At 45.7% G+C, this 139,636-nt stretch overlaps 5 protein-coding genes and 5 long non-coding RNA genes across 27 annotated transcripts in view; 5 read left to right on the forward strand and 5 right to left on the reverse strand.

Annotated features, from left to right (window-relative positions):
* Positions 1-472: 472 nt before the first annotated feature.
* LOC311436669 (T-cell surface glycoprotein CD8 alpha chain-like) lies at positions 473-13,849 on the reverse strand. Of its 6 annotated transcripts, XM_084519032.1 has the most exons (8): positions 13,501-13,843; positions 10,696-10,964; positions 7,858-8,029; positions 6,886-7,251; positions 6,112-6,207; positions 5,395-5,511; positions 3,757-3,795; positions 473-1,366 (listed from the first exon to the last, which is right to left on the reverse strand). In XM_084519032.1, the coding sequence occupies exons 2-7, from the start codon at positions 10,843-10,845 to the stop codon at positions 3,782-3,784; spliced, it is 915 nt and encodes a 304-aa protein (XP_084375158.1). In that variant the 5' UTR covers positions 10,846-10,964; positions 13,501-13,843; the 3' UTR covers positions 473-1,366; positions 3,757-3,781. The 6 variants fall into 6 exon arrangements, with proteins under 6 accessions (XP_084375158.1, XP_084375156.1, XP_084375159.1 ...); XM_084519030.1 differs by lacking the exon at positions 3,757-3,795 and having other exon boundaries at positions 5,352-5,511; positions 13,501-13,847; XM_084519033.1 differs by lacking the exons at positions 10,696-10,964; positions 13,501-13,843 and adding an exon at positions 8,452-8,524.
* Positions 13,850-14,995: 1,146 nt separating this feature from the next.
* RMND5A (required for meiotic nuclear division 5 homolog A) lies at positions 14,996-39,516 on the reverse strand. 2 transcript variants are annotated; one of them, XM_084519026.1, is made up of 9 exons: positions 39,323-39,516; positions 35,605-35,747; positions 28,670-28,804; positions 28,393-28,493; positions 23,918-24,084; positions 22,857-23,022; positions 20,162-20,264; positions 18,127-18,281; positions 14,996-16,731 (listed from the first exon to the last, which is right to left on the reverse strand). In XM_084519026.1, exons 1-9 carry the CDS (start codon positions 39,462-39,464, stop codon positions 16,668-16,670), a joined length of 1,176 nt encoding a protein of 391 aa, XP_084375152.1. In that variant the 5' UTR covers positions 39,465-39,516; the 3' UTR covers positions 14,996-16,667. The 2 variants fall into 2 exon arrangements, with proteins under 2 accessions (XP_084375152.1, XP_084375153.1); XM_084519027.1 differs by having other exon boundaries at positions 39,364-39,470.
* A 348-nt stretch (positions 39,517-39,864) lies between these two features.
* LOC311436670 lies at positions 39,865-41,410 on the forward strand. 2 transcript variants are annotated; one of them, XR_014693012.1, is made up of 2 exons: positions 39,865-39,972; positions 40,206-41,410. It is a non-coding gene; the product is annotated as an uncharacterized lncRNA (long non-coding RNA). The 2 variants fall into 2 exon arrangements; XR_014693013.1 differs by having other exon boundaries at positions 39,868-39,972; positions 40,132-41,410.
* A 3,487-nt stretch (positions 41,411-44,897) lies between these two features.
* LOC311436144 (charged multivesicular body protein 3) lies at positions 44,898-71,805 on the forward strand. Of its 3 annotated transcripts, XM_084517987.1 has the most exons (6): positions 64,115-64,247; positions 64,554-64,614; positions 67,400-67,579; positions 68,878-68,999; positions 70,174-70,288; positions 71,246-71,805. In XM_084517987.1, exons 1-6 carry the CDS (start codon positions 64,164-64,166, stop codon positions 71,377-71,379), a joined length of 696 nt encoding a protein of 231 aa, XP_084374113.1. In that variant the 5' UTR covers positions 64,115-64,163; the 3' UTR covers positions 71,380-71,805. The 3 variants fall into 3 exon arrangements, with proteins under 3 accessions (XP_084374112.1, XP_084374111.1, XP_084374113.1); XM_084517986.1 differs by lacking the exons at positions 64,115-64,247; positions 64,554-64,614; positions 67,400-67,579; ... (1 more) ...; positions 70,174-70,288; positions 71,246-71,805 and adding exons at positions 44,898-45,276; positions 47,673-47,812; positions 58,085-58,200; positions 60,018-62,164; XM_084517985.1 differs by lacking the exons at positions 64,115-64,247; positions 64,554-64,614; positions 67,400-67,579; ... (1 more) ...; positions 70,174-70,288; positions 71,246-71,805 and adding exons at positions 45,852-46,195; positions 47,673-47,812; positions 58,085-58,200; positions 60,018-62,164.
* LOC311436147 lies at positions 61,779-64,652 on the reverse strand. The gene is made up of 2 exons (XR_014692618.1): positions 64,516-64,652; positions 61,779-62,501 (listed from the first exon to the last, which is right to left on the reverse strand). It is a non-coding gene; the product is annotated as an uncharacterized lncRNA (long non-coding RNA).
* A 2,656-nt stretch (positions 71,806-74,461) lies between the features above and the next one.
* Positions 74,462-103,815, reverse strand: KDM3A (lysine demethylase 3A). The gene is made up of 25 exons (XM_084517988.1): positions 103,445-103,815; positions 100,732-100,887; positions 98,828-98,938; positions 97,162-97,264; positions 96,182-96,306; positions 95,796-95,868; positions 95,622-95,710; positions 93,312-93,463; positions 91,357-91,928; positions 90,033-90,234; positions 87,460-87,674; positions 84,203-84,355; positions 83,974-84,069; positions 83,502-83,629; positions 81,850-82,036; positions 81,407-81,576; positions 80,369-80,605; positions 79,930-80,101; positions 79,361-79,451; positions 78,648-78,778; positions 77,744-77,863; positions 77,512-77,651; positions 75,931-76,107; positions 75,713-75,847; positions 74,462-75,210 (listed from the first exon to the last, which is right to left on the reverse strand). The coding sequence occupies exons 1-25, from the start codon at positions 103,613-103,615 to the stop codon at positions 75,130-75,132; spliced, it is 3,987 nt and encodes a 1,328-aa protein (XP_084374114.1). The 5' UTR covers positions 103,616-103,815; the 3' UTR covers positions 74,462-75,129.
* Positions 103,816-104,697: 882 nt separating this feature from the next.
* LOC311436671 lies at positions 104,698-107,939 on the forward strand. The gene is made up of 3 exons (XR_014693014.1): positions 104,698-105,796; positions 106,392-106,538; positions 107,752-107,939. It is a non-coding gene; the product is annotated as an uncharacterized lncRNA (long non-coding RNA).
* Positions 107,940-112,391: 4,452 nt separating this feature from the next.
* On the reverse strand, positions 112,392-115,587 carry LOC311436146. The gene is made up of 3 exons (XR_014692617.1): positions 115,067-115,587; positions 114,823-114,938; positions 112,392-114,618 (listed from the first exon to the last, which is right to left on the reverse strand). It is a non-coding gene; the product is annotated as an uncharacterized lncRNA (long non-coding RNA).
* Positions 115,588-119,333: 3,746 nt separating this feature from the next.
* REEP1 (receptor accessory protein 1) overlaps positions 119,334-139,636 on the forward strand; it is a 54,535-nt gene continuing 34,232 nt past the window's right edge. For 2 of the 9 annotated variants that reach the window (XM_084517999.1, XM_084517998.1), the window contains exons 1-3: positions 133,448-133,799; positions 136,177-136,466; positions 137,231-137,529. In XM_084517999.1, the coding sequence (XP_084374125.1) occupies positions 133,736-133,799; positions 136,177-136,466; positions 137,231-137,529 (653 nt within the window). In that variant the 5' untranslated portion in view covers positions 133,448-133,735. Of the gene's footprint in view, positions 119,480-120,337; positions 120,560-133,445; positions 133,800-136,176; positions 136,504-137,230; positions 137,530-139,618 lie in introns of those variants that run through there. The other 7 variants (XM_084517996.1, XM_084518000.1, XM_084518001.1 and 4 more) reach the window with 7 other exon arrangements.
* Positions 129,952-131,726, forward strand: LOC311435698. Its single transcript, XR_014692321.1, has 2 exons — positions 129,952-131,062; positions 131,181-131,726. It is a non-coding gene; the product is annotated as an uncharacterized lncRNA (long non-coding RNA).

The following is a 139,636-nucleotide window of genomic DNA, read 5'->3' on the forward strand; positions in this document are numbered from 1 at the left end:
GTTCTGTCACTCAGTGTTTCTCTTCTGTTGTTTAGATACACTTACTCAGTCTCTCTTTTTTCCCCGTTAATTATTACAAGGAACTAAGAGCAGTTTTTCTCTCAATTCTCTCGTTCCCAGCTTGTTTGCAGATTAGCAAAGAGTTTTTCATTCTCCATTTTATTTTATTTTTTTCTCTCCAGGCTTTTATCAGTCCCCTGGCAAGGACACCAGAGCACCTTCAGAGCCTTTATCTCATCCAGCTTCCTAGCACGGGGGAGTGTTACTGGGCCCATCCTGCGGGTCCCAGGGAAAATAATTTGAGAGAGCTTGTTTCAAGGCTGTGGCAAACTGCAAGCTAAAGTCTGGCATCCTAAAGCCCAGGCTGGTGTGTAAGTCACTGCCTTTTCCCTTACCCTCTCGTTTATATTTTCACATCGATTTTTAGCAATTCTGAAGCTAGGAAGTGAAGAAAGAAAGAAGCACTAATAAGTCTGACTAGAAATATTGTTTTATTTTTTTACCCCAGTTGTTGATTTGCCAGCGTCATAAGGAAATATTTACACCAAGTGTACAGCTAGAAAAACCCAGAACTCTCATTTAGATCGGTCAATATGTCCCAGGTTGTTATGCTAAAAACCCTTCTTAACCAAATCAAGTAGCAAAGACTTTTACTTTTTAACTACTGAACCATTTATTCCAGAAAGAAAGAAAAGCTCCCATTCCGTGCTCAGGCAAAACTGCTGAAATCTGTGGAAGTGGGGCTAGCAGCAGCAGAACAAGGACAGCAAGAGGGAAACAGTAAGCTTTAGCTTACGGGACTGTAAAACCCGGAAGAGCAAGGCCCTTTAATTCGTATTTACTTTCTCAGTGTGACCTTGTGTTGTATTAGATGGAGACTGGAGATGCATGGCACCCCATAAAGAGGGAATAGGAAGTGAGATTGCTCGAGAGTGATTTCCAAATAAAACAAATTCAAATTTTGCTGAGTTTTGGCTGATGTTGGCATCAGGACTGCCAACAATCCTGTATGTTGGCATCAGGACTGACCTGTTTCTTCTGCCTGAACCCGAGCTCTGTCACTGGGATTAAAGGCGACGTTTGGCCTTGGGAAGCACTTTGCAAACCTCAGGTTGTGGAAGGAGCTGTGCTTTGGCACGCAGTTCGCAGAGGAAGTGCCTGCTTGCCTTCCACGTGTCCCTGCTCCATCTGGACGCTTGTCTCTTCAAATTTCTCAGGATAGAGTGCATGAGGAGTAGTAGCCATACGGATCGTGTAGGTGATGGGCATTTGCTCCCAGAAGGGGATCCAGAAGCCAAGAGGTGCAGGTGCTCATATCTGTTGGCTTGGCACCTTGGGCTTCATTTTGGGCTTCCCGTTTACAAGTCTAGAGAGAGAAACGTTTGTGATTTATTTGACATGAAACAAATAAGAAGGGAATTGCTGTAACGCTGCTCATCAGCTCCCTTGGCCTTGGTCTGCAGCTGGGATCTCAAAGAGCAGGCTAGGAAGCGTTCCAGCAGCCCCTTCAGTAGCAGGGCTTGAGATAAACTGCTGAGCAATTGTGGTTTTTTGTTTGTTTGTCTGTCTAATTATTATTTTTTTAAAAAACCTTTTTTGGTTTGTTTTAAAATTTACCTTTAACCTTTGCACATTTCCATGCTCTCACCAAGCCTTTGCACAGTCAGAAAGGCGAGGAGCCTCGTCCCCCTCCCTCTGCTAACACAACGCTGCCCTGAAAGCAAGGCTGAGGGCTTTGGGGAGGCAGGGGAGCTGTTGCCAGTTCATGAGGACTGCTCTGGTTGCTTGTTAGGAGGCTTTACAGGCTCCACGCGTGCTCCCAACGTGACAGATGTTACTGGTCCCCAGCAACTGATGGTTTTATGATTTAATGAGTTGAAGATTTGGCATCTGTTTTCACTGAAGACTGATCTGTGGTGGAAAACAAACGCTTCAGGTGCCAGAAGGAATCCCAGGCCAGATCCTGAGGTGCTCTTTAATTGAATGAATTGTGCTGTGACCTTCCAGGGAGCTTCATTTCAATAAGTGGCAACTGCTAACAGCAGCAGGGATTTCCTCTCTAAATAAAAGCTGGAATACGCTGCGGTTGCTTAAAACATAACCCTGTCATGTTAGCAGTGCCAAAGGAAAGCTGTCCTCGGTGAGGTGATTTCCTGAGGCACTTGGAACCCAAGCACTCCATCAGTGGGAACATGAAGAGCTCTACAGTGGTGCAGAATGATTTTCCTGAGGGAGAAAACATCTCTGCACAGGGCTGGCAGAAGGAATAGAGAGAAGGGAGGAATGCAGGCACTGGCCTAAACGTTAGGAGAAGAGTCTTCGTTACGATTTAGCCCTTGGAAAGCCAGGCAAAGATGAGAACTGTGCCGGGCTGGGTGTGGAAAATAGGCTTTGTAAAAGCCAGGGGCCCTTCCCTTGGTGTTTCAGCCTGGCCAGAGAGAAAGCAGCTCTGGAGGTGTGATGTCCTGTGTGGTCACGGGGTACGTGCAGAAAATTGCACCCAGAGATCAGGAGGCACTGCCACTCCGTGCCAGCTCCATAACATGTTCTTGTGATGTTATTGGTATAACATGTTCTTGTTATTCAGGCACTGATTTCTGATGCTTTCTCTGAGGTGCATGCATTTAAAAATTAAATAAAACTGAAGGATTCCATTTTCTGTAAATGCAAGGGGAGGGAGGTTTATTTTTCCCTCTTAGTAGTAGCTTTTTCAGTGATTGTTTTAATTTAATTGTGTAATAAAAACGTAGTTGTTCTCTTACTGTGAAACCTACGGCTGTGTAATAAGGAACCTGCATTTACCTTGGTTGCAGGATGCTTGATTTGCAAAGAACGAGGCTGTGGTAGTGTGAAATTACTGCCCCAGCCTTTCTTGCAACCCAGTTTTTCTACCGCTAGCCCGGTGCTGGCGTGGCTGGGGCAGCAGCAGGGATCCCGTGCTCGAGCTCTGCTCTTTGTGCGAGCCCTAGGGTGCACCCTCAGCACGGGGCTTGCAGAAGCACACGGGTGGTTTTCTGCAGCGTGGGCTGGGTGAAGAAACCAGCTGCAGGGAGGGCAGTTTGCAGAAGCAAACCGTGCGGTGCGTGCGGGCAGGAGGATTTCTTGCTTCTAACTGGGAAATTGCTCAGTGCAGTATTGTTACAGTCTGGTCCTGGGGGCTCAGGGTGATGAGTGGAATGGGTAGAGGCAGAAAAAAGGATTCCCGTCTGCCTTAGAAAACAAATTAAGTCTAAATCTACACACATCTAAGTTGCTGTTTCTTAGGAAAATCATCTCAGGCTGCGTGAGCCTTTTCCTTGCTGTTATGTGGTGCCTGTTGGGGACATAGAAGCGTACGGCTGTGGCGCTGCTGCTCCAAAACGGTGCAGAGGGCATTCTGCTAGCACCAGCATAACCTGTTCATTGTCCATAGATGCAGCTTTTTTTGGAGCAGCATGTTAGAAATACTCAAGGGTAGTGCTAATTTCTGGGAGATGTGCAAAGGATTTAAACTGCTGCAAATGCCTCCTGTCTCTCTGTTTAATATCTACTGCAGCATCAGCTCTCAGGGGTTTGAATTCCTTAAAAAGCAAGCAGCAGATGGGAATCTTCTCTCTTTTTACCTCCACCCTTCCCCCCCCCCAGTTACACAGCCCCCTCCCAGCCACCCTGCCCTGAATGAAGGCTTTTTAGGTGCTTTTTGACACCTGCTTGCTGTGTCACTTCAGGGTGAGGTGCCAACAAATTGCAAAGTGTCACCAGCTGTCAAGTACTAACCTCTTACACCTTCACCTTCGTCTCTTCATTGCCAGGTTTCTAAAATGAAAAAAAAAAAAAAAAAAAAAAAATTGAAATGTTTTAGTTCTGAGACAGCAAGGCACAGCTTTGTGAAGAAATGCAGCAGTGGCATTGAGCTGGCGTTCTCTAGCACCCTGCCAACCTTCTGCTTCCTTGAAGGCTGTCAGCAGATAAAGCTTGTTTGGGGGGAAAGCCACACAAGTGAGCAGTGCTGCACGTCCCCCCGGCTCTCAGCTCCAGGATCATCCCAAACCATAGGGTGTTTTCTTGGGAGCAGCAGCAGCAGCAGCAGGGTCATCCTGCCAACACTACGGGGAATTAGTTTTTGCTCTCTGCACTGACTTTTTGGCACGCTGCTGAAACTCCATTGGCAGCAGTTATTTCTACAGCAGGCGAGTGGCACAGATCCCAAGTTTCTCTCCAGGTGGCTGTGATCTGCCTGCACACACCAGGAGGGTTTCTCTGGGCTTGCTTTCACCCTCTGGGCTTCTTCACTGCTGTTACAAATGTGCAGAGGGATGCAGAGAGACACGGGGCTCTGCCTTTAGCCAGCGTTTGTTAAATACACTGCTGCTTTGTGGCTCTAACCTGACTTAGATCAGCTCAGGATCCATCCCCCTGAACGATGCTCTTCCCTGTTTTAGCATCTATGTCATTATTTCAGGAAAATACAATGGTAAACCATTCATTTTAGCACAAAAGGGAGATGTCTGGATGTAAAAGTCCTCCTTGAGGGGTTTGTGCTGCCTGCTGCAGAAATTAATGCAGCTAATTGGCTGGGGTTTATCAGTGTTTCTTTGTGTATTCCTTCCTCTTGCTGTGGGTAGTGGAGATTAGTGTTTTTATTAGTGTTTTTTGGGGCTAACAGATGCTGAAAAATTGTACTTGTTAAACTGGTAAATGAATCTCACATCAACTCTGGGCTGTAGGGTCAGTGAGGATGTGGTGAGGTTAATTCAGCAGCAGAGCCTGGCAGTGACCCACACTAACGAGCTGAGCCATGTAATGAAATGGGTGCAGGTGCTGGGGGTGTCTGGGCCCTTCCCCAAAGGAAAGCTAAATTGATTTCAGCTGGCATTAAACTGATTTTGATCCATTTGCTCCCATTGCTTGCTGAGGGTAAATTAAAGACATTTCAGACATGAAATTCAGCTATGGGACTTCTGCCTTCCCAGAGACCTTGCATTACTTCCTGACCTGCACCAGCCTCTGGAGCTGGGCATGCAGTAGCTCAGCTGGCTGTAGCTCCAGCTGCCGATCAGAGTCATTTGGATTTGCAAGGCTCATGCTGAAGCACCTTTATCCTGTTTTGTCAAAGTGTTCTGGAACTTTTGCCCCTCATACACTGATTTAAGGGTGGTAGGACCAATACAGTTTGGTAGGGTAAGTTTCCTCTTTGTATTCTGTCATCTTACAGTGTAGGATTTGATGGGTATTTCTCAAGCTAAACCTAAGGATGAGGAAAATGTGGAAATGACTTTTAAGAGTGGCCCTTTTGCACTCACTGTGTCCTGGTTACTCGATAGCTACGTGAGGGGAAGAGCCAGAAAGCCCATTCTGCTGAAGGACCAGACTCTGCTCTTTGAAACATCTGCAGGGGCTCAGGGTGCGACTTACTTTGGCACAGCACGATGGTGATGACCAGGGCAATGAGAAGCAGCAAGCAGGCGGCAGCCAAAGGAACCCAGATGAAAATCTCACAGAAGAAATTCAGCTCTTTCTCCTTGCTTGTCTCTGCAGGAATAAAAGAGAGACAAGAGAGAGGAAAGGTCCTGCAGGCACTCACGGCTGGGGTTACTGCCGGTCCTGGTGGAGCCACCTGGGGGCCCAGCAAGCAAAGGGACCCGTCTGGCTCTGAGCGAGGCTGGCAGGAGCTGTAGGTGAGGAGAGGGAGCTGAGGGAGCCAAAAGGCTTCTCGTGTCTCCTGCTGAGGCTAAAACCAGTGCTAGCCCATAGGACTTGCCCTCTGTTTGGGGTGCCCAGCCATCAGACAGGCTCATGCTTTGTAAGTCATCCCAGGTGGGGTGAAATCAGTGCTTGGAGTCACTGAACCATGCAGTCCTCTAGGTTGGAAAAGACCCTCAGGATCACCAAGTCCAACCATCAGCCTGACACACCAAGTCCCAGCACCAAACCATGTCCCTTGGTGCCACATCCACAAATCTCTTTCACCCCCCCCCCAGGGATGCAGCTCCCCAATTCTGACAGAGCTCAAAGGATCCCCGCCCATCCCAAAATGCCTGCAGTCACTACAGGCATCCAGCCGAGCTCTTCGGACCCACAGCAACCCCTGTGGCAGAGCCCCCCTCCTTCCCTCTGCCTCCCCTGGGTTACCTGCCTCGTGGCTCTGCAGGCAGACGTCCCTCTTGGTGACCTGGCTGCCCTGGGTGGTGGGGGACACGGTTGTGACGGGCGCCGCTGTCGTCGTGACTGTAAGTGACAGGGGATGAATGGAGCACACAGCGAGACAGAACGAAATAGCTCACCCCCAGCCCTGCTGGGGAACGGCTGCTCCTGTTGCAAGCTTGGGAGGTCTTTGTAGGGCCCGTTTTGGGACTGTGCTGCCCTGACGCATTGCCCTGGGGTGAGCTTGTGTTGCTGAGCTGCAGGCTGATAGCTGTGGGCTCCTCATTTCTTGCTTTCTGCCACCACTTCTCAATTTCTGAGCTCTTATCTTGCCTCATCTGTAGCTCTTAGGACACATGTCCTGACTGACCTGTTGTTTTTTTTTTTTTCTTTCCTCAGTCCAACCTCCAGCCTCGCCCGTGAGTTTCCGTTTGAGGTGCTGTAAGCCCTCAGAGGTTGGAAGGACTTTGAGGGCTGAGGCGAACTGAGGAAGGAGGGGGTGGTTGTGGACTTTTTTTACTCTCATCCCCTCAGTCACCAGTGGGATGGTGCAGTTGGGTCTGCTCGAGCACCTTCATCTTTGGGCAGGGACGAGCAAGCAGAGATGGTGAGCAGGGAGCCTCCAGCAGGAGGACCAGGGCTTTGGGCACAAGATGCCTTGGGCAAACCAGGAGGGAGATGGGGACTGGGGGCAATACAGCAAGAAAAGAGGCATGGGCAGGGGTGCTGGGTGTAAGTGAGGTAGGTGAGGATGTTGCTAACCTGGGAAGAAGGCGTGTAGGCCAGAGCTGAAGTACAGCGCTTGGTTGTAGTTGACGGTGCAGAAATAGGTCCCCTCATCCTGAGCCTCGAAGGACTTCACCTTCAGCCGATAGGATTTGCCAATCTTTGACACCTCAAAACGTGAAGATGTCATCTGGTTCCCCTTAAAGATTGTCTTGGGCAAGGTGGAAATATAGACGATGAAGTGAAGGGTCCCAGCTTTGTCCTGGCGGATCCAGGAGACGCCGCTGTCTACAGAACTCACACACTCCAGTTCCAGGGACTTTCCGCTCTGGGGGTGCGTGGTCTTGCTGTTGTAGAACTTGGCCGTCACCGTGATCCTCTGGCCCTGGGCTCCAGGGCAGCCTGCGGGGGGACAAGTCCACCATCGCCCTTCACAGCCTGCTCAGGAAGAGCAGCTTCACTGCAGGCAAGCTCAGGGGCTGCTCCTGGGGGTCTTTGGGCAGCCCCAGGGCTGGCACCCCTGTCCTGAAGGAGGACACAAAGGGAGGAGCACACCATCGGGCACGCTTGGGTGGCTTGGTTGAGTCCCTAGGGGACTCAGCATTCAGCCACCTGGGCTTTAAGACAGATGCTGCCCTTCAGAATAGCTTTCAGCTGCATTCTCGGGGGTGGTAACATTTCCCTGCTATTCTGAAGTGATTCCCTAATAACAACTGCTATTTATTTTTCCCCTTCCCCCTTTTATTTTTGCCATTCCCTGTCCCCTCCAGCAATGCCTGTCTGAGCGGGCTGTGTTCCCACTGCGTCACGCTGCAGTCACACCGCTCCTGCTTTCCTTCCCTCCTCATTCACTGAGTAGCCCTGATCGTTTGTCTTTTGGGCTTGCTCTTCATTTTCCCCATTGATCATTTTCCCCAATTCCTTGGATTTGGTGAAAGGGGAACGCCTTAACCCCTTTTACTCGCTCCCCATGGAAAAGGTCGCCAAGAATCCCAGTCCCATACTCACAGAGCCCCAGGCTGAGCAGGAGGAGCAGCGCAGGAGATGCGTCCGTCATCCTCGGGGACGAGGCAGCGGAGCACAGATGATCTTTCTCGCTTGCCTTCGGAGGCTGTGCAGCTTTTTGGAGAGGATGTGATGTCACCAGGACCCTCTTAAGCAAAGAGCCGGTGTTCAGCATCTGAGGTGAAATGAAACAAGCAATGATTTCTGAAGAAATTCATTTCTGTTCCAGAACTTGGGCTCATTTGTCTTTATGGCATTTATTTCAATGGTGCCTTGAGGAGTTTGCTGTGGCAACTTCACCAGAGATTCAGACTCACAACTTGTGGGCTTGAAATAGGATCAGCCACCACAGACTGCTGTCTCCCAGCCGTTTGGGGCACTCACATCAGGTCCAGCTCTGCAGAAAACGTGGGTGAGTGCCATGCCATGGACACAGGCCCCTCGCTGCATTTCTTGGCAGACGTTCTGCTGCGTTCACCTGTGTGTGCTCAAGCAGCCTGGTGTAGGTGGAAGAGCTTTTTTATTACAGATCGAACAAGACGAGGGATTGTTTTACAGCATATACCCATCTATCTATCATTATATAGATATACATACGTCGAAACCCATGCAGTGCTGACGTGTAGCTGAGTCCTTCAGCCCAATTGTTCTCTGCAATTGTTCTTTGAAAAAGCTGCTTTGTGCAAGACAGGTGGTCGCTGATGTGAAACCCATCAAGAAAGCCCCGTGCCCAGTGGCATGCATTCTTTTTTTTTTTTTTTTTTTTTTTTTTTTTTTTTTTGAGCATTTTGTGGTTTTCAACTCCAACCGCAGGGACTTCCGTACTGCCAAAAAAAAATTTACACATTTCAGCATTCAGGGCCCTTGGTTTTGCCTCCAGGTGACCACTTGGGCTTCCTGGTATTTGCACATAGACTAGCAACGGTTTCACCAGGCTGGTGGTGTTATTTGCTGTTATTTCCTGGACTTTGTACTTGTTTTATTTTTAATTATTATATCTCACAGGTAACCAGTGATAGGACTGGAGGGAATGGCCTAAAGTTGTGCCAGGGGAGGTTCAGGTTGAAAATGAGGAGACACTTCTGTCAGAAACAGCAGTCAGGCGTTGGGACAGGTTGCCCAGGGAGGTGGTGGCGTCACCATCCCTGGGGGTGTTCAAGGAAAGGTTGGGCCTGGTGCTTGGGGACATCGTTTGGTGGTGACATTGGTGGTCGGGGGGTGGTTGGACCAGATATCTTGAAGGTCTTTTCCAACCTTAATGATTCTATGATGATGGTGATGATTTTCCTTTATGTGGGAGGTGTATTTCTACTACTCCTTTGCAAAGAAAGCCCCCTGTTCCTGGGCATGCCAGGAATCAGGTGCTGTTGACTGATAAAATTGTTGTTCTGGCTGCTACTTAGACGTGATGGTTATGAGAAAGTGAGCTAAATGGGCTAGGAACTGGGCTCATTTCACCGGGCCTCAAAGCTTTTTGATGAGTGAGGACAGCATGTATTAGGCCCACTAAGATCCATGAAACGTGCGTTGATGAGCTTTGTATACATGTATATGAGCTTTGTATGTAAAATGTGCTTTGTATGACTTGTGATGTCAACATGAGATAGATTCTTTTTTCAAAAGAACAAAGGTTTTGTCAATTAAATAACATTACAAGGGTCTGAATTTTGAAATCCCATCAAGCAAACGTGAACATCAGGCCTGAGGTAAAGAAATCTCTTAGGACTCTGGCCATCTCTGGATGTGACTTCTAAATTATGCTGTTAGTGTAGGCCCTTCTGTTTTGGGGGGCAGTTTTCTCCTTAACCTCGTTAAGTTATTCTCCTTTCTCCTTAAAGTTATTCTCCTTAACCTAAGGGGAATCCGTGCTGCCTTTATAATGGGATAAGATGCATTTGGGAGGTGCCTGGCTTCACCGCCTAATGGAGGAACCTAGGCCAGGAACTCCACTTCTCCACTTCAGGGGCCAGGAACTCCACTTCTCCACTTAAAAGTGTTATTTTATTACGAGTCAGTCCCAGATACCAAACAGGAGCCTGGTTTCCTCTCATAAAGACAGCTTAGGACCTTCAGCTTGGTCCTCGTGGCTGACGGACTGAGGTGGTTTCCGCATGAGGCCACCTCTTCCTGCGTCGTGTTCAGGCCCTGGGCCCTGCGTCACCACCCAGAGGACTCCTTTTCCTCCTCGTATTTTTATTTGCTGAGGCTCTTTGTGACTCACCCCTACACAAAAGGTACCACCAGCCCTGCCTCTTCTGATGTTGCCCATTGTGCAGCACGGGATGAAGGCCGCAGTGCTGAGTAACAGGAAATCAGAGAATCACAGAACCATCTAGGTTGGAAGAGACCTCCAAGATCACCTAGTCCACTCTCTGACCTAACACTAACAGTCCTCCACTAAACCATATCCCTAAGCTCTACATCTAAATGTCTTTTGAAGACCTCCAGGGATGGTGACTCCACCACTTCCCTGGGCAGCCCCTTCCAATGCCTAACAACCCTTTCGGTAAAGAAGTTCTTCCTAACATCGAACCTAAACCTCCCCTGGTGCAACTTAAGCCCATTCCCCCTCGTCCTGTCACCAGGCACGTGGGAGAACAGGCCAACCCCCACCTCGCTACAGCCTCCTTTAAGGTATCTGTAAGGAGCAATAAGGTCGCCCCTGAGCCTCCTTTTCTCCAGGCTGAACAAGCCCAGCTCCCTCAGCCGCTCCTCCTAGGACTTGTTCTCCAGGCCCCTCACCAGCTTCGTCGCCCTTCTCTGGACACACTCAAGTGCCTCCATGTCCTTCTTGTAGTGAGGGGCCCAAAATTGAACACAGTACTCGAGGTGCGGCCTCACCAGAGTTGAGTACAGGGGGACGATCACTTCCCGAGTCAGAGGCAGCCTGGAGTAAGGCAGAGGACACAGGCCAGCAGCTATGGATGGACACCCTAGAAACGAGGAGCGCTTCCCCAGCAGACATCCACGAGAAGCTGGGTGAGTTTCCATCACCGAAGAGCCCTCCAGCAGATAACAAGCTCTCCGAGGCACGGCTGAGCCCCCTGAGCCAGCCCCTCCTGTGCAGTCCCATGACCAGGTCACTTTGCAGTTCAGGTCTCTGATCAAATCTATTTGGAAGGCAAAAAAAAATCAAACCACAGTTTTTGCACTAAAGCCATAATAACCAGACACAAAACACCACTGCAGGGGTGAGAGACGAAAGAGCCAAGAGCCAGCCCAGCCCCAGTGCAGCATCACGTTGTGAGGCACGTAGGTGCCTCCAGCAAAGCTGGTTAGGAGCAACCTGGCTGGATTTGGGGCTGAGAGCAGTACCTTTTTAAAGACAAGTAGAAGCAGTAAATTTGTTCAGCTCTTAAGGGTTACCTGGCAGGGAGTAGCTCAAAGCTTCATCAGAAGCCGATGGGCTAAAGGCAAACAACACGGGTTAGCAGTCAAAAGACTAAGAGGTGATTTATGATTTAAACAGAACCTCAACTAACGAAGGAAAAAAGATACAAGGTGGTCACTGCAAACCCTAAGAAGCTGAGGGATGCATCAGATGCCCCCACAACACAAAGCCTCCTGAATTTGTTGCTGTTGTTAGACACCTGCTGCTTCCTCAGCCAGCGCTTCATTTACTCCAAAATATTTTCTGAGTGATTTTTCTGAGCCAGTTCCAGGCCCTTCACCCATCCAAGCCTTATTCACTGCTACAGCGAAGGCAGCTCAGCCCAGCCCAGCCTCCCTGCACTAAAACTGTGGTGTGCAAGTGCCTGGCAGCTGCCCCGTGGGAACCAAACACCTTCAGCATTCAGAACAGAAAAGCACGATAAGGTAAAAGAAACAGTGACCGATAGCTCCAGGGAGAACTGTAAAGAGACAGTGAAATACGAGCCTCCTGTAACCGGGTATCTTCCTTCTAATTAATTTGAAATAAAACCCATTTGATGTGCAGGGTCAGCACGACCTATGCACCGCTGGATGGACATCCTGGACTCTGTTAAATAAATGCAATGTTATTTTTGTTCTAGGAAAGCATTTACATTTTTGCTTGTGCTCCATGTTCTTGGAAACCTCTTTAAATAATTCAGAAACCCTGGAAAACACTGGAATTTAGGAAAAAAAATGAATAACTGTCTGTGTTTAGTTTTTCCCCCCTCTGCAGCAAACATCTCGTGGATGATGCTGAAGAAAATCTGAGAAGCTATTTGCAGCTTCCCCCACCTCCTCGATATTTTGAACAAAGAAAACCTGCTCACTTGACCCTATAAAGAAGAAACCAACAGCAGCAGCACCAAGTGTGAAAATAAACATGAGGGAGAGAAAAGGGAGGAGAAGAGTGGCTGTTTCCAAGCCTGAGTTCACCTAAGCTGTGCTCACACCAGTCCAGGTCACAGCACCCTGCAGCTTCAGGGCTGGGTCTTCGTTCCAGTTTTCCATGAAACTGTGCTGTTCAGCTACATTCAGAATAACCCCCAAATTGTAAAAAAATCCTATTTGTAAAGTAGAATATGCACTGGGCCAGCCTAGCAGGGCTTCTGTATTTGGAGGATACAGACAGAGCTGTCCTTCCCCACAGCCTGCATTGATATTCTGCTATCCCAATGTGGTGGGATGCAATGAAGGAAGAAAACATCCAGAAGTATGGATGAAGCAGGGTGTTACCCCGTAACTTCACCTGCAAGCTGAAAATTGTTGAGAGAGCAAAAGTTTAGCTTTGAAAGGCTGCTGGCAAGGAATGACAGGCTGCAATAGGTTAAGAAAGGGATCTGAATTCGTCCTTTCCCTACCCCGTTACTTTTACCACAGGTATTTTAGCCTTCATGAGTTCCCCTCTTCCTTCACTGATTGTGCACCTGTCCTTGAAGGTGCACCCACCACACAGATTTCAGGCTCCGAGTTGATTTTAGTTCCCTGCCATTTCCCTGCTTCTGAGGATTTCCCTGCTTAATGAGGATTCTGCTAGTTCTTGTGTTAAAAACCGCTGCAATTAATTTTGACACATAAACATCAGCTCCTGCATGGGAGCCCAGCAAGATTCAGTATTTACATCAGGCTAAAAGAGTCCAGTTTCCATATTTCTCTATAGGACTGCTAATTTAATGCAAACATGAAGTCATACCGAGTGTCACCTCACACATATTTTTTAGCTTTTCTCTTGCACATATATATTAAGGCGTGAATTAAATTTAGAGTAGTAATCCAACACTATGGTACAGTTCTCCTTATTATAGATCATCTCTGCCCCTCTTTCCTCTTTCTTCTATCCTCAAAGCATTTTTCCCTACACTGCATTCTGCTGTTACAAAAGGAAGATCACAAGAGTGGCGATGGGTTATAGGACATAACATTTTCAGAGAGACAAATCAACCTCTGCGGTGGCAAGCGCAGAAAAGCAAACAGTATTTTTGCAGCAGGCAAACAAACCTTGCAAGCAAAATCTAACCCAAACGTACTCTGTTAAATCTGGTGCGTTGGCTCCGAGTAGTCATAACTAACTTCAACCTTAAACGTTAGCAGCACCCTGTAAAATGCTAGAAGGAAAGGATGAAAGCTCCAGGAAGGAGACAGATCTAAGCAAACAGGGATCAGAAGCTCTCAATCATTAGTTTTAACGCACGGCTTTTGCTGCAGCTTCTAGACTGGTTAATCAATCTGACTTACAGACAGAAGGCTGAGATCAATGCAGTATTGCAGAAGCAAAACACGCTGATTCTTGGCAGGCATGGCCGGTTGTTCAGCCATGTCCACTTGCAATTTATAGTGCCAAAGTCCCCGCAGGAAAAGACTTTCCTTATTGAAAAATACTTCACAGAGCAGATCATCGACAGCGCTGAACGGGAGGTAAAGACACGAGCTTTGTCACAGTGACACGGTCACGTTACCCTGAAAGTGTTCAATAGGTTTTAAGAACCATTTAAGGTCAAACAGTCCATACTACTTTCACTCCCCAGTATCTGTTTTTAAGGTTTGATTGTGTGTGCTGACACAAATCAGACTTCAAACCCGCCAAGAAATGGGAAATCTGCAGTGATACGTCAAGACAGGTACCGAAGTTGGAAGAGCCTATTAAAAGACATAAAACTAACACTACGACCAACCCACCACTATGGAAGTTGTTTATAAACGCCCACGACAGAGCACCTAGAAGCTAAGCCTTTTAGAGAACTGCGGTCAGAAAAATCTTGACTTAAAGCCCATCTGCATCACTGGTGAGCTTGGTACCGCAGAGCTGTGCTCCAACAATCTGCAAAGGAGGGTGGAAAGCAGCACTGCAGCAGCTGCACGGTGACCTGGACGCAGACCTCGCTGTGACAGATGAATACTGTCCCTCTGGCTATGTGTTTTTCATGAGACTGCTGCAATTAAGTTAAGGATTAAGTTAACAGCTTGAGAATATGGTATGAGAGTGTAACAGGGACAGAGCCCAGATACCACTGCAGCACTTCAAACTTTAAAGGTTTTTAAAATTAAATACTCTGCTATGGATGTTTCCAAGCTGCAGCAGAGAAAGTGTACACACATCAGCTAACTGTATTTTAAGTACGAAAACCTCCTGTTATTATTTCCTTTTCCCTGTGCAAGCACTTTCTCTGGTTACCAGAAGCAAATACTGGATAGCTGTACCAACCAAAATGCAGGCAGAGTTTCAAAAACACCCAGCACAGCATCCCATTACTGTACGCACACGAGCATTCTGTGTTAAGCTGCTAGCATCATCTGTTGGTGGAGTTTCAGAACTGCAGGCAATTATTAAGTAAGCGTGGAGACGGCGAGAATTGCAACGATCTGGTGATAACAGCCAAGTTGGTGAATTAGCTACCTATCTCTAATTGGTGCTTTTTTAAAGGGAAAACAGAATCACTGTATTAAAAATGTTCTAATATGTAAGTTGAATTTTTACCAACGTGCCCTGTCATGAGTCTGCTGGTTTTGTACACTAAGAATTGCACTAGAGGCATTATCAACACAAACCTCAGCTCACACTAATGCCAAAAAACTACCAGTGTGACAGAAGAGAAAGGGAGATGAAGCACTTATGCTTGTTTTTCTTTCGTTTAAGTAGTCCAGGTGTCATTTCATTTAAATTCAAAGCATGAGGCAATTCCACTCCAAAGAAAAGACTAGAAGCACATTCAGCAAGACTAGGAAACCTACATGGAAAATAACATCCTCACCCTTTTATTGTTGATTTACCATTTGGTAACCCAGTTGTTTTGAACTCAGTGTGAATACACAGTTTAAGTTTTGCAGAAAGTCACACGCCTGCATTTTCCACACGTATCAAGCACATTTAAAAAGTTTAAAATGTGTGTGCCTCGACTTGCTCCTCTTAATGTCTCTTTAGGGAGGTCCATTGTCACCGATCCGATCGAGTCCAACTCAAGTCTCTCAAGCCAGGCGACAAACAAATTCAAAAGGTGGAGGTTTCCCAAAGACGGTCTTCTCTGTAGTGCATTGTGCTAGTGCATTCAACCAGTGTGTCAGTATTCAACCAGATAAGCTTGGGTTGGTTTTTGTTTGTTTTTACTACACATACAGAAATATAATTTTACATGTAGCTTCGCATGCCTTATGGCTGCTTGCCCTACTATAGGACAGTGCAATAAATACAAATATATGCACACTAGAAAAAGATTTAACTGCCATGATCTACATCTGGTTTATGAGTACAAATTTACCTAGTCACCAATATGACAAATTTAGCAGAAAAAGTAGCAATGGCAGTAATAATCTACTACAAAAACGAGGCTAGAAGCAAAGTGTTTAAGCTACAGAAAAATTGCTATCTCCTAATATATGATGTAGGGCCCAATTCTGCCGAGTGCAGAGTCGTGATCAGTAGATTGCATCGGAACATGCTTTTCCCCCATTTAACAATGAATACTTGTACAATTTATTTGGTTTTGATAACTGTTTATAAATAGCACACTATAATGACTATTAAAACTATACAGCAACATGACATTTATAGCCTAATCCTGAATACAAAGTTCAAAGAACATGACTACAAAGGCCAGAGAGCAAATGTCATCAACTAAAAGCATTTCCACTTCAGAATTTCGTTTTATTGAATATTCTCTTACACAAACATTTCTTGATCATGAAACCAAAGGAACAGGATTTCCTATTCCCTCTCTGTTCCAGTAGCAATTTATCCACACACCACCCTTATAAATTAGTGATGGATTTTAACGGGTAGCCCCTTGGGGCTATATATTTAATATATTTTATATATATGCACATTTACTTTGAATTCTATGTAAAAGTTGAAAAAAATGCTCGAAAGAAAAAACTCAGAATATATCACAGCTTTTTCAGCGAAAAAAATACAAATTAGTTTTTATAACCACTATTCAGTTTATCAAACTTTTTTTTTTTTTCTGAAGTATTTACCTTTAATTATATACACATTACAGGAAATAAAACTTTTTTTCCACAAACGTTCTCTAAGGTGACAGTTACCGATAGAATGATAGCAGGAAGAATATTAAAGAAATGGGGGAGGTGATCAATTTCTGCCTTTAAAAAGTAAAAAGTCACCATATAATTAAGTACAAAAACCTGCATCGAATGACAACTGCTGGTGTAGTAACTTGATCAGGTATGGAGACCAAGAGTATAGGTAAAGCCCTATGGTAATAATATTTCTGTAGCATTTCCACTTGGTATGTATATACTAAATGTTGGCAAAGTTTCTGTAGCATTAGCTTATACAAACATAGGAGTCCTCAGTCTGCTGCATAAAATGGAACAGGTGTGTTTTAATTCTCCTGAAATGCACCTGAAATTCAGAGTGTCACTTACAAACTGCATAAGGAAACTTTTCTTCAGAAAAATATCTGTTTGGCGTCTCCAGGACTCTGTTCCATCGGACAATAGGGGCATTTTAATCTGGGGACAAAGAGAACGTGTTAGAATCACAGTAATGCAGAAAGCAGCCCCATAGCCGTGTACTTTCACTGTTGAAACAACTGATTTCACACTGAAACAAGTGACTTTGCACTGCTAAAACAACTAAGAGCTAAACTTTTCCCTCCATCACAATGGTATCGAGTTTGCGGTGACAGTCCTTCCTCTTTTCTCCCCACAGCACAAAGTGAACGTACTCTAAGGCTCTGCTAGAAGTTACCTTATCACTCTTTTTCTTCTAATTATGGGCTTTCCTCACCTTTTACCCGCCCACCTCTGAATCATTAAATACCGAGAAATTACACTCTGTGGTTAATCTTTTATCTAAACTTTGAGGTTAGTCTGTTGTATTTTAGTCATTTTAAACAGGCCGGTAGCTTTCAGTTTGACTTGATTAACATCCAGTCCATTTTACTTCCTAGTTCCCAACATGCTGTGATTTTACAACCCGCTTAGATCCACTCCTGCAGGCTATGGCTAAATAGGTCAGGCTGGCCTTCCTGCTGAGGTCTCCACTGATACAATTCCATCTGCTTACTACATTTTTTTCTAGGATTGATGTCTTTTTCTCCATCTCTAAGTTTGGGCTTTTCATCCCCGAGAGTTAATTTTATCAGAGCTGTTCTGTCACTGAAGCTGATGAATGAAAGCATCAGGAATAAATGATCAGGGACCAGAATAACATTGCAATGAATTTACTGGCTTTAAATGACTGAAGTCACCTATGAAAGCATACCTTTATGCTTCTATTTTTTTCCACTCAACGTTTTTAGTCGTAGCGTCACTTATTTTCACAATGGATTTCACAAAACAACTTACAACTCTAAATTAAGCTGTCAGCCCTCACAGAAGCTGCATACGTTCAATCCAAATTACCACTGGTTCTTCCTGAAGGAAATCCATATAGTTCTCCCTCTCACATTTCCTCCCTTCCAAAAGCCCATAGGCATCCCCCTGATATCTACGAAGGAGTGATAGTTAATTATCCACTCAATTACTAAGCTGTACTTCCCCCCAGAGGTTTACTTTCCCCACTCCCTTCATTTTTTAAAGAGATGTTCCAACCATTACCAACCCTGCTCCCCGTGAAAAACTGTGTCCAGAAGTCTCTGTTTGAATGTGGGACAACACAATGGTATTTGCAGCTTGGAAAATTACTGTTTGCTACTTTTCTTCATGTCATCTCACTTTCTACAACATCAGAGGGTTGATTATGCTGTTCTCCAGCACATTAACCCAGCTATCTGGCTTCAAAGTCATAGTCCAAGATTTACAAGCTTCCAATTATGTAATTGTGGACTCAGCTTTCCCCAAATGCCATACTCTAGTCTTAAGATTTGTCCTTGTCTGTACTCGGAATATAAAAACGGTACTTACTTGCTGCCATTAAACATTTTATTCAAAGCATCTCTTGATATAATATGACCACAGACTAATTTCATAGGTGGGTTGTTATCTGTTGTTTGCTGACGAAGAATGGGACAGGCAAATATTGAATGATACCAGCACTTTTTACCGAGGTCCACTTCAATCTGTGAAAGAAATAAAGACAACAGTTTATCTGGGGAAACTACATCTCCAGGCAATTATCCCTTTAGGTCATGGCCCTTCCTTAACAGATTTCATAATTGAGCTGTGAAGGCAGCAAAATCCATTGTGTTGATGCCTGACAATTTCCCAGCCAAAAATACTTAACTGTGATCTTAAAATGGTAATTTATGTTGCTTCTCCCCACCCCCAAGAAAGCAGAGTACTCTGCCAAGAGACAAATGCATTTTTTAGTGCAGATCTGCACTCTGGCAGGAAAATTGGGCTGATAACCCAAGACATTCTGTACTTTCTAGCCAGTGATTTCCAAAGTGGTTCAGATGACAGATCTCATTTAAGGGGGAAGGGAAAGCAAACAAACAAAACAAAAACACCACAACACACCCTTAGATTGATGATGACAATATTCTGCAGCTTCCTGAAAGACTCCTCCAGCACCTACAAGTCCCATCAATACTAAAGCATACCAGAATCATTTATTTTCAGTACCAACACAGAAAACACTTGTACAGAAAAACTCTTGCCATCAGAACCAAATGATTTTGGAAAAGGCCATCTCAAATAGAAAAGAATGTGTGCATGATTTCAGGAAAGGATTGAAAAGTGCCAAAATCTCAGCTTCTATAGCTAAAGCTCCAGACTCTGACCAGTATTCTGTTCTGACAAGACAGTCTCTGATTAAATCTGATGATATAACCTCTTCATTTTACTTAATCTCTATCTTTGCATGATGAAAATAAGTTTTCCCATCCCCGTGCTACCTTAGCAGTACACAGTGGACACCTCTAAGTTTAGAATATGCAGGGAGGCATATTAAAACCTATTAACTGATCTGCATCTGATAGCAGTCTTTTCCCAAATATTTCCTAGTTAAACATTCCTGTCTGGGCAGCATGGCATGGAACTGACTTGGAGGTTCCACTTTCAGTGTTTCAGAAAAACAGCTGGGAAGAAAAATAAAAAATACCACATGAACTGAAGTTTTTATATTTTTATATATATGTGTGTGTATACACACACACACACACACACACACACATATATATATGAATCTCTTCTATCTACAATCCATGAGGCTAATTCAGTTCATGCCCAATTTGCACTAAATAGGTTTTCTTTCCAAAACAGGACTAGGTCACTGGAGAGCTGCACACACCTTGTAACAGCTACAAAACAGGGTTTCTTAACAACCAAACTTAATTTTAACTCATACAAAAGAGCTGTGCTGGAAGCATAATGCTTTGGATCCTAATTCAATTCCCACATCCCCAGACGTAGCCTTACATTTTTCACCTCATATCTGCACAATAAAGTGTCAATGCAAAGCAGCCCATGGAGAGCTCAAGCCTAGCCAGAGGAAATTAATGTTTCTTTGTGAGATGAATTTCCTTCCCAGAGTGGGTAGTCAGGTATAAAACTCAAGGGTCCACAAATGTGCTTGTGAAATCAGAGTGTGGTGTGTGTGCACGTATGCATTTTCACCAGTGAATTTCAATCTTTACCAGACGCAGAGGAGGAAGGGGACTCAGCTGTGTGCTTATGTTTTATGCAAGTCCTGTACGTGGGTGTTGAAGACAGTGCCTTGTCTGTGGCAGCCTGCATAGCTGGTCATACCAGTGGCCTTTGTGTGTGCGCGTGGGTGTGTGATTCATGCTCAGCTTTGCCACGGGTTGAACCTACAAACAGGAAACAGCTATGTCCACCAGCCTAGGAGAAAGATCCCCAAGTCTCTGTACAGGAGGAAACCTCAGGCCCTGGAGCTGCTGGAGGTGGCAGTCAAACGTAACATCCTGTAACATTCAGCACAAAAAACAGCATTTTCCCCATCAGAAATGGACCCTGGAATAGCTCAGCATTAACTCACCGGTAGTTCGTCCTTCTGGTTCCAAACCCCTGTGCACTGCCTTTGCTCGATAACTGCTTTGATATTAATTAGAGCTGGTAATGCTACACACCCTGCTGAAAAACTGCAGAAAAAGGAAATATTAGGATAACATACCTTTTAGGAAAAACAAAAAAAAAGCATTTTTGTATTTCTATGTTAAAGAGCTTTAAGATACAAGAGTGTTGTATGTGTCTTTCAGTTCATGTCCATACTTACAAGTACCCTTCAAGAGCAAGAGTTTTGGGGCAGACTGTAAGTTAACCTGCCTCTTAGGTTAGGACCCCAAAGGCATTACACTTTGTACTGAAAACAACAGTTAATACCTGCTCTGAATCTCATAATTTAAGTGATTTTCCATGCTACCTATTTTGATTTGAGGTGTACAGGAGGAAAACATCACACTAACTTATATAGTTACTTGCTCTCTATCACAGCTATGGAGGACTGCATGAAGTCTGAGAGGTTCTATGTAACCCACAGGTGCACACACCACTGATAATCCTTTAATAATGTGTAATTACCCTGTAAGGAAACGTGTATTTCCACCTTCATCTTGAATCAAGAAAACAAACGTAGAAAATCATAGGAAGGTGAGTGAAGGAAGGCAAGCACAACCTGCCCTGACTAACAAGGGCAGTAAACAACTGAAGCAAGGCAGTGCCCTAACGACACTTCTGCCTGCCCTGAGAGCTACCCGTTTCCAGAAATTACCACATGATTTTGAAGTATTTCCCTCTGTGACAACACAAAGCATGACCACGATTTTCCACATCTCAGCCGACATTTTGACGGACAATAATTTAAGTGCAGTGACGGGCCTACAGGCCTGGAAATCAGCAGCAGCAGAAACAGGATTTGACCTCGGTATCAGCCTGCTCTGTTTTTGGCAAATTATTTCACTATTTGTGCAAGTTTTATTGTCTACAGAAGTCATGACCTTCCTCTCAACTCTGCCCCTCCAGATACTTGTTTTTATGTTTCTCCAGCAACACTCCGGCTAGTTTACTTGTGAGGGACGTGCCTGAAGCCTGCCAGTCAACTGGTTGCTCTAAAAATCTGCAGAAATAAAAGCACTACTGCTTTAATGGTTCTGTATGAAAACATCTCTGGAAGAGCCTTATCAGGGTAGACCAACTTAATTAAATAGTAAACTCAAGTGACAATTTGATGTCCTGCTGTCCTTCAAGACCCTGAACCACGGCCTCCTCAGTACAAGAGTTTCCCCACTGACTCCACACAGTAATTCAGACCATGAGGCCTTTAGAAAAAGGCCTACTGAAGAAACCTATCAGCTTTTTAAAAAAAAAATATTATTTAAAAATAAAAAGTGACCACTACTGTTTCTCTAGAAAGCAGTGCATTTTATAACAGGGATTTCACTTTAAGCTAGTTTAATTTTTAGAGGATTTGCAGCACACAAAGGTCACCACAGCTCAGAAGGGTCTTGTTTATGACAAGAGTATTGATACCACCTATACAGTAAATAAGTTTCAGCACAATCGATTTCATGGTAGGCCCAAAGCAAGCATCCAATAAATCCAAACATCAATAAGAGGGATTTTTCCACTCCACTGAAAATCTCTTGGACATTTGCACTGAAAGTCGTGGCGTTAGCGTCAATGCATACTCAATGAAAATGAAAAGGTGGCTATTCATTTCACTGGAACAGAAAAAAGATGAAAACTAAAAAAAAAAAACAAGTTTTAGATATATAGTAATATTTGTATCTATAAAACTCTGAAATAGGCATAATTTATTCAAGAAAGACAGTTTTATCTGAAGTCCTCTGTTGGTTTGGTTGTATTTTATGACAGTGGTGCAGAACAGGCGAAGCAGAAGGTTTGACAATTTTAAGAGAGCTCTAAACTAAGCACAGAAGTCTAATAATATTAACATGCAAGCAGTAAATTTACATAAAGAAGTTGTAATGAAGCTTCTGATAAGTACTAAATCTATCCCCGAAAGATACATATAATTTATTTTGCATTTTATGTTTGAAATAGAAATTAAGACATCAGGCAATTGGCATCCAATAGAAAAATAGCAGCTAATCTGCTTTATCTTCAGAAAAGCTAGGAGATTGGATTGTGTTTTTTCTCAACATTTCTAACAGCCTCCAACAGATTTGCATTTTGTCAGATTAGCTACTGGGCTTCAAAGTGCTACTTTGCAAATAAGGTCCAGTAAATAACTTGGAAATTTTAGCAGCTACTATCACAACGTAACACTTGAACACAATTGTAGGGAGAAGACAGGTAAAGTAACGTGTGGATTAAAAAGAGAGATGATCAAGTGCTGACAGAATCATGGCTGAAATTTTAGTTCTTTGCAGTTACGCAGCAGGAACAGTTTTCATATGCTTGTGGAAATAAATGGCTGATTGCCATCCTCATCCTTCACACTGATGTCTAAACTACAGAAGCCAAATTCCACCTATGAATGTTTCCTCTTGAGCTGAAAAGGTGCTTCCTCACGAGCTGGGAAAGCACAGCAAGCTGAAATATCTGAATTTTAATCTTCACAAATCTTTTCAGAGATAATAAAAATCATACTTTTTACTTAACGCAAGTTAGATCAGGCTACTTGTCAAAAAGCTGTTCATTTTGTCCTCAACAAGGAACAGAAGCCAAAACGCTGTACACCTGGTCTTAAAAGCAAGCAAAAAGCAGCATACCTAACACTGAGAGGTGATTCAACTGAGAGACCCAGAAGAGCACAGGCATCTCTTGTGAAGATGTCACAGATGTCCGCCCACTGATTTGCATCTAATAGATGAACGTACGGAGAGTTCTCTATACCTTGCCTCAGATACACCAGGCTGCCCATCAAAACCTGAATATCTGCGAGGGACCAGGAATAGTTAGTTATTTCATGCTATAAATAAAACCTAGTGTCTACAGTTTTAGCTTTTACAAGGAAAACAGGCAGAATTGGCACATACATCAAATCAGTAACACATATCCTCACCTCTACAAAATACAATTACAGCCATCACAGAACAGATGTCTACAAGAACTCCAGTCTACTATAAAAAGATGGGGGGCTCTTCTCCTCTACAAGCACCTGCATTCTGCCTACTAATTTGTTTTAAAAGGGTTTACTTTAATGCTCTACAGGCTTTCAGCAGCTTTTAGATACAGCCTTTTTAAATGAACAGTCCTCATCACAAAAGAACGAAGAAACTGTGTCTCTGCATCCAGGAAGAGGCTGAAGTGGGTATTATTGACTAATTCCAAACCAGCATTTTTGAAGTTTTCTGACACATACAGCATGCTAAAAATAAGGATTTATGCTGGATTCAATTTGCACTGTTCTGTTTCAAAAGTTTGGTATCTCTTTATATTACCCCACGCAGCAGAAAATAGCAGATGACTGCTCCAAGAATGTTGCTGTGCATTTTTAACACTTTGCCCTGACACCAGGACTATTCCAGATCTCTAATCTAAGCAGCTACTATACTAAAAACTCATCTACGTAGCTACTTAAGAAGTCAAAAACCTTGAATTCAAGAAAATTTGCAGGCATTAAAATACAACTTTGCACTCTCTTTAGAAAAAGGGGATTTAAATCAGGTCATAAGGATTTGAGTAATGCATATTTAAATATATAAACAAGGAGCCTCAAATAAAAGGAAAACAATAGAGTAAAACACATTTGCAAAATGACTTGTATTTTCCTACCACATGCCACATCCAAGGGCTTTATTCCCCTCAGTGTGATCAAAACCCTACTCACCTTTCTGATGATTTAGGGCAAACGGCTGGAAGTTTTTTGCATACTGCAGTGCTTCTCTTTGATTTGCTGTTCCACCCATCAATAAACTAATGAAATATAACCTGTGTAGCTTAAACTCCAGCGAACTATTCTGTGCCATGAGCATTTCTCTGTTGGATACCGCCCACCTGGAAGAAACGAGGAGGTACAAAGGGACATCACACGGGAGTAATTAAACGTCAGCCTACACGATATGAAATTATTACAATTGTCAAACATCTATTTCAAGAAGAATATGACTGTTCCCTGAGCTTCTGTTAGCCTACGTAGAGCCCAGAAAACAGTCAAACCCTTTACAAGTAAGGAGCTTTTACAAGTAAGGAGCTCTGGAGCATGCACAGCACGTGGAGGGTGGCAGTACTTTTGGACTGCTGTATAGCTCGCCTCTGTCTACAAACACAGCAGCAGAATTCAGCACTCGGTAGCTGGAAGGCAACGCTGATGTGGGCACAACATAAGGGAGAAACATTTGAAATTAATTCCTGTATTGGGATGGATACCACTCTGTCACCAAATCTTAACAATTACACACAGCCTGCTGCTGCTGCACGTTAAACAGGTTTGACCAAGCCTTTCAACAACGTATTTTCCAACTTCCTCATTCCCCAAACGTTTTCTAGTCGGCCACTGTGTTTACGTGCATGTGTAGGTTGCCCTGGAGAGGGGAAGTACGTCCATGGAAGCATCAAAGAAAAAAAATTACGAAGGCCTTACACTGACGGGGCAGTGGGAAGTGAAATTCATTTAAATACCATACATTGCTCTGCTTAACTTTGTTTTCTGTGTTATTTTCAACTTGGACAATAAAAATACTTTTCACTTTGTGGGTCTCCTTCACCACGACAGCTCCAATGTTTGGCTCCTTAATAGCATGGATGAATTTTTAAACAGGCACCATGTAAAACAAACTGGATTTTTTTAATGCATTTTTAAAAAGTGATATTATTTAGGTTTTAACCTTTTTTTTTTTTAATTCAATTTAGTCAGGCCTAAATCAATCCAATCTTTTCCTCTGAAGAACTTCAAGTTTGTGTTCTTTAGTCACATCTGTTTCTCATTAGTGCTAATTAGTTATACTATTTGCACTGTGGGGGCCCCATCAAGCAAAGAGGAGCTTTTCACTTTTTAGTGAGGAGCGCAATAGGTCTGTCCCTTAAGCAGGAGAAGTATATGAGGCTCCTGCTCTTTTTAATCATTGCTAAAATAAAAAAATTAAGCATCCTTACTGTACTGGTAAAGCTTTCAAGGAAAGCTAGCCTGCAGATGCACCATTGAGAAGCCAAGTCTACCTTCAGGTTGAATATACTCACTAACCAGGGGGGTTTTGTCTGGTTTTGTTATTATTGTTGTTTGTTGGGGGGGCAGAAGGGTAGGTTTTTGTTTTGGTTTTGCTTTTTGCTTATTTGTTTTAAATGGTTGGCGTCCATGGTTTAAACTTGGTTTACTGGCAACAAAGCTCACTCCCAACTAAGAAAACTAGAGCCTGAAGTTGACAACCGTAGGCCAATAAGCAGCTGAAAGATAAGAAGATATTATCAGTAAACAATAAAACTAATATATCGATATGAGGTTGCAGTTCCACAGTCCCGTTAATGAGATATTAATCTGTATTGCATCAAAAGGGAGGCAAAGAGCCTCCATCCTCTCCCTGCCAACATTCACAACCACGTGCCCACGTGGCGCGGTGCTTCATCTTGCAGAGATAGAGTCTGTCTTTCCAAATTAGCTTTTAGGCAGGCTTCCCTTTTTGTTGTTGTTGTTGTTCTGAGTGGCAGCACAGATTTTTATCAGAGGAGAGCAACCACAGAAGCAAGGCCTGAGGTGTTTGGGCTAGGATGTTCTGTTCCTATTCAAAGGCTTTGTAACAAACAAGAAGCAATAAGCGCTGTTTAAAACATTCAATGCACGTATTCTCTACAGCAGCCCCAAATCAGCAGTAATCACAACATCTGCCTTCCTAACTCCTCTCAGAATGATGCTTTCACAGTGCCTTCACCTCTGTGACTCAAATCCATCTGAATTTTTTGAAGTATCCACACGGTACAGTACACAAACCACGGATACACAGAGCTCTCCTCTAGCTCCCATATGGGATTTAATTAAAACAAGTTCCACAAAGCCTAATAAAGATTAAATTAAGTTTAAACCAAGTCCCAAAGGTCCCAACAAATAGCAGGACCTTACTGCTTTACAGACACATGAGAAGATGATGCCTCTTCCCTGGGAGATCACAGCCAAATGCTTTGAACCTGCAAGCCATTCCCACCACAACTTCACACAGAGACCCACCTGGGCTCAGAAAAACCCAAATCCATCCACAAAGAACCTACGGATTTCCCTCCCCCATCACCAAACTCCAGTGAGAAAGGGCACTGGAAATAAATGGGATCCTATGGAGGCACAGAAATTACACAGCTGTGTGTGCAGGCCCAGACTGAGCATCTACAAAATTAAGCTGAAAACCACAAGAAAAAGACAAATGTTATGGCCAGCTGTACTACATTTAATTCTAAAGGTATAGTATGAGTAAGTGTTGGAATTTCTGCTAGTAAGAAAATCTGAAAGAAAAATACAAATAGGGGAGGTTGTTTGTTTAAAATTTTTAAATTTATTTTTTTTTAAACTTCTTTCCATCACCAAAGATTGGAAGTCTTTTTAAAGAATTACTCATCTGCCAGCTCCCTTTAGATAGCAGCGACCAGGAGCAACGAGTTTTTGCTCCATTTCCCACGCTGAGTTTAGCCTAGCACCAACTGAGCCAGAGAGCCTGGTTACTGCTTTCATAGCCTTCCACAGTTTTACATAGGGACCTTGATACCCTCCCCCTTCTTTGTTCATGATATGGTAAATTAAGTATCCTTGTGTACCTGGTAACTGTGCATTTACCCCACCTTGGTTTTCCTCCCTAACCAGCACATTTTTTACATGAGCATCCATGCCCAGTGCTGGGCAAACCCAGGAGCAGGCAGTTTTTGCTCTGAAAAGTGGCATTTTAAACAGAAATGAGGCTGGGTGGGGGAGGGAAACCCGCATGCAAACTGTGCTAACAATACCCCCTATTCTCTGTCCACTCGACTGTCTGGGGAATAAGGCTTCCTTTGAAGAAGGACCGTGCCTTCTCCTTTGTTGGAGAAATATTTAACACGCTGCAGGAGCTACAAGATATGATGAAGGTGCCATGAGTTAGACCATCCTAGCTAACCTGAGATAAAATGAGTTCAGTGACTGGAAGTGGGTGGCTATAGCAGCATTTCGGTGTTGCTTCCTTTCAGTTAACCCATTCAACGGCAACAAACCACCGGAGCTTTTCATCTGCGTAACTATATTCAAAGGTTACTTGGGCCAAACTTTGCACGACCCAGAGGCATAACCAAGAATTTAGTTTAGGAACACCAAGTTTCGAGTGTCAGAGAGCCCCTGCATTTAGCTGAGATGCCAGTGACCTCTGAACTGGCATACACCTGCGTTGGTTCACATTAAAAGGAGAAAAAAAGGTTTGTTACTGTGAAAATGTATTGAATCAAATATCTTTTTTGCATTATTTGAAGTGCTCTGGAATGAAACAAACTCTGAATCTACTTTATTTCACTGTTTCTATTTTTAGAGTAATACCTTGTTAGTAACCTTCTATTTTGTCTTACTTTTGGGACCAACCTAGGCTTACCAAAGGTCTTGCAACCAGAAAATAAAATCAGGTTGAGGGTTGGTTTGGCATTTTCTTGCTCTTAAAGTAAAAGCTGAAATGGTACAGCACAGTTAGGCATCCACTACTGGAAATTATAAAGCAGTAGCCCATGAGATACTTCATCACCTTTCCCTCTTCATTGTTGTTTTTAGCATCAGCTTAGGTGTCTAATAGTTATAAAGTCTATTAAGGTCACAAAAACATCCTAGTCTAAGGTTGATTAATGGTATCTCAGATGCTCTCCCCCATACTTTGGTTCTGTCCCAGGATCCCTTATCTGCTCTAAAAAGGGAACTAGCTTGAAGAAAAATGAGCTTGCTGATCCTGAGTCACACACATGCTGCTCACCCCCATGGCTTGGTGAAGCCAAAAGGCTTGGGGATGCTCAACACCTTCAGTAAGTCCTGGTGTCCTTCATAAGGGGACTTTTGCAGATAAGATTCACCCATGTTTCACTGTAACTAAAGTGAAGTACCATCGTGGCAGACAGCGTTTTCTCTAAGTGACGTTTCTTCCCCAAATCCTAAATTAACATCACAGATTACTCAAGTTAATCCTTAACCTAAGGAAGAGACCCTTAGTTAAGCGCTGTGTCCCATGGGAAGGGGCACGGAGGGGACAACAGGAGAAGAAAAGTTCACTCCCTAATTAGAGACCAAATGGGGATGATCAAAACAAAGATCATATTTCAAGTGAAAAACTAACAGTTTATTAAAGAATTTAAAAATGGAGAAAAGCCGAGCAGACTCACTCTAACGCAGGTCTCAGAACTCTGACTTTTAATGCTTCCAATATTCGGTTTAACTCCACGAATGGTTCTTTCTGGCTTTGATCTATTGATAGACCGGATTCCTGAAAAACAAAGGTAAAGAATAAAAAAAAAAACACAATTCAACTGCTGTTTTTCTGACAATTTCAATATTTACCTGGAATACTACCATCCAGGTAAGGATGCTGTCACAAGGAGTAACGTTTTATGTTTGATATGTTTATGTTTGATACCATTCAACACCTGTACTTATCGTTACCTGACAAAGCTCCTCGGCTACATCCAACATCCCCTGTCGGAAGAAGTGCTCCACCATCACCTCGTTGAGGATTCGCTGGCTGTCAGCCTGCCAGCACCCATCTATCCCCACGCTGCTGATGTCGGAGTCAAAATTCTGAAACGTAGAAGTTAACATTTAATAGGTTGGAACAAATAACCCCAGGTGATTTTTCTTTAATTATGCACGACACCTATGTCTCTGCTCGGGTGCTTTCTGCCTGTTGCTCAGTTTGCCCTTAATTACCTCCTGGTCAACCTGAAGCCCATCCATCAGCTGCTTCATTATCTCCTGTGTACAGAAATCCTTTCCCTCGCTCATTTTGAGTCTGAATATTACCCAGCATAAGGAATTACACCGGCAAACTACAAGTTAGCTGGCAAATTAGAAATCTTGTTAACTAATAAAGGGGCTACCAGACCACGATGCGTTTCTGGAGGAAGTATCTGCAGAAAAGGCTTCTGCCATACGTGAAAACTGAAAAGCACAGGGAACAGAAAACAAAATCGCCTACGCTAAAAATCAAAATAGCATTATCAATGCATCACTGTCACCACAGCGCACCAAATTGGAAGTAAAAGCTTTAACTCAAGGATTTTTGACATAGCTGGGGGGGGGGGCAGGCAACGCTGAAAAAGGAAAATGCCACTTCTCCCCACCCTGCGAATGACAATGAAATCCAATTCTCTGAAGACCTCAAGACACCGGCAACAGGATGAGCTCTGAAGATCTGAGATCTTTTACGGGTCCAGCCCTGACGATCCCACTGCTGGGTATTTTTAGGCCAGTGGCCTGCGGACATATTCCAAGAATAAGCAAAAAAATATTGTCACAGCGATGCCTTAGCAACACTTGGCACTGCTTGGCACCGCGCCTCCTGGCAGCACGGGAGCAGTGCTTACTCTAACCCAGGATATAAAACAGGGTTTTAACCGCTAACGTGTTTAATGCTCAGGGCAAATAAGTTAATTTGAATAAAAACCCTCACTCATGGCCCAAAACAAACCTTCTGCAGGAGGAGCGGAGTCTAGCAGACGGCTCGTTGATCCCATTGTCTGCTAACTGCAGCTCCCTTCCAGGAAGGGACCTCAGAAACCAGAAAACGGTTGAACTTGGTGAAATTAACAGTGACTTAGCTGTGGCTCTGTGACAGGAAGGGTTCGGCACAGCATGGGGACATCCATCCTGCACCAACACTCGCCTCAAATCAACACAGAGGTTGCACGAGCTACCTGCCAACCAGATGCTACGGGTTTGCTCTCAGCCAGCGTAATGCTGGTTAACCAAGATCCTACTGGGTGTAAGGTCTGCCAGCACACAGCTCCTGAAAGGATGGGAGCAGGTAATATGGGTTGATGTCAGACCAGGCACTTGCAGGGCGACGCTGCCAGAAGCATTCAGGAGCCTCCTGTTAACCCGTTTCAGGAGTCTGATCGAGTTTGAAGAAGTCTTTGATTAAAAAGAGTAGGGAACAGCATCCTTGCAGCTCTCGTGAACACCAGGTTCACCTCACCTGAAGCAATGAAGAGTTCCTCTAAGGTCCGTGCACAGAAATGCATCAAGGGAAGCAGAGAAGGGTCAGCAGCACCCTGATACCAATATTTAGGGCGAACGCACCCATTACAGCACCCAAAGGGCTCGAGGGTCTGTGCTGGAGCTCACCCCAACCTAACCCAGCCTCTCTGCTCTCTCCTTAGCAGGCAGCACCTAGCTAAGCACACTTCAGAAGCCAGCCGTGGGGACTGAAACCACTTTGATGCTGTTCTGCATCGTCAGAGAAAGGGGCAGCCTCCTCAAACCCACACCCACTGCTTCAAAGCCACCGCTCCCTTCAAGTCCCTTCGCAAACCTCCAAGAAAACCCTAACCCCGGGCAAGCAAATTCTCTTCCATCTTTTGGAAATGGTGGGGGCAAGGAAAGCCTTCAGATCGTTGCCACTGATCCAAGTCTCAGATGTGAGGTTTCCAACCGGGTGCCTCAACCTGTAAGCTCCCTGTCCCGCTGCTCGTCTTTAGGCTGCGTGCTGGAAAACATCAGTGTCTTGAAGATTAAATGCATGTTCTTCTCTGCGCCCATCCTTTGAAGCCTCTGAGGTTCAGCACCACTGCTGACTCTGGTATCGCTCTCCAAACACCTCTAGCAGGTAGCATAAATCCATAGAAAAGGCATTACAGAAACACCAGAGGCAGTATCAAGAACATATAACCCCTTTCTCTTACCTAGGTTTCTGGGATGGGAAAAAAAGTCATCAGTAATCTAAAATTACCAGTGAAGTCATTCTTCATCCAGTTTCAACTCCTAGCACACACATAACCCCATAAGCAGCTCTGTTCTGGGCAGTTACCAGCTGTTTGAGCTGAACCAATGCCTTAAACATCTTCTTATCCTCCTGGTTACCTGGGGACAGAGGTGCCAGAACCACCTACAGATCACTCAAACACAAGTTTTTAACTTCAACCGAGCTGTTTCTAAAGCAAGCAGGCACCCCATACAGCGCTCACTTCTGCTTGCAGTCCTGAAGCTACTGCAGAGCTGTGTATCCCTGAGGTCTTCATGTTCTCAACTGTTTCAAAGCAATTTTGCAGACAACACTTTGTCCTGAAGCAACAAACCTAGAAGCTTTGCGAAACTTCTCAAAACCCCATCGAAAATTGTGTGGTTTTGTTTTTTTAATACCATCAAAGATGTTAATAATGACTCATCCCAACCTACCTGCTATGGCATCAGGTCACATCATACAACCTGGGGACCTCATGAATTTTTTTTTCCCTCCCCCTCATCCGATCTCTAATAACTCACGCTTGGCCAGGTCCTCACTTCAGTAATTTATATTTAAAGTCATGATTTCGGGGGTCTTTGTTGTACGTGGGACCCTACAGCTCTGCCTCCAGCGGGTCCCGAGCAGTTTCAAGAAGTGCCTGCGCATGTTACAGTGAGCGACAGTCGCCCGGCACAACAAACAGCTGCTGGCCTCTGGCTTACTTATTTCATAATCACGCAAGCAGTACGTGCTCGTGACTCCGCGTCTCTGAGATTTGTTTTTTTTAAAGGCTCACAGTAAGCTCGCTGCTAGCACGGGGAGTTTAACAGGACTGTAAAAGTTGAAATGAATTCCTTTAAGTTAGGAACTCCGGAAAGTTTATTTCACACTGTTCAGATTTTAAGCTTAGAAGTGTGCCAGTGCTCATTCCGGGGAAACAGCTTCTTTTTTTTTTTTTTTTTTAAGAGCCTAGTGCCGAAGTGGAGGGCATTATGTGCTAAATATAGCAATTACGTAAAGCACATTACTGATACCTGCTGGAATACAGGAACTCGAGACACACACGATGGAACATTTCAGCCACCACACAACCCTCCAGATGAATGCCACGATACGAAGGGTTAAGGACAGTTGTATTCCTCAGTTTTCCAGCTGAGATCATTTCGTGCATTGCTCCCTCCTGAATTCTGACTCACGTTACAAACACCACGCACTTGTTTACGTTCCCTGTTCAGTTTGCTGGTTCACAAGACAGTGCTCAACTTGCAAAAACCCTGAATTTATCCAGCTCTATTCAGTAAAGGTTTTTTCTTTGTATACCTATTCTTTTTTTTTTTTACCTTGCTTTCCCAAAACACCTGGATTAAAATGTAGGTCTTTTAAAAACAAGCTTAAAATTCAGAGGGGGAAAAATGTAAGGAGTTAACCAGTTACCCCACCTGCTGTCCTGAATTAAGGCATTTAACCATCGCTCAGATCGCTGCTAGAGGGGAAAATGTTTACTTGCTCCACCGAACGTGCTTGGGGATGAGCTCAAATCACCCCAGCCGTGTGATTTACAGGGAGACTGATGGCTGAGCTATCTGATAACAACCTGCTGAACACCAACGGCATGAGGAACTCGGGAAGTGGGGCAGATGCTGGTACAACACAGAGCAAATGGGATGGAAACATTTATTTTCAAAGAGGAGAAAGCTCTTTGGAAGAAAAGGGAGCCTTCAAAGATCAGGAGCACGTAATCCACGTAGAACTGCCATGAAAAACAGCCCAGCTTATTAGCTAAACTTTTCAGGAGCTGCTAATTTAAAAGCAATCCACAAAGCCTTGGCATTTCAGGCTTCAACTTCGCCAGCAATATTTCATGCCAACCTCAAAGTTCATTTTTTAAATGACCGAGGAGCTTGTGTTCTCAGGGCAGATCTAGGTCTGCTCCAAGTTCCTACCTAACAACTACACTGATCAAATACTGCCCAAAATAAAATTCACAGACAGGTGTACCTCTTCCTCAACACTGGGAAAAAAAAGGAATTTAACCCCAAAATCGCCCCAAGCAGGAAATACAGAAAGTTCTTGCAGAATCCAAGCTCGTTAAGGAGGAAGCTTGGTGATGCTACGTGTACCAGCTGTCACGCGGATGTGTCACACGAAACTGGCACCAGGATTAGCACATTGCCCAATCTCAAAGCAGGCAATAAAACCCTGAGTTATGTTTACCTGTGCCTGAGCACACACAGCTAAAACGGCCGTAATTGTTCTAGAGATGGTAATCCGGACGTAAAATCAGCCAGAAAAATGCTGGATGAGGATTTAAACACCACAAGCAGAACTCACGTCTCGTGAATCAAAGCCAGGGCTGCTGCTTTAAATTCCAACCAGCATTTTTATTTAGGGGGCAGTCATATTTCATCCAGAACGTGTCAAGAATCAATTCACTACGTAAATTACACTTAATTAGTTCTATGGGTTTAAATATATTATTGGGAAGCAATGGGGGGAGAACAATTTCCATAGGTTATGGCACTCAGGTGCCAGCAAAGAGCTCGCTGCTAGGTTTCAAACAGCAGGTAGAAAACACATTAAGTGCATGTGGAAGATTTCCTTCAAACATCACTGGACAGGGAAATGTTAAACCCCACCTGGATTTAAACCTTATACATATTTGACAAACAGACTGAGATTCCCAGGTACATTTTCAAGTATTTAAGATATAAAAGTTGGTGAAGAGTAATAAAAATCAAATTACTTGCACGTTGAACAGTTCATATTTCAGGAGATAATCTCAACTGAGGCTCTAACTTCATAAAAAAAAGTGTCCTTCCTTAGCAGCAGGACTGACGGGGTTCCTGCTTGTAGCTTTTTATTGTAAACATTACAGACAGCAGGCCAGATTGAGAACCCAGAGGAACGAGCACGCTGGATGCAGCGAGTTGAGCTCAGGTTGGAGCACCTGACTGAAGCAGCCCTTGTGACACCACACAGGCACAGAGCCCATCACTGCTGTCCCTTTCTGTTATTCTACATAGCTGAGTATGTGAAATGTAACAAACGCTTTCATTTACAGCTATCCTTTTAAAAATAAAAATGGCAGATGAAACGCGGAAGGCTAGGAGAGCAACAACACCACAAGAACTGTGCACCTGACAACTGCAACAGCAATTTGCAGATTAGACTGAAGTTTAAACTTTATAAGCTTATCTTCTTTGGCATCTAAGAAACATTGCCACCACTTGCCATAGAATAAGAACCTGTTCTATAAGGCCTAGGGATGCCCTACCCCATCAGATTATTTAAATGAAAAAGGCACGGCCAAACCTGAGAGCTCCTTCACACCAAGTCCACTTGCTAAGGCAGAATCAGGAAGTTTCAACCTCAGGACGAGATTATGCAGATTTATCTCAGGCCTCAAGCCTGTAATAGGGATGGGCTTTTGCTCTAGTTAATTGGTTTAGGTACAGCAGCAAGGATTAGAGACAGATGCGTCCTTAAGCTTTGGATAACCGTGATGCTTGGATTAAAGCTATCAGAACAAAGTTTCAGCTCTCCATCATGATGGTCAATCCCAGAGAGAAGCAAAATCAAAGTTTCACAGACATTCTGCCCCATAACACAGCATTATGCACTACCTTGTCAGCTGGTTGTGCTGTTAAATCATGCTGTAAGAGATTGCCATTTAAACTTTGAGAGTAATGAGACACCCAAAGGACGAATCTCTTTTCTGCCTTGCTACAAGTGCCTTTGTTCAGCTGAAAAGACCACTGCCCAGTGTCTTCCTCAGTAAGATTATAAACCAGATCCCACGCCAAATGTTAAGACCCTCTCAACATAAGCACGTTCTGATATGAGGTATTATACTGAAAGTCCAAAAAAGTGACTAACAGAACCTTTGCCTGCAGAACTACTCTGTAAGAGTGAACAGACAGGAGAAAAGCATGACCTGAAAGTACATACATAGCACCAGTTAGTACTACAATTCTTTTCTTGAGCTATTTAAAAGAATTATTAATATCCACCTACAAAAATAATCCAGATCCCAGTTATTCTTGAACCTGGAATTCACACAAAAATGTCTCATACAGGAAGCTTCAAAGATCAGCTGCACAACATGAACTGCTTGGTACAGCGTAGCTGTGGATACTATGAAAGGTCGAACGCACTCTGCTCCCATCAAAACCAATCTAAACCTTGTGAAATTAAGCCCTAAGAACCGACAACATGCCTGAATCATGTGCAAAATGTCCGTCTTTAAAAATTCCACCAGTTTTTAGGCTGCCTTCTAGGACAGAACGTCGCCGAGTCATTTGCTACTGCCGATTAATTAGAAACGCAGTGCGTATTTATAAATAAGATCTCCTGAAGCATTTTGCTACACAAATATAACACGTGATTACTATGTCTAGTGGCACCTATATGGTGTGTTCTCTCAGAAATGACAGATTTGAGTTGTGTTCCAAAAAGGAGGACTCTGTATATGAGTTCTGAAGCAAGACCTCGCCTGGTCTGACCTCTGCTCCCAGCCCTATAGTTTGGCATTTAACAGGAAGGCTTAATTAGGATTAATTGCAGCACGAATATAAATTTTGCAGAGGAGTACCCATCATAGAATACATGCAATAATACACCGAAACCACAACATACACTGAAACCACAACACACGCACCTTGTCAATGGCTTTTCCAACTCGGGACACGCTGCTGTGGATGTCTTTGTGGTCGGAGGCCAGTTTCTGAACCGTGTCCTTTATCCGTTTGCAGCACTGCGTCATGACCAGCGAGATCGTCCCCGACAAGTCTCCATCCTGATCTAAACAAGAGGAGAGGAAAATCACCAGCTTCGTTGTGAATAAAGGATAACTTCCATTGCTCAGTATCCAGCGCTATAAAGGGACAAGGAAGGGTATTAGAAGAAAGAAATGCAATCTAGAAAGATGTACAGGACACAGCTCACCCCATTAGGAACAATGAACAAATGCAAGGCTTTAAAAAATTAATGTAAATACCTCAGGCACCCTGCTCGAGTTCAGCAGATTAATAAACAGAACCCAAAGAAAAGCAAAAATCTCACGGAATATGATGGGATGCAGTCCCTGACCTACTGCAGGGTGGGTTTTCTTCTAGACAGCTCCCTGGAGACAGGAGCTGTCTAGAAGAATGAAACTTCTGCTTCCTGGCTGGAGGGAAGAGCTCCTAGGAGTTCAGCCACTCGGTCTCTAATTCTCCTTGGCAGATGAGAAGTGGCCTGTTGAGGCTCTGGCCACGAACATCAAAGAGTTACAAGAGGAGTGGATGATCAGGTAAGGGTTATCCCCTAGAAAATACGACGTTTTTAAGCTATTGTCCAACCACCCAGCAAGCACAAGGCTGCAGTACCCCACTGTGGGCAAAGCAAGAGATGTGAAGTGCTCCCAAGCCCCTCGCTCTCTCCCCTCACCTAACAACTGCCACCTTCCTGTCAGGACCTTCAGTCAGAAAAACACATATACTTTCTTCTGTGCCTTATTTCAGATCTCTCTCTGTTTTTAATTTCACAACAGAAGGAGAATCTGTTTCCCAGTCTTACCTCCCAAGGTCTCTCCTGCCTCAGAGTCCATCCTACACGAAGGATTTTTCCTGTAGGGCCACAGACTGAGCAGCCTTCAGCTGTACTGGAAAGTTCATTTAAGTAGGAGACCAGCCCAGAAATAATTTCCTAACATTCCAGATCTGAACCCTTCACGTGAAAAATAAAAACCCAAAGCATCTCTTTGAAAGAAAGCTTCGAAAAGCAACCGACCACTTTTTGGTTGGGCTCGGTCCCTTCCCGTTCTGTGTTTTCGCAGGCTTTAGGGTCGGGTTCACTGCTGGGATTTCACGTTGAGGCAAAATTCGCCGTGTCCAGCTGCTGCTGAGGGCCCGGCAAGGTCAGAACAATAGAAAGAAAACTGCAACTGCTCCTCGCAGCCTGCCCTGGAGAGGGCAAAGGAAACCCAGCCTCACAAAGAAAAAGGGCTGCAGTCGGAGGGGGAGGGAATGATTTACCAGCCGCCCGCTGCTCTGCCTCCTCTTCTGCTTCCCAACCTCCAGCTCGGCTGTCGGTGACAGCAGCCAAACCAGCTGAAGTTGTCACCCTCCAGAACTGGTTCATCTCGGGAGAGCAAACGGCTCCGCTTCACCTCCACAGCCCCTGGCTGAGAAGCTGGAAGTGTTTTTGCACCAGACACAGCCTTTAAGGAAGGGGGGGGGATCAAAAAAAGCCCTGACTTTTCCCCCCTGCAGTCCCATGAAGCTAGGGGTCATTTCCCAGTGCTCCACGTTTCTCCCAGCGAATGGATAAGGAATAATAAGACTGAGAAAATCCCTTCAGCCACCGGTTTGGCTTCATACATCCTAAATTAGAAGTGAAATTTTGCTGAGCTGTTACTTGAAGCTGGCCTCCTACGACCACTTCAGGAATAAGCATCCTTTCTGTTCCTGTTTGCGTACATTTCGAATCACAGCAAGGATTTTAAGTTTCTTTCTCACGACTTTTGCCCCCGAGACAAAACCGAGCGGCCAGGTGACACAACTAAGGCCAGGGAAATGCTCACTCCCCTGATCTGCATCACCCAACAGGCAGAAAATAAAACATTCTCCTAACAGTCATTTCTTCCTGGAAAAAAAAAAAACATAGATTTGGGTCCAAACATGCTGATATTTTTACCCCAGGCGAGTGGATCGCTGTCCTCTGCCACACACTGGGGGAAAAACCAGCAAGAGCGGAACAATGAAGGAGGAAGCAGCCAGGAATGAAGGAGCCAGCCCCGAGCACAGAGCTCAGAACAAGGGGAAGGAAAACAAACACCAACTTTGCCTCGCTGTCCACACGGGGCTGTTTGTACTCGGGCTGCCACGTGAAAACAGCTCAAGAAGTTTCACGGGGCTGAGTGACCGGGAGAAAAACCACCACCAGCAGCACCACAACCCAGGGCAGCCTCGAGACTGAAGCAGCTTCAGAGCATTTCTCTCTCTCCACCCACTTCCTCTCCACATCCACTGCCTATTTAAGGTGTTTTCCTCCATCTCTGCTCTCCATCCTCGTCCTACAGCGGGGATTTCTCCTGCGGCAGCGAGGGGTGGTTGGTTTGGGGTTTGTTATTTGTTCTCCTCCTTCTTCTCTCCCCTCTGAAATGATGCACATGGGGATGTTTCTGAAGTTCTGACACCTGAACTCCACATTAAGATGCGTGGCTGCTTCCATGCCCACCAATTTTCAGAAATATTCAGGTTAGGGGACATAAAAGCCGCAAATGTCTGCTCCTATCAGAAATTTATACAGAAGATATTCAAGACAAATTAAAATTTGGTTCCCCATGAAAGCCATTTACACAAAGGAACCAAAATTTCAGAGTTCCCAAATACCAGAGCAGCACAAGTAACCCATTAGCTTCACCCTAGAGTCCCAAATAAAAGAGAGCCGGGTCTGGGATGCTCTCTGTGGGGACAGGATCACTCCAACCCTTCTCTGTAAGAGTTTTTTGTGTGTTCCTACAGAGCAGGTAGGGGCTGGGGATGCAGAGCAGGCGTCCTGCAGGCAGGGCTCTGCCAAACCAGCCCCACAGAGCCCTACAGGGATCGATCCCAGTCGTGCCGCGGACCTTCCCAGGCCATCGAGCCACCCTGCAGCATGCAACCTGAAATAACCGGGCGTTATTTCACCCCAAAGTGATGCCTCAGAGCCAGAGCTCCCTGTTTGCTCTCCATGCAAATCGGGGCTCGGCAGCGAGCCTGGCACCTGTGTTTGCACAACCCTCAGCCTGCAAACAGCTCTGCCCCGAACCAAACAGCACCAGGCTCCAGAGAGTGGTGACAGAGCATGGCTCGCCCTCAAATTTGGGCTCGGAGCCTGCCAGTCCCTGCTTTTAACCCAACTTTTTTTACCCCTGCTTTTTAATACTGGCTGCAAAACAAACCCAAAGCTCGCGGGGGGGTGCCTCTACCTCCAGCTTTCACCCTCCACACCCCCAAACCCGGCCAGCAAGCAAGTTAGTGAGGAAAACAGACAGAAAAGAGAGAAAAGAGGAGAAAAAAGGAGGGCACAGGGCAGCCAGGCTGGGGGTTGATCCCCTCACACCCTGGGGGCTGCTCTGAGCGGGGAGGGAAGTCTGAGGGGAGGGGGGCATACCCCAAATTGGCCCCGAGCCGCTTTTAAGGCCGTTTGGGGGCAGTTTTAACCCGTCTGGGGGCAGTTTTAACCCCTTTTAGGGCAGTTTTAACCCATTCTGGGGCAGTTTTAACCCCTTTTGGGGCAGTTTTTCACCCCCCACACCCTGAGGGAAGGGGGCAGGGAGCCGGGGCCGGGTCTGACGGTGAGGCTGAGGGGGGTGATGAGGCTGAGGAGGCCCCGGGGGTCCCGCCACGTACTCTCGCTCTGCAGGATCTCCCTGCGCAGCCCCCCCGCGTACTGGATCAGCTCCTCCAGGCTCCTCTCGCACAGCTGCCCGTAGCCCGAGAACTTCTGCAGCACCTTCTCCAGCTCCCGCTCCACCGTCACGCACTGCTCCATGGCGGCCGCCGCCTTTCCCTCAGCGCCGCCTCAGGATCTTCCCCTCCCCCCCCCCCCGTTTCAGTCCCCTCAGGGCCTGGTCCCGGTCCCGGCCCCGCCGCCGCCGCCGCCGCTACCGGGCCCCGGGCTCCGCGCAGGCACCGCCGCGGCCACCCCCGTGGGGGCCTCACAGAGCAGCGCAGCGGAGCAGGCAGCGCCGCGGCCACCCCACCTCTGGAGGGAGGGAGGGGTGGGAGGGGCGGTGATTATTGCTCAGGCAGCGCGGCGGGCAGCCCCGGCTCCGTAAAGGTATAGGGAGGAGGGAGGGGGCCTTTGAGGGGGGGTGGCTCAGGCAGCGCGGCGGGCAGCTAAAGGGAGGGGGCCTGAGGAGGCGCTGTTGTTGCTATGGGGATGGGGAAGGGGCAAGATGGCGGCGGGGGGCAGCGCTGCGCTGTGCTGAGGGGCCGGGGCCTGTTGTCTTGAGACCCCATGGGGAGACTCTATGGGCAGCCTGGGGGCTCGCTGAGGGGTGAGGGGCAGCGTTCCAGTCAGGGGAGGCGGCCCCCGAGTGGCCCCTGTGTGTGGGTGGATGTGAGTAGTGCAGCCGTAGGGGCCCGGCCGCAGGTAGGTGGGCCAGGGAGTAGCTCTGAGGGCTGTGCTGAGCCCTAAAGGCTGCCCCTCTATCTAGGGAGCATCTGGTGGAAGCCAAGCTGTGAGAAATGGCCTTGCTTCAATGCTCTTTGCTCAACGTTCTCGTTCCAGTTTCAATACGTGGAGGTAACAAACCAAGCCAGGCGTGCTCCTGTGTTTTCTGCAGCGTGACGCAGCCAAAGACCCTGTTAAACTTGAAGTCATTTGTGAAGGGATCTGGCCAACTTCTTTTCAGTGGTTTGTGGGGACAGGACAAGGGGCAATGGCCACAAAATGGAGCCCAGGCAGTTCCGCACCAACACGTGAAAGAACTTCTTCACGGTGAGGGTGACAGAGCGCTGGGACAGGCTGCCCAGGGAGGCTGTGGGGTCTCCTTCTCTGGAGATATTCAAGGCCCGTCTGGAGGCCTACCTGGGCAGCCTGCTCTAGGGAACCTGCTTTGGCAGGGGGGATGGACCTGATGATCCCTGGAGGTCCCTTCCAAGCCCTACAGTTCTGTGATGCTGTGAAAAGCAGTGTGTGGTCCCAGTCTGGAGCTGTATCGTCTCCTCTGTGCCCATACTGCTGAAATAAGGCAAGAAAACAGTATTTTTGCATAAGAACATGTGACTTGTGTAGATTTTTACAGGTCACCGTCATTCTTTAAGATTCAGGCCCAAAGAGCTGCCTTTGTTTGCATTCACACTCTTTATGTGCTCATGTATGATGCATAAAGACATGCAAATGCTGTGGGGGGAGGGGTTACGCCATTAGCATGCTGGTTTAATTATGTTCTTTACCACAGTGGGCACTTGGGGCATCTCAGGATGTTCTGGCAGGTTTTCCTGATGTATGTGTGTGCTCGTACATCTGCCATGACACAGAACCCGATGTTTCCAAGGGTCATAAGGGGTTCCACGCTGTAAAGGAAAACACCAGCTGCCTAGGAGTGACTGTGGAATCCGAGGAGTGAAACTCCAGACCAAAAAAGCCCAGAGCAGCCCTGCCTGGTGTCCCAGCTGACCCCGCTCTGAGCACGAGGTCGGACTTTGTGCTCCAACCAGCATTAGCAGTGATTCACTGCTGGGTCATGTCAGGATCGCCTCACCTCCACAGCCAGTGCCTTACTGAGGTCTTGGATACTGGCTGTTGTATTGCAGATTGACACCTGTACACTAAATCTCCTTCCTTTTGTAGGAAACAGCTTCTCATGGAAAATTCCTCTGCATATAATCGCATTGTCTGGCTGCTGACATCTTGCTTGGACACTCGCCTACAGGTTTGCTGGTTTATTTAATGGGTTAATGACAAATAAAACTTCATATCCTGCACACAAATGGTTGAGGTGCACCTGTGTTGTTTAAAATACACATCCAGAGCCTGCGTGTTGGTGAACTCCTAACAATTACACGTGCAGAGCAGGCTGACTCGTAGGAAGAGCGGGTTTCTGGCCGTTTAAACGTTAGGCTGCTGAAATTTATCTTGGCACGCAGCCCCCACAAACAAAGGGCACGATAATATTTTAATAGGAGGAGGGATGGAAGTCAGATTTTCAATCTTCAGTTTCGCTGACTACAGAAATGAAATGACAACGCTTGTCTTCCTGTTCCCAACAGGAGGCTGAGTTTAGGAAGCAGATTGTTGTCTGTGCTCCCAGGCCGCGCAGTCAGCAGGTGATCACAGGAGAGGAGGGGAACCCTTCCCATTTATCAGCGGGCAGCAGAGCCTTCAGGTTTGGCTGGCTGACACGAAAAGTCGGCTGTCCCAGTCCTCAGGATTTGGTCTCATTCTCTCATAAATCATAGTAAAATAATTCTGCTGCCAGCTTGGTGTAAAAGCAGATCCCTGCTTTGGTTTTTTGTTTTTTTTTTTTTTTTGGTTAAAAGGTGGAATTTATGTGCTTCATTCTCCTCACATTTGGAATATTTGCTCAGTGAGAGCAGGACCGGCTGGCTGCTGACTGTTTAATATTGTTAATTAGGTGGAGTTAACCCCAGGGTCTTTAAAATGTCAGCACGTGGCTTGTTTGTCTTCAGCCCAAATGAATTTTTAATTCACTGCTAAGGTATTTAAATTTTCCAGCTAATTAAAACTCCCTGAAAAGTTGTTTGCAGGTGACACGTCAACGACAGGCTGAGTTAGAGCTAGAAACCAGGAAATGAAACCAACTGCTGTATACATAGCAGCAAACATGGCAGGACCAGCCCGGTGAGCTAAGGATGTAAAAGCAGGGAGGAAAGACAGCCCAAAAACCTAGCAGAGGAGCAGTGTTAGTTCAGGAAGCCCTTCTCAACATCCTGAAACATGAGCTGGAGGAAGAAAAACCAAAGCTGTGTTAACACGTCAGCGCTCCTCAGCTTTGTATGAGCGCAGCCCTCGGAGCTGTTGGGAATAAATCTTTTTAGAGCCAGCACAGAGGCCTCGTGCCTGCTGCTTGGCTCCTTAGCAGCGGGTTTTTCTCTTCCAGGCCTTTAGTTAACTCCTCACCTGTGGTTCCTGGTCCCCTTAGCAGCTGTGCCCCATCCCTCTTGTTCCTGTTGCCTCTGAGCTTCTGCGTTCACAGTTTCTTCGCCGTTGATTGTTCTGGAGGGGTTTGAGTGGTGGTTTGAGACAATATTTTTACTTTCTTGAAACGACTCCAGGGTTTTGAGCTTTGGCAGCTGATGAGCTCAGTGTCTGCAGGGGACTCATCATCGGTTACCACTGGGGAATGTTAGGGATTGATTTAACTCAGCCCATGAGCAGTAGGAAATGACATATTGGTGACAGCCTCCCCGGCAGTTGGTGTCGCAAATAGTTTAGCTGTGAGCGTAGATTTAATTGGTGCTAGGTGCTGCCCAGCCGGAGGAGGCAGCGTCCCTCGCACGGCACGGGCCTGGAAGGTACTGGGGAGAATCCCAGGGATGAGGTGGAGAGGGGACTGCGGCTCACAGCCAAAACCAACCAACCAAAACAAAAAAAAGAACCTATTTCCTAACTAAAAAGAACCTATTTTCTGACTAAAATACCCAAGGTTGCTCTTCAAGCCCCCTAGCTCCCGATTCTTCCTCCCATCGCGCAGTCCATGTCCACTTAAGCTGCTGACTTGAAACAAAAAGTGGAGAAATCAGGCAGCTTCTTGCAGCGTGTGACTGAAGAAAAAGGTCTTTGTGAAGCTTCTGAGAAAGAACTGTGGCCTGGCGGTGGGTTTTCAGCGCTCCAGGAGAGCCTGCCTCTGCTCCTACTGGCAGGTGGCGTGGAGTGTGCTTTGTATTGAAAGTCCTTGGGCTCTGCCAACTGTGGTAACAAAGCCGCTCTCCGTTCTGTTTTTGCCAAGGGGAAGGGATTCATCTTCCTGATGCTGCGCCACGGCCGCCTTCTTGTTAGGGAGATGGGCCCTCGCTCTGTCGAGGGGGGAGTTCACTAAACTGCGGGGACTGTGAAGGAGAGGGCAGAGCTGCAGCCCTCCCACAAGCTCTGTCCCGTGTTCCTCTGGTACGTTCTGTCCAAGCTCGCTTCAGATCACTGAAATCCCTTTGTATTCAACCAAGCAGCAGAGCTGGTGCAGCACACCCTTTCCCCCTCTAGTCTTTACCACACCACATTAAAAAGTACAAAGAATAAATGCAGGATGTTTAGAAGCCCACGAGTGCTTAGAAGAAAAGTGTCTCGATGTTCTTCTCAAGGTGGCCAGGGCAGCTGCAAAAACAGGGGCTGAACCTGCCTCTGGGATGCCCAAGCTGGTTAGGATAAGGATGGGAAAGATAGAGGGAAAGGGATAGCATTTTTCTTTATTTTCTGGAGTGGTTGGCATTTTTTTTCCTTTGTAATTCATATCAGCATGCGGAGAACCCTCTAAATGTTTTTTAACAGTTCTGAGGAGCATGACCATAGAAATGCTTTCTGCAGGTCAATATTAATGCGTCTTCGTAAAATTCAATTTTATGCCTTGGTACAGAATTACTTAGGCATATGCACTCCGGGGGGTTGTCAGTATTTTCAAAATTAAGCCCTGCTATTTCTGCGTTTATGTGTGTGAGTTGGCAATTTTAATGCAAATTACGGTCCCTTAAAATAACTGAACCTACAGAGGCGAGGGTGAGCTGCTAAAAGAGGAGAGCCTTCATCTCAAAAGCCCGGGCGTGTTGTGAAGCTGCCTAAATCGCTTCTGTACAGCCTTCCTCACACTTTTTGCGTGGATTGAGGTTAGGATTTGCGGAGCACCTCAACATGGGACTATGAATGCCTCAATGTGGAGCTACGAACACCTCAACCAGGAGCTATGAACACCACAGGATGAAGCACAGCGACAATATATATGTTTTCCAGAAGGGGAAAAGCTCACCCTTGGCTCTGTGGGGTGTGTTGCCTCCTTGGGATCCAGTCTCCAGGCGTGGGTCCGTGGGTGCGGGTGGATTTGGCAACCCAGATCCCCTCAGGGGCCAGCAGTGCCTCAGCCAACCCTTCCCATGACGCTGCCCAAGCGCTCGTTTCCAGCTAAATAAACACTTGTAGCTAATAAAAAACACCCCATCTGGGCTTGAACACGCCAAACCAAAACCCTTACACCCTCTTTTTGCCCTTCCTCTCTATTTATCCAGCTCCAAACTCGGCGCCCGCAGCGGGCTCAGCCCCGCGCCGCCTCAGGCGCCTCATGGCGGGCGCGGCCGCCCCGCGGGGCTCGGCGGGGGCTCCCCGCGGCCCCGAGGGATGGAAAGGGGAGGGCAGGGGAACGAAAGGGGCTGGAAGGGGAAGGAAAAAAGGGCTGGAAGGGGAGGCCCCCGGCCGTCCCCGCCCGCCTCCGTGCCCTCCCCGCACGTCACTTGTTATGTCTCCGCCGGCGGCCGCGGCTCCGCCGGGGCGGGGACAGCGGCGGGAGGGAGGCCGGGGGCCCGCAGCCCTCAACGCCCCGCGGCCGCCGCCTGCCGCCCCCTTCCCTCGCCCCGTTCCCCCTTCGTCTTCTTCCTCCTCTTCCTCCAGCCCCAGCCCGGCGGGAAGATGTGGCTGAAGCTGTGCTTCTTGCTGCTCTATTTCCTGCTGCTCTTCGTCCTGGCCAGGGTGTTCGAGGCCGTGGTGTGGTACGAGACCGGCTTCTTCGCCACGCAGCTGGTGGACCCGGTGGCGCTGAGCTTCAGGAAGCTGCGAACCATCCTGGAGTGCCGGGGGCTGGGGCACTCGGGGCTGCCCGAGAAGAAGGATGTCCGGGAGCTGGTGGAGAAGTCAGGTAGGGGCCTCCTTCTCCTGCCCTCCGGCCTCCCTGCTTCCCTCCTGCCTCCCTCCCTCTTGCCACCCTCTTTCCCTCCTTCCTTCCCTCCAGCCTCCTTCTCTCCCTCCTTCCCTTCTTCCCTTCATCCTTCCCTCTCTCCTTCCCCCTCCTGCCTCCTTTCCTCCTTCCCTCCAGGCCTCAAGCAGCCACAAAACCTCCGCCACCCTCTGCTGCAGCCACAGCCTCAGGGGCTCCAGCCAAGGGCATCAGGGCACTGCTGTGCCCACAACCAGGGGCCTCAAAACATATAAAAGCACCTCAATTTATCCCTTTTCAACGCTTTTTGCCACATAAATGCACACAAGGAGGGGCCCAGCGTGCCCCCAAACTCGAGGTGTCACAGCGGGGGAAATGGAGGAAGGCTCGGGGGAGCTCCGGGCTCGTGACGTGGAAAAGCTCCGCGGCGTTTGAAACGCTGGGAACGCCGAGCGGGGAGGAGAAGGCCTCCGCCAGGCTGCCAAGAAATGTTTTTTTTTCTCCCCAAAACCCCGAGGGGAAAGGGTTATTTCTGATAAGCCAGCTCGGCCTGGCCGTGGGCGGTGTGGGTCGCGCTGCGAGGTTTTGTGTCGGGGTTGAAAGCGAATGTCATCCGCCGTGAGGAGGGAAGGAGCCAAATATATGCAGGCTCGTGGGTTGCTATTTCCAGCCGGGGCCGGCTTTTGCTGCCTGCTCCTTTCCCTCCCGGCTGGCTCGTTTTCTTGCAGGTCTCGCTGTCAGGATGGAAGCGGTGCTTCCGTAGGTGAGGAGCAGAAGAGGTGGGCACGGAGGCAGGCAGAGCTGTTGTAGAAGAGGAGCAGAAGGAGATCCTGCGAGCTAAAGATGGCTTGGGGAAAGGCAGGGGAGCGTTTGAGAAGTTGGCAGAAAGCAGGAGAAAGAGGTGGGCTTCTGGGGGGTGCTGAGTAGCGAGGGATGAGGAAGGGTGAAGGTGGGCAGAGCTGCCAAAATGCCTTGAAAGTGCGGCTGCTGGCGTGGGGCAGGCAGAGGGAGATGGCCCAAAGGGCTCGGGAGATGGAGCTGATGTAATAACCCTAGTGCCAGCCCAGCAGGGAAGCCTGCGTAGCTGCTGTTAAATCGATGATCAAAGGGCTGCTGATAGAGGAAAGAGAAACCTGCTGGTGCTCCAGGCAGGCAGCGAGGGGGCTCGAAAGTCCAGACAGAAAAAGAGAAGGATTTGGATGAATATAGTCAGTGCCATGACCCGAAAATGCTACCTCGTTTTAATAATTGATATTAATGCTGGACACTTAAATCTAATTTGCTTTTATTGTTCATTGTTTATTTATGTTGTTTATTCACTTTGCTGCTTCCACAGCAAGAAGCATTAGGCAGTTTCATTTTTGTTTCCAATCACTTTCACTCCTTGGCTGTCACGTACTTCCATGATGTCATTATGTTTGGGCTGCAAATGCTGCAGGGAAGTGTTTAACTCCAAACAAACTGTATTAACTGACTTCTCGAAATGTCATGGAAACAGTTCTAGCACCAATAGGCTTTGCAGGTCTTTTTTTTCTATATTTTTGTGTTGTATGTAATGTAAATTTTAAGTTCTGTGAATACTTTTTGAAAGCTCTCGAGGGTTTCCCCTGTAACACAATGCGTGTTTTTCTTGGAGTATCTTGTAGGAAACAGCCTCTTTGAACCAGACTTCATTTCTTCGAGATTACTAGATTAGTTACCAAAATGCTGATTGTCATTAACGGTGTTTGTAAGGGCTGTGAAACAAAGCATGGGAAGGAAATGAGATTACGGAGGAAATATCAGAACAATTTTGCCATGAGCTACTTATGTCACTAGGACGGAGCTGATGGGAACTTTTTTTGCAACTTTGCAAACAGAGTCCAACAGCTAAACTGTTCTGTGTTAGATTTTTCCTCGCGGTGGGACAACCAATGCGTCTTTCAGTGCCAAATTATTGATTGAAATTCTGGAAGTCTGCTTGAGTTAGCGGCGTTAAGAATTTGCTTGCTGCAAAATTATTGTCCTGTGAAATGAAAGCAAAGATACGTGAATCAGAATTGCTGTCTGCCACTGAAATACTATTATTTTCAGGTAGCGAGGCTTAGAGGATGCTCATTTATTCTTTTGTGTGTGTGGTTGCGTGTGTGTGACACCTGTGTAATCAGAAGCGTAGTTAAATTGTTCACAGTCGTGTTGCTGTAGATAGAATTAAAATAACATCATAGTAGAAGTTCAGTTGCCTTTGTACTGAAAAGGGTTTTGAGAAACTATTTTAAATATCTCTAGAGAAACTACTTTCTGAGATCAAATTGCCGTTAGTGATAGGAGTTGTCATTATTAAATCATCTTTCATAAGCGGCGTTTTAACTGCGTTTCTCCAACTGTCTCTCTTCCAGGTGACCTTATGGAAGGAGAGCTTTATTCTGCTCTCAAGGAGGAAGAGGCCTCTGAGTCGGTTTCAAGTACAAACTTCAGTGGTGAAATGCACTTCTATGAGCTCGTAGAAGATACGAAAGATGGGATCTGGCTGGTACAGGTACAGAAATTCGATCGTTTGTTTTCTTGTATTTATCACGTTCAATATATGTCTCGAAGGAGGAGTTTATGGGGGTGGTTAACCAGCAGGAGAAGTGAGCAACAGAGGGATGATGGCAAAGACGAATGATATCAGGGAGATCATAAGAGGCAAATCTGTTCTAAAAACCAAGCAGGGATGGAGGTGACTGAGTTCCTACACAGAGAAGAAGAAAACCTGTTGTTCTGTGGATTGCTGCCTGAAAGCCAGGTGCTTTACAACCAGAAAACAAACAAAGCAGCACACACTTAACTGCATGAACTATGCGAGGGCTTGGCCCTGATAGCGTGCGAGTTTGTGTGAAGTAGGTGCAGTAAGGATGGGTGCTCCCAGCTGCCACAGGAGGGGTGCCTCTGCTCTTGCTCTTCTTTTGGTTGCTCCGTGCTCAGCCTCAACTGGTTTGTGTCTGATTATCTCAGGGGCTTGGAGCGCTTCTACAGCCTCTCTTTACCTCTTCACGAAGGCAAGATCTCAGCGTGCTGCTTCCCAGGCTAGCAGGCTGGTTGCACAACGTGTTCTGGTGGCTTGGAATTTGCCTTTCCCCAAAGCTCGTGGATTTGCTGATTTATGGCATGCTTCGCCAGGGCTGCGTGAGAATGAGAGAACGTTTGGGGAGGAAAACTGGGGGGAGGAGACACAGGCTTTTGCAGATGGGGTTCTGAAACAATTCATCGTCATATGAGATATCATATGAGAACATAAGATGAGTAATCTAGGCCAAAATGTAAAAACTACTTTTCCTCATCAACTTCTCCATTGATAAGACTTTGTTTAGGGAAAAGTTCATTGCTACCGGCCACGTCAGGCAACCAGAACTCTCCACCAGACAGTTCATTGTTTAGCTGAGAGCTCCACTTCCTGGATTAAATGGTTTGTCTGGTCTCCTCTCTTCATGTTTCCTATCTAAATAGATTTTCAGGATCTAATGACTTGCTGGTACTAGAGCTGCATCATTAACCACATCAGAGCTCACCCTAAAATAGCTAACGGGAGGACAGACAACCTTCATGGTCGAAATGGCATTTGTATTTTGGAAAAGATCATTGAGACTGAGTTTCAGGCTTAAATCATACAGGAAGGGATTCTTCAAGCAGAGAGAAAGTGTTGAAAGGAAATTTAGTGAACGTCTTCCAGCTTGCTGACAAATAGTTTTATGAATATACAATGAAAAACCTCCTCTCTTCTCCATACTGGTCACAGGAGTAAAATAAGGCACTTCTCTGTTGTCAGTTGTTTGCAGAATTTTAATCATAACATATTTCCAGCTAGCTTTATAACAGCCAATCAAACAGGCTGCGTTTTGATACCTCAAGTGTGATAAATGTTGTCATCGTTCTGGCAATATTTGAACAGCTATTGACTTGGTCACAATAGCTGCAGGAAAAAAAAATACTGGAATTTACTGAATAATTCACTTGGTGAACGCTATTTGTCTCCTTGTCGACAATAAAAACCACTAAAGATATCAAATTTCTGCTTTTCATTCTTGCCTTCACTCAAGTTTTCATCGCTGAGTTTTCGTTCGCTTCTCTCCTGCACTAGATTCTTCCTGTCCTTTCACGGATCTTTGCCTGCTCTTTCACATCCCTCTCCTTTGCAAAGCTTTGGATTTTGGTTGTGGATCTGTTCCACGTGGAAGCAGTGGAGGGAGAGGACGAGTTCTGGCTCGGCTGGTGCAGTGCTGGTTGGTTGAGGTGGTGTCGGAGGCTTCACGACGATGGATCAGAACGTGGGGACTGGGAGGATGATTTTAATTTTCCAGTGCGTGCAAATGAAATTCCTGGGGTGGCACAAGCTGGGGGTGTGATGGCAAACGCTGTCTGCAGAGAACCAAAGCAAAAAGAGGAAACAACAAATATTTCTTGATATGTTTGACAAAATCAGAAGTGAGTTTACCACTTCGAGCCAGGAAGGTGGATTTCTTGAAGAAAGTTGAAGTCCATACACGAGGCAACGAAGGGTTTTGTGGCTGCGTTTCTTTCTCTGGAGGTCCACAAGCAAAGCAGCCAGGTTCAGTGGTGATTTGTTTACCCACGTAGTGCTCACGAGTGCCCTGTGCTCCTGCGTGGAGCTTCCACAGGCAGCAGCAAGTTCTCTCTGCTATTAGCTCATGATCTCAACACTTTTATGTTTTTCTTCCTTCTTGCCAGCTGCCGTTACGCACTTCTCTGGCTGGCAAGGAGAACGAGTGGTGGCTGCTGGAGCAGGGACTGGTGCTGCTTGGCCTGATGCTAGAGGAGGAGGAACACAGAGCAAAGGCTTTGTTACACTCTGCTGGGGCTTATGCTCTCTGGTCAGTCTTTGGAAGCAACATCTGACAACATCGTAGTCATTGTGGCCTTTTTAAGAACATAGAATAAATGATCTACAGATAAAAATCTGCTTGGAACGAAGTTAAAATCTAAATTTAGATAGGTGCTTTAAGAAAGAGTCTGTGTTGGGACATGGCAGTAGAGAGAAACAAAGGGAGCTTTATTCCTGGCTTTGAAACCTCTTCCATCATGCCTGGAAGAGGTGCAGGAGGCATTGCTGTGGATGCAGAGCATACGATCGTAGAATCACCTTGGTTGGAAAGGACTGTGAAGATCACCGTGTCCAGCCACCGACCTGACCTGCAGAGTCCCAGCACCACACCACGTCCTCAGTGCCACGTCCACGCCTCTCCCAAATCCCAGCCTGACCTGCACCTGAGCTGCGGCTTTGAGCGGTGTAATCACAGAGCGAGGGATGTTGCTGCAGGGTTTTGGTGATCTTCTTTCTTTCTTTTTGTTTGCTTTTGCTTGCATGTAGAGGAATTTTCGTATTTGCCTTCCCAAATTTGCCCGGTGACTGGTTGTTCTCGTTAGGAGGAACACAAGTGGAAGCTCTGAGCTAATTCCTAACACATTGTTCAGTATTTGTGCTGTTCCCAGTAGGTTCAGGACCATTGACCATAGGATACCCAATTTTAACTTTCAGTAGCCTTCCTGAGAGCCTTCTTACCCAGCCAAGGGTGTGGAATACCCTCAGCTCAAACTTAACAGTTCTCTGATTGCCTTCATACCTTTGTTCACTGATTATAGCAGCTCATTCGTTTTCAGCCTCTGCTCAGAACACCCCACTTTCCTTGAGAAACTACACGCAATTATGGGGAAGTTAATTTTTGCATGCTACAACGGCTTTAGTCTTCCATCTTTGCCCATTTTGATCAAATATCTCATTGTCTCTTTCTCAGAAGAGGAAAGTGAAAAATAATAGTGAAAAATCAGAATCCACAGGGATGGATTCAGAGCCAGCTGTGAGTCCTTGGGGCAGAGTGGCTGTGGAAATTGTTCCATCAGCACAATGCAGAACAATAATCGGCGTGTGAAATGTTTCCCGATGAGTAAAGGTGCAGAGAGTCAAGCAGAAAGTATTGATGTTATCTTGAATAACGTAAACGGGCCTTTCCCCATGCTTCTAATAAAGAACACATCCTTCAGCTTTAATTAGATGTATTTTTAAATGTGGATTGGCCCAATATTCCTGCTTCTGCTTTGCCTGTGGAAGGATAGCAACATCACAGTTAATTACAAAAGGTTCTGTGAAAAATACAGAGGAAGCTTAACAGACCAACGCTTTTTTTAATATCTTTGTGGATCCAAAGCCTTTCAGGGAGTGCGTGGACTCTTTGCAGCGATATGAAGCTTCCTTTGCTCATTCACCCTCTGCAGGCACCTTGGAAGAGTTCCTGGGCCTCCAGGGGTCTGGATATCTCACACGGGAAACTGCTGAGCCGGCCTGACAGCTCTCACACACACACAACCCTCCCAGTTCATTAGAGAAGTTAGAAATGAGCTTGGCTTTTGGCAAAATCACGCAGCTTTTTCCACCTGGGATGTGCGGAGTGCTCCGTGCAGAGACCGACGTGCCCAGGCTGGGCGAGGGGTGGCTGCTCCTGGGAGGATTCCCTGTGTGGTGTCTCCTCCCTCCCAGGTTTTGCTTTTCCTGATGATTTCAGCCCTGGTACAGCTCTCAGTGCTCGGTCTCCATGAGCTCTTGGAACTGTCTTTGTGGCCAAGCTGGAAAACCAAGTTCTGGCTATTTGTGTGAACCAAGTTTTGACTGGTTTTGTGTGCATTCAGAGTTTTGTGTGCTCTTAGGATGAGCAGGTGCGCCTGACACCTGGTACCCTGGCTGCCTTCCAGCTTGCATAATGTCGGAGCTCCCCTTGGTGCTTTCGCTTGGATACAGTTTTCTCTTCCTTTAATGGCACGCGCTCACATCCCATCATGGCTGAGGGATGCTGCCAAGGTGAATATTTTTCCATCACTGAAAAAAAACACACGTGCATCACTTAGCTCCAAGTTTCTGCTGTGATGATCTCACAGCTCTGCCTTTCTGCTCTGATTTCTTTTTTTTTTTTTAGCGTTCCCATCTCTGGTGCCACGTACCAAACACAACCAGCACGGCACTTAATGGAACCAGCGAGGCAGGAGGGCTGTTGAATGTGCAAAGCAAACAAATCGGCAGGGTGTTTTTGCTGTGACTGAGGTTACTTCAGGTTTCAGTGGCCGTGAGACTGGGTAACAACTAGTTCTAAGGACTGATTTTTGGGGCGTCCTCTTGCAAAAGCTGCTTGTCCAAAGCGTCCAGGTTCCACGTGAAACTATCCTTGCGTGTGGTTTGTGAAGTACTCAGGTTGCTGCAAGTTGGTGAGGTGGAAGCAACTTGTTAAGAGTGGTGCTTTCATTCCAGGGCAAAGGCCTGTGTGCGGTACATGGCAAGGATTATTCCCCAAATAAAAAACACTGTTTAATCCTGTTTAGTATCTTTGATATGTGTAGAAGCTCTTTCTTCCATCACGTGGCAGTAATTCTTATACATCAAATGGTTCGTACGTTTCTGTCCTCTGTATGACTTCTCTGTCAGAGGAGGAAGAGAGAATAGCTGAAGGAACCAGAATTGATTAAAGAAATGAGAGTTGGGATAGCACAAAGTGTTGTTAGCCCTTCCTTTTGCCAATCTGACTTGAATTCTCGTGCCTTGTGATACTCAAACAGACCCAGGTGTAAGCTTCATGACTTACGGAGTTCAATTTGTGTTACCGTGACCTGTTTTGAAATCCCTACGTCTAACAGAGATTGAGCAAAATCTGATCTAAGTGAGCAGAAAAATAGAGAAGTGCTCAAATGCTGCTGGGGCACCAGAAGAGGAATCTGTCTTTGTGGATTGTTAGAGCAAACTCTTCAACAGCAGCAGCGTGTCCTTGAGTCTCTTCGATATCTACGTCTTTTAATGGCATTTTAAGAATACATTTCATAAAATAACTTATAAAAAGACATAACAGTACCCGTGAAATTACGGTGCAGCTGCCTCAGTGGCAGTTACCCGGCAGTCAGGGCGCTATCTCTGCATCCACCTGAGAGGCTTTCGTTACGGATTAAGCAGGAGAGGCACGTTGCCCTATTTTACAAATCATTTATGTGTTTCTTTTTCTGGGATATTTATTTTTAAAGCCCGTTTGCTTCTCTAATGTCATAACTGTGGCTATTTTAACATATGGATCAAATTGATTTGAATAATTAGGTTCTTGATTGGCATCTTGTGGGACTGTTCTGTCTAATTCAAAGTCAGGAGAGCTCTTCACTGCGAAAGCTACCTATGCAGACACCTGTTGAAATCATCAGGATTTTAGTACTTTCAGCATTATGTGTCCTCAGATTACTTTTTTTTTTTTTTTTTTACCTGTTGTATCTGAAATTCACCTTTCCAGTTATTGCAAAATGAAGGGAAAATAAAGAAGAAAATTAAAATACACAAATAGATGGGGATTTGGAAGTCTCCTCTATTTCTCTGTTTGCTTTGCACATCTCGGTGGGACATCTTACCTGCAGCATTTCACATTATTGAGCATCTTCTGACCTTTTGGTGTATTTTATGGTCCTCCCCAATTCACAGATGCACTACAAAGAGACTTGTGTCAGAGATTTCACAGGAAGCTTGTGGCTAGATGCCCACTGAGAGCCTAATCTTCTCTCCAGTTCCTTCTTCCACGCTGGTTCTTCCACCAAAACAACATAAAATTCATTTGTAGAGGAAGAACCAGCTCGGAGCCAGCAGTCAGAACCTGGGTTGGGTGTGCAGATCTATTCTGTGGTGCGGGATTGTGAAATGGCAGGGTTACTTTGATCCTATTGGATTCTCTTAGCCCCTTAAGATGATTAATGGATTAATTGGATTATCTGCATTGTATTATTTGTCACTCTGACAGCTGATATTTTGCAGAACGTGAGCGCAGCTAATAACGAGGGAAGCTTGAAGGGCTCGTGTCCCCGTAAATGTCACAGTTGTTTCCCAGCCGTGCTAGTTGATCTCCTAAAAGACACCTGATTTCTGTGGTTTTTTCTTCTGTATGAGCTTTGTCTCGAATTCTGCAATATGAAATAGGGCCTGTGGCTGAAAGGGGCCGTCCTGATCACTGACTTCACCTCTGCCAGATTGGAGTATGTGTTTGTAAAACACCTTGCTCTCTCTCTTCAGCCAGAAGTTCCCCGTGTGTAATAATCCTATCGACTGCTCCACTCCTCTTGGAAATCTCTCCGGCTTTTGGTCTGAGAGTTTTCGTGGCGAATTTGTTCACATTGTGCTTAACTTGGCGTCGCCCTTTAGTCTCTGCGACTCCTAATGCCTGCCCCACTCCTCCCGATACCTGAGATCAATCACAGGGTTTGTTTTTGTCAGGCCTGCTATTTCCCAGGATGTGCTTATTTCGCAGCCAGGTAGTATTGATGGCTCACAGCTCCTGGTGGATCAGCCGAGAGACCCGAGAGCTTTTCCTCTCCTCGTTGTTTCTAACTGATGAACTCCCTGAGTGTCCTGTTCATTATGGGATTCAATTTCATTTCTGACACCCTGCATTACGAGATTTGTGCGGCTCTTCCTGGACGGCATTATAATCCTCTTTTGTACCTAGACGTGCTTCCCAATTTTATGCCATCTACAAATGGCTCTGGGAGCCTTCAGCTTTCTGCAGGAGGGGCATTAATAGGAGTACATGCTCAGCTGATCTCCGAGATAAATCCATTAAGGAGCCTGTTACTACTTCGCTGGCATTTTGATATTTTCTAGCCTTAGCCAATTTCTGATTCACTTTCAGATTTTTTTTTTTTTTTTTTTTTTTTTTAACACAAGATTTATCTCCAGCCCTCTAGAAAACTTTCCACGTGGCATAATGCTGGACCCTCGGCCAAGATTACGACGTTTCCTTTGTCTTGAAACTCGCTTCTTTCTCTCCAGGAGAAGATTGATTTTTAACTCGCAGCTGAAGCAGGAATGATACAACCTCAGTAATTCCATGCTGGAAAATGTAATCAGCTCTGTGCCTTTACCTACAGTTTTGCATACTACTGAGATCAAAGTAGTGGGATATTTTTCTCTTAAATACAGTTCCTCACTCTCCGGTCAGAGCGTAAATTACCCTGACAGTGTTTTTATACAAAATCTTTGCAGGTGCTTCTGCAGCTTTGTGTGCTGGTTGTGTGACAGCTCGCTGACAGAGAGCCTGCTTACTGATTTTAAGTGCATTAAGTTCTGTTTCCATCTCCAGGTGGCAGTCTCTGGCCCTACTCTTGCTGACCTGCCCATAGCCAGCCACCTCCTCGTCATCTGAAAATTGAGTCAGAGCATTCATTTCATTTCTGAGACCCAAATTACCTAACGCTTCTGCCTTCCCTGTATCTCCAGCCTACTTCTTTTTCCCATCTTCTGTTTTTATTCAATTGGTTGAAAAACCTTTTGGTGCAGCTTCTAATGTTTCTTTGCATAGTCAAACTTAAACTGCCTTTTTCCTTACTTGTTTTTTTATTTCTTGCTTGTCTTTCTTTGCTAGCTCTTCCTTTTTAATTTATTTATTTATGTATTTTTGCATTCCTTGTAGATTCTCAGACTGGTTCTAACATATTTTTGGAAGCCTTTGCTAGGAAGAAATGCAGGATTTGACATCTTCCCCCCCCCCCCCCCCCCCCCTTGCTTAAAATATAAAATCCTTGAAGAACTTGCAGGCCTCTTTTGCATTCCAGCTCCTGGTTTCCTCAGTCACAGGGTTTTTTTTAAGTTACATTTCGTAGCTTATCAAAAATCACACTTCTTAAATAAAGCCTGTTACAAGTGTTTGCAAGTTATCTTTAATTTCACCCGAATTACACTGTGATTGCTTAACCTCCGGTTGCTTTCTCTGACCCCCCCCTTCCCCAGAGATGATTGCTTTCCAAAATCCCTTGTCTCTGTGGTGAACTCCCAGTGCTGGAAGTGGGTGTTGGCTGCAGGAGCAGCTGCAATAAATGCCTTTTTTTTTTTTTTTAGCTGTAATGACATAAAGCATGAGACCAAGACATTTCGCAAAGCGTGCAAAACCATAGTAAGGTTTGTGCTATCCAGTTAGTAAATAAAAATTGCCAGTTCTGGCCTTGTCTTACAACATAAACAGCTTTCTCCAGGAGAACAGGCTTTTTTGGAGAATGGGAATTAATCTGATTTTACAAAATAAAATACAAATAGCCCAAAAACCAGGCTAGGCTTTTACTGAGCTTGCACAGGATTTGGGGAGCAACTGATCTGAGTTCTTGTTCCAAAGAGTAAGAGTTAGCAACACTTTACTTGGATGCTTACTAATAAAGCTTAATGATTCATTTCTACATCAGGTGCGTTTGTCATGCTGTAGTAGCTCAGAGGATCTATTGACAGAAGTGTCTTAAGGTGTCTTTAGGAATGTGGTCTCTTCGCTGAAGCATACAAAAGGAAGAAATTTAAAACATCCACGGTAATTGCTTCAGTTACAGTTTTAGGGGATGTAAAGAAGCCTCTGAAGCTCAGGAGGCTTCCCCAGCTGGTTACCTTGGTGCTTAAAGGTTACATTAACCTAGTTCCTGGGGAAGCAAAAAGCCTTTTCTGACTGACGTGTGTTTTGATAACAGCTTGAGGGACTCCTATCTAGATGTTCACCTGTGATTGTATTTAAACACGGTGGGCTCAGAGGAATGGGAGCGTGATCTCCAGCTGCAGTTTCACTTTGTTCCCCTCTCTAGGGGGCTGTGCTGAGTGAACCCGTACGTTTTCACTTTCTGGGTGGATGCTGCTTACCACAAATCAGATGATTTTTTTTTTGAGCCTCAACAGCCAGCCACGCTTTCCAGCTGTGTCTCAGCCTGTACGCAGAGAGCTGTTAGTCCTGCTGCCAACCTGCCCTACCAAGGAGAACTGACATTTTGGGTTATTGAGTCTGAAAACGATTGGGAGAAGTTTAATGGGGGGTAAACAAACGCTGAACAAATGGAAAATTTCAGAACTTAATTTAAAAACACATTTTCGAATGGCTGCCAGTCAGTTTGCATAAGCACGTGAGGCATTTCCAAAATAGAAAGTGTGACTGCTGATGGAATAATGCATGATCGGTCATGTCATGCAGAACTACCTGCCAGCAAAAGGCAGGCAGTTGTTTTCTTCTACCTCCCTTCCCTGTGCAGTGATAAGTCAGAGGATGGCACATATCTTTTGGCATTTGCATCTGGGGAAGCTTACATCCAGGTAACCAGGAGTACCTCTTTAATGCATTAGGTTATAAAGATTTTGGGATCCATCGCACTGAATTATCATCCTGAAATTGCAGATGGGACGTCTGGGGTTGGTGGAACAGCCACATGAACTCCCAGAGTGAGTCACTGGCAGAGGTGTAAGGAGACGAGATTTTTAGACGTTATCTAGCAGTTTGATCATTAGTTTCTGCTGCTCGGAAGTGGTTGTTGGCAGTCTGGTCTGGTACCAAGTGCAGACGCTATAACACGTTTTACTTGCTGTGAGACAAGATGTCTTTGGTGTGCTGTAACTTTAATGGAGCGTGGCAATAAAATAATTGTCTTCTTTACTGCGAAGAAGAGGAACCTGCAATACAATTTCCCTTTGTCTCCTACAATGAACCAGTTAACAATAGCTGTGTTGTTTTCCCAAAGCTTTTAAGTGTCACTGATTTTATTAGCTTAGCAGGTGCTTAAAATGATGATGCACTTTTGCCTTTCTGCAGAAACTCTATTTCTGTCTTTGAGCTTCACCCTCCAAAAGCACTTCGTGTGATGACCTGGTGTATGCTGCTGCTGTAAGCCCTAAGGGAAGGGGAAAACAGTAGCAGGGGTGACCAGATCTTTACTCTTATAATATTTATTCCTTATTTTGGGAAGCAAACTTACTGTGATACTAAATGATTACCTCTTTTGTCACTAGGTCATAGCAAACGACAGAAGTCCACTGGTGGGTAAAGTCCACTGGGAGAAAATGGTGAAGAAAGTGTCAAGATTCGGCATACGTACGGGCACTTTTAACTGTTCCAGTGACCCCAGGTATATTCTTAAAGGATTACCTCAATCCCCAGAACATCATAAGGCTTAGCTGTGTTGTGGCAGCGGGGCTTGTAAAAGCAGCTGTGATCGAGGGTGCCTTTATTCCTGGTGTTTCTCTCTGCTAAAGGCTGTTCTGAATATTGCATTATTTATCAACATCATCAGCACAGATCTGCAGCTTCCTGAAGCATCACGGGGAGCTGCGTGATCAGACTCTGCAGAGCGTAGTGCAGCAGTGGAAAGGAGTGAACAGGAGAATCCAGCCTTGTAGTAAAGGCATTCGGGGACAAGAGCTGTGCTTTCTTAGCACAAAGCCCATCCGGGAGAGCTGTTTCAGTTGCAGAGTTGCTCGATTGCCATCTGGAAAGGGGAAACACAGGTTAGCGTGAACCTTGGAAGCGGTGCCTGCTTCTCGGGGTTGCTGCCAAGCCCTGTTCCCTGACAAATACGTAAATGTTTATATCTAAACCTGAGCACGCCCTTTGACAACATACAGCGCGCTGTGCAAGGCTCACTGATGTTTGTGTATGATTCCAAATGAGGAAGAGAAGCAGAGTCACAGAGGTTGTTAATAATTCTGTGCCACCGTAAAAGCAGTGTTTTCTGCAACATTTTGCTGGAAGCATTTGCTTCACATGACAAGAAATCTTGTCTAGAATTCCAGTCACATGCATGGCTATGCACACGTGTTACATACCTTAACCCTAAACGTTTACGGAAATCACAAAGTTAATCCTGAGGGGAAATTCTTAGATTTTGCAGAGTTTAGCAAAATAATCTTGGATAATCAAAGCACTGGTATTTGAACATTTTACATGTTTGGCAATCTTTCCCTTTGCATGGCTCCTAATTAGTCTTACTATTACGATAAAACACTATATTTTAAATTAACACATAAATGGTGTTTTTTGTAATATAAGAAGTGTCTTGTTTTCCTGAGTCAATCCTCCTGAATAGTTGAAGTTGCAGCTGAAGTGCCAGAGAACACCACATGCAGTAGCAGACAGGATACCTTTACTAGCGGGCAGTATCTTGGGGCTCCTAAAAATTCTACGTTCAGATTCCTGAAAAGAGGAGTTGTGCTTGGCTAAAGAGACACTGATAGACCCAGAAAGGACGTGGGTCAGATGGCCGGTGAATGAAGCAAATGGCTCACGAGCTTGTCCCAGGCAGTGAGAGTGTTCTTTCAGCCCAAACCATCTGGTGGCACGTGCCTGCTTCCTCCTCCGCTGGTTTTTGTGGTGAGCTCTCTCACCACACCTCTCAACCTGCTGGCATCCTTCCAAAACAGCCCCAGTAGGAAGTGCATCCCCGTTCCAGCTTCATCAAAGGCTCCTTAACCTCACCTGGCTGCCACTTGGCAAAACTTGGATGGAAGGAAGCACTGGGAAAAGGTTACCTGCAGGTTTGGGAAAGCAGAGTGGGACACTGACTTGTATTGTAATGGTTGTTTTCTTGGCCAGAATGCCTAGGAAGAATAGCTCCTACCACTAAAGCTTTAGAGTGAAGGGAAAAAAGTCTTCAAGCATGAATGACTAATGTACGGCCTCGTTTATTCTAATAACTGATGGAAATTAACACCATTCCTCTCCAGCGTTTTACAATATACGTCTCTTTACAGCCTTCCTGTAAGGTAGCAAACATATTATAAAATAAACATTCTTTGTCAGAGAATATTTGGGTGCCTGTATTTCCTGCTGTTATCTGTAAAACTCCCAGGTGCTCACCGTGTTTAATTTTGGGGCTCGTTAAGGAAATGGAAGGACTGCAGCTCCAAGAGTATAAAACCATAATCTAACTTGCCCTTTTCTTTGTAGGTACTGCAGGAGGAGGGGTTGGCTGAAGTCCACCCTCATCATGTCAGTTCCGCAAACCAGCACCTCCAAGGGCAAAGTCATGCTCAAAGAATACAGCGGGCGCAAGATCGAAGTGGAGCACATCTTCAAGTGGATCACAGCCCACGCCGCTTCTCGGATCAAAACCATCTACAACTCCGAACATTTACGAGAAGAATGGAACAAAAGCGACCAGTACCGGGTGAAAATCTACCTGTTTGCCAACCTCGACCAGCCTCCAGCCTTCTTCTCCGCACTAAGTGTGAAGTTTACTGGAAGAGTAGAGTTTATTTTTGTGAACGTGGAAAACTGGGACAATAAAAGTTACATGGCAGAAATCGGTGTCTACAAGACGCCGTCCTACATACTTAGGACTCCCGAGGGGATCTACAGGTATGGGAATAACACTGGTGAATTCATATCACTACGTGCCATGGATTCCTTTTTGCGCTCGCTGCAACCCGAAGTTAACGACTTGTTTGTTTTAAGCCTAGTTTTGGTCAATCTGATGGCTTGGATGGACCTGTTCATTACACAGGGCGCTACCATAAAGCGCTTTGTGGTTCTTATAAGCACTTTAGGGACGTATAACTCACTACTAATTATTTCCTGGCTGCCCGTGTTGGGTTTTTTGCAACTACCTTACTTAGACAGCTTTTACGAGTACAGTTTAAAACTCTTTAGGTACTCTAACACAACTACTTTGGCTTCTTGGGTGAGAGCCGACTGGATGTTCTACTCCTCGCACCCAGCCCTCTTCCTCAGCACGTACCTCGGCCACGGGCTGCTCATCGACTACTTTGAGAAAAAAAGGCGGCGCCACAACAACGCCGACGAAGTCAACGCGAATAACCTGGAGTGGCTGTCGAGCCTGTGGGACTGGTACACCAGCTACTTGTTTCATCCCATTGCTTCCTTCCAGCACTTCCCTTTTGACTCGGATTGGGATGAAGACCCAGACCTGTTCCTGGAGCGACTGGCTTTCCCCGACCTCTGGCTTCACCCTCTGATACCGACCGATTACATCAAAAACTTACCCATCTGGAGGTTTAAATGCCTTGGCGGCCACCCCGATGAGGAGCTGCCGGAATCCAGCCAAGACAGCGAAAGTGACTCTGAGAGCGAAACCAGAGAGGTCTCCAGCAGCGAAAGGGAAGGCTCGGAGGACGATGAACCAAACACATTTCACGGGCCCAGCGCCGGGGAGCGGCGGTGCCGTGCCCAGCCCTGCTCGTGTGCCAGCCAATATTGCCCGAGCGAGCCGTACGAAGGGAAAGCAGCGAGGTCGTACGGCTCCTACAGCACCACGGGCGACGCCGAGCCAGACTGGGCGGCCTGGCCCCCCGAGATGTTGCACTGTACGGAATGCGTTGTGTGTCTAGAGAATTTCCAGCACGGCTGCCTGCTGATGGGCTTGCCGTGCGGCCACGTCTTCCACCAGAATTGCATCGTCATGTGGCTGGCCGGGGGGCGGCACTGCTGCCCCGTCTGCAGGTGGGCTTCGTACAAAAAGAAGCAGCCCTACACGCACCCGCAGCCTTTGGCACACGATTCCCCATCTTAGCCCTGCGCCGCCGCCGTCCTTTGTAAGCTCCCGGGGTATTACTGCTTGCCTTTTAAATGTTAGTCCCTTCCCAGATTATGTGGTTTGGAGTTTTTTAGTTTCAATGTTAGTGCCGTGAGCTCAGATCTACATGAAGCTAACGTTAACGACAGAATCATTTGGTTGCCTTGTGTGTCGAACTGAATGCAGACGTAACCGTGCGGTAACTCGCTTTTCTTTTCAACACCCCGAAACTCGATGCTGTTTTTTGGAAGCACAAAAATCAAGCCTACAAGAGGAGCGCGTTCCAGCAAACGTTTACACATCAGGATGTGGGTGCCACCGAATCAGAGACAATTGCTTAATTTAAGTGTTTCTTCTTTTAGAGTCTGTTCAGCACATCTTTGTTGAATAATGTATGTTGTAAGCCAGTACCATTGAAAAAAAAAAAAAAAGAAATCCGTGAAATAAATTATTTTAAAAGGAGATTTGTAACGTTAATTGTTTTGATAAATATTTTGTGTGTATGGTTACAGATGTCTTGCTGGTCTGATTTATCTGTGAAGACAATAAAAATATAACACCACTTTTGTGACTAATAACTCGCCTCCTGGTGATGCCGGGATTCATTTCTCCAGTGTTTGTCACCGACCAGGCTGAAGGCAGTGGTGTCACACTGCAGCTTCTTCATTCCTAAGTCTTCTCAGCTTGAGCGGGGCGTTTCTAATTAACCATTCTAATTAATGGCTTTATCAGGGAGAGATCCTCTCCGGTACCCCTATCTGCAGATATCTAGGAAGACTTCAGAGCGTCCCTCTGCGGAACCATCACGAAACAGCAGAACGGGGTGCGGGGCCTGAAACAGCTCGAAAAGGTCAAACGTGCCAGGTTCATAGGGGCTTTTTGGAAGTGACTTCAGATTTCTTGGAGAAGAGCGAGATGTTTGATGCCAGGAGGAAAAAAAAAAAAAAAAAAAAAAAAGGTCTGTTTCTTTGTGTGTCAGTAAGAAACTCTAGTTTTGGTTGTAGCTTTCAGAAATCATCTAAAATCTGAAGGACTTTTTTTTTTGGGTGGGGGGGAGGAGTGATAATTTATGATGAAGCAGAAGAAAAGGTAAATAAATGAGAAAGGAAGTTTAATTTGTTTACTGTAACGTGGTAGAAGCAAGAGTGTCACTTTTATTTCCTTCCTGATTCCTGCCCACCTGATATAAAAAGATAAATAAAGGGGAAACCTGCCCGCAGGTCCCTCCTGCAGCTCGGATCTCTCCTCGCTGTCTCCCTGCAGCCATTTGGGAGCTTTGTGCCATCGTTTCCTCCGTGCAGGAGACCCGGACACTAATTTTTTCCTCCTAACCAAGCAATGTTTCACCCCTCCAGGCAGTCGCCGGGTGTCATCGCAGGAGGACTCTCTCCTAATACCCACGGGAGCAGTTTTTAACCGTGAGTACTTCTTCTTTCCTCATTTCCTATTGCAGCACCGAGGCAGGGAAGGGGAAGGGGCACCACAGCCACCACCGCCCTCGTAGCACAGGTGAAATTTTTGCTGTTTTAGGCCACGGGTCCAGCTCTATCCACAAACTCATTCAGCTGCAGGCTGTTTGCACACCCTCCGTTGCTCCGCCAACCCAGTGCTTCTGATAAATGGCACAAGCTGCTGTTAATGAGCTTTTCCGCTAATTAAGCAGAAGAGCCACGGCGGGCACATCTGGAGGTGTGGATAACGCCCAGCGGCTGGCCGTGCCCCAAGGCCCCGTCCCCTGCTGTCGGCTGGGCAGCGCCTGCCGAACGCACCTGCCTCCGAACATTTCTCTACAGTTACTTTTTATTTTTATCCTTTTTCTTCTTATCTACATTTTCTTTTTACTCTTTTTTTCTCCCTTTTCTCCATTTTCTTTTTTCCTCCCTATTTCCCCCCTTTCTTTTCTCCTTTTATTCTCCATTTCTTTTTTTTTCGTCCTTTTTTCTGCATCTTCTTTTTTCTCCATTTTCTTGTTTTCTTCTTTTTTTCTACATTTCCTTTTCTCTCCTTTTTTCTCCTTTTTTTTCTGCATTTTATTTTTTCTCCATTTCTTTTTCTCTCCATTTCTTTTTTTTTTCTCCTTTATTTCTCCATTTCTTTTGTTCTCCTTTTTTCTCCATTTTCTTTTTTTCTCCTTTTTCTTTTTTCCCCTTTTTTTCTCCTTTTTATTTTTTTCTTCTTTTTTCTTCTTTTTCTTTTCTCCTTTTTTTCTCCATTTTCCTTTTTTTTCTCCTTTTTTCTCCTTCCCTTTTTTCCCCCTTCCCTTTCTCTATCCCACTGTTAATCCATTTAATTTCCTTATCATTATTCTTTTAACCCTTTCCCAACCGGCACCACGTCCCGGCCCGAGCAGTGGGGGGGGGGCGTGGCCTGAACCCACATAAGGGGGCGTGGCCAATTGAAAGAGGGCGTGGCCACATGAAGGGGCGTGGCCACGCGCCGCACCCTCCGCCTCCCCACCCACCCACCCACCCCCCCCCTCCGCAGCCGCGCTAGGGCGGTGCCTTCAGCGCAGGCGCAGCCGGGCAGGGCGGGGCTTTAGCGCATGCGCAGCGCGCCCGCCCATGCCCTGGGAGGTGAGGGCGGAAGCGGCGGGCGCTGCCATGGGGCTGTTCGGGAAGACCCCGGAGAAGCCGCCCAAGGAGATGGTGAGGGGCGGGGGGGGAGGGGCGGGGGCAGGCGCTGCCTCACGGCCACAGCCCCGGGGCCGAGCCGGGCTTAAAAACGGCGTGTTTCATCGCGATTTTGGTTAAATAACGACATTTAATCGTCATTCGGACTCCATAACGACATATTTAATAACAACATATGTAATTGTCGCTCATAATTTAAAGCTTGTGCCTTTTTAAGCGCTTTCCTGTGTTGTTAAATGGCGAAGTGGCAAAAAAAACACACAAACGGGAAACGTTTTCTTACCTGAATTCCCAATAACTGTCACTCTTTCCCTTCCTGAGGTCAATGAGTGGTCCCTGAAGATCCGGAAGGAGATGCGGGTGATCGACAGGCAGATCAGAGGTGTGTGCTCCTCTCCCTCCTCCCTTCGTCCTTTCCTCATCCTCCTTCAGGTATTTTTTAACCTTACAGCACGGGGAGGGGGCCATAAAATCGAATAACCCAGGGCACAGCACCACATCTGGAAGGAAGAACACAATCCACATTACCAAAATGGCCTTGCCACGAATTTCTCCAAGAAAAAGTCTCCACAGAACCCAGGCGGTGCCTGCTCCCTGTGAGGTGGAGCTTCCTGGAGGCCCTTGGCGAGAAGATTTTGACTCATCTTTGACTCGGGATTTCACCCAGAAGCTCTGGTGAAGGCTTTTGGTCGGCAGCCGTGTGGTGCCTGCTCCCAGTGACTCCTGGAGGCTGTTCCCTGCCCTCAGCCCCAGCTGGTTGGGTTCGTGTTTCCCCCACCCGGTCCCTTCTTGTTGGAGGGAGGTGCTCGGCTGCTGGTGCAGCACAGCCCGGCTTTGTTCCCCTCCGTGGGATGAGTTCAGGGCTTGTGCCTCTTCCAGGAGCGCTGACGCATGGCGATGCTCGTTGTGAATTGTTTCGGGCTCACCAAGGCACTTTGTGGGGCTGTGTCAGGCGCAGGCTGGCTGAGGCGTGTGGCTGATCTTACAGCAAAGCGTGTTTTAGCAATCACTTCATGGGGACAAACCACCCATGTTTTCACTGCCGATGGCTTCGTGGACCTTGGGTTTCCTCTCAACTTCATGCCCATTTCAGTATTTTACCCTGGCAGTGGCTGTGCTCTGGGGAGGGATGCCGAGCTGGGACCTGCCCTCGTTTCCCTCAGGAGGGCTGTGCTGCACGTGTCTGGAGGCAGCACCACCCCGGTGCTCTCGGGCTGCTTTGTGCCTCTGGGTTTTGCTCAGGGATGTTGCCACCCAGCTGCCTTCAGTCCCCCCTCCCTGCCACGAATCTCGTATTCTGCAGCTGTAGCACCTCAGGCATTTGTCTCACCTGCTAGGATCAGCTGGGACTTGGCTCGCTTCTGTGCCTGACATACAGATAGATGTCTGTGAGGTTGTGAAGTTTCTGTGGATAATACTGAGGAAGCAACAAGGAGTGTATTTTTTCTGATTGCAGTCCTACAGATCTCTGCCAGTCCCGTAGGATAAGGAGGCATTGAATGAGCTTGGGAGAGTGACTCGTCCGGAGTACAGGCAAGGCGCCTTAGCTCCCATGCCAAAAAGTGTGTTTGGTGCTTTTGCTTTTGTAAAAGGTCATCTTCTGGTTCTTGTCTGCATGTAGCTTCTGGTATAAATCAAAAAGACTCAAACAAAGCTATTTGTAGTGGTATTTGTTGTGGTCGTTTCCTTCAGCCCCTTGCAGGAAGGTGTGCCTGGCCCTTACTTACCCAAGTTCTTCCTTTCCTTTAAGACAAGGTTTTCCAGAGCCACGTTTTGTCAGTGGCTAATTCACTGCTGACTCTGGAGAAGGGAGGGGTTGAGTGGCCCACGCTTGTTCCTGCATCTCTTACGTTGAGGTTTTCGAGGTACCTGGCTGCTTCTGCACGCAGCCAGCATCAGTCTCACGAGGCAGGTGTGTGAGCAGTCACCGCAGATCTGTTAGAGAAACCTTTATTGTTTAAGGTTTAATTTCAGTTCCAGCTCTTTGTGCTCACTGAGAACAGGCTCAGTGCAGTACTACTGCTCCAGCTTGCTTTTATGGAAAGGGTTTGAATGAAGCTGGATGCTAGGAGGGTTTGAGCAGGCTCTCTGAAGCCATATGTAAAGATTTGTTCGTGTGTTTCCCCAATAAATATCCATGGCTCTAGTAGCAGGCAGACAGCTCATAATGTGAATGTGCCAATTCACACCTGATGCAGGAGTTTAAAGCATCAGCAGTGGAAACTCAAGGCTGTAACTCTTTAAGCAGGAGCACAGACTTGGCTGGGTACCCACGTCAGGCTTAACGAGCTGTGCCTGAGGGAATAATTAAGTTTGTCTGCAAGTGTGAAGATTTTTTTGGTGGTAATGAAGAAATCAGTGGTTCTAAGTAATTCTCAGCACCTTCGTAAATTCATTGTGTAAGTGGCCATGCTTTGTTGTTGTTGAGGGTAACATAAAACTTTTAGCCTCTCTGCGATCAGCCTTCTACAAACTTTGAGAGCATATTTTGTCAGATAAATACATCTCCGGGATCTAGAAATGATGAGAACATTTTTTTTCCTCTAACATCCCTCAGATTCACACAAAGATAGGCATGTGGGTTAAGCTGTGAATGTGGAGTCTGACAGGTGAGTATTTTCACGGATAAAAATTCCTGTCCCTCTGCTGAGACTGGTTTTATCTCCTTGTGGTAACTTTGTTCCAGCTGGGGATGAACGTGGAAGAGGTAATCTTGCAAGCAGCAAATCAGTACAGTAATTAAAGTGTGTGTATGTATATGTGTGTATCTATTTGTATCAGGCTGGTGTAATAGTGAAGCTGTTCTAACCTTGTACGTAAGATTCTCATTCCCAGTGCTTTGTTCTTACCAGACCTTTTTTCCTTAAGAATTCACCTTAGCTCAGTTTCATGCAGCAATATTTCTGGGCAGTCATTCACAGTACCCTAATTACAAAGGAAATTACCGAGGTTGATGTTGAGTAAAGAGAATTTTGCTATTAATATGTAGCTGAATTAATCAGCTAGTATGTAAATCAGCCTAGAGCAAGGCCTTTCAGTAATGTGAATCTGGAATTAAGTAGAAACGATTCTTTGCACTGAAAATCCACTCCAGCAAATGACTGTTTTCTCTTCCAAATCCTCAGCAGCTTGTTAATGTTTGCTGTGTCTGTTTTTCCGTGCTCCAGATATTCAGAGAGAGGAGGAAAAGGTGAAACGGTCAATAAAGGATGCTGCCAAAAAGGGTCAGAAAGACGCGTGTGTGATCTTGGCAAAGGAACTGATCCGCTCTCGGAAGGCCGTGAGCAAACTCTACGCATCCAAAGCTCACATGAACTCTGTTCTCATGGGGATGAAGAACCAGCTTGGTAAGAACGGATCAGCCCAAGTACGGGAACTTTCCCCGCTCTCCAATTTCTATTTGCAGCACCGAGGTTAAATACAGGATGAGCTGGGAGAGCTTGAATGTGGAAGCAGAGCTGCTCTTGTTAAAGGCAGCTGGGAGTGCTGGGCTTCGGGATCTGGGGAAATTCCTCCTGTACCAGGCCTGGAGGCGTACGGCTGCTGCGGGTCCGTGTCCGTGCGTCCAGCCAGGCTGGGCACCTGCCCCCAGCAGGCAGAGGCACTCACACAGTCACAGCAGTGACTCTACCTGTAATCACACGCTGGTTTTGCACAAACCTGAGCAGCACTGACAGCCTCGTCCTGATATTCTGCTGCAGTTGATGAGGACTGACATCCATGAGTAGAGTGAATACCCACACACACATATATATATATGTATGGACTCATATACGTGGAGGGAATCCAGAATTCAGTCTGGAGTTTGTATTAACTTGCTCTTCAGCTCAAGCAATGACTGCAGAAGTCAAGATTTCAGTCAGTTTGGTAACATTGTAAGTGTAAGGTTCTTAATGCTAGAGAAATGAAGTATTACTGTGAGAAGTAACATATGCTGTAACTTCGTTTGCTTCATTAAGGAGTGACCATGTTAACCACAAACAAGTAAGCTAGCCATGACTAGGAAGCTGCAAGTTCAGATGAGAACTCAAGACCTCAGAGAAGTCTTAACTATTACGCTTTGATCATGGTATATCAACATGTGTGAGAAGAGCCTATAAGCTTAACATATAAGCTATGTTAAGAGAACGGCTTCTGGAAAGACTTTTTGGTAAATTCAGCTTAAACTACACATTTTTAGTGTATCTACTTCAGGGTTATTTTTCCAGCTTATCCTTTGCTGTGAAGCTGTTTCACTAGGACTTCTGCCAGAGTTTCTACTACCTGGGCAGAAGGTCGCTGGCTTGGTCAGCAGTTAGATGTGGAGCTGGACTGCAGCAATGCTGGTGGGCACCTCTGTAAGACCTCTGGCTGCTGAGGAGCACAGGCAGAAGCTCCTCAGGGATCTCTCTTCTATGAGCTGTGTCCACCTGGGTGGAAATCTCTGCTGGCAATCTGGCAACTCCAGCTAATTGTACGGGAGCTAGATGCTTGGTTTTTCAGATGTGTAAGGAGTTGAGCTTTTCCAGGGAGGTAGACAAGGATAAAACAGAAATATATACATTAAAAAATGCCTGAACTCAGATTTCTGTCATAGGGAGGATGTGGTTTCTCTGCTTTTGGTGGTGCCTGGATTGTTCAAGCTTTTTCTGCCTCTCCTTCACAGCTGTCCTCAGAGTAGCAGGCTCATTGCAGAAGAGCACAGAAGTCATGAAGGCTATGCAGAACCTAGTAAAAATCCCTGAAATCCAAGCGACAATGAGAGAATTGTCCAAAGAGATGATGAAGGTAAGATCTGTAACTTAAATGAGAGACTTGGGTGAGCAAGAGGTGGCTGAGCAGCGTGCTGGAGCGCTGTGCACCTGCTTAGATAGTCTGAGGGAGGGTGTCTGGTGTAGCTCTAAGGAGCAGAAACCAAGTAGCACGTTACTGGCTGAGAACTTTGCAATAAGTTCCTGTCTGTGGGGAGAACCCTGACTTAGTGATACCCACAACGTGCTTGGTGCAAAGCTTACAGCAGAAAAAAGCTGCTGAAGTAGAGGGTGGAAGGAGGAAGGTTGTTCCCATACAGAGGAGTTGTAGTTGGTGGTCCCAAGGGCTTGGGGAACCACGGCTCGAAGCAGGATTCATGCCCACACCCTAGTGACTGCCCTGAACCCTGAGCTGTTCGGAGGGAGAGCAAATTTCCTGCTCTCAAGAAGGGCAGCCACAGCCCTCCACAGCCCGTTGTGGAGTGGGAAAGTGAAAATCCCATCTGAGGCAAAACAGCCATCTTGGTGCTGGTTTTAGAACACCTAGCGTGGTGTCTCCATCTGATGGAAGTGCTCTGGTTTTATAGTGTACTAGTTTCTTATTGTGGTTATTTTCAACTGCCAAAATCTTGTTCTTTTCTCCTCTTACATGCTGCTCAAGATTGGTTGGGTTAAACCAGTTTGTTTCTCAATAATTTTATGACTGTGCACCAGAACAATTTGGCTGTATGCGGGCTGCAGGCCCTGCAGGGGGTGTATTTAAATGCAGATAGAAAAAAGGAAAGTTTACGTGAGACCTAAGTTGTAAAACAGGCTGTAAAATGTTTGCTTTGTGATGGAAGCATGTGAAATACAGCTGCATCTGTGACTGCAGACGTGTAGTAACCGGGGTTGTAGATATGTAGAGATGCAACAGCAGTGAATAAGAGCTGTGGGGTCTGAATGTGGGAACACACAGCTCATCTTCAGTTCTCTTACTGCTTTTCTTACGCACCAGCTGTACGGATGCAGGCTTAAACTGTAGGTGAGCGTGTTGGGCAGCCCTCATGCAACAGAGCAGCCTTGTTCAGGAAAGCTCGAGCAGCAGACGAGCAGCACGCCTGTGGCAGTTGTGAAATGCCTGGGGTAGGCACAACCTGATGCTGACAGGGGGACCTGTCCTCTCTGCTGCTTCCGAGGCCATCACGTGCTGCCCTTTTGTTTCCTGGCAGGCTGGCATTATCGAGGAAATGCTCGAGGACACCTTTGAAAGCATGGAGGATGAGGACGAAATGGAGGAGGAAGCAGAGATGGAGATTGACAAAATCCTTTTTGAAATTACAGCGGGTGAGTCTGCGTGTGTTTGCGGAGCGAGGAGCCTTCCTCCTGCCCTGTTAACTACGAAGGTGCTACGCTTTAAACTTCCATCTGTCCGGGCTTAACAACTGTGGCCTCCCAGAGGTGCCTTTACCTTCCCTAAAAGCGAAGGAGTGCCTGACAGACTGGTTTCAGGGAACGCGGGCAGTGCAGCCAGTGAGGTTCAGCGAAGCATAAACAATAAAGCAGCAGCTGAAGTCCCTGCAGTTTATCATTTAGGCTTGACCAGATTCCTGTCTGTATTGGCTGCTTTTAACAAGGTAAAATGTGTGTGCCTGGGCAGATAGATACACTTTGTTAATGAAGCCAGGGAATCAACTTTGCTTCACTGCCTCAGTTCCTAGGCTGCCCTGGGGTTCCTGGCTGTACAATGCTGTTAGTGACTTGAGCTGCTGAATAATAAATAGGCAAACAAAAGCTCCTGCCTTACTCGCGAGGTGCTGAGCTGCTCTTTTAGCTGTTTGACTTGGGCCGTGCTCAGACTGCTCTTTACCTGAGTTTCTTGTGAAAGGGGCTGGTGCCTGTCGGTGCCAGAGCAGCGCTCAGCTCTGACACCTTGCCTGCCAAGTGCCCCCGCTCCTCACCTTGCGAGCTGCCGCTGGCATGCTGCCCTCTCTTGTCTCTCTTGCCCTGCTTTGTTTTGCTTTCTTGCCTCCTGTTCCTCGCTCGGAGAAGCTCCCTTCCTGCTGTGCTGCGGGCTGTCGCAGTGGGGCGGTGAGGAGAACGAGAAGCACAGAGCTGGAGCTCTTCTTAGCAGAGCGCTGTCCTCAGGAGCCTGACAAATACAACAGCGTCAGCAGCAGGGCCTGTAAACTCAAACTGCCTGGCTGAATTATTTCAAATAACTGACATTATTTCAATTACAAGCTGCTGGCTATTAAACAAAGACTTAACGCACGCTAAGGGGTCTTTTTATGTTGTTTGCAGGGGCCTTGGGTAAAGCACCCAGTAAAGTCACAGACGCTCTGCCGGAGCCTGAGTCCACGGAAGCGGCGGCTGCTGTTGACGAGGAGGAGGACATCGAGGCCATGCAGTCCCGCCTGGCCACCCTGCGCAGCTAAGGAGGGAAGAGCCGTGTACAGTTTGCTTTTTGTTTCGTGGCAGGATGCTCGATCCTGCCTTCGTGATGCAAAACTTAATACGTGAGGATACTTTGTGTAATATATATATATTTTTTTTTCTGTCCCGGGGACTGTATTCTCCAAGAAACTCCTGTAATATACTTCTTGGGGACTGCAGGCTGGAGAGATGATTTTATTGTTTTCTGTTCAGCCTTTTAGCACCTGTGAAAGGTTACAGTGAAATGGCAAGGGTGTTAAATTTTATGTATTTTTAGTTATGAAGTCTTGGATGATATTCTTAGCTTCAAGTATCATCTTTCCCTGAAAGGCACTTTGGCTTAGTCTGCTACCAAAAACCCTTGAGTGGTGTAAGATCCGTGTTTTTCTGACTCACTACAACTTTTATTAAAGCTGCTCTTAAACTGATGCACCGGAGCAACTGGTAGTTTTCATGGCTTCAGGCTGCTTTCACAAAACAGGTCCACCTTTACCAGCTCCCCCTTGGTTTTACAAAACCCAATGCATTGAGGATGTCACAGCCCAGTTAAAGGAAAGTTAAGTCTTTAAGTCTTATATTTAAATACATGTTCTCTTCCAGTACTGTTCAGGCATTGTATGTGCACTGGGGGAGTCCTGTTTCGTGGAACAGCATCAGTGTGTCAGGCTGATCGTAGCTGCTTACAGAAGTGTGTGTATTTCTCACTAAGCTACACGTAAAGATGCAGCACTCCGAAGAGGCAGATGGCAGCCTTGGCACCAGGTTGGTAGCAGGAAGAGAGAATCCGTGCTGGCACAGGCCTGGCTTTCTTCTCCCTCTGCCCTCTGAAGGAGGAGGAGGGCATTGGGATGGGTTAATGCCTCCAGCTGGTGGCAGGTAGTCAAAGAGAAAGGTGCAGAGTGCCTGGGCTGGGCACTATGATGGGAATGTCAGTGAACTTCCCCTCCTCTTCCCTGGAGAGAAGGCTCTGCTCATCTGCCAATCCCGTAACTGATCACAGGGCAGTTTCACAGCCGGTAGCCAGGCTGTAATAATTCATCTGGCGCTGAAGTGAAAGGGGAGCTGCCTTCAGCTTAGCCCTGTCAGGTGCTGCTGCGTCACTGTCCCCACAACCACAGTGTGGTGGCAGCTGCTGTTTAAGTAGCACAGTGTTAGGGCTAGAAGAGGCCAAAACACAAGGAGAGGTCTCTCTCCTTCCTGAGAAAGGCTTCAGGCAATGCTAGCATCATGACTCACCGCAGGCAGAGCGTGAGCAACTCTCCCCTTTGTTCATCTCTCACCTAAGAGGCTGGTGATGCTCCTGCGGTGCTGACAAATGAAGCAGTTGCTAAGACTCGCCACCAGAAAAGCCTGTAATGGTATTCCAACAGCAAGGGCAGAGAAACAGATAAGCACACAAACAGAAACCTGGATGCTGCCCAACAACATCCAGTTTCAGCCATAAAAGCAAGGAGGCACCAAGCACCCTTCACTGTCACGCCAGAGAGTAGGAAAAGGTCCCGGAGCAGTCGGTGTAACCTTAATGTTTGGTGTACCAAGCTCAAGGGTTCCCTCTTCACTGCAAACCTACCAGGAGCTGGACCAGGACACTTTGTTTCTCCTGCTCTTAGCACTGCAACCAGGACAGATCCCAAAGGAAGAAAAATCACTCAGAGAGGCAGGGGGATGCAACAGTTGAGAGCTGGGATAAAAACAGATTGTGTAACAAGGTTCAAACTCCAACAATGTGTCTCTTCATACGTCTGTGCACATTTGCATGCATCAAGTCAGCATGACTCATGGCACTCGCTGGGTGGTGAGGTACCTGTATGCCAGCTCCCCACACATACTCTAACCAGGATCCAAGAGAAGCAATTAACTGCTTTGTTTCATTTACTTTAAACTTGCTACTACAAGAAAACATTCATCTGAAACACTGCCTTGCCTTGAAGGATCCGTAACTAGCTCAAAGTGCCAAATCAGCCTTGTTTTTCCTTCAGGAGCTGGCTCAGGCAACTAGGAACAGGCCAGGCTGTTTATTATCAAATAGAGATGGCAGCAAGGGAAGAGGGAGGGACATTCTCACTGAACACAGCAGAGACAGGGAGTAGCTCTGCTAAATTTAAGCTAGCAGCAGCAGCTCAGTGAACTGGAACATTTCCCTGCCCCAGGAGTAGCAGAGCACTGGTGCTGACTCACAACTACCTGAATTCCTCACCCAGCATTAGGGATCCTCTCCTGTCTTTTTGAATGCCTCTTCTTAAAAAAAGAAAACTAGCAGCCAGATCAACTGGCTACCCCAGCTCTAAGTGGTCACAAAGAACTCCACCTAGAGGTAATAAACACAGGATCAAGTTAGTTATGTCTTCCTTTTGCATCTTTAGTACCTCCTTCTGCCTCAATTTTGAGGCAAAGGGAGTAAATGTGCCCATTCCCAGCAGACAAACCTTATCAGCCCACTGTCTGCTAAGTTCATTAAGAGCCTTACTCCCTGCAAGAAATACAGCCTCAGGTCCAGTTCCACTACTGAGGAGTGTGTAAGGAAGTTTCTCTCAAAACAAAAAAAACTGGCACAAAGACAGAACAGTTAATGCTGATCAACAATAGCAAGTGAGTGTTGTGGGGAGGGGAATTTCCAGTTTGTCACCATGTAACAGGGTTCCCCTCCCTCCTGTCTCATCCCAGCAGCTGTCCTGTGCAGTTCAGTGCTGAAAAGGGCACTGAGGAACAGAAAAGTTGATTTTATTTCAGCTTGTTAGATGACAGATGCACTTCCCCTCTGCTTGTTTTTACAATTTGATTTTCTTTTTTCAGTTTAAGTAATTTTAGAGCAACGTGCTTTTTTAAGTCTGAGTCTGCAAAACTCACTTGATATAAACCATTGTACCAGTATTGGTTGAGAAACAGAAATCAAGCTAAACCATGTTTCGGTTAACCAAGAAAGCTATAAACAGAGCTATCGCTAAATTAAATACCATAAGCTTTCAGATAGTTAAAAAAAAGTATGAACAGTATGATACACAATTTGCTTCTGCATTTCAAAGCACTGCACGAAATGAATTACATTTTCAAGAGTCAACTGAAAAAGCTGGGCAAGGAGCGATATCTGAAATAGAAGAATTTTATGTAGACCATTCAGTGTTAAAAACCAGAGAATCAAACATAAGTTCAAATTAAAGATCAGTTTCAAACAGAAGACATTTGATTAAAAGTTTCTTTTAACATTTAGAAATTTAAATACATTTACCTAAAGATGGTTAATCCCCACCTCTATGTTACTATACAATAGCTTAAAGCTACTTTTAAATGCTAGTTCTATGTTAATGTGAAATTACAGAACTGCATTCTTAGTTTATTTTTATGTAAATCGGTTATTAAATTGGTGACTCCGTACTTCCTCCCACCCTAAAATAAATTTTTAAAAATTGGAGCTTTACAAGTCTCGGGTAATATTTTTCAAATGAGTAATTTGGAATAGTTTCCGACAGTTCTATAGGAGGTATTTTGTACAGTTTGGAGAGCAACTCCATATAAAGTTCTATTGCAACTGAGCATTCACAGTATGCCACAGTCCATACATATTACTACATATACATATCAGGTTTGTAAACATTGGAAGAATACACAGAACATAGTACCACGATCCTCTGGTACTGCTGAAAGGAAGATGAGGTAACATTCAGATAATCTCAAAGTCCACAGAGGTCCTGACTGAGTAGTTAAAACAGCTGCCAGCGCTTCTGTTTCATAGTGTGTGGTTAAGGCTTTCTAGTTTATGGTCTGCTAAGGCTGGATTCGTTCGCTCTCAGTATCCCAACTGCATCTTTAACTGCGTGGTATATGACATTCTTCACCTAGGAGGAAAAGAAAAGGCATTTGAAGTTAAAATAGCGTGGTTTGAAGCAGTTTGGAAGGCACTGACACATAGAGAACACCTGCACAGCTTCCCCACCTTCTCTGCACCCCACGTGGCTCTCCTTTCAGGACAAACAGGCTCCTCAGCACCAGCTTCACTCACATCACTAACTTGTGAGAACAAGATTCAAGTTCTAACAGGTTGTAAACTGAAACTTAGTAGCCTGAGGAGAGTATTGTGGGTTCTACCAGAGGAAAAACAGCAGAAAAGGAAAAAGGTAACACTTCAAAACAATCTCAGAAGGCCTCCACAGAGCTACTGAACATGTGTAACAGTCCAAAAGCCCACTGAAATTCCTTTTTGGAGGTCCAAAGCATTAAAGCTGGTACAAGTGTGAAATGTTCTATAGATGGCTAAATCATTACTGCATGGGTTTGGTGAGGATATTTTTTTAAAAGGGAGAAAGGGGGCAGGGTTCTCCTTGAGCACTGGTAGCTTACCTGCAATTTATCTTCGTGGTTTGTATGTGTATGTGACAGATATCTAAATTCCTGAGTAAGCCAGAAGCAATGCTTGACGTGCTCTGGGGATACAAAGTCTTCTGCAACTTTAATACAACTGTACAAGTTATGAACCTAGAGAGAACAGACGGGTATTAGCCACATGTGCAAAGGTCTGCCCAAGCAGTCAGACTGTAAATAGTGTCACTGGTCCTTGCCTGGTGTGGAGCTCCTGCTGGAATGAAAACTACATCTCCTAGAAACTGTACAATAGCCCAGCCTTGAACTCCATACTCCTGGTGAAGGCGTTTTCTTAGAGATCTGTCCAAGTACCAACTTTGATCATGAATAGGGTCGTGATCGACAGGATTTTCTTGACCTTGTTCTTCAGCAACCTGAAAAGTCAGGAAAAGAAACGTGTTATAATATACCAGTCCTACTGGATAAGCAAGATACGTGTGTGGTATGACTTATGCATGCATGCCAGATTGAGTGACTTGCAGCACGTGGCCAGGTGTAAGAGCTGTATGCAACCCTTACTCAGTCCTTGGTTCGTGAAGGCTGCATCATTTTGCATTCCCACTCGCTTCACAGACACCTTGCAAAGGTGGATACAATAAAAGCAAATAATTCCAATTTACAGTAAGAAGAAACAGAAGGGTTACGTGACTCATGTTCCCAACAGGAGCCACTGCCACATGAAATGAGCACTCTTACACTACTAGAGCCTGTCACTGGAAAAAACACCACCAAATGCAGCAGGTGCCTGCCCCGAGGCCAGCACTAGTCGGTGTTCTCAGTGACCAAAACAGAGGATGCTAACACAGTTTTCAGAAGACACCGTGCTGGGAAGCACAAGGACTTTATAAGAGAAGTTTGAGGGGTAGGAGGAGGCAGGGCGAGAATTGGGCTGCAGCCTGAGAACTCATTTGTGAGGAGATGAATGGCTTGGTTCTACCCCCAGGTAAGGTGCTGAAGGCCTCACACCTGCAGGCAAGTAGACTGAGAAGAGGTGTGGGATACAGGCATCAAAACAAACCACCGCTGCTTATCAAGTTCAGCATCAAGTATATCACGTATATATCAACAAAGAACAAATCTTAAACTGCTGTAGTTTCATCAAGCTTTTGTCCAAGACAATAGGCTGACAAAGCCAACAGTTGCTCAGACCATCCCATTTATCTTAAACACTATTTTATTTTATTTTTTGCTTTTAGTGTACCAAAGATGTTCCAGAATTAAGATGACCAAAAACTCTGGACCATTTGTGATAAATTCAATACTGAAATAAGCCCTTTTGGATATAGCGTCACATTTCTTTCCTCCATTAAACTTTATCTCCCATGAAAACCATCTGAAGAACCTTGTACCTCTCCCCTCAACCCAAACCTCATAAAGGAAGGTATGGAAAAAACATAGGAGAAGAACAAGGGAGAACCACAAAGCACATCTTGCTCTGACATTCCCTAAGAGCACCTCATATGCATGAAGATGGGTCTAGTTTAATTTTCTTTTTCTGAAATCTAACAGCACTACATTCATTCATTACTTGTGCTATAAAAAGGGTGGACTAAAGCAGTGCATCTAGGTCCAGGGTAGCTTCAAACTTCCTCTCATTACCCTCCTCAGATCCTACAAGATCCAAGTCACTCAAGAATTTTTGTCTTTGAAACTACCCAAGTACATTTGTTTCTGGTTTCTAGAATAAATGGCAGAAAAAAGAGGTTTAAAAAAAGTCCAAGGATGTATTTGTTAGTCTACACAGACAGCAAAATAGTTTCAGATGTAATGTTGCCTACCTTTTTAAGGAACTCCCGGATCTTCTCTGTATCTTTAGCAGCATAAATGTGCCACAGAGCTCCAGGTTTTTCTCGACTTTCAGTGAAGCGTTTAATTGTCAGTTCATCAGAATCACCATCTTGTATGGTTTTAAGCACTTCTGTTAAGAGTAAACACAAGCAGTTACTCTCAAAGTTATGCTTTCCTCCAACCACAGAAACAATCCCCTCCAGAACAAAAGAAAGACTTCACCTTCTTCTTGATCAGCCTGCCCTTTGGGGATACCCACATAAACCATTACGTTAGCTGCATCAGACACATCTAAATGGAGATTTGTCGTGCCGTATTTTCTATCTTCTGGTGTTATTAAGCCTGAAAAAAAAAAAGTATCCACTATGTTAGCAAGAGAAATAGAAATCTTATGCCACTCTAAGCAGAACAATCTGAAAAGCCCAGAGAGCGTTCACTTTCATAAGCAAATGCCTCCAGGACAGCAATTTACTTTATTGCCAGACCCCTGCACCATATTATTTGTGTCTTAGTGTTGAATTTACAGACTACCACATCAGTCTGTAACTGTATCTAGGCTGTATGATACATAAAAGTCACCTTTAAATACAGCTACCAGAGGGTTTTACCAGAGCAATTTAGAATGAAGTATACTCAGCAACAGTTTCTTGTTCACTAAAGGCAGCTGCTGCAGTATTTACCAGTCAGGATCTCTTTACTGGCCATGATCATACTTAAAGTTTTATATGTTTTTTTTTGTTTGTTTTTGAGTGACAGCAGATGAGCCAGCCATGGGAAGAACTGCTCAGGAAGAGATTAAAAATTAAATGATACAACCTAAAAAGGAGAAGTGTCCAGAAGTAACAGAACAAATACATGTGGCCAGCTATAAGAAACTGAGGCAGTATTTACACATGTGGAGCAAGCTGGAAGTAACTGGCAACAGGCTGCTATTGGCTTGAGCCCACCCAGACAAAAAACATTTTACATCACCACATAATGATCATCAGTTAAAAACGATCCAAAATTAAGTTTTCCAATTAAGTAATTAATCAGATGATCTACTACTAGAAGGAATCTCCTAATTTATAGTAAGCTTTGATTCAAAACGTGTGCAGAATGACCTATAGCGTGAAAAACTCCTTACCGTATGCATTGTACATCTTGGGGCCCAAATCTGGTCGTACGAAGTAGTTGGGAAGGCGAGAGGCAAGGTTGAGCTTGCCGCCTCTCCTTGTGTATTCTGGCAATGGAATATTTTTCATCAAATCATCAAACCTAAAAGGATACAGCACGATTTAGCGTTAGGAAATGATAAAAAGGCAGCAGACTAAAAAACAACAGCAACAAAAACTTTCTTCAGTCAAGAAACCATACTCCTTCCTCCCATGGTGGTGGAATATGGTACACCAGGAAATGGAATTAAACAGGTAAGACTGGAATACAAGAGGTATATATTTTTTTTTATTGCATGTTGCAACTGCAGTGTTATTTTTTTGTGCAATTATCTCAAAAAGTATCAGATAAAGTAAGTCAGAACACTTAAGACAGGTTTCATGAAAAACCCTTCAACAAACTTTAGATTTTCTAAATGCCTTCGTTTTGAAGTTTCACAAGTTTAAGCAATCATAACCAATTTTAGGCACTCATTTTACTTATCAATATATTTTACTACTTCAACAATCATGGAACTTGTTTAGCATTTCTAGCTATGTCAGGCATCCCTGAGAAACAAAATGGCTCACACAAGACCAACTGCTTTTCAAAGCTGAAGCAGGCATTAAAACGTAACAGTATTTCTACATTCTATTATTTTGGGGGTATACCACATAAACGAACAGTTTCTTTGTAAATTCATACCGAGAAGGCATCATGTCTCTGAAGTCTTCTCCTGGAGGCCAGTCTTTAAGCTTCAACACCATTGGCTCTCCTTCTTCTGTCCTCAGACGACCTGTTGTCAAATATTACCAAGCCTTAGTTTTCAATAGCTTGTGCAACTCAAAATGTAAAGGATCAACTGCAGCAAAGCCCAATTACCTTGTGAACATCAACCTTAGACATGATTTTGTTTCACTTTGCTGAGCATAAAGCAAAGTGAACCTACTCACTAGGAAGATCCTAAGCTTCTTGAGAATGCTTCCCCAAAAGACTAAAGGCAGCCAAAACATCCCCCTCAGGGAGAGTCCTTAACAGGGCTGGCAAAATTTCTACTTAGTCCATCATCCTGCAAGCATACATGGTGAGAATACTTGGCAGACACTGTCTGCAGAAGAAAAAGCCTGCCGTGTCTTTTATTCTGCTTGAGGCTGCTAAAGGATGGCAAGTTTATGCTAGGGCAAGATTATTGCTGCTGAATATTTTACCTACTGGAAAACCAAAACAACAACAAACAACATAATAAACAAGCAAAAAAAAAAAATCACGCTTACTTGAAATATCTTCAAATCCATCCCAGAAATCCCCTACAGTAGCGCCAGTGATAATTTCATTGGTCCTGCAGTTAACCAGATCTACTTCCTGTTGGCCAAATTCCTTCCTAAAGGACTCTGGTCTCCAGAGGTCTGCGTTTAGTTTGTGATGCACTCCGGACACCATTACAGGCTACAAAGAAGAAGAAAGAAGACACCCTTAAGAATCATTAAACACCAAAACCACTAATCCCAACCAAAATAGGGTGGGTAATCCATAAAACATACTGAACAAGTAGTAAGGTTTAGATCCTTAGATAAAAGGATGGATAAACGTTCAGGTAATCCATTTTATAAAGTTTTAGTGTTGGTTATCATTGCAGTAAGTTTTAACCTGCCTTTTGCGTAAAAGTGCAAAGGATATGACTCGAAAATGGCCAAAGTAGAACATCTCAAATACCTGTCCCTGCTTCCAGCACTCCCTGAAGACGTTCCAATTACTTTCATTGTTGGGATCTTGAAGACATAGCAAGCGGTTATCACACAGCCAGTAGTGAGGCGTATCAAAGCCCATTATTGTAGGCTTTATAGTCAATCCTTGAGGTTTCCTAGGCAAGTCTGTAATGGTTCTGTTTTGCACCAGGGAAGCAAAAATATCATCAAGGATTTTGGGTGTACTCTTGAGTCCGTTGTCTGTCTGATTTAGGGAAAAAAAGAACAGAAAAAGTTGGTGTACTTCTCTGTTGTCTTGTTCTTTGTACTGCAGACTTTAAAGGTGATATATTTAATGTTGATGAATTGATAACATTCGCCACTTCAAAGATTTTTTACTCCGGCTCACGATCACACAGCAAAAGAAAAGCCTGCAGAAGTTCTGCTGTCTAGAAATTCACCATCACTAAAGGCCAGTGTCACTTCTGATACCGACTACAGCGTTCTGGCAGAAGTGCTTCTACCCCGATTTCAGCAACAATGCAGAAACCAATGAAGTACAGCATGGAACAGGGCTTTCTTCATATCAAAGAACAGAAATGCAGTTTCATCAAGGAACCCTCCAGGCCAACATTTTACCCCACCACTTTCAAGTTGCATCTGTAAAAGCAAATAAAGCCTAGGAGTATCTGAAGCAAACCAGCCTGCAAGCTAAGTACAAGAAAGTTACCCAGCACAAAAGGTTTTTAGCTCCATCTCCACATTCCTTGATGGTTCTCTTTGAGACTACTTAATGGACACACCAATTAATGCAGCTGCCAGACATTATCCTGAGTAAATCTGTCAGCTTTATCACTTGCTTCCTAACCCTCATCAAGCAAGACTTCCTGATAGTTAATGGGGCTATCTGGAGCACTGCAGCAGACACTGAATTTAGTCCTTTTTCCCAAGCAAAGAAGGAATTTAACCTACTGTGACAAGTGTCTGTGATAGTTGATCACTGGTTTAGAACAGTAACCTAAGCTTGGTGTCAACTTGAGCCACTACAGCAAAAAAAATTGTATACCTTTCCTCCAGAAGAATTCAGGAGATTCCGCAAGAAACCTGTGTTGTTGTTGCTTACAGGTGTTAATATTGCACTGTTGAACGTCTGCAGGGCTGCAGTAGGCTTGGCTAAACTAGGGAGTGTCTGAAGAGGCTTATTTTCATTCTTTGAAACGGGTACGAGGAGTTTTTCTGCAATGAAGAAAAGAAAGAAACATCTGAAAATGAAGCATGGATTAATCCTCTGAACCAGAACAAATACATGCTTTGATTTTTTCTTTTATTCTTTTTAAAGGAGATATGCTCACATATACATATGTATGTACATATACACACACACACCATCTCTCAGTACACTGATGATTTATTTTGCTAGACTTCCTTAAAGATCAACATTTAAAAATTATTATTTTAAAATAAACAAATAGACAGAAAGGGTTTACTCTTTACCAGTTCCGCACATACCTTTGTTTTCTTTATTCACGTTTCCACTCGTTAGATTTGATAGCCAACTTAACGAAGGAGAAGTGTTCACTGAAGCAGTTTGTTTACTTCCAACCGTTGATTTTACAGGAGGATCATGTGTAGTGACTTGTGGGCTCAGGACTAAGCTGGTATGCTGAAGGCTGGTCCTCTCTCCAGGTACCAAGTTCTGAACACAAAAAAACACAAGGTGAGAACTTGATTAAATACAAACACTCTACTCAAAAATGGGTAAACCAAGCAACAACAAAGATACGAGTAAACAAAATAAAAAGGTTTGGCCCTCCATTAAGTAATCCGATCTCCACAAGAGGTCAGCACCGCATCTTACATGTAGTATGGGTTAGAGATGAAGATCCAGGAGAAACTGACCTCCCGACTTCAAGAGCAGATGGAGTCCCTCACTCCTCAAGACAAATAAAGATAACTGAGTTTCCCAGATTCATTTTTCTAGGACTCCTTTGGGAACCAGATACAATTTTAACAGCTGCTCTCTCGCCATGCTAGTAAAAACTGATGTTCAGACCAGGGCTAAGCCCGAGGTCTACTTCACTACATTAAAACTTGTCTGTAGAGCTTCTATTTCCCCCCCCCCCCCTCAAGAAAGCAGCAGAAATCCCCTTACCTACCAGGTCTAAAGCAACTATATGTGAATGAGTGCAGCTCTGCCCCGGCCAGCAGAACACTGTACATCTCCCAGGTAGCTGTGTTTTTTTGTTTGGAACTTCAACATTGCCAGGCTAATAACCACAACTACTGCTTTAGCCTGGGATTTCTGGCGAAATTTCTCTTCTCAAAGACATCCAATCAAGAGATTATTTTGCACCTGCATCTGCTTATTGCTACATTTGTTTCATCTCTTAGTGACTGCTGATACTTGGGTAAGAATTCCAAAATACGACATTGTATAAAATGCCTCAAACTGTAATAAGCTTATCCCCCACACCACCTGTGCAACAATGTAAAACAAGTATTTGCCTCATTTTGCAGAAAGGGACACACAGAAAATTCAATGCTGCTCTTTGTTCAGGGTCACACAGGAAATCTTGAGAAAAAGACTGAAGCTAGGTCAGTCATACGCTAGCTTTTTGACTACATAACCATCCTCCTTGCTTTTAACACTTCACAATGTTCCTCACCTCTCCTGTGGATTACTACCAACACCAAAATCAAGTTCAGCCTGCTTCTTGGGCTCAGGATCCCGTATTTCTTCTCAAAATAAATTTATAAATAAACATGTAGAAAATTAAAAATACATAATTTAAAGGACACTGTTTTCTTGCAACTCTTTGCAAAATTAAATTAATTTGTGCATATTTTGGAAAACACTGGGCTGCCCAAAGCCCCATCCAGCCTGGCCTTGAACATTTCCAGGGATGGGGCATCCACAGCTTCTATAGGCAGCCTGTGCCAGTGTCACACTACCCTCTGAGTACAGAATTTCCTCTTTATAGCGAAATCTAAACCTACTCTTTTAGCTTAAAGCCACTGAACAAAAACCGACATGGTGAGGTTAGCAGCAGCAGTCAGGACTGGCACGTCTGTGCCAAGTCTGACTTCAGATATGGGTAGATTGAGGCAAACCTAGGGATTATTTCAGGAACACAGACAAGAGAGAGAAATGGTAGCAATACCTGTTTTGAATCCTCCTTTAGAGTTGGCTTTGATAGTGCTTTGAATTGCTTGTTTGCACAGGGACAATTTGCCTTTATTCCCCATTTTGTTCGTACAGAGTGAACAATATCACCAACATCATAGAGTGCTGAAGGAAAAGAGTAATTAATGAAGCTCACATTTAATTAGAACACTCAGCATTCAGTACCATTTTTAAAGTTGCATATACCATGCAGCTGGACAATAGCATAGGAACACACTTCATCTTTACAAAGAAGTCACAAAACTTCACGTGTAAAGGTCAAAGATAATGGAATAGTACCAAGTACACAGGCTGTTCCAGATTACGAAGTGAAACCCTTTGACAATAGATCCCAAGCTTTAACTAGCTTTAGATGTCAAAAAAGTTGCTTACTGCAATATCAACAACATACAAAAGACAGCAGAAGCCAACAACTTTCTTTTCCCCTCCCAATCAAGTATTTTAAATACCTTTTCCAGGAATTATTTGTGTAGGCATTAGATTCTCCGGCTCATGTACCTGCCCCTTCACACATTTAAACCAGGAGAAAGTATCTGAGTCATCATCTGTAAAACAGCACCATTAAGTAGTTTTATTAGTACGCCTTTCATCCTCCTCTGGAAAGCTACAGCTTTTCTTACCCACCTCTTCCCCTTTGTGTAAGGGGAAGGATGCACATCTAAGGATGTGCATTCTCACCTTCATGGAGGCTTTTTTTCTTCATCCTGTAACAATCGACGCACACACCGAAGCCACACTTGGAGCAGACCCAGTGAAGGTTGAAGATTGTGGTGTCACACACGTCGCACATTTCTCGAACCCCACGAACTGCACGCTTCCAGGCTACCTGTTCTGTGGTAATCGACAGGTTCGGCAAAGTGTTAAGTTTAAACAAAACCAAAATTTGAGTGCTAAATATAGCAACATTAAAATACTTTGCTGATACAAGAAGGACTCAGTTCGTTCTCTTTTAGAATCCCAAAACAAATCCTTTGTAGTCACAGATTCAGAAAGAGCACACCCAGAGCAGTCTGAGCAATCAAGATCATTTTGCTTTTTCCTTTGCAGCACCCAACTGCACCTGTGACTCCTGATGTGCTTTTGCTCGTGTTAACATGCAAATTGTTGACACTCTCCTAATGGAAAATTCCACAGCTGCCCTAAAAAAAGAAACCTAAGCTGCTACTAGCAAGCTAGGCTTAATGTCTAGATTGCCAGTCAGTTTGGACTTGTCCTCTACGGTGTAGTACAGACAGCATGGCATTCTCTCACTTTCAGTAAGTTTTCTACATGTTGTGATGTGTATCAGACCTCCTCAGAACAGCTACCTGCTCAGTTGTTCTCTGATTTGTGCAACTGACCGTTCTGTTCAGGTTTATTACACACCCAAATAATTGATCTTTTCTCGCTTCAAGTCATTTCACCATTTCCCATAAAAAATCCCCAATGATCCCATAAAAAATCCCCAATGATGCCAAGTGTCTTCCAAAACACTGCGGGCCCTCCCAGGGCAGCGTTATGTACGTATCATTTATGCCTGTACTACATTTAATCATGTAGACAGCTAGAAAACTAGACTAGACAAGAAACAGCTTCTGCCTCCTACCTCCTCCACACTCATAACTTCTGAAACTTTTCTGCCACGTTTCTTAATGTTATGAGCAAGCTATGAAAGAACACCTCCTAAAGTATGCTTTACAAAAAAAAAAAAAAGAACACAAACGTGCCAGGATTTGTGAAAAGTTCCTTTTCCTCTGCATATTACTCATTAACTATGTACGGAACGAAAGTAGAATAGTTTGGCACAATTTGCTCATAGCAGGAGGTAAAAGTTGTTTCACTTCTTGCTTCAAGATTCTTCTATGAACCCAAGGTCTGTCACCAGTTCCTTTCTTTTTCTTCTCCACTTCTTAAAATTGTGTTGTATTTATTATTTTCTATGCCAATCCTTTAATTCCCCAAACAAAGGATGAAGGCTTGTTTTTTTTTTTTTTTTTTTTTTCCTATTTTATATATAATTTGACATTTCAGTTTCCTGATTTTGTCCTTTTACTCTCCTCCCATTATTTTGTTTCCTCCCTGTCACCTGGCCCTGCCTTCTCTCTCTCCATAGGCCTCCTTTTTGCACGAGGTTGCCAAAGAGCTGTGTGACCTAACCAAGCCATTCTTCCTCCACTGGTCAATCTTTCCCTACACAGCAACAAACGCACGTGTGCTTCTCCTACTGAAGGAACTCTTTAAGGAAACTCTCCCAAATCATTTTCTCCCTCACCATTGTCTTGAGGCTCTACATACCTGCCACCCCTGCCTTAAGGCCTTCTTTGCCCTATCCTCTCTATTGCTACATGATCCCGAATTCTTTCCTCACAGTCACTCTTACTCAAGCTGCCTCATACCTGGGTCCAGAAGCCTGTTTCCAAGAATCTTTTCCACCAGTGAACGGCATTCTTTTTAATGTCAGACTGATTACCTGCCATCAGCAGCAAATTCTGCAGCACCTGGCAGAATATCAAGCACGAACAGTTCTACCCACACCTTAAAAGCAGTAGCTCAGAGTCAACCCTTCTCTCTAACTACTAAGACATACGCTAAGACACTAAACTATTTCCTTCCTAGCCACGGCATTAAAAATCTCCTCCATTTTCATGAAATTGAATTCCCTTGCACACACCAACTAGGGCTATAAACAAACAAAGAGGAAATCAAAACATTTTGCTCCTTTGAAATCAACTCCAGAACTGACATGCTGACATGTTTATTTTGTTGTTGGTTTTTGCCCTTTTTTAAAGCAGTGTATTTGTTGCACATATGCTAACATGCATTATCTGATACTAAAAATACACATCTACACCCTTTGTTTCATTAATTCCCCCCCCAGATTTCATCCTTCCAAAGCTGTTTTGATATTTTAGTCTGTATCTGTCACCCTAGCTATTGACACACCAACTCCAAAGGCCTGAAAGCATTCCAGTTCAAGTGAAGAACAGTTTCCAGGTTCCAAGTAGCCCAGGGCAGGACCCCACAGCAAGCATTTCTGAAATATTTCAAGTCTTTCCTTCCCCTTTTGAAGACAGTCAATGATGTTCAGGTTTTTTCTTCTATTCCAAACCTTGGAGTGACTGGTAAAGTGACGGGACGTTTACGTAATGCCTATACCACCCAGCATGCAGAAGACACCGGGGTAGACAGTTTTCTAAGCTGTATTGCTTCTGTCATCTAGTTATAACGATAACTAAAACCAAACAACACACAGTCACAATTTTAAGAGCCATTCTACTCTGAGGAGTGATTGTTTGCTCACATTTGCTACAGAGGGATTCTGATGTGACCAAAGAGCTCTGTAATACGCTTTGAGGTTAGCCCTGCCTGCACCGACAGAGCTCTAAAAGCAGTTGCCCCACCAATAACATCTCTGGGCTGTCCTCAGTAGGGCTGGATTCACAGCTGCTTCAAACCGACCTACGGGAAATCGGTCCTCTGCTTTTAGATGGAGGAGAAAGCTTTTTTTATTTACTGACCTTACAGGCAACGTTAGCTCCGTAATGCACAAACAACAAAAAAGGAGCAAAACAACCTACCAGAATCTGTGCACTCAACAGGAAAGCTTTATTTTACTTGCATGCTAAAAATAGCTGGTTGTCAGCTGCCTGCTGCTGTAGCCTTTTTTTTTTTTTTAAACACTTCATTTCATAACAGCGCTACACTTTCTTTGTGACACGAAAACTGAGTATTTCTGACAAAGAAGGGTAGAACTACGGTTTCCCCCCACCACGAGCAAAGAGCTGATAAAACTAATTCATGCTAGATCTTAGGTTTCCTCTGAGAGCAGAGGGCAACACCCAAGTCTTAAATGGCCCTTCCAAACACTTACAATGCATTTTCACACAGGTCAAAAACTTGAAGTTTCACATCAAGTTGTTAAGATAGAGATATTTTTAAACACAAATGGCTCTTACTGTGTGGTTCGATCGTAGACATAACTTCCTTCTCAGATATTACAAGCTGACAGAAGTGGTCCCCGATGTTGGCCAGGATGTACTTTGCTGTGTCCAGATCCAGACCCACGACGTTTTTTGACAAAGGCAGCCACAAGCTGATAGCCTCAGGGTCATACTTGTTCGGAGTTAAGAAGCCTTCCTCACGCAGTAACCCATGCTTATTGAACTGCAACCTGTGGAAAGAGGGGGTGGGGGGAAAGAGAAAAGCCCATTACTTCAAATATTTCATTACTTCACATTCGGCCCAGAGAGTCAATGCTTACACTGTAAATGTGTACACCATGTGTCAAGGAGTTGAACACTTCATGATTGCAAAGGACATGACTAAACATACTTGTCAGAAGTGCTAGACGTGTTTAATATACTGTTCATTTAAAGAAAAGGAGACTCAACAGTTTCTGTAGTAAGGTGGGCTTCCTAAAGATGTTGTTTCATCACACTAAAATTATCAGGTTAACATCATTTTAAAATTGTGCTTGCTTTAAGGATCATATCCAGAGGAAGCAACAGTAAGGGATTCATCCAGAACCAGGTACAACTCAGAACACAAGTGTTACTTAAAAACATTATATTTAAGTAGCCATTGGTTTTGAAGTAGCTGCCAAAAAGTTTCAAAGAACCCATCCGTTTTCTACAGCAAAGTTTGAAGATATATTCTCGAGTGATTCTGACAGGCAGAAAGAGTGAGATCTGGACTTGTTAGGAGGTTATTAAGTAAAAAAGCGATCTAGAGTTATGCTTATGTTTTCAGGAATCTTTTTATTAAGTGCTATTGAGGGAATCTGACTTGTGATGACAACACCTGCTCACTGCATCACTGTGAGTGGCCTGGAAACATGCTGGTGGCTGATATTACAGAGAACAGCAGTTTTCAGACTTCGCAGATTTCATGTTCAATAAACACGGATTGTTCTATTCACTTTGACTTGTGAACTGAAGGATTCAGCTGCAGTCAAGTCTCAATTTTTTTTTTACTCTGCGAAGATGAATTAGCATGGTGTGTTGTTACACACATTTGAGCATTTCAACGAATGCCACAATTATCTCAAGACTTACTACAGTAAATCTGTACTGGAGGATAAATCACAGATTAGTAACGCATCTTTGTGTTTAAGCTTTCAGCTACATGTCCTGCTTTTTTTTTTGGGTGTTGAAGAAGAGAGAAAGAAACCTCAAGAAACAAACAATGGAAAAGAATATTTTCTTGTCAATAAAACATCTGTAATTTTTCTGCTTTCAAGTTTTCTCTCTTCAAAAGCTCTTCAGGCATAGAACTTCTTTCTTCTACCTAGAGACCCCCCCAAAGAAACCTGTTCCTCTGAAAATCAGAAGTAGAGCTAAGGATTGGTAAGCTTTCTGTCTCCCTTGTGGGAGGTGGTATTTGTTTTTCTTCTCTTATATAAGAAGTGTTACTTTTCCCCTACATAACACAGTCCATATCTCAAAATTTAGATGGCTGGGGGGAAAATAAGTAGAGGCACGCAACATCTGGACTTGAGATCAAACAGTTCATGGAAAAAATTTATACAGCTTGAAAACAAAGGAAAGGACATGTTAAAAACAGCCAAACACAACAGTTTGACAACATCCACCCTGGGCTTACAGATGTGCTTCAAATAACAGTTTAAAGCCCTTTTTGAAAGGGTTCCTTATGGTGGCTTAAGAACTGAAGACAGAAAACAACCAAAGGCCTTGACTGTTCAGCTCAAATAAAAATAAGAATCAGGCACAGAGGGGAAGATCTGAAGCTGCAGATCAGGTTTGGAGAAAGCAAACAGCACTCAGCGCTCACTGGGTTTTCCTCAAAGTTGCCTTGCCCCCCTTCCCCACCTGCTCTCCTCAAAACCCAGTAAGCATGCTGATTAAGTGTTTTTATAGCAAGCCTAGAGAAACAAACTCCCAAGCATGAAGTGGAAAAAAAAAAAATGGAGCAAAACACAAGATGAAACCAGGGCTTTGCCCATCACTCTATTGTTCTGGGCTGAAAGGCCACGGTCACTTACTGGAACTCTTCCCCAGCTGTAAATGTGTCTAACATTTCACGTGTCCCACTGCTGAACCCTGAGGGACAAGCATGGAGTCTAACCTCTCGATAGCACCTCCAGTACAACCAAGCTGAAGCACTCAAACTAAACTCCAGTTATCCCCCTGGCATTCAGCCCAGAATAGCAAAACAAACAGCTCAAACTCCTGCCAAAATATTTTCTATTCAAATTAAGTTGTTAGAAGATTTCTAAGTGCTAGAAAAACACACGCAACCCCTCCTTGCTTAGGTATCCTGGCCTTATAGCTTAACAGCTACACGCTGACAGCCAGCAGTTTTAAATCAGAGCCCTGAATGGGAACAAGTCAACCACAAAGCTGTTCTTCACCTGGCCCAGGAAAAGAAGATCCACGTTATAGCTAACAGTGAGCACTCAACAGCCAGCCTTGGAGAGAAGAAATAACAAGACAGATGGCCAACTCCAACAAGTGACTTGTTCTTCATGTTTAACTACCACCAAGATCTACGCAATTAATATTTCTCTTACCTTCTGAAGTGAAAGAATCGACAGAAGACAGTGGACTCTCTCTGATCTTTGTTCTTTCGGTAACTGTCCAGGCGGCACTCCCTGCATTTATGCAGGTGAGGTGCGATGTTATTGCAGGAGCCATCCTGTACAAATGCCTCTCCGCTCTGCTGCAGCTTCTTCACTTTAGCAGCATCTGCTAAAATTGACTTGCGGACCATGACTGTGGGGAAGAGCAGTGAGAGTTACACAACTAATTAGCTCATCATATAAAGGTGCAAGCAAAGGTCTTGTCATGAAACAGACCTGTGTCAACCTTTCCTGTACATGTCACATTACACTGAAACAAAATAACGTGTAGACCCACATAGTCCAGTTACACAGCCTGGGAACCCAACCTTAACAGATCCATTCACCCCTCACAGAAAACTATCTCGAAAGAGTGGCTGCTTCCAACAAAAGCACTTCTTCCACTATCAGGGCTGGAGTATCTGAGCATGGAGGAGACTTCAAAAGTACTGAGGGCAGAAGTACCCATCCATTTCACAGCCCTCAAGGTGCAGTGGATTTCAGCAGCTCACCATAGGAGATGCCAAACGTCTCTCTGCCTCCCACACTGCAGGTGAGACCCAGCAGTGACTGTTTGGCTGGCTGTTTGCCCTCCTTAGTTAAGGAACAGCACGTGGTCACACAAGACCAAGCAGCTTGAGATTAGAAAGAAGGAGGTGGGTGTGCAGGGAGATTCCCAGAAGCAGGACAATCAGCTGCACCAACACACGGCACAGACACATTTAAGGAGCTGGGCTCCTGGTGACAGCTACAGCAATTCCCATCCTGCCACACATGGAAAACTTGGAGCACAGCAAGTGGAACCAGGCCACAAATAACACAGTGGCCTTTTTTTTTTTTTTATTATTTTTCTTCTTGACAAGTCATCAAAGGAAAGTCCCTTTTGAACAAAGCTTTGAGAACATCCACTTCTCATTACAATTACAAAATTCAGGGCCACAGCTAAAAAAAGCAGCCTCATTACACCATCAGCTTCTGCATCCCAAACAGAACTGTGTTCCTGTAACCTGTTTTGCCATTCTGTTCTTGGAGATATTTTGTAAAAAACTTTGTTTCTAGGAATTATTAGTCCTTTTTTCCTTTTGCGGGAAAGAATATTTTCCTGTTTTATTGCATTGACCTTGTGAAAGAGCCCATAAATGACTCAAATTCCAGATCACTTGCTCGCACAGTCTAAATTACTGTTTTTGTGTACGTTACAAAGGATACACTTGTATGACATCACACAGAAACCACAAGGACTTTCAAATGACAGCAAGTTTTAAAAAATACTTGCCATTATCCTGGATCTTGGCACTTCCAGTCCAGAAGTTTTCATTTTCGCTTCTCTCAAAAAGAGCCTCATTTGAATTTCTCCTAATAAAGAATTCCATGTCTGCGTGTTCGTCAATCTTGTTTCCTTTTTGGCTGTTCTGGCTGTTACAGCTGTTTTGTGATTTAACTCCAGACTCAGGAAGAGAGAGAAGATGAGCATCGGAGGTTGAGGGCCGACAGTCTAAAGTCCTCTGCAGTTCAGCAGTGCTGTTGACTCTTGGTATTGCTACGGGAGAGTTAAGGTGTTGCATCTGTTTTGCAGAAACGCATTCTTTTGGAAAGTTTGTGGTGGGCTTCATTAGAGGTTCGTTTGTATTTTTCAAGCTGGTTTCCTTTCCGTTAGCTGAATCAGTCACAGACGAAGATCTTGAGGTTGTCAAAGAGGTATATTTACCATTTTGATCATTAGGATTTTGCGTTTGTTCTTTAGATATATACGTCACTTTGGGGAAGGCCATCAATTCGTCCTTCAATGGTTTAACTCCAGCATTAAGACAAGAAGGATGAGTTTCTGGTAAGCTCCGTCTACATGTGCTGAAACATAACACAAAATACTTAGAGAAGTAGGTATCAAACAAACCACAGCATCAGCTCTTCAAACCCAGTCATGTTTAGATCTTGAAGAAAGAAATTTAACCAGATACTTTTAATTCTGACATTCGAAGACGTAAAATTGTGTGATGTACAATAGATCTGCATTTGATTTTTGTTTATTATTATTTTTTAAGAGCTGAAACAAAGCGATAGAACTGTACAAGCACAGATGTGCACATTTAGCTACTGCAGCTACTCCACTACCTTCTCACAACTAAAGTTACTTTTGCATTTCTCCACGTAACTGTATAACCAAACACATTTCACATGCATGTTTAAATTAGAAGGCTCCAATACTCCAGAAACTTCAGCAGGGACTGTGCTTCTGGCTGACACAACAAGCCAATGTTGAGACAGTAAAACTACTCCCCCACAATAAGATCAGATGAAAAGTCACGTTTTCTGCAAGCCAATGCCACTTCTTGTAAAGGAAACAAATTCTGTGTATCAGCTATCACACTGTTTGTACTAAGTATATAAATCTTTGTGACAGAACCGGGGGTAAAGGCACCACACTGTAACCTTCGAATTCTGCTTTTGGAAAGGAGCTGTGGTTTGCACTCAGGAAAAAACAGTTACATGCTACAGTACGGTTCCCACACTTGCTCTAGTCAGAAAGCTGAATAAAGCACAGCTTTCATTTCAGACCCCAACTGCCTTTCCTCCCGTCACAGCTGCTGTAGAAGTTTGTATTTTTGAGAGATTGATCTGATTGAAAAATGCCTTGACCATGCCTCTTAAGAGTTACTTTTATCACAGAAACACAGCATCAGCTCAAATTTGTACAAGGAAAGTTTGGAGTGGTAACCTCAGTACTGAAAGGTTTTAAGCTCCACTGGATATTTTCTGGGCTCCGACAGATAACAAATAAGTTTAGAGCCAACACAAATACCTGTTGAACAGAAATGTAATTGAGGACCTGTACTTAATCTGTAAGCAAACAGCCTACAAGAAATGTGCCTGAAGGTGTCCTGTTTAGTTTTTCTCAGGAAGGCAGGTGGGGGACACGTCTGACAAGCAGTGGACACCATGGGAAGTCCTCCTGTACTTCATTCAACTGTGGACGGGCACAATGACACAGGAACACCAGCTTGCAACACTGAAGGGCGACTACTTCGATTTAAAGACACCCCCCCCAACACACACACAGCAAAAGCAAGAAAATTACATACCCAGTGCAATTAAATCTATCACTTTCCTATGCCAATGTTACAGAAGACTTGAGTTACTACAGTTCCGTAAAAATTACTTCTGAGTTTACTCTAAGAACTTGAATTATTTTTGGAGGAGAATAGTCCATGCAACCACAAACCGATTCCTTACCCCTGAGGAGTTTCTGCACCAAGGTTGGGAGGAGAGTTAGCTGGCAGGGGCAAGCCTTGATGCCTTTGGTCTTTATTAGCAGGAGTACATCCTAGCAATGCTTCACCAAACACCGTTGGTACTGACCGCACATGTCCCTGACTCTGAGAAACCTGCAAGAAAGATTTTAACAGTTCTAAATACTTAAAACACCACCACCAAAACAAATACTGCTTTACAAGGTTAAGCTTAAAAATAAAAATATATTAGTGATTGTTTAAAAGCTTGAAGACCATTCCTCACTCGGTTCAAAAGATGTGAAGCCCTTTTAAACATTACAGCTTCCAAGAAACACTGTTCCTGTTAATTTGTTCCCCCCTCCTCCCAGTTACCACCATAGACTTCAGGTGGTGCGTGTAACATTAAGGTGGAAAGGAAGATAGAAAGCTCTGCTCTTCCTTGTTACCACCAGTGCAAAGATCTTTCAAAGTTGGTTACAGTAATCAGAAACAGCTTTCAGAGCTCTTCTGGAAATCCCAGGGAAAATTAGAACTGTGAAGTTAGAGTTTACCAAAAATCTATACGTGAACTTCCCTGCAGGGAGAAAGTCTTTGCACCAGGATTCTACAGTGGCAAGCGAAGAAATCTTGTGCTGATTAAGTATCCAGCTTTATAAAGCTACAGTTCTTTTAGAAATACAACAGGCCTATCGAATTAATTCCTTAGAAACAGTTGTTTTCCATGAGACTCCCTCCTCAGCTCTCAAAACCCATAGCCCACTCCCACATGCTCAACTTACTGCTGCAAGTTACACCAGGCTCATTAACATCAACTCTAAAATATTTCCTTTCTGCTTTGTACAACACAGCTGTCAGACATCAAGGCAAGCTCTCAGAAAAACCTTGGGGTTTATTAACTCCACATTACAAGTCAGAGTGCTATCACACAGTGAGTTTAAAAAACAAGTTATAGCTTCAGCTTACCAATCCAACACATTCACTCCAAAATCAAAGAAATAGAGCTTATTTTCCTTATCCAACTACACTCAACTATTTTCTCAAAATGCTTACGAGACATTTCCCAAAGAGTAAAAAAGTGATAAAAGATCCAGTCCTTAGAAGGAAGGCAGACCAGAAAACCAGAACTAAATAAACAGCAGCACCGCTTTAAGGAAAAACAAGCCATGAATTCAGATGGTGGTAACTCTGCTGTAGTACATTTGGAATATGAAATAAAGACTGGCTTTGTATGCATTGAGCGAGTGGCTCAATGGCTGAATGTGCAGAAAGCTCAAGAATGGCAAATTGAGTGCCTGAAAGACACTAAAGGTACTCAAGCATGAGCTATAGCAACAACACGAGCAGAGGATGATTGCGGTGCGCGAGCTACTTCATGCTGATTTGTGGCACAAACACTCTTCCTCAAAATACAAATACAAGACGGATCACTCTTGTCACTGAGGAATCTTATCTTGTACTTGCTACCTCCCTGCTGCATCCTTGTGAAGCTGTTAAAGATTTCTAATAATGATATCCAGACAGTAACTAGATCTACATGCTGACTCAGCACAGAAACCAATAATCAAAATCAAATAACCAAACCAAAACAAAAACACACAAAAAATATCCCCTACTACCACCACCGAAGAGCTTCCACAAGGCTAGCCCCACCTAAAATGTGATTTTTGAAGCACCTGGGCAAAAGTATAGGGTAAGTCTGAAGTACTGCTCTTTAGTCAAGCCAGTATTTGACGTTTACATTTCTATATAAAGTTACCCAGATCTTCTCCTGGCCTTTCAGGGAGCTTTCTTAGGACAGACACCTCCCAAGTCACTCAGAAAAGAAATAAATATTGGCATGCAGGTACCCATGTTCCCTTTTTGTACTGACACAACATTCTTCCAGACCTTCATCTGTGTAGCTTGGATCCTCAAAGCATGCAAGTGTCGCTAGAGTTTTGGGGCTTAAGTACAAAACTAAATAGTTAGAGAATGAAGGCAAAAAGCAAAGGCTACGCACCTGAGAAGTGCCATGTGCTTAATTGCACTACAGAATACATGACTAGGCAGGCTGATGCCTGAGCACAAGGAGGGGGCAGAAAACAATTCAGAAAATGAAAACCTGACCTTCAAGGTTTAGTAACTTTTTCTCTGATTACTGCAAGGCGAGATGTTTCTACCCATGCCTAGACAAGTTTCAGTGAACAACGTATCCTCCCAGGGATTAGGTTCATTATTCCACTTTCATACCTAATCCTTATTTAAGGCCATTCTGAGAAGTGACATGACTAAGTTACATAACACAGACACACATAATGCGGTAAGACATTACCTCGGGAGAAGATTTTGTGTGTTTAGCATCAACGCTTCCACTATTCTCTGTGGATTTCCTTTTCACGCCCCCAATTTTTTTAGATTTATCTGGAATGGAAAGTGATCCAGATTAGTCCATTTTAGCACAACTTTCCAACTTGGTATCTGAAGTACAAACAATAACAGCTCTTACCACATTTTCCATTATTGTCATATATGATTTCAACATGAATTAACTCTGGATCGAGAGTTTTTAAAGCTGGAATCTTGGAAAGGAATGAAGAAAAACAACACAGGAGTCAGTTAGAGGTGGAAGTTACAGTGTGAATGTATTTATCTTAGGTGTTGTGGTATAGACTATGCTTAGATACTTGACATTTGTTATTTGACAGTTCTACCAGCAGCACGAATACAGAAACACTTTGGGGTAACAGATTGCACTGCACCACACTGATCCCTACTTCCTCCTAGCTTAAAATGTAAAGGACAGAATTATAAATGGTGCTGGTGAGGATACAAATAGAAGACCCCAGCTGTTCCCCCATCTCCGTTTGTAAGCCCACCCCAGCTGGTTCTTACCTCCTGACAGTTGACTTCTAGAGTCCGTGTAGCTGGATTACCATTCACAACGACTGCTGTGAACCACTGGGTAGACGGATCCAGGCTATAAATTCTAATTTTTGAACCGATGATATTTTTTCCACCTTAAAAAATGAAAGAAAAAATGCTTCAGAAAAAGGGTGCATGAAGACCATCACGTTATCCAGGTATCAATGTGAATTTGCCAACAGTACTGGATGCAAGATGAGTAAGTAAGACAGAGAACCTTGAGACAACTTCCACATAGCTGAGGGAGGAAAATAAGAGCATGATAATCTACGTTCCAGCTATCTGCTTCTCTCAAATAGTTCAATTAAGCTTCCTGGATGTTCAGACATGCAGCAGGAGCCAGGCTGACCTCCAAATTTCAGACAGTAAGACAGATCAATGGACAAGGAAGCAGAGATTCTCCGATTAGATGGGGAATTTTCCCCTTTCCAGTATTGGGGATGACAACTCTAAGCCGTAATATTTTCCTTTCCACAAAAGCAAGATGTTTCTTGCATAAGCAAACATGACTAACAAAGACGCTTGTATCTACCCGTAAGCAAGAATCTGAGGCCAGCAAATCTAAAGATAACAATTTCAATTTTACTAAGTAGCAGCCTTTGTGTAAAGCTTTGGAAGTTTAAAAAAACACTACTTGAAGACAGCGAGTAACTCCCAGTAATTTCAGTGAGAATTGCTATACATTTGATATCTCTTTCACAGGAGTCAGGACACCTACACACGCCTAAATTGTGCACTCGCTCTTACAAGAGAAGGACTTAACATTGGAAAATGTGAGGAATCGTGGGGAATTCAGTCATTGCTGCAAAAGCAGAATCAGTGTATTTTCTTCTATAAAAAAGCTTTAATTCCTAGAATGGATTATAATAATTTCCACCATCAGCGCAAAGATTTCCCTTTTGATTTCGGTATTTATTGATGAAATTTTCTGCTACAGAGCATGCTTATACCTTGTACCAAGCGTGTTTCATCTAAGTGTTTCTTCACCAAAGCCTGAATTTCCTCATTAACATTTTGATCGTCCTTAAGATGAAGCCTGGAACTGTCCACATCCTATTTAGAAGCAAAATATAGAAGTTGGCATTAAGGATAAAGCTTCTGATTAACAAAGAGGCATGAGTATTTAGAAACAAGATAGCAGCAATTCATACATGCCCAACAAGTTTCTCATTATTCTGTGTTCCTTCAGTTCCCAGGATATCATATTTATTAACCCAGACATCACTTCCTTACCACTAACATGGGACAACGACCAACAAGCCAGCCTGGAGGGAGCTCTCCAGATCTACTTTAATATTGTTCTAAAGAACAAAATCTGACTTTTACTACATCACTAATGAGAACTAAGTTTAACTGAACTAATTTAGGATCAGGTTCTTAGAACTAGTGGATACACATTTTATAATAGTCCCAAAGAGCTGTAAATGCAGATAGTTTGAGTTTTGTTTCTATTTATTTTATAACAATAGTGCCTGGATCCAGTGCCATGTCAAGACACCATTATACATTATAAAACATTCATATGAATGAAAACAGAGGCATCTAAATTGTTCATAATTATTCAGCACCATGTATTTACATCCCCTCTTCTATTTTTAACTAAAATAAGCTCCTCAACAACATTCAGCATTCCTAAATCGGAAGTTGAGAGCAAGTTTTTAACAATGGCTCAGAGTACCAATAAGAAAAAAAATGACTTTTTTTTTTTTTTAATATCCAAAGCACTGCTCTGGTATTTGTAAGAAGCAGAAGGCTCAAGAGCCAGCAGTGAGAGAACTGTTATTCAAGATGCCAGAAAATTAGCTTTCTCCATTGCAATATTGAGATGAGGCTTCCATATAAAGAAATCTTTACTTGCTTTTTGAGCCAACGCAGGCAAGCTGACAATCTGCAACTTGCATTTAGTTTTAAGACTGTTTTTTTGTTAGTTCCTCAGAATAAGTGGTCTACTTGCTGACTGGTGACAAGTTAAAGTAGTAGAACATTAATGGTGGCACTACCAGTGGGCTCTCCGTGGGACTAATTTCTACTTTCTACTAATTTCATTCAGGGTTTCAAGGGTCTTTTCTAGAAAGGTTAAATCCTTTCCCAGCAGCAGATCCTATTCCTTGTAACGCCTGACCAGTCAGCCACGCAGGGCAATTGTTTCAGCCTGCCTCTGCCTAATTTTCACTAACAAATTTTCCTCCTGGTGCTCAACAAAGGCATTATAATTCAACCACCTCGTTTACATCCTGCCCACTTCCACAATTGTTTCAGATTAGAAGTCATGTGTTTCCATTGAGCAGCAAGATTTATTCCAGACATCTCTGCAATTCCTTTCACAGCCACGGTCACAAAAGGGAAACGTTCCAGATTTTCCCCTGCCATCAACACAATGCAACTGCTGCCACCTGAGCTGAATCTCTCTCCTGCTACACTCCCTCATCCAGCTGTGCTATACGACCTGGACACACACCACACCCAGAATTGACATTTATGAGTTGTGGCAGTACACACCTACTCCAAGTTTTTACCCGTTTAAAGCCTTGCATTTAGAACACATTAACTTCAGATATCTTAAACAGCGAGATAAGAAGGTTTACATGTCACGTTTATGATGCCATACAAAGTTACCTGGATGGGTGTCAAAAGGTCTTTAGAAAGAAAAACACATCTCTCTTCGCCCAGATAGCGCACCGACACCATTGATCCCAAACCAGCTTTGTCCACTAAGGATTTGTATGTCTAGAAAAGTGATAAGCATTTTCTTAGGAGCAGAGTAAGACCTCATCATGTCTTGTGTTCATTTAATTACAATAATTTTAGTTTTGCATCTGTTTCCCTGTTAAGGTCTCCCATCTACATGTAACTCTTGAAATAAAGTAAGTGTATAATAAACTTTCTCATACAAGCCTAATAAAGAAGTCACTGGATTATATTTGAAATTCATTTCATTTATTAGAAAGAGTAACGAATTGACGTTAGGTGGCTGTCATTAACAACCATTAACCACTCATCCTAACATGAATAATTTACTAGCATGAGGAGTTCCAACTGGGGACATGTTCATGAAGACCTCTCCTCATGGTAGAGCAGAAGAATATCTACCAAAGCACTGAAGAGCTGCTGCAGGGCTTGCAGATGAGTTCTTAAAGCTCACACAGCACTGATAACATACCGAAGCCTTAGTTTAGGCATGAATGATGACTTAGCCTCAGAGTTATACCACTCCAGTCCAACGATCTTGTCTTCAGGTAAACCAAAGGCTTTAAGAGCAGCCACGAAACAAAGACTTTAAGAAGCTTCTGAACTCTTCTTAATATGTACAACATGAAATTTTGTCTAGCCCTTCAGCTAACAGCCCTGAGTGGGTACACATTTGGTGCCTGGAAAATCACAAGCAGCAAGAATAACTCCCCCTTATGCAAAAGGTCCATTTATGCCCCATTTAAAAGAGAAGAGGAGGAAAAAATTGTTCTGATAGAGTATGTGTGGGGGTTTCTGAAGGACTGGTCACGCAAAGAAAGATTTTCTTCCCCTTTGCTGCTTTAAATTCAGTTACAACAGCACTAGGAAAGGGGCAGTATCACTGTAAGAGCAAAAGCAAGCATTCCAGGAGCTACTGGGCATTACAAGTTTTGCAAAGCCATTCTATTTGTCAGAAACATACTCTCCTGTACACTCAAATCAATTGCAGTAATCAAAATTTATTTATTTAAATCCCCACATGCCTTTTGTGACCTTTCTTTACTCCCTTGAGTGGTAGGAAAGGGGGAAAACATCTTTGCCAAGGTAAGTTCCAACATTGTGCTTTACTTTACCCCACCTCACTCCTACAATGAGCTACCTAACACGTACACTGCATGAACTGAGCCTTTAAACACACCACGGAAAGAAACCTTGTGGATAAAATGGAGATGTGAACTGTTCAGATGCACGTAAAGAACCAACAGCTAAGTTGAAATAAGCAGAATTTCAGAACATATCAGCAAAATCTAGTAGTAGATATATTGATATTACTGCAAGGGGAAGGAAATAAAGTTAAGGACTCCTCTTTCCACTTCTTCTCCCACCCTGTTTAGCTCTATATCTAGCGAGTATCTGTTCAGATCAGCTTTGCTTAAAACAAACCTCAGCTAACATGCACAGCTAGCTTAGGAGTAGCAATACCCAAAGCAGCCAAGTAAAACTACACAGGCTGCATACATTAGCAGAGAAAAATCCTCCGTTCACCTCCACCAGCTGATCTGCACTGCCAGCCATGCATGGCAGTTGCAGGAGGCTTCCATTTCTGGCTTGGGAGGTGTAGCTCAGGTATTTATATGCACAAAAACTAGAGCTCGCAAGTGAGCCGTGGCAGACAGCCATCACGTAAGAGTCATTCAAATTATTTTTGTCTCAGATCATGAATTACTGAAGAATTAACAGTACTTGAGGCACAGTACAAAGAACCTAAGATAAAAGTAGCGAGCAGAAAGCCCTGTGCTTAGAAGATGGCCATGCAGAGCCCAAGCGAGTCAGGCCAACCGTGTACTTGCCATGGCAGGCCACTGGATAGGCGTTATAGAACTGCCTTGAGTTCTTCTTTCGGCCAGCACCAGCTTTTGCTCCACCAGGAATGCTTTCATCTTATGGCAGTAGACCTCTATCCATCTTCTTTTTTCCCATGACTCATCATCAAATTCCACGCAAATCTGCAGAAAGGAAGGAAAGGAAATAGCTTAATATTCCATCCCATACAAGATAAACATCATAAACAACATTTTCTTCTAAAAAATCAATTAGAAACACAATGAGAACAAGAATATTGCCCTCCTGTCACACAATTAAGTGATCATCAAAGCATCCTAGACTGACTTAGGGTTTCTAAGTGTAGTTAAAGTTAATTGGCTCGTCATCATTACTGTCACACAAAACATTCCCATTGCTATGTAACTCGATGACCTTCCCATCTCAAAAAGCCCTCTATTGATCAAGGGGAGTTCGCTGGCCCACCAGTGTTTACAGTCAGGGAAAAAAAGCAAACAAGCAAAAACAACCTTTAAAGGACTGCGTAGGACAGTAGCACATGCATTGCCCACTATATTTAGGGCGTTTGATGACTTGTTTTTCCAGAAATATTTTCAGAATAAGAGTCCCAAAGAAAAACTTCAGTTATTTTATTGGAAGCCCAAGCGAGAGTAAGCCAGTAAAGGAGATGAAATTACATAGTGTGGTTGTTTCCTGCCTGCTTTTAATTGATATTCATCTCCACAAATCTCTGAAGCACGTATACAAACTTTTCAAGAGGAAAGCAGTTGTCACTGTGCTAAAAACATGTTTTCTTGGCCAACTTCTTTGAGGTGGCATTGCCATTCTTTGATAAGCAACACTGAGATGATCAAAGGATTGGGGAAAAAAACAAAGAACACACCACAAATAAAACCTTGCCTGGCTACAGGAATTTAAATAACTCGCTAGAGAACGACACCTTCAGAGATCTCTCCTCCTTCCCAGGAAATATCACTGTCCTAAATATAGCACCTAGCTCGTTTACCCTAGAAGTGGAGAAGCTTTAATTGAGCGAATCTTAGAAACTTCCCCTTGCGATCAGCTTCCCTGCGAGGGGAGAGGCAAGTAAGAGCACGCACGCTGAGTGGCACGATCGCAGGCAGGAACTGCAGCCCTGACGGGTGCAGAACCGAATTGAGGCATCCTGAAGTTCACGGAAACAGTGAAAGAGATAAGCAAACAGCACAACTACCAGAACCAGAATGGCTTGTTTTGGCTGCAGTATCAACACTGCTCAAGCAGGAAAATACGGTTGAGAAAAGGCTTGCCAACATCACAGGCAATCGGTCATTTCTGGAGCTCGGTCCTGATGTTCTGTGAGAAGCAAGGTGGGAAAGATTAAGGATTTCTACTCTTCTGGATGCTTTTTTCAATCTGTCACTATCTCAGGTGGTCCTAGACATTGCTCTTCCTTGAGACAGAGGGAAGGAGGCAGCACGTATTTTGGAACAAGAAGTTCTTTATGCCTCGATTGTCTGCTTCACCACTTCTTCTACGCTTTTACTACAGAACGCACGAAGTTAATCGCTTCTGGCAGCACCGTAACCAACTACAAGGCACTCAGTGGAGCACTGAAGTCCCCCAGAGCACCTGCTCCTTCTCCCTTTCAGTCCCAGAGAAAGCCCTCAAGAAGTTTTCTGCAACAACATCCTTCTCCACACAGCAAGTAAGGGATGGGCACGGCCCCATGGGGCAAGCTCCACCCCAGGTACACACACAGGACCAGAAGCTCAGCCTCCAACAGCTCGGGACTCTCCACAACACCCCCCAAAGTTTGCACGTTCAAAAAATAAATGGAAAGCTGAGCTTCCTTCTTGTTCAGAAAGGTGCTTCCTCGGTTAACCAGAGGTCACGAAACTCTCCCCGTTAAAAAAATAAGGAAACAATTTTAATGGGAAGACTTGTCATGGGACAGCCCGCCCAAATCCCTTGCAGAAACAAACTGGAGTACCAAGATTGTGTTACTGTACCAAAGTTTTGGCCTTAGCAAATACTTTATATCCTAAAAATACTTCAGGTAGCTTTCCTGGCTACAGTTCCTACAGAGGTGCTTACAGGCTTCTGTCAAAGCCTCCCAATTTCCCCCCAGAACACACAGTTAATGAATTACACCAAGCTTGCAATAATTGACGGGGCACAGAAGAAGCCCACCAGCAATCACCATCAAGAAGCAGCCACCATGCAAGAAGAGTCTCCGAGCCTCCAGCCCCATGCACAGATTTGCTACATCTGCAGCACTGATTGCAGACAACAGAACCATTTGTTCCTTATCAGCTCCTTCAGAGCAGAAGAAAGAAATGCCAGCACTCCGAAAAGGAGCATCTTGGTTCCGTAAGCACCTCCAGGGGAGAAAATCGCTTACAAGTGAGGTCTCCAAGCACACTTGGGGAACGCACAAGCAGGTAATTCCTGCACATCGGCCACGAGAAAAAGTTCTGAAGGCGCTGGTGGAACACAACCACCTCCAGTGAGTTCGGGGCCATTTCCGGCAACAGTGCCAGCACCTTGGGGCACTTCAGCCGGCGTGCCAGCTGGGCAGGGAGGCTCACGGGGTTTGGCTTTCTCCTTCTTCCAACAACCTCCACCCAAAATGCAGAGTGTGTTTGTGGGGTCTGACACCCCGTGTGCCTCACAGCCCGCAGCGGGACTCCGTGAGGCGAGCGGCCTCCCCGAAGGCCTGTGGGGGCAGCTGGCACTTACCTTGAGGTCTGGCTTGGAGATGTCGGTGTGGGAGACGGCACGGATCCTGCCCGCCTTCCAGGGCCACTCGGCCACGCGCTCCGTGTCCCAGGGCCCCTCGTCGTCGCCCAGCAGGCTGAGGAAGCGCTTGCCCACCAGCAGCGACCAGCTGCCCTCCAGCCTCAGCACCATCTTAACTCATGGAGGGGGAGGGCGAGGCCGAAGAAGCAACGGAGAGGCAGCGGCCTCCCTCCTCACGCCCCCCTCCCCCCCCCCACCTCGTTAATTAATTAATTAATCAATCAATCAATCAGCCGGCAGGAACCCCCCCCCCTCGTCAAAGCGGAGGCCCCCGCGGCCTCTTTGTTCCTGCCTTCCCCCTCAGGAGCTCTCAAAGGGGGGCAGGAGGCGGCCGGGCTCCCCGCCGAGCGCCCCTCAGCCGCGCCTCGCCCGCTTCCTCCCCTCAGCGACGCCTCAGCGACGCCTCCCCCCCCTCCCCTCCCTTCCCTTCCCCGCCCCCCCCGCGGCCTCCACACAGCGTCGGGCGCGATCGCGCCGCTCCCCCTCAGCCGCCTCAGCCGCCGCTCCTTAGCCCCGCCCCCCGCCGCGCCGCCCGCCGCGCCCATTGGCTGCCCGGCGCGGAGCCTCCCGCCGCGATTGGTGCGGAGGGGGAGGCGCCCGCGGGTGGCCCCGCCCCCAAATGGTCTCTCTCGGTTTGTGTGTGTGTATGGGGAGGGTGGTATCCCTCCGCAAAGAGTCCCCCCCGGATAACCGCCTCCGCGGAGGGTTCGGATGGGGCCGAGAGGGTGAAGCGGCGCGGTTGAGGCCGTTTCGCTCCGCGCCGCTTCTATCGGTGCGGCAGCGGAGGCGAGGTTTAACCCACAAGCGCCTCTTTTGGAGGCGGCGGAAGGATCCGCGGAAGATCGAGGGGCGCGCTGCGGCCCCTTATACGTGCGATCCGCGGCGTACTCAGATATAGCACGGGGGGAGGGGGCACCTGGCGGGCGCTCGTGCGCATGCGCACAGTGGCAAGGTGCACCTGCGGGGGCGCTGCGGGCCGCCTGCTGCGCATGCGCATAGGGCGCGGGGCGCCGCCACCTGCCCGCCGGGCGCCCCTGCGCATGCGCGCATGCTGCTGAAGGGCGGGCGGGGGCGCCTCGTGGCCGCCATCTTGTGTGGTGGTTTGGGGCTGGGGGGGTGGGGAAAGGGGGCTCCTGGGCGGCAGGAGGAGGTGCAAAGGGGGAAATTAGGTCTTTTAGAGGTATATTGAGGATATAGAGAGCTTTTGGGGTGGTTTTTGTAATCATATTTAAGAGTTTATGGGTTCTGCCACCTCACATCCTCCATTCCTGTCATGGTGGACCTCCATGCCATGTGAAAGGCTGTGGCAAAGGTCGTGAAACCAAGAAGTTAAACTGAGAAACTGATGGCGAGCAAACTGGTTGTGTCATGAAGTAACCTAGCAAGATGCGCCGCTCATCTTTTACCACAAGACTTTCCTACGCGATGGCGTGGGAGGAAGAAGAACAAAAATGAAGTACCCAAGGCAAAGAAGCTATTGAGTCATCCAGCTCAGGCCAAGTAGATGGCATTCACCTCATGTTTTATTCTGGTTCCTCCCATGACCAGAAACTTTATCAGGCCCTGAACGCCCAACAGCTCTGCTGCAGACAAGTAGGATGTTCCTGCCATGGTCAGATCTTCCACCATTTTCTCAAGAACGTAGCGCTACTTGTGCTAAGCGTTTTCACAGAATCACTGAAGTTGGAAAAGACATCCAAGACTATCGTGTCCAACCACCCCCCTACCACCAATGTCACCACCAAACCATGTCCCCAAGCACCAGGCCCAACCTTTCCTTGAACACCCCCAGGGATGGTGACGCCACCACCTCCCTGGGCAACCCATCCCAACACCTGACTGCTCTTTCTGACAGAAATGTCTCCTCATTTCCAACCTGAACCTCCGCTGGCACAATTTGAGGCCATTCCCTCCTGTCTTCTCACAGTTACGTGTGAGAAGAGGCCGACCCCCAGCTCCCTACATCTAAAATCTTTTCCCACAGGTTTGCTGTAGGGCTCTCCATTGAATTCTTAACTACTACATTCAAACACTCACGTATGGCACAAAAATTCCTTGCTCACCATGACGAGGGAATTCCTGTCCTTCGCACTGAGGATCAGGCAGCCCAAATACCGCGGTATAACTTTCAGACTTCTTCAGTGATTCCTACCAGTGAGGCAAATCTGGCGTTACGCAACATTTTCAGCAAGAAAAATAATGAACAAACATAGTAGAAAATGAGTCTAACGCATGAGCAACCACACACAGCCTGGAGAAATGCTCATTAACAGCCATCAGAAGGAAGAATGGGTAAGTTTGCTTCTCAGATTTAAATATTTAGCATATAGACCAGGCCTACAACATGGAACTTGCGATAAGATGCTGTATAAAGCCAGCTGTATTTGAAACTACCAAATGACTTGTGTTGCTGTTGTACCAGCAGTTGCACACAATGTATTGTGCATCCTACAGTGTGCATTGTATACCCTCCTTATTTAAAGCCCTTAGTTTTTATGCATGGAAAACACTTGGCTTCAAAGGGTAGCTGATTAATATATACAGGAAGAGAAGCGTTAGGCAATACAGAAGCGGTATGAGCTGATACAATAGATCTAACTGTTGGTAGGACACCAGTTGCTGAAGGGTAAACATTTTCTGCAGGCACCATAATAAAGAAAAGCTTTAAGGAGGGATTTGAAAGACAAGAATGTGAGGTTTGTGAATAACCAGCTCCCACGTGCAAAGAGTCACATGAACACCAGAAGTGGTTGTTGGAAAAATGACACGGTTTGGGTAGGATACCAGCCTGGAGGGCCAAGAGTAAGAGAACAAGGACGGGATGGCAGCTGGGGTGATGGTGTCCATGAATGACTTTGGAAGTTAACTCAGGTTTTTGAAATAACAGATGAGCCAATGGCAGGGTGCTAAGAGAAGAGTCCTCTGATCAAAAAGCAACATTCTGAATGTAAATAAAGTCAAAAAGTCAGCAAAGACCAGATGAGAAGATGGCAAAGCAGACAAAGTACAAGTTGAGAGGGGTCTGGACAAGTAAGTAAATAAATACATAAAAATCAAGCATTCAGGGTGCAAACAAGTTTTCCATCCTGAAAGAGCCGAGGTACCCAAAACTCAGTGGCTAGATACTGAAGTCAGTTAATTTTATTATTATTATGACTAGGGAAGATAATTAGCTACTTGCTTCACTTCCCTAGGATTCTTTATCCCTTGAAGGATTTAGTTCATGACCAAATATCTTTTTAAAATTATCTAGCTCCTCTAGGAGATATAAACTTGGGGGTAACCAGTGAAATTTTACGTCAAGAATTAGAAGATGTAAGATGTTAAATTGTGGCTATAAACATCTATGAATTTGTTGCATAATTTGAGAATATATTTCCCAGTCCACTTAGACAGGATTTTAACCATATAATACAGAAAAATAAATACTTTTTTTTTCTTTAGCTGATTATTTTATAGCTACTCACAATAGTCTCCACAAAAACTTACATCTACTAGAAAAAATATCTATAAATGCAGACTCACTCACACTGTGTGCTAATAGAAATACCAAAATGCTCAGAAATGGCTTTCAAACAAACTATCACTATGATAATGGCACAGATGCAAGTATCTCCCTCTGGTTTATATACATCTGAGGAGCAGAATGCTATTCAAAGTATCTGCTAAACAAACTCTTGCTATAAATATGCAGGACGATTAAATTACAAAGCAGTACGTTTCCACCTGTTCTGCAGCCTGCACGGAGTCTTTAACATATTTTTTACAGGCAGTTCTACCGACTGGGTTGAGATGCTAATAAGTAAACCTTTACCTCCTATTTGAGAAAGGAGTAATCTGTGCAAACAGGTGCTCTTTAAACAGTAAGCGCAGAACACACTTGAATAAATTCCTTCTTTCAGGCACCATTTAGTAGGTAACAGCAGGTTTCTCTTGTTCCCAGCCTTACTAGGAAAAAAAATGGGTAAGAGGCTTTGGGTGAAGAGACTTGTGTTTAACAGTACATGTGGTAAAAGTTCTCAATAGCCAATTTTGTAACTTCCAATGCTGAAAAACTTCCATATTCATGAATTTAAGCCTACTTGTCTGCATATAAAATCTGGACGTGCTATTCAAATAGTTGTGCTTGCAAGTTGGGGTCCCACTACCTAAAAGTATTAGATACCATCAATCACAAATATTTTACAGAAAAGGGCATTTTATTCAGAGTAGGGCCAGCAGCTAACATTATTTTTTTTGTTCTCCAGAGATATATTCCCTGATAAATGAGGGCAGATGGTTTTTCAACACCCTCATTTCCAAGTTCAGCCTAAAAGTCTGCGTGTGGTGAGGACAAATGCTTCATGGTCAGCACAAGATCTTATGGATGCTGTTTTTATTTAAACCTCTCCAGTAGCAACATTTAAAGGTCTGAGGTCTCAACCAAGCCCCCTTGGATAAGCAGAGGAAAATAATGTAAGTACTTCACCTCCTCCCATGATTAATGATGAAGGTGTAAAGACACGTACTAAAAGGTGAAAGTACACATGGTCAGACTACTACAGTGCTGGTCAGCTAACTAGAAACATGGATTTGGGGGAAGCTTAACAGCTTAATTTCCTCAGCATGTCTTGAAATACAGTGCTGAAGAATGAGCGATAACAGCTGACTAGAAGCTTTGTTATTCACTAGCACCCAAATTGATGTCATTTAATTGTTGCTCTAATAGATAAGTAGATTGGTTACTGCTCCTGCTCAATCCAGTTGTTGGGTGAACAGATAAAAGCCTGCGTGATCTCATATCTGTGGCTTGGCCACGTTACCTCAGCTCATCTCACACAGATCAGCTTTGCAAACAAGCAGAACTCGTTTCTGCGCTTTTTTTTCCATACTACTCTCTTCACCATAAGTTAAAGTGAAATAATTTGCCTTACGTTGGTTAATGCCTTCTCCCCGTGTAAAGTTAAAGGAAGCATGTATTTGGGCACAAAGTACATTGCAGTGCTCCACAGAGTTTATTTACTTAGTGAAAAATCCCATAAGGAATGCTAAATTCTCTCTTTTCCGTTGCCATACGTGCTCTACAGTGGAGGGTAACTTGCTTTTCTTTCACTAACGATGAGTTAGTAGGATTTAGATTTGCCATCACAACTGTAGAAACGGGGAATTGCGAGAGGACTATTAGGATTGACTGTTAAGTTTTGATTGACCATTAATTTATCATTTAATTATTAAATTGGATGTAAAGTAATGCCCAGGGATTGGGACTGGATGTTGTTATTTATTTTTTTTCAGATTAAATGTAAATGTAAACAGCTGTTCATAGATAGAGTGATGCAGTAGCAACCTTTCAAAAGTAGCCACGAGCAAACATTAGACATGAGAAGTGTGGTTAGTAGTTATGTGCAGATTTGATTTTTATTTGGAAAAAAAAAAGGCCTTTCCCTACAGGTGTTACTACCTTGTCAGCTATTAATTGAAAGGGTTCAGGATAACATTTTTTAATCAAAGAATGCAAATCAGTATTACCTTGAGGCATACAGTTGGATCAAATCTCGTCCAGCACCAACACAGCAGGAACGTTGTGGTGGTATTGCTACCCATGTATGCAACAAGCTGGGAAAGCTGAGGCAAGTTATTCTGTGAACTGTGACCAACATTATTTAATGAAGAAAATTATTCTTTGTTAATTAGCTTCACTTCCAGTAGCCTCACAACAGGCTGAGAGCAAGTCATGTTACTCATATTCTGCTTCTTAGCAATGTCCAGGCTCTTTCACTGCTGAAATAATTTAATGTGGAGCCGGTGAAGGCCAGCCAGCCGTTGCTTCATTGCCTGCCAGTGCTGGAGAGGCTCTTAAGGTGTGTTACAAAGTGCTTCCTCCTGTCTCTTGTAAACAGCACTCTCTTGTGACCGAGTTTCTTTCCTTGGCAAAAAAGTTACACCTTTCCCTTGGACAGGAATTTTCTGCAACTCAGGCTCCTGGGAAGTGTAGCAAGGCTTTAGGTCAGTGAATGCTGGCGTACTTGATTGAAATGTTACTAATCTTGATGGAGCCTGCTACATACTTTCGTAGGACTGCTTGGACAAAATTTGTAGGGCTAAATTTGTTTTTTTGAAAGCTACATCTGTCTTCTGTTGGAAGTATTCGGGATGCTTTTGACCTTGGTAATTTGATGTAACTTTTGATAAAGCAGTAAACACAGAGAGACAATGGTTGTTGTGAATAACAAGTATGTGCAATTTGGAGAAGAACTTTGCTTGGTTTTGAATGTATGTTCACTAAAAAGAGAAGTCATCATCGTGGGTATGTTGTTCATACTTTAACCTTACCTGATGCACTGGAAATCCTTCTGCTCCCCACAGAGGATGCTGAGTTCTTGACTCTAACTCTTTCATCCAGCCACTTACCAGCTGTCCTTTGAACTGGAGCAGTGGGTGTTTGGTAGAGCGTTAGCTCTTTTACCTACTAGTGTAATAGCTCCGATTCCAGGGGGAAAATACAGGATCTTCTAATGCCAAGGGTCAGCTGAGAAATAGCTTTCTTGGAAATTCTGCATGTGGTACTGCTACCACACTAACAAAATAATGCTGTTAGCTTCAGTATCACTTAAAAAATGGGGAGAGAAAGGGGAATATAATGATCCCAGCTACTGGTGAATGTAGAAGAACTGGGAATATTTAAAACTGTAGATTTCTAAATGTGACCTAGTTGCTATAGCACAGAACTGGGAACCAGATCTGGAATCTAACACTCAGTTTATTATTAGGCAGATAATTTAATGCACTTCATTCCTCTCTGAGATGGGGATGACAATAATCATCTGAATCTATAATTCTTATGAATCGCTTTGTGTTGTGCACCTGAAAGATAATGAGCTACTAATTAAACATTATTTAATCCTCAAATTTCCTTTTAAACTTTAATAAGTGTTTACATTCCCTAATGGCAGGGAGGAAAAAAAAAAAAAGCATGATTGTGAAGCAGCTGCTAAGAATTTTTCCCCCAAGATGTTTAATATTAAATGGGGATTGAGTCATCCGTTTCAGATAAAGGGAGGATGCGAGAAATAATACATAAGCAAGAGGAGAGATGGAGTCAAAGCAACAAAGAAGCTGGAACCCCTGTCCCTTTGAAGGAGCTTCCACCTTCCCCTGCTCTCAGCCCAGCTCGGCAGCTGAGGTGCAGCTGGGAATTTTGGGGAGTTTTTCGGTCTCACCTCTCCTGCCGTGTGCTGTGGCCAGGCAGAGGGGAGCCCTGGCCAGTTTTAGGGGCCAGCAGCTGGTTTCCAACCTGAAGCCTGCAGCACAGCGGGGTGTCGGTGCTGGAGCTGGTGATTCTGATGTGCTTGGCTGTATTTATCGCTGTGAAACTTGCAGCAATTTCCTGCTCCTCGCTGTGAAGCTCCCCGCATCAATTGCACGTCAGTAAAACTAACAGATTCCTCAATCAGCTCTCTTCACAGTTGTCAAAGACTAATGCCTGTTCTCCCAGCGCTAGAGGTTTTTTTTGCCTGAAGTTAAAACAACAGATTCAAAGCAAAATCCTGGCTCCAGGGAAACCAGGAATTTCATCTGTGTTTTTTTAAGAGACTCTGTTAGTCCCGTCTTCTCCTGAAAGGAAGATCGTAAACTGTCTTGTCCCTTATCTCTTCTAAAAAGCTCTTCTAAAAATCTCTTCTAAGAACTCAGAATTGAACTTTTGTTGCTTCCTGATATCTAATGCCCTTACTAGCGTGATTACTAAACTGCAGTTCTCAAAAAATCAAACAAACAAAAACACACAAAAAAACACCAAATATACAATATACAATACAATATACAAATATACACCAAACAAAAACCACCAACAACAAACACAAACCAAAACACCTACATAAACAACCTTTCCCAGTTCCCTTTGCAGAGCACTTTGTGCTGTAGCATAGGCTTCTGGTGCTGCTTCTAACTCTTATTTCCTACGCACAAATCATCACGGATTAAAATTTACAGTTGTAGTTTTCTAATGAGTGTATTAGAGGCAGCTCCAAGTCACTCCCAGCTCCCTGTTGTCCAGCAGACCTGGACACACAAACAATAAGGTGTGGCTTAAAACCCGTGTATCTGCCTCGGGACAGCTGGGGGCTGATCGTGGGTTTGTCTCAGAAACGAGCAGGAAAATATTTTAGGTGACTGGAGATGGCTGATAAAGCTGAAGGGGATTTTATAAAAGCAACGTTGGAAAAACGCAACTCAGCAGATCGCTGAGGACTCTGAATTTTGGAGGTGCTGGTTTCCCTGCCTCCCACCACGGAGCTGATGAGCGTTGTGCCTCCGGTTGCAGCAGCCGTCGGGTGTCTCACTGCGTGCCACATGTAGGGCACAAGCTGCCAATACAAAACACTGCACATGGAACCAACTTCACCTGCCAGCAGGCATCTAGTTGTCTGGGCACACTCCGTAGGGAGAGAAGGGAAGCGTCTCCAGCAGGAGATTCATACTGAACTAGGTGTCTGGAATAAGTGGGACAAATCACCCCCTAGAGGTGTCTTATCTTCCCCAGCTTCTGCAGAGCTCTGATTACTGACTCACCCTCCACCCTTTCGTTTAGGGTAAATGCTGAGCTAGACACTAACCTAAGGTGGGATGGAGTCGGTGCTGCTCTTAGGTTCAGACATTGTTGCCTGAGCTAGGTAGGCACTGAATTCATTTTCTTTGTCACGGAAAGCTTCTGTGAATGAATGTCAGTGGGAGATGCTGACGAGCTGATGAGCAGTACGATGTATTTTCAGGGTTCACAGGTTTCCCGTGGGACAAATGACCTTATGAATACTGGAAGAATAAAGACAGGAGCCACAAGAATTGGTTGTGGCCATAAAAGATCTTTTAAAGAGAGAAAAAGAGAAAGAATTACTCTTAAAGTTCATTCTTTTATCAGAATATTTCAAACCACATCTATTGTTTGCACACAGAGTGCAAAATAGTAATTTATGCTCACAGGCTATAAAAGATACCAAATAATTTAATCCCATGTAAGAACTCTGAGCACTTACATTCCCTAGCACAGCGTTTGTTAGCCGTGCTGCAGTGTGGAGGAAGGAACCTTTTTTAGGTTGACCATCTGAATCCGAATGTTTTCTCCCCAAATTTATCTTCTGTGGACTTTCAAAGTTAACAAAAAGTGCGTAGGGAAAATGGAAGCTTAACTAGCAATGGAAATGTTGATTTGTAAGCACGCAGTTAGCGTAAGAAACCAGGATGTGCTGAGACTGCCAGGACTTCGTGAGCAGGCCGTGACATCTGATGGCTTGCAGTGCTCGAGCGTGCGACAGGGATGTTGCTCCACCTTCACCCTGGGACCGGCGTTGTGACCAAACCTCTGCACTTTCATTTTCCTCTCTGGCATTAGCAAATATTTACCCACTTTTAGAAAGCACCTTCCCTTCTTGAGAAATGTCCTGAATGAAAGCAGGGTGACATTACTGCCAGCAGGTAATCCTGTTAATCTAACACACGCCCTGTGGGTATATTAATTATGCTCAATACCACTTGATCACCGTGGTTAGATGCACAAAGGCTATTAGAGGGATTAACTCCTCATGTCTGCAGCTGCCCACCCTGCGTGTTTACTCTAGCCCCAAACCAAGGACTGAAGTCCTCCTCCTCGCAGCGCGTAGGAGGAACACCCTTGACTTCTGCAGGACCAGTTTTCCAGCCAGAAAAGCGATGCCTTGCCCCAGTTGCCAGCAAGAGGTTTGTCACACAAAGGGTTGCCGAGCGCTGCCACGCTGCTGCCACCAGGGGAGACGACTTCAGTGCAAACTTCTGCTCTCCTCCTGCCCTACCAGTTCTGCAGAGGTGTTGTCAGGTTAAAGCTGTCTCACGCTGCTCTCTGCAGCTCACAAAGCCACGTCTAGGCTGCTTTATAAAATCGTAGCCGGAGACAAAGCTCTCTGCAGCGTGCTGTAGCTTCAAAGCTGGCCCTGCTTTGAACTAGAGCTCGGAGCAGATGACCTCCAGAGGCTACTTGCAACCTGAATTATTCAGATATTCTACAAAGTCAGGTGTAGCCTCAGCGGCGTGGAGCTTGGCATAAATTGAAAATCACCCCCTGGATACCGAGGACGTACTCGTGTAGCTGTGTCGGAGAAAGCTCCGTGTTGCTACAGCAACACCTTTATCAGTGCCCCAACTGCTTTCAGGGTAGTGCTGGGAGGACGGTGTGATTCGCTGGCATGTTTCTTGGGGAGTGGAGGTGGATTTTCACAGTCCTGCCGTTGGCAGTGAGAGATTCATTGGCTTTCTTTTGTCCATTGCATTCCATTTTGGTGGTGCTTGGGAGAATCTCCTAGCTGAAACAGACAGCAGAAGATGGCTGAAACGGGGTCTGAGGGAGAAGAGAGTACAGAAAACACCACCACCTGCGTGCACGGCAATTAAAGGGTCTCTTATTGGAGCTGGGAGGGAGAGTCTGTGCTCACATGTGCTTCTTGTAGCAGCCCAAGAGGTTACATCTTGTAGTGTTGCAGCTGGAGCATGGCTGGAAACTGATAAGAAAAATGGATTTCCGGAACTAAGCCTCTTATTTTGGTTTTGTGGTAGTTCGTGGTACCAAAGCAGAAACTTTTAGGAGCCCCGGATTCCATTTCCAGCTGTAGCCTTTTGCTGAGCAGTCGGACTGGAGGCCAATTTGTGTGGGAAAACTGCTGTTGCTTTCCTTGGGCAGCCACACGTCGCTCAGAGATGTGTTCAAACATTATCACATCTCAGTACCAAAGGCTGGGAGTGCTCAGCGTGCTATTCCCGCTTGCTCTGACCTTTGTTGTAAGCAGGTACAAGTCCAGAAGCCATTAATTGGTCCCATTAATAGTGGCATTAAAGCGACTTGTTACAAGTCTTCAAAATGGAGAAACATTTGTAGGGACTGGGTCCTCTATAAATATCCAATGGAAGATAACTTGGATGCTCTTATCCCAGTAGGTGCATTTGCCCTTTGTTTTCTGAAGCCTTTACATTGTTTGTTTGGATCCTGCTTTTGTTCCTTTTTAGTTTTGGAGCTCAGCCTTGTAATCCCAGGGAAGGCTATTAATTCTTGTTTGTTCTGCCACGTAATGGCAGAGAAGCAGGATGATACTGCAAGTTTTCTTATCCCCTGACTGCGGGGAAAAAAAAAAAAAAAAAAAGAAGTTATATAATACATCCATATAAAGAAACTTATTTTCTCTGGCATCATTTTACTGTTTCTGTGATTAAATAGAGCTGCCTCTAGCTGCTTTGAGGGTGCTGCGATTTCATACTCATGATTACATTAATGGTACAAGAGTCAGTGTCTTTAACGTGCCCCGTGCTCTGACACTCACCGTTTCTCTTTGCACTTGTAGCTGAGGAGAAAGCAGGCCTGAGGCTTTGCACACCTCCAGAGGAACAAAACGAGGTGCCCATGGAGGAGGCATTGGCTTACAGGAAGAGAAAGCGTCTGTGCTAGGAGGATGGGAAAAGCCCTGGAGAAATTAGAGCTCTCCCAGCGAGGTTGCTGCTCACCTGCAGGCACTCCTGAGGAGCTCCCGGGGGGAGCACCTCGGGCAGATGTGCCCGCACACCTACCTCCCTTCTGCCTCCCCAGGGGCTCTTTGCACAAAATTGAAATCTGGAGTCCTGGTTTGTGCTGGGATTTACATTGACTGAGGGTCAGCAGCAGCTCTTTATTAAAACTCCCAGTGAAGTAGCACACCGTTACTGAAGCTTGATTTTACAAACCCCAGCAGCCTGGTAATTGCTGGGTAATTTCACCTGTACGCAGGGTACCTCTGAGCAGAGCACTGCCTGCGATATCACACGGCTTGGTTAAAGGCCATCAGCAAGGGCTGGCGAAGAACCCCGCTTTGCTTTCCTCTGTCACTGCCTTCAATTTTGTTATTACATCAGTCTGTGAAGACAGCCTGTCTCTAGAAACTGCTAAGACCAGGCTGCAGCAGTCCTTTAGCTGCCCCCTGGCATAACTAGGGCTGTCCGTAGCCTCCCTCACATTCCTTTGTTTCCTTGGAGGAAACCTTGTCTCTTTTGCCCATGAGAGGGGCCCCTTCACTCCTTATTTACAGCTCCTGGTTATCTTTAGCATTCCCATCTGCATGGCGCCTGGGTGAAAGCTCAAGGCCGTGCACTGACCATATTTCACTCGACATCCCTCTTTAACGAATCTCATGCTCACACTCGTGCTTAATTTCCTTCCTCCTGCCTCTCCGTGTCTGCTTTAAGGGCAGGAGCGTGGCTGAGTCATCCTCTGGTACATTCACTCTTCTCTTGTAGTCATTGTTAAACACTGCACAGGAACAAAATTCAAAAATCCCATCCTTCCAGTGTGAGAATCTAAGAATTGATATTCTGGATCAGTCCAAAGCTCCGTATGTCTTGGTATCTTCTCTGTAGCTGATATTTAAGACTCTGGAAAGCACACACCTGCAAATTTAGAGAGTAACCTTCCCCTGGTCTTGACTCAGGATGCATCAGTCACAGCAATTCGCCCTTTCCTTTTTCAGAATGATCAAATGTCCTGTTTTAAAACAAAATAAGCTTTGTCTTGCTGCTGCTTTCCAGCCTTGGGAGTATATCTTATTATTAGAAGTCACTACTGCAGTTCTCCTTTTAGCAGTTTCCTTTCCTAGCAGGATGAACATCTCTGCCACACACAGCTTCTCACTCCAGCAGCCATGCAGACCTTTTGTGTTCAAGAAGAAGAAAAGCCTCAAGAGGAAGATGCTCAGGATCTGAACCTGCTACGGGGAAATCACAGGTTGACATTCCCCAAGCATCCAAGCAAGGTATCTGAGCAGCTCGTCCTCCTCTGTTTGTAGGCTTTGTCAAATCTGCATGTCCTTGTTTGGCAGGGACAGGGGGAGCTTCATAAAAATAAGGGAGGTGTGTGTCATCCCTCAGAGGAGGCGGTTTCTCTTCTTTCCTGCTAAAGCAGGAGGCTCTACACTTTGATCAGAAAACCTGGTGGTTGTACATCACTGGGCTGAGGCAGAGAGATGGCAGTAGGTAAGAAGGGACAAAGAGGCTAATGTGATTGTCGGAGGGACTCTAATTACAGTGGTAGCTTATTAGGGTCTTTATTGGAATTCCAGGCAGAAGGAATGTGTTCCTGTCCTTTTCTCATTGATTTACAAAATGCCATAATCCAAGAATTTTCTTCATCCTGAAATGGCCAAATGGAAAACATGCTAAATTGGGATCATTTTCCACAGAGCTGGAGGGCCTGCAGACGCCTCACAGTCACTAATGAATTAATCTGAGACACATGGATATGTTCCAAGGGAAAGAAATCCTGTAAGTAACATGTCAGCTACAAGAGAGGGCATGGGAAACAAAGAGCAGACTTCTCAGAAACTTCTGATGCACAACGTGTGGCGTTCAGAGCTTAATACTTGGTGATACCGAGCACCACTCACTGATCTTCCTGCAGTAGAGTTTCAGATGAGAATATCTGGGGCCAAGCTGTCTCATTTCGGTTACCCGAAGTGAAATGATAATTCAAGCGTGCTGGTCTCCACGTTGTCCCCAAGCTCTTGTAGTGAGTCACTGCGAGTGCAGAGCGGTTCTTAGCAGTTGCAGTTCCCAGCTCAGATGCCAGACCACGTCGCTTTTCAGTCAAACAGGCATTTCTTAATCTCTCTTTGCTAATGGCCATGGCTCTAAAGCAAGTAATTCAATAAGAAGGCTGGAAATGGCAGCCAGGAAATGCTGACTGGCTCTTCATGCTTTAACAGTGCTCCCCGCAGAGCATTATTAACCTTTCATACCTAGTCATATCTGTTGGTGTGGAGCTGTAGTTTTAGACACAGGCATTTTTTTCGTTGTACTGAGGACCTGCATTCTTCTTGGATTTTGCTCTAAATGTCCTCATTGTCTTTTTAGGTTATTTTTTTCCTTTTGCAAGTGGAATTCAGGAGGTAAATTAAAGAGATCACCGAGAAGAAAACATCTCCCTTCCAAAAGGCTGGCTAAATGTATCTATACACGTGTGTATGTATATATTTATCACCTGTACATATGTTTCTGTGTATATGCATCCATATGTACGTACCCACAAACATATCCACACGATCTCTGATGGGTTGCAGAACATCTATTTCCTGATCAAACTGTCCTCTCCTGGTACTTTTTAGGTACCATAGCCATCCTGTACAGGATAAGTATGCACGGGTGGTACATGTCTATTTTATTTATATTTGTGTTCATTTTGTTTATTATTTTATTTTCTTCACATGAACCTCAGCACCTAAACACCACCACAGGTTTCCTGTCTGGTATTTTTCTCTGTGCCTCGGGACGTTTCCTAACTAGGTCGTCTGCTCATCTCAAGCTATTCTGAAATGTCTCCAGAATTGTCTAATCTCGTGTAGGTTCGACCTCTTGAAGGATTCTTTGTCCCCCTCTCTGCACTGGCAATTTCCTGACCTTTTCTGGATCTGGTAACCAGCTGCGAGCCCTGCACATATCTGTTAGTCCCTCTTCTCGTCATGGCTTGGTGGTTGTGTGAGGCTGACATCCCCTCTCCTTGGGGCCAAAGAGGAATGAGTCTGATTCTCGTCGTGCTTTTGGGGGTCTGGCTTTTCCATGGAGGCAGTGAACTCCTCGAGAAAAACAGTTTCTGCTAAGAGGAGGCTGCAGAGTGTTTAGGGCTGGGCTGGTGGCTCTCCCACCCCTAACAAAGCTGTTTTATTTTGTTATTGTGTTTGGCCAGCAGAGCTGAAATCATCCACTGGTGCAATCTGCTGAAGATTTTTTACTGCCTGACCTTCTTCCACTTCTAAAGCAGTTCCAAAATGTTCCATTAAGCATCAAGTGGCATCACCACGCAGTTGGCTGAGGAAATTAATTCCTATCTACCCCTGCAGCTTTAACTCTTCTTGTGTCTCTTCATTATGTCTTTACAGACTGTGTCAGGCAGCGTAATAGCAAAGGAATCCTCTTTGCAGGCTGCTTGGAATATCACACGTGTAGTCATGGGGCTGTGACTTATCCTAGGACAGAGCCCGTGAAGAGAAGGTAGGGGGCATTGTCACCCTTCCACTGGTGACTCGGCAGAGTTTAATTTCTCCCCTTCTCCCTCTGTTTACCAAACAGCCCTTGAAGCAAAGCCCTGTGCATTCCCATGGGCAGGCTCCTTAGGTTTTCCATCACCAGACCTACTTTGTTACCCCTCTCTTCATTTTTTTGAGGCCTGAGATCAGTCAGCAACCATCAGGTAGTGGTGGTGGCAGCTGCTACAAGGCAGCAGCACAGAAGGGGTCTGTGTCCCGCTTACCCTCATTACACAACCATTTGTGCACAGAGATCTGTGCCATCTACTTGATATCGTCATGTCATTAGCTGTCATAACGTGCTGGAGCGTCTGCCAACTGCCAGTCTAAAATCCCACGCTAAACAATCCCGATACATAAAAAACCTTCAGTAACAGGTTTCTGAGAATCTCTTTGGCTACGATATAGCAGCGAGACAGCTACAGGGTGATTCACAGCCTTAGGCTTTGGGCTAGGTGGCCTGATGGCTTCTTCTGGAGAGAAGCAGCTCTTCCAGAGAGCAGTTTTGTCGGAGAGGATGTCTAATTGACACTCGCTCGTAGCAACAGCCCACCCGGCGGCAGGGATGTTTGGTGGTGGCCCCAAACCCCAACTGTGGTTCCCAGCTTGTCCATAACCAGCAAATTCTGCTGTTTGGCCTGGAAATGCTGCTTCGGCGAGGAGGTGGCAGCCTGTTGCGGGGCCCAGCGTGGGGTGGAAGTTCCCTCTGGTGGAGGAACGGACCCACTACAGAGGTTGGGGCCTCGTGGCGCTGCAGGTGCTTGGCTTTTTGAGGTTCCACCTGGGAGATCGCTTCTGGAGGTGCCAAACTTCACATGTGCTGCAGCTTTAGCTTTTATTAAACTATGGCTTTTGTGGGAATCGGGTCGAGAGAGCCTATGTGGGACGTGACGGGAGCCTCGTTAGGGAGGACTTTGAAGAGGAAAGGCGTTGGGTAAGGGCTGGGTGCTGCGAGGTGAGCTTCCCCTGGCGGAGATGGACAGGAGGATGGCTGGGGCTGGTGAGATCTGCGATCGGCTCCTTGCTCTGCTGCCTCCCCTTTGAAATACCGAGCGCCACCCCAGTTCCTCGCAGTTTATTCACGGCGCAGGGATTTCAGTCGCTTTCTGCTGCGCCGTCCCAGGCTGCTGGGTCCCTGGCCTCGACGCCTGCCTATAAAACACCCCGTAAATTTCCACGGGAGGGCCGTGTCTTTCCAATAGGGGAAAAAAATCAAAGCGGAGGAGGATGATTTCTGCCAGCCTGGTTGCATTTGAAGCAACGTGCTGACACGGGGAAGGACAGCGGGGCCCAAACGAAACCCAGGGAGGGACAACACTTCAGGATGAGCCACCCTCTGCTGGGCTGCGTGTTGCTGGTGGACAGGCTGGGAGAGCTTGGGGAAGGGAGGCTCAGGGGGTCCCATTCGTGTCCCTAAACCCCCGAGGGGAGGCTGCATGGGGCAGGGGCCAGGCCGAGAGGCGCTGGGCACAGCCTGGAGCCCAGGAGCTCCCCCTGAGCCCCAGGCAGGGGCTGCCCAGAGCCTGGGGGGCTCCTGCTGGGGGGGCTCCAGGAGCCGCTTGGACTTGGGGCTGTGCCCCCAGCTCGGGCTGCCCTTACTGGACCAAATCCTAAATCCCCAAATCCCAAATCCCTCAAAAATCCCCCAATCACAGCCCCCCGCACCCCAACCTCCCCCATCCCACCGGGGGCTCCAAACACCAGGGAGGCGAGAGCGGCGCTGGGAGGGGGGTACGGGTACGGGCTCGGGCTCGGGCTCGGGCTCGGGCTCGGGCTCCGGCTCCTCCTTCCTCCACCTCCTTCCTCCTCCTCCTCCTCCTCCCGGAGCCCCGGGGCCCTCCCCAATCCCCTCGGCCGGGCCCCAGTGAGGCTGCGCTGCGGCTGCGGGGCCGGATGGCCGAGCCCGCCCGCCCCGCTCCCCTCACTCGGGCGGCGGCCGGCGACGGGCGAGGAGCCGGGGCCGAGCCGGGAGAAGCAGAGCCATGGTGTCATGGATCATCTCCAGGCTAGTGGTGTGAGTAACGGGGAGGGGAAAACCCGGGGGGGGCACAAGCTTGGGGACACGGCGGAGGGGGCGAGCGACGGCCCCTTGGGGTCGCAGAGGTAGGGAATGGGGGAGGCAGCAGCTTGTGGGCACCTTTGTTGGTGCTTTCCTTCCCTCCTCCCTTCTTTCCTTCCTTCCATCCTTCCCTTTTTCCTTCCATCCTTCCTCTTTTCCTCAAATCCTTTCCCTTTCCTTCCATCCTTTCCTTTTTCCTCCCATCCTTCCCCTTCTCTTCCATCCTTCCCCTTCTCTTCCATCCTTCCCCTTCTCTTTTTTTCCTCCCTTCCCTCCCGCAGTGTCCCCCCCCCAGCCGCAGCCGAGGAGCGTGAGGCTCCCTGCACCTGTCCCCCAGCATCTCCCTGGCCGCTGTATGGGAAGAGAAAATATCCCTGGAAATCCTTCCCAGCAAACCAGAGGGGGGGGGAAAAAACACAACAACGAGCTCGGGGTGTGCCATTCATTCAGCTGCCTGAGAGATTCGGGGAGAAAAAAGGCATTTTCCGTGCTGCCAGCGAAAAGAGCGAGAGGTCTGTGCGCAAGGTGGGGCAGCGGGGTGGCCGAGCTGTCACACACACACACGCTGCCTTCTGCAAACGTGGCTGGGGCACGCAGTCATGGCCATCTCTTGCCCCTTTTTCTCCTTCTGCTAGCACCAGCCCAGCACATGCCGTGCTCGGAAGGCACTGCGGAGGATCAGCGAGGGGCTGCCACTTTCCTTTGTCTGGCAGAGACGTGCCGGGAGCTTGCACCAGCAGCACAGCCCCAGGGAGGCGTTTGCAAGGTCTCCTTTTTTTGCCCTACAACATGAAGCATCAAAAGAAAAAATCGGCTTGGTTTTAGCTCTTTCCATATCGCCGAGATGTTGGGTGGCTGTTGGGTGTGAAAGGTTTGGGGCTTTCTAGAGGTGAATTTAGCCCTCGGGGGTTTATGGTCTGGATTCAGCTGCAGCTGTTGCTGGCTCGTTTGGGGTTTGCACTTCATTCTGAGAAAGCATCTGAAATATTTCAATGGTTTAACGTGAGCAGAGTACCTGCAGGTATCTCTGCTGATAGCAACACAAGGTGTAGCGTGCGTTGCCCGTGGCTGCTTTCCTTTCCTCCCTACGAGGCTGATTCCCTCTTTGCAAATAGCTGTCATCATGCATCCAAGTAACCCTCAGGAACAAGGAGTGTCTAAAGAGAGACAATAATTGACCCTGCCGTAGCGCACACGCACTCAGGTGATTTCATCTAAGGCACACGGACGGGGTAAAAATCAGATGGGGCAGGGCGAAGAGCAGTTGACATCTGCATGCAGGTAATTAGCTGAGCACACAAACCCTCCCCAGCTCCTCAGCTGCATCCGAGCAGCATGTCACAGCCTGACAGAGCTGTGCAGAGGGCGGTGCCGATTGTTTGTTACACCTGAATGTCAATGGCAAATAATAATTCAGAAATGCGATTTAAATATTGGGCATTTGGTGGTCGCAGTCATAATTTAAAAGGGAATCTTGTGCAAGCCAGGCTTGCTCAGCGCTTCCTTTGCACCACCACTTTGGCTATACCCAGCCTTGGGGGATGTTTTGCACCAGGAGGTGCTGGTTTGTTGTGATCCCAGCAGGAAACTCAGATGCTGTGTTGCTTAAAATGCCACTTTTGGGTGGTAATATTATTAAAAAATGAGGAGAGTGTAGGTAATCTGATGTCCCCTCAGTGCAGGTGGCTGTGTGATGCGAAACAGCCCTCTGGGCTGGGCAGATCTGTATGGGTGGAGGTTACCTGGCAGTTTGGTCTTCTGAGCCCTTATGGGATTCCTTTAGAGGGGAAAATACAATGGTTTTATTATTATTATTATATTATTATTATTAAATTCATCATTTATACTGCCAATACGTTGTCAAATGCAAGGGCTGCTCACAGGAGAACCTGTTGCTGCGCCTTTTGGTGACCACAAGGACAGGCGGTGGCCACTGCGAGCTCCCCACGGGCTCCTCCTTGCAGGTCGCCAGCCCAGTGCCTCCCACAGCCCGGGGAGTGGGGACAGCACGAGATGGCTCGGAAAGCCGTGCTGTGTGCACCTCAGCACAGGCCTGCACCTGGGTTAGCAGTTTTGAGGCCACAGACTCCTCTCTGTATGCTCCTTTCGGCTGAGGATCGCTACAAAGATGTCATTTACCCAATCTGATTTCGAATTGCCAGCTCATCCACCACCGCAGCTAGCCGGGCTCTGTGCGAATGCCACCTGGTTAGGCTTTTTTTGTTCCTGCCCATGCCTATTCAGCTGATGTTTTCCTCCAATCTCGTTAGCTGATGAGGATTATGAGGGAAGGTGGCGCGGCGTGGTTTAGTCACGCTGTGAATCCTGCTGTCTGCTCTCAGGGCTTGCGCTGATCTCCGTGGGGATTTGCTGATATGACTCAGGAACCAACCTCAGCTCTGGCTCCTGAGTGCTTTGTCACTTCCATTATCCCCGTCGTTTATCTGCGTCATTTATTTATTATCATTTTTAAGTAGCAGGTCTGTGTTTCAGTGCCCTTTTACATGTGGGCCTTGGATATATTTCACTTAGCAGGCTGCTGTGCTGGTTTGAGCATCAGCACACCCACAATTTGATCGTTGCTGTCTCAATCCTGGCGATCTCTGCTTGCAAAATGGTGCTGAAGGAGAGGAGGGCTCCTCGCCGCCTCGGCGTGAAGGCAGGCAGTTGACTGCAAACCATCTCTGAGGTCGTTTGGTGCTTAGGTTTTACACTAATGCTGGTGGGGAGTGCGTGCTTGTTCCGTCCTCCAGCAGAACTGATGGCTGGTAGCCTCCAGAAGGGGAATGATAGACATTTTATAGACATTTTAGAGCACTGCTATGGCTGAAGACTTTATTATTGTCAGGATCTGCTCTGGGTACCATACAAATACCAAACAAAAACATAATCGTATCCCTGGACACCTTTTCCTTTGAAGACCTCATGTCTCAGCCTAGCTGCAGTCCAGGCGTTTGTGGTTTTTTTTTTTTTTTCAATGACTACAAAATCAGGATGGGCTTTTTCTCGTGGTGGCAGCTTACAGGTGGCTTTTACAAAGGGCTGTCTGGGATTCCTGTAAGTGCAGCAGTTGCATCTTGGAGTCGTTTGTTGCTTCGTCTCTCACAGTAACTGGAATGGGACAGCATTGGTACCCGGGGGTTAATTACAAATCCTTATTAATTTATCCTCTCTGAGTACATCTCCAGGGACATCCTGGCACACCTGTAGTTCGGCTTCCTCAGTTACACCTTTGGCTGTGGCCTGGAAGTATTTCAGAGTTAGAAGTGGCGTGTATCAATGAAGCCTGGGAATAACACGGCAGTTTTATTCTTGTCCAAGAACTGTGCAACTTGCTTCTTGTGCCCAGGCTGGTACAGAACATGGGTACAGCTTCGTGGGAGTTAGGTGCTTCGTGTGGCCTCTGGAGAGCCTTTTGGTCAGGAAAATGTGGCAGAGGAAGGAGGCATCAGCGAAATGAGGCAGGATCTGACAGGTCATCGATACGTGGTGGTGCTGTGTGGCTTCAGCCTTTGAACTCCTGCCGTGAAGAGCGCATTGCAAATGTATGTATGGTGAATTAGCACGCCTTAATTACGCTTTTTTTTTTTCCCCTGCGTGTTTTCTTTTAAAGAAAAATGTCAGCAGGGGCCTTTCTGGTCCCTTACGGTTTGCTGTGAAGTGGGGTGGCAGCCTCAGAGGTGCTCCCTGGGGAGTCCCAGTCCTATGGGGAAGTAACGGGGGTTTGGGGCTCTGTCAGAAGCAGCCCGGTGTCTGGCTGCCGCTGGAAATAGGGAGAACAAAACCACAGAATACACAAAGAATTCTTCGAGCTGACGAGGGAAATCTCCTCCCATCACAACTTCTCAGCTTTTCCTTCCTAAAACGTGGTGCTGTTTTAGGGTGGGTGAGATCGGCCACCCCCATCCTCAGCTGGTGTAACCCCCCCGCGCCTGAGGGAGCCGTGGATGGAACCCACACATCGGGAATGAATTTCCATCACGGAGAAACCCAGCAGATCCTGCCTCCTCCTGCTTTCATGCATAGGGGAGGCCCGAGGAGATTTATGAATGGAGGAACAAAGTGCTGGAACAGATCATACAGCAGCAGAAAATGGTAACCAGAGGCACACAGCCACAGGATCTGTGCTGCAAGCCCTCAGAAACAGATCCTGCAGCCCAACATCTCCATTCCCTCTGCACGACGAGCCCCCAGCCCTCGGGGGCAGAACCTGCTGGCCCCACAAGCTGACAGAGGAGCATCCAGCGCAGGTGCCACGTTTTTTTTTTTGCCCTTGGTGTGCTGCAGGGGGTAACGCTGCCGCCTGCTTCGTCAGCCGTGACCCAGATTTCCCTGCACGAGCGCAGATGTGCTGGAAATGCTCTGAGCCCCGGTGGGGAAGGTTGTCTTGTGTGCACGTGCATCCATCACAGATGTTACCGGTCCTGGTTTGGTGAGGCAGGATGTTTTACCTGCCTGGAAGTCGTGGCATGGAGCTGAGGGGCTTGACCTTTGCAGCTGTCCTAATACAGGCTTTTACCTTCACGGGACCTCTTCCATTCCACCGTGTTTAACTACTTCCAAGCGATAATTTAGCCTTGTCCCCTCTGTGTGGTTTTTACTGTTATTTTGCTTGTAAAGGCACCGGGGCACAGACAGATCGAGTGAAAAGCTGTAGCAACGGGTAGCATCTTTCCTCTGCGCTCCTCGAGCAAGAAATTAATGAAAGAGAATTGGGCGCAGGGTTTGTGGCTTGTTCTAAGGGTTGTGGGAGAGCAAAAATACAGACTTAAATAGATGCTACCTGAAGCAGTGAACCAAGGACTTAAATCTGCTGAATAATGATGTGTTTCCTTCCATATCGTCAGGCATCCCACTACCTAAAGCTGGTTCCTTAGTCCCAGCAAGGAGATTCGGGTGCTGGTTACTCCACCTGTGGTCTCCAGCTGGCTGGCAGCCCACGAAAGGGCTGCAGCTGGGAACCAGAACCCCTCCTGCAGGCAGTTGTTAGTTCTGTATAAACCGATTTAATCAGGTGTTAATATTTTTTTTACTATATTTTAAGTTAAAAGGTTTGTAATTACAACTACTGAGTTATGGTTTTATGAAGTGTTTTTGTAAAGTGTTCACATTTCAAGATTTTATGAATTCCAAGTGACTTTCATATCATTTATCCTTAAGCAGCAGTGTGATACGAGACGAGCTGCGTGTTCCTTTCAAAGGCTCAGCTGGTCCAGGGATTAAAAAGGTTGAGGAAAAAACTCTTCCATGCTCTTCTTGCAGTTAACGGAGGGAGACAGACAGCCCTAAGAAGCTTCCATTAGAGGTAATTTGCTGAGTAAAGAGCTGCTTGGCCAAAAGGAAATGCTCTGTACCGAGAAGATAAAGGAGGGTGTGTAATCACACCTCCTGCTTCCAGGCACCGAGCAGAGCATTCAACTCTCTGCTTTCAGCAGGCAGCGCTGGTAGCGTGGAAACTCTCAGGCTGGTCGAAAAGGTGGGTGAAGAGGAGAGCACTGCAGGAGTGGCGGCCAGCTTGGGTTGTTGTAGAGCCATCGTATGACACGGTTTCTTCTGTGCCCTCGTTGAGGATGCGAGTCTAGATTTCATTTTGTCTGACCGTAGCAAAAAGTGAGGGCTGCTCAGCACATTTCGGGTAGCTCCTGGGGAGATGAGATGGCTCAGTGGAGGGAAGCATGCGAGTAATCAAGCAAAGCACTTACCTGGCAAAATCTCACTTAAATCGTCGTGTACTTGAGCTTAATCACATGCTGCTTTCTGCAGAGAAGGCGTCACATCCTTTTGTTAGCACTCCTGTGCTTTTTAGAGGATAAACCCTTTTGGGGTGGGAACCCTCAATTTGGTTGTGTGGCACCCTAGCCAGTAGGGTTTGGTCTCAGTTTGGTTCTCCCAAGTTCTGAGGTAATACAAAAATCAATAACTTGAATAAATGCAACTGTGCCTTCCAGGCGGATCATTTAAGATCCCAAGCTCCCTGATGATTTTGCTGTGATGTTGTTACTGGTACAGCGCTCACGATCTGTTTTGGCATCTCACACGCGTGTAATGAGACAAGATCTCTGCTCTGAGGAGCTCATTTAAATCACTGAAATACAGGCAAAACAGGTGGTGAGCTGAGTGAGGAGAAGGAACCAGAAGAAGCAACACAATGAAAAGTGGGGTTTGTCTGGCCGTGATTTGTGTGCTCCTGAAGAGGACTGAGATAAGGGGATGCTCCTGCTAACCCTGCAGCCGGGACCCAGGAGCAGCATGCCAGGACTGGGAAATCAGCGGTGCACAAAACAACTCCATCATTTTGGTGTGAAGCACAGAGCAGGCATCTTCAGTGGTTTGTTTCTTTTTGTAGACACATTTTGTAGGATCTACCAGGGATTTTAGTTTGATCTGGGGGGGTAAAGCAGGGATCTGCAGACCACCAGAAGCTTCCAGCTAGCCTGAAGAAGGGCAAGGACGGTACTGAAAGAGAGAAGATGGTCGTACAGTGAAAAGAAACGAAGAGTAAGCATTATGTTTCAGAAGAGATGCGTTTATATGGAGGCAGAAGGTTTGAAGTCAGCTTGGAGGCTGACTTGTAGGAGTGACGGGGGACAGCTGGCAGCACTGGCCCGGTGTCGTGCTCAGTAAAGGTTTGTTTCTCCTAATGCTGCTCGCTTGCTGCATCCCTTCCTATTAATGCACTAATTGCTGATAAATTAAAAACCACCCAGTTCCAAAGGAGGAATCAATCAGCCAGTCGATAAGGCTGCGTTCTGCATTTCCCACTCCTCTCCTGTGGAGTAATCATTGGCTTTGCAAAGTGGCAAATTTTACAGGACGACACAAACGGTTACTGAAGAACCTATTTGTGAGGAGCTAGGAGGAATGCCCCTCACGTCTGGAATTTTCTGCTGTTTTGGACACGTCCCAGGGATGCCAAGGCAACGTTGGAGCCTACGGAACAATTCGGTGCTAGCAGCAAGCCGCAGCTCCCGCCCCAGAAGCACTTCTGATCTGGCGACTTCATGCTGGTGCCTCCTTTCATTCAGCTCGGCTGAGCTCACTCATTCTCTTCTTTGTTAGTAATTTCTAAATAAGTATTTTTAGAGAAAGCCAGAAACTGGAAGGAGCTTCTTGCCTGGTGTTTTGGAGGGAGGCTCGTGAGCAATGCTGGCTTGGTGTGAGGGAGGAGGGAAGGAGCTGTCTGGTAGGTGTTGTATGGGCATAGCGAGAGTCTGGGTTCAGGTGTGCTGCAGGCTCCCTGTGGGAAGAGGGCAGGTTCTTTTGTTCTTTCCTAAGTTGGTTCCTATAAAATAGACTTAGTGATTACTGTTTAGATGGCCAGAAGTTTTCTCTATGTGTGGGAGGCTGACACGGGAAACCCAAGAGCTGGAGGACGAGCACGAGATGGGTGGCTGGATGGAAACGAGTTGGTGGTCAGTGTTTGTGTTGCACTGAACATGTGCTTCTGCAAAAACAAACACAAAGCACTGTTCCAGCTGGGATGGCTGCAAATCAAAGCAGAGAGGCCAGGGATGTAACAGACACAGGCTCTGAAATGAGGCTTTCTCCCTTCATCCAGCTCTGAGCTGGGGGCTGTTTGCATCTTCCCTGGCTTCCCTGCAGCCGTTTTGCAGTTGAACAAAGGATTCCACTTCCCAGGTTCACTGTTTTCACTCCGCTTACAGAGATTTCAGTCCAAACAGAGAGATGTTGCTGTTTGGAAGGAACATTAATAATTAAGCTGAGATGCTCAAGAGAATATGCCCAATAAGGCTGGGTTTGTTGAATTTAAGTAGATCATCATAATTTCCATGGCAACACGCTGCTGTCCTATATACAGAAAGGGTCTTTCTTGTAGGATCAAACCCGGGGAAAGCTGCTACTTAAAGCAGATACCTTAAAAGCACAGACAATGAAATAAAAGTAAACAGCTCCCTGCACGAATGTTGGCATTTTCTTGTGTTTGTAATGTTGTGCTAACCTCTTTCTGTAGCTGCCACACTGCAATCAGTTCAACCAGTCTTCTTTTGGGATGAAACCATGATCTCATGATCCTTTCATAGTAAATCATCCCTCTATGGATATACCTGTAGGGGTATGTAGATACATATATCCACAGCACAAACTACCACGGTGATCTTGAACAGGTCTACTAGGATCTCTGTGCCTTACTGTCTGTAACTGTGTCTATGCCAGTACTCTCCCATCTCAGTGTCAGATAAAGCTTGTTTCATCAATATTTGGGTTGCATTTTGAGATTCTTGTGCCTGGTGTGTTACAGCTCGCTGTTAGATGGGAATCTGTAAGGACGGTCTAGCACCTGCAGACTTAGAGGTAATGGATTAACCACACATTCGCTTAGAAGATTTGGAGATTTTTAGAGAGGAATTGCACCAAATCCTTTTCTCTAGTCTAGCAATCGGTAAGTGCATCATTTCATGCATTAAAAAAAAGAGGTCAGAGTGATCAGAGTACAAAATTCTTGCAAAATGCAAAGGCATCAACCAAAGAACACCTCAGAAAAGGTGGGATTTCATAGAGAAGTTCTCAGCGTGGTCTAAAAAAAGTAGCAGCGAGGGAAACAAATCAGTTCATCAGTAATTGCAGGCCCTCCCTTCTGCCAGTGGAGTTAGACTAATTGATGCACTGCCAAATGTTAACAAGAACTGCCACAAAAATTCCCAGTCCTAGCTTGTGGTAAACCTGAAAGGAGCAAGGGTGGATGGTTTGCAGACAGAGGGAATGAATAGCTGGAAAATGCTGATTCAGTGCAAACCTCAATCGTTTTCTTATTCCTAAGGCAACACGAGGGCTTCAGCTTGTGTAAGCTGGGGCAGCGAGCGATGGGAATCTGCCCAGGTGAGCATCCCAGGGCTGTGCTTGTGGCCTAGAAAGGAGGATGCCGGCTGGGTCCTGGAGGATTGGGGGTTACGTGATGGAAATCGGCCAGTTCAGGACAGCAGAAGGCTTTTGTTCCTTCTGAGCCCCAAGGGAAACTGTCTTTGGGGGTGGCTGGCTGAGGACAGAGGGCGATATATCTCTGACAGGATGCTTATCCTGTCCTTTCTTCCCCCTTAGCGTTGGCAATTTTATCACTATATTATCAGGTGGCTTTGCTTGTGCTTCAGCAAGCAGAGCCCGTCAGGTGTGCCAGCCCAAGGGCTGTCATCAGGACACGTGTGGCTTCAGATCTGGAGCTCTCCGTGGAGCTTCACTGCTGAGCAAAAAAGCTTTGGTACCCCCTGAAAGCTGACGGGGAGGAGTGCGACCGCCCTCTTTTAAATCAGTTGAGAGAATCATCAGGATTTATTGCAACAGACATCCCTGATGATACAAACCCCACACACGTTTCTCCAGATTATTCCTAGATCAGTGCAGAAGGAGCAGAGCTGGCTGAGAGACGGCACAGAGCCAGAGCTGAAGATCTTCCCTGCTCTCCGCGAGGCAGGACGTGCGTTCTAAGTGCGTAAAGACCGTGCCAGATTTTGCATGGCACTGAAACCTAAACTACTTGGCTTTCCTTGTGGTTTGTGTATGGTTCGTAGCTAATCCCATGTAAATCTGCTCTGTACGACATCTCCCTCTCCCTCCTCTAGAATTTATATATAGACTAGAGAGTTTGCCTCTTATTTCTTGCAGCGTGCCCTGAGGTTTCTGCACTCAGACATCCCGCACAGCCACTGGGATAACCCCGTCTCCTTTCCCAATTATTATTCTGCTGCGGTTTGCAGATACTTGGCTGTAACAAATCAGATCCCCACTCAAAACGCCATTGTGCTTTAGGTAGATTCTTGCCACCGAGAAACCCTCCATCCAGGCTGTCAGTCCATAAATGGGAGCAGTCTCTAAAGAGCCAGTTCGCAGGGCACGTTTCAGCCCCACGCTGCCGTCGAAACAATTCACCATTTCACCTCCAACAGCAGGGCTTTGTTCCCGCAGGGTGGCCGTGGTCGTGCTTCTGTGTGAATCTTCTTGTCTGGGAAGGAGAACAAGCCCCGGGCTGTGGCATTTAGAGCAGCACGTTACAATGGATAAGGAGCGATGGAGAAGCACAGATAAGATAGCAGTGTGGGTGCTCCCACAAAAAGCACAAGCTGCCTTCTCCAGCAGCTGCTTGCTTAGAGATTTCTCTAGTGGACTTGGGAGCACTGCCTGCCTTTCCCTTTGCTTTCCTCTAAAGTTATTTCTGCGAAGTCTCCATCTGGCTCCGACGCCTGGGTTTCTATTTCATGTTTTGCTCTGAGTAGCTGCCAGTTACATATGTGGAAGAGAAGGTGAGAAGGGAAAGAAGGTGAAGTCGCTATGCCGAAACCTTCACCGCTCTGAATTGTACAATACACTGCTTTTTATTTCTTTATTTTTTTTTCTAATGCTCTCAGCCACAGCCTAAAATTTAGGAATATGCAAGAAGTGAGAGAGCAAAACTGAATGCAAATGGGAACATGACATCTTCTGTCAGAACGACGACTGAATATCTGGGTAACAATCTTGCTATCTGAAGCATCTAAAAAATCCTTAGTCAAAACCCTGCACCAAATCCAGAGACTGGATTTAAAATCCTTCATTTTATAATGCGTGCTTATATATTATGCACCAGGTCCTCTGATTTATCTTCTAGACCTGCAGGAGCGTTTGCATGCTCTTTTCTGGGAAATCATTAAGTCTGGGAATTCATTCTGAACCGAGATGTTCCTCTAAGCACTTCCGAGAAATCACCTGCTGAGATTAAATGAAGAAATGTGCGTGTTGGCAGTACCCAAGCACTAAGCAGGGCTCGCAGAGCTCACCCAAGCGTGGTGATGGAGGTGGTAAAGCCCAGCACAGAACAACAGCCTGGGAGCTGCACAACTGCACCTTCTGTTCCCAACTTTCACGTTGACTCCACTTGGTCTGTGACCAAGCTGCTGATTTCCAGGGGGGAAAGCATTTAATTTCCAGTCAGATCAGTGGAACCTGTGGCTATTTGTTATCTCTGAACGCTGCCTGGCATCTAAAAATTCTCACCCTGGCAATCTCTTGAAGCAAAGCCTCTGAATTGCAGTGGATGTGGTGAAGGTCTCAGGATGAAGTGCTGTGAGATGCTTCGTGCTCGTCCTCACCGTGAAGTTTTTCCTGCACTTTATGTAATAGATAGTTGTTAAATTTATAAGCCATAATGCAAATAAATAGCAGTAGTGCTAGAAAAATCAGTGGAAGGTGAAGGAACCCCCTTCCTCTGTCTTATCTTTAATTTAAAGACCCAATGTTGACTGACTGAACACTACAGGGACTGAAATCTACAGTCTGAAATCTACAATCTAAAATCTCCTGGTGTAACAGGGATGTGTTTAAACTGGGAGAAGCTATGACAAGGTAGGAAAGCACTAGGAATTAAACAAAAATCAGCTGTTGGTCCAGAAGTATAAAACCTGGAGAGAGCTAATGAGCTAGAAAGATCTGGGAGGATCTGGGAGTCATCTCTTCATGGCAGAAAAAATATTCACTTGTGGATGAGGTAGGGAAGTTAAATAGAAATGAAGAGATCAGAGATGCCAAGGCTCAGAAGAGAAGCTTTGTATCTTATGAAACATCCTAGAGTGCTGAGGAAATGTGTCAATGTTCTGATATTGCTACCTTAATGTACACATTTGTACATCCGTACTCTTTGCTGAACAAAGAACAAAAGTATTTTGCACAATCCTGTGCAAACCATGTGAGTTATATCTGCCACATGTACCTGGAAAGTGGATTGTAAATCAGAAATTTCTAACTTTTACTGTGGTTCTGGGCAACTTGCAAGCATTTCTGAGAGAAAGAGGTGAATTTTAGAGGCTATGCAGCTGCATCTCCTCCTGAGAGGTGTGTTAGGCATGAGGTGTTCGCCCACACACTGTGCTGGTGTGCTCCAAGCTGGACCAAGTGGTGATCTCCTGCTCAAAACAGACAAGTTAAAGGCACGACAGATGCACGCTTGGCCTGTGAGTGCTGCACGGTAAATGTCCCAGCTGGGGAGTACTCAGCTGAACTTCCCAATTTCCCAAAGGCTTGGAGAGAAATCACTGAGGAGAGTGAGACTTTTAAAGATGTTGATAATTCTGTGCCTGGGGTCTTGCTGTGCACCCAGCTATAGTCCTGAAAATCCTCTTAGCATTAGTAGGTGAGAGAAATGAAAGCTTCCTAAATCCTGGGGGGTGGAGTTGGGCTCTTACTAACACAGGTGAACCCTTTCCAAATGCAGAGTGTAAATCTTCTCGGGCTCAGTTTCATTTCACCTTGCAGCATTTCACCTGGAAAATACAATTCTCCAGCTCCTAAAGGTCAAATTCAGACACTGTGCTGGAGACGGCCACTTAAGGAAGTCCTTTAAATCCCATTTCTGCTCGAGTGAAGCTTTTCTGGACATGACAGCCCCGATCCTTTAAAAAAATGATCACAGCATGGCTATTAGGCACGTGCATGGGTAATTAACTCTTGCTGTGGGCTTCCCAGCTCCAGAAAAAGAAAGGACGTGTGGGTTTATCTCCAAATACACACCATGGGCTATGGCATTTGGCACACAAGTGAATAAACCGATAGTGACCTCCTCACTGGTGGCAGGTCCTGCATTACCAGAAAGCCTTTTTGTGACACTGCCCAGCAAATGACACGAGAGCTCACACTGTAAATGTGCAGTGTGGAGATAAGGGGAAATCTCGCTGCTCCTCGAGCTCACCAGAGAAGCAAGAAGTGCTCATAAATATTCATTTTAGGTCCCTCATTCCCTTTTTTAATGCTCTTGCTAATGGCAAACGAGTCTGTGTTAAACCCCAGCATGACAACAACGTGGGGCTGTTCTTCAGGCGTTCCCCTTGGCTGTCAGGTTTGGTTTTACAGGTGGTTTGCTGGATGGCCGTTTTCAATATCTGTTCTGCTGCTTGCATCCTGGAGAGGATGCGCTAAAGCTGTCCGGCTGGCAGGGGATCTGTGGAGAGCTGCCAGGGATCTGGCAGGGGATCTGTGCTGCTCCATTGGTGCTGGGTGAGCCTGGTTCCTCCGGTGTCCACCCTGGAGGAAGTTCTGCACTCCTCTGAGCCCTAACGGTGAAGCTCCTTGGTAGCTTGAAGCCATCCCTTATGTTTTTTGGGAGAAAACAAGGAGATCCAGTAGGTGTTTTACCTCCTGACTACGAGTAAGATGTGGAGCAAGACTAAACAGGGTGCGTCTGCACCCTCACGTTGGCTTGTTCTTCATTTCCCAGGTGAGCCTTAGTCCACCCACGCATCCCATAATGAGTCTCATACCCCACAGGCAGAAATTAACTTGCTGTAGGGTGCTCTGGAGAGCCTGTACCATCGACTTCTTGGGATGGAGGCAATCTCCAGTGGGGGTGCTGGGTGTTACCTGGGCTCCCCCACGTGCCCTTGTGCTCCTTTGTGTGTGCGCAGCCCATTTTGTTACCCTGAACCCTAACACTGCGATTTCGGGTCGTCCACTAAATAATCATTTTCCTTCTAATTTATTTTAATTAGAGACAAATAATTCTGCTGGTAGTTGAGGCTGAATTGGGAGGTGTCGCCAGGAGCTCTGCTTGATTATTCATTAGCGATTGGTGGCTTCGTTTCCTTCTGATTTCCTCTCCTTTATGTTTGGGTTTGACTGGAAGCTGCTCTGTATCAGCTTAGCTCCAGCTGGGGATCTCTCCCTCCTTGTTTATCTCAGCTGCAATATGCATTTCATTAAGACATTGTTATTATCCCTACAAAATGGAAGGATTAAAAAGGATGAATGAAATGAGAAATGACCCTAGAGGAAGGAACTCTATTAAATCCTCACTAGAAATTCTTGTTAAATGCAGACGAGAAAACACTGGGAGCCTGTCTTTTTCAAGCTGTATGACGGTATTTCATTTTCCTTCCTTTCTTTTCTTTTATTTTCTATAAATTTTGCAGGTCCTAGTAAAAAGGTAGGTGCCCAGCCTCTCCCTAAAATGCTGCTGTAGTAGCCCGAAGAAATACCAAGCCGTGTCTTTGGGCCGGGAAGAAATGTGTTTTGCAGAGCCTGTGAACTCCCTGCAATGTCCCCGCTGTTAAATATAGCACCTGGCATTCTGATGCCACTGCTAATAACAGGGCCGAGACGGTCTGAATATTGGGAAATTACCTGGGCAGTCATCTTGCCTTAGTTTTCCTACAGTCTCGGAGTTTGGAATTGGTTATTTTGCATATTTTCTGTATATTTTCAAGTGGCTGTCACTGCCCCTCTCGTTTAAAATCAAGATAAAACCCCGATGAACTAGAAATAATCATAAATCAATGAGTGTGCAACCTGCTCTGCTTCTCAGGTCACTGATATTTATAAACCACTTAGAAATCCTTGTTTGAAACACGTTATCAAAGCGAGAAGAGGAGTTTTAAAGGGGTTTTGTGCTTTGTTTTCACTTTTAAACTTAACTAGGAGTCAGATGCCCAGGTCTGGAAGAACAAAGTGCTTAGGACCAAGGTGGGTCCCGCGTGTTTTCTGTGTGGCCGGTCTCTCCAAATGTTTGATCCAGAACTCGTGGAGGGCTGGGGGACCTTGTGGCACTCAGAGCAGCCTGCTTGATTTGTGTCAGTGGATTGAACCATTGGTAGCCCAGGACTCCTTGTGATTCCATGAGAAACCAACATTTTTCATGGCTTTAGCTGAATATTTGATGTCTTTTCATCTCATTTGTAAATTATATCAGTCAGCTGAAATTGCACTTAGTTAAGAGCTTCTGTATTCAGTCCCTGGGAACAGAGCAATGTGACTCTGAGGAGGCCACGTTGCAGCTAATTTGGACGAGTTACAGCTTGATGTGATGCTTTATTCCTGTTCTCTGTCCCACGAGTACAACACTGGGAGGCCAAAGCTGTCTTTCAGCGAGGAGCAGGCAAACGGGAGCTTCTGTGTCTCACCATCTCCTCCACCAGCAGCAGCACTTCAGGTTTGATGGCAAAACCACGTCCAGAGTCTCAGGATACGCAGAGCATACAGTTATGCTCCAAACTGGGGTTCCCGTGTGTCATTAAGTGTGCTAATTCATGCAGCATCGGTTCAGATAACTCCAGAATAATCCTTGCAGCACGATCTTCGTGGTTTTATACGAAAATAATGAAGAGCTTCTTTGTTGCTGTGTGCTCCGCGTTTTATAACCCTTTTTGCTTAGAAATGAGTTGGGTTAGGTTATGTATCTCTTCCCTTTCCTTTTTGTACCATGAGCCTACCATAAATCTGTAGGCTAACTCACAAACCAGATTTGAAACCATCTGTCATCTCTGGAATTTAATGTCAGTGCTTCTAAAAACACCGTTTTTCCACATAATCGTCCCCCTCTCCAGCATCAGAAAAAATAAATAACAGCCCTTCCCATGTCAAACACACTGGTTGGTTTTCAAAGCGCCACTTGTTTGGCTTGGAAAAGGGACCGGGGTCTCAGGGCAGGAAATATCGGGACAGTGCTGAGCAGGGAAAACACCACAGCACGTGGATGCTGAGCCCTGCACTGGGGAGCTGTGAAGATCCCAACCCGCAGCAGAGAACATTTCTTTTCCAAAGGGCATGGATTTTCTTCCCAGGATCCCATGCTAACAACTGATTTCTTCTCCTCCAAAAAGGTCTGGATGAAGCAGAGGGCTGCGAAGGGCAGGACCGACAGGGGAGGAGCGGCGACACGAAACACTATCTCTCGCAGGCAGCTGCTTGGGGCCTGGTGGCATGTGCCAACACAGCCCTCCTATCAGCCTGCAGCTTCCCACCGACAGCTTGGGGGCCCCACAGCAGCCCCCCACACACAGATCCTTCCAAATTTTGCCTCGGTGGCAAACAAACCCCCCTGGATTCCCTTCTCCACCGGGCCGGGCAGCGCGGAGCGGAACAGAGCAGCCTCGCGCCCCATCTACCTGCAGTAAATCTCCTTCCTAAAATAGCCGCAGAGCCGCGAGGTATTTTGATGGCAGGCACGCAGCCTTTTTCTGTCCTGAAGGACTGCAAAGAGAGCCTGGAGTTGTTGGCTTGTGTGCAAACCGGTGCCGTCCTGCCCGGGTCTGAAAGCAGCGCGGAACAATAGCTGGGAAGAGGGAATTAGCTGCTTGATCTTGGTTGGGTTTAAGGTACGGCACCGAGGGGTGTCGGGGGAAATGTCAGCACTGGGAGGTGCTTCACTGCTGGTCGGTTGGGTAGCAGCACTCATCAGGTGCTAACATCCTAACAACCCCAATATTTCGTAAGGTCTCCCCATCCGTGTTGCGTTTTAGCGAATTTTAGAGCATTTCAGCTCTTCACCTCTTTGTGCCTCCCGTGTGAGGAGGGGAAAAACGTGGTGGCAACAGGAGAGGAGCGTGCTCTGCTCGGGGAGGATCAAAACAACTTAAATTAGAAGCACCAAGGCCAGCCCTCGCTCCTGCTATTTCTGCAGAGGGGACAGTGCCAGCTGTCACCCCCAGGGGGAACGGGACGGTTCCTGGAGGCACCGTGCAGGACGCATCCTGCTGCAAAATGACCACGAGGGATCTGCAGGAGCCATCTCCCGGGGAATACCAGCCTGGAGCCTCCTCCTCTGCAGCTGGTGCTTCCCGGGCCCCAGTCCTTCCGTGGCTCTCCGGGTTTGGCCTAAGTGACCGTGTCAGCCCCTTCCCTGACCTCGTGCCCTGCTTATTTTCGCATCCACAGCTGTCGGGTTCAAACCGGGAACGCAGGGCGCAGAGATGGTGCCGGTTATTTTTAATCCGGGGCGCTGCGCGAGCGTTAATTGGGGCTGATAATGAGCGACCCGGACCTCCTGGCACCCTTCTCGACGGTCTCGGCCAGGAATGCTGGCGTGGTGACAGCTCAGCTGCTGCTCCGTGCGCAAGAAGCGTGCACCAGCCACCGAACATGCTGAGGAAAGAGGGAATATTTCAGCAGTTCCTACACGTGTCCATCCCTGGGTTCGAGCAGAAGCTGGTTGGCTTGGCTGCTGGGTGCCAAGGGTATGGAAACTTGAGTTATTTGGGGGAAAATAAGGGCTGTTCCGTTCAACACGACAATGTGCCAAACGTTTGGGCACAGTAACTGGATGAACACAACTTGGCGCGGCTGGAGCTGTGCGGGTGTGTTTGTAAGAGCAGGTTGCCCTTCAGAAAATACGGATCCGCAGGTGTTCCTGGAGGTTTTCTCAGTCCTGCTCAGTGCCCGTGGGAATTGCTGAGATTTTCCACGTGTTTCAGTGGCTGCTGCACTGATGTAAGTTAGCGTTACGTGGACGTGGCTGTAGCAACAGTCCCTGATGAGGAAAGCAGCACCACCAAGTCATTAGCACTTGAGATGTCTCACGAAGTCCTGCCAGCCCCGGTGCCGATCCCCAAGTACGCGCTGTTAGGAGTGTTGCCACGTCCTGCTCAGCCTCTGAAGGTCAGATCGCTGCGCTGGGAGAGCCACAGGAGGAAGAGGAAGGACGTGATAGCCAGGGTGGAGTGTGGCTGTGCCGGTAAGTGGGACAGGAGGAGGTTTGGTGCTGCTGCAGCTGCTCCCCTGTAGCGTGCCAGAGGCTGCTGAAGAGAAGCCAAGGGTTCGGTTGCTTCAGTATTCCCCTGGTAATCAGGAAACCCCGTGATACAGGAAGCTTTGTCCTTTCCTGTGTCGTTTAGTGGTGAACTTGAATAAGGAAAACAAAAACCAATCCCAATCCTGTGCCGTGTGACTGCATAAACAAATCCACTTGGCTCCACAGATCAGCTCGGTGCGATAGAGAGAGTTCCTCCTCCTCCTGACTCAGTTCTCTTGATGTAGCTGAGCATCCCCTCAAGCTGCAGCAGAAGCAGGAGCAGTAGGGGCACATGTGTCTCCTTTTCCACGCTCTTTGGGTATTTTGGTGCTTCCCCCTTCTAACCTCAGTTGTCTTTGCTGTAGGAGAAACGATTTACAGAGCAATTAGCTGCTTTTATGGATCTTCCCCGGTGTGCTTCCATGCGCTTTCACCGCCCTTCTCCTTTCCCCTTCTGCATCTGTTGTGTCCCTTTGGGCAAACACCGACCAGAAGAGCACATGGCAGGCCAGATCGGGGACCGCTGCTGCTCTGCCTAATAGGATTATAAGATTTCCAGCATTAATCCTTATCCTCCTCTTTAGGCAGGCTAACCTTTTACTTAGATTTTTGCCTCCTGTTGCACAATTAGCTGACTCGTCGGTGATTTCTTTCCAGCTGCTCTTCTGGCCTTTTTCGAGATGCAGAGCTCCTCCAGAAGGGCACTGGAGGCATGAGGAGGACCTGGGGAGCAGCAGGGTTGGAATTGGCATGGTTTGGGCTGCTGCCCTTTAGATTTGGGCTGTCATGGTGACTTTGTCAGGCACCAGCTTGATTTAGAGGCGATGGGTCGGTGCACAACGGAGAAACAAGGAGCACGGGAGGCCCAGCACGTGGCAGAAGACCCAAGGAATAGCAGAGGACGAAGCTGGTGGCACTACAGCTGCTAAAGGAGAGGAGGGACAGAGCGGGACCTGCTAAAGGACCAAAGCAAGGGTTGGTAGGAGCAATGTTTTCAGGCACTGGAAGGGGAAGGTGAGAATATTGATTGGCAAAACACGCAGGGAGGCTGGAAGGGGACCTAGACAGGGAAGGGCTTAGTGGCCTGGGTGGAGGGACAAAGATCGGGCTTGTTTGTGTGTGTGCCGTGCAGAAGGAGCAATTTGGCAGCGGTTCGAGCGTGGGGCTGGAGGAAGGCAGGCACCAAAGATAACTGATTGCACAGGAAACCTGGATGAGGGGGAAGAGACGAGCATTGTCCTCAGCAGAGAGAGGAACTGGGGGGCGGAGGTAAAGGGCTGCTGTGTGCGTGAGTTAAATCTGCTCTACTCAAGCCTGGCGAAGGCAATAAACCTCAAAACGTTGGAACGTGTCCGTGTGCAGGTGTTCGTCTCCCTAACCCTGCGCGTGCCTTCCAGAAACACCCAAATATCTTTCTTTTTCAGTTTGCGTGGCATACACAGAGGTGAGGTGGCTCTGGGCCTCGTCGTGAGCCGCAGCAGCGACAGGCTGGGCTCCAACATTCCCCAAAGCAGCCTCCAGCCTGGTAAACCACAGCAGCAGGGAATGTCCTT

Source organism: Aythya ferina, assembly GCF_964211825.1.
Source record: "Aythya ferina genome assembly, chromosome: 4".
Taxonomy (NCBI): Eukaryota; Metazoa; Chordata; class Aves; order Anseriformes; family Anatidae; genus Aythya; species Aythya ferina.

Bases quoted from the DNA above. Each gene is read 5' to 3' on its own strand.
- LOC311436669 (XM_084519028.1), bottom strand. From the start codon at position 10,845: ATGGAAACTCACCCAGCTTCTCGTGGATGTCTGCTGGGGAAGCGCTCC. The intron at 8,030-10,695 runs GTGAGGCCGCAC...ATTTCACCTCAG, and splicing joins TCCCCCTGTACTCAACTCTG to ATGCTGAACACCGGCTCTTT. The intron at 6,208-6,885 runs GTTAGCAACATC...TGTCACTTACAG, and splicing joins CCTACACGCCTTCTTCCCAG to TCACGACGACAGCGGCGCCC.
- RMND5A (XM_084519026.1), bottom strand. From the start codon at position 39,464: ATGGAGCAGTGCGTGACGGTGGAGCGGGAGCTGGAGAAGGTGCTGCAG. The intron at 35,748-39,322 runs GTACGTGGCGGG...CCTCTTGTTTAG, and splicing joins GGAGATCCTGCAGAGCGAGA to ATCAGGATGGAGACTTGTCG. The intron at 28,494-28,669 runs GTAACGATAAGT...TTTGTTTTTCAG, and splicing joins TAGCCGAGGAGCTTTGTCAG to GAATCCGGTCTATCAATAGA.
- KDM3A (XM_084517988.1), bottom strand. From the start codon at position 103,615: ATGGTGCTGAGGCTGGAGGGCAGCTGGTCGCTGCTGGTGGGCAAGCGC. The intron at 98,939-100,731 runs GCAAGTACACGG...TCACTTTTCTAG, and splicing joins CTATCCAGTGGCCTGCCATG to ACATACAAATCCTTAGTGGA. The intron at 84,356-87,459 runs GTAAGAGCCATT...CGATTACCACAG, and splicing joins GTCTACGATCGAACCACACA to AACAGGTAGCCTGGAAGCGT.
- LOC311436144 (XM_084517986.1), top strand. From the start codon at position 45,051: ATGTGGCTGAAGCTGTGCTTCTTGCTGCTCTATTTCCTGCTGCTCTTC. The intron at 45,277-47,672 runs GTAGGGGCCTCC...TCTCTCTTCCAG, and splicing joins GGAGCTGGTGGAGAAGTCAG to GTGACCTTATGGAAGGAGAG. The intron at 47,813-58,084 runs GTACAGAAATTC...TTTTGTCACTAG, and splicing joins ATGGGATCTGGCTGGTACAG to GTCATAGCAAACGACAGAAG.